The sequence below is a fragment of the Corvus hawaiiensis genome, chromosome 5 (genome assembly GCF_020740725.1).
Source record: "Corvus hawaiiensis isolate bCorHaw1 chromosome 5, bCorHaw1.pri.cur, whole genome shotgun sequence".
In the NCBI taxonomy this organism is placed as follows: domain Eukaryota; kingdom Metazoa; phylum Chordata; class Aves; order Passeriformes; family Corvidae; genus Corvus; species Corvus hawaiiensis.
Window position 1 is genome coordinate 61,072,093 of NC_063217.1, and position 144,179 is coordinate 61,216,271.

The following is a 144,179-nucleotide window of genomic DNA, read 5'->3' on the forward strand; positions in this document are numbered from 1 at the left end:
AGTTTCTGTGCAAGCAGATCAAACGTTTACGTACATCTATTGCTATATCAATATGACTCGATTTTCTAATCAGAAAGTTTTTTAAACATGCTTTCTTGCTCTAAAAGGTGATCACTTTTTTGCAAAAGTGAAAGTTTCCCCTTTACTAGCTGGCAGTGTAGTCAGAATATGCTTAGAGCTGACTAGATGTATTATCACCTGTCAGCTATTTAGAGCTCCTATTAAGTTAGAAGATAGACCCGCACTGAGTCGGGGAAAACTACATCTGCTTCCAGACATCAAAGTGACATTTCCTGGAAAGAAAACACCCCACCTGTTCACTGTAGTCTTTGGAGCTGCCAGCAGGGCAGGCAGACATTATTTTCAGGTTAACCAAGTGAAAACAGATTAAGGAACATTAAAACTTTGCCACTCCATTATTAACTGCTCAGGACTAGGAACATTTGTATTAAATATGGCACCTGCTAGAGACTATTCAGGAAAACAAACCAGATCGAGGAATTAGGCCAGTAACAATTACTCTGGGGGAGAAGAAATGCCCTGACACAAATAGATTCCTATTTTCCCAGTACTTTGACTAGAAACTGTCTTCTCATTAGTGCTTAGCACCGTGTTTTAATGTGGCCAATATTTTACTGATCTATCAGTCTATTAATCCACGGGCCTGGTTTTATGGGATGCAGCAATGAAAATAACTGCATGTATGCAGCTTCTTATGTGTCTGTGGCTAATCTGTCACACTCTCTAGCCAGTATTGAGATGTCATCAGGATCTCAAACAATCTGTTCACCCAAATAATTGGTTCAAATTTCTTAATTTGAATTAGATCTCCTGAAATGTCTTTACTGCTGATAATGAAGGAGTTTGCTAAGCAACAGTTTCAGCATTTGTCTTTGTGATTGAAATCCTGAGAGCAGTTATAAATACTAGAAATGCCTGGGCCATAGAAGACATTCAGCAGACTGACTCGTTATACTAAAAAATTTCATTGGCAGCAAAAGAAATGGATATGAGCAATGTTTTGCCTGTAGTACCCAAAGCAAGTGCAAGCAGGCTTTTTAGAGGGATCACAAAGCATTACATTGATTTCAAAGGCAGACAAATATGTTGTATATTTTAAAATAATTTAATTTTTAAGCATTACAGAACAACAACATAAATATATTTGTGAAAATTAGCACACTAACTAGTTAGAACAGGGAAAAAGAATATAAATAGGTGTGTGGTAGTTAAGTGCAAATATGTTTCAAGAGCCAAGAAAGAATTTCTAGTTTCACAGAATACCCTTTTAGGGTTTTAGAAATCAACCTTGCCAATGGATCCCACATTCTAAGGACTGTGAGCACGAATTACAGATTTGACGGTACCAAATTTCTTGGCTGCATACATGATGCTGTATTTGTGTTTGGTTAATTGAATAAATGTTTTTTTAAAACAAAAAATAGCCCTTCAAGTGCAATTAAGTTTCTCCCCAATACCCTCCCCACCTTCCCAGGCACACTAGCCTTCCTTTCTAAATCTTGTTTTCTTAAAATTATCAGGAACAGACTAAGCTATCTCCAGATATCTCTCTGGGAAGGGTAGGTGGTAATTGCGATGTTAAAAACCATTTTGAACATTTTGAAACACTGTCTTGCTTACAGCTTCATCATTCTGAGCATCATGTTATTTAACTGTAATATTGCAATTTCGGTTTCTAATGGATCTGGTTTCAGGGTTACACATTTAACCCATTCCCAGCAGAATTTTGAAATACAACTGAAATACAGCTCTTGTTGCTGTGGAATTTCAAAGCTTTTAAGTCATTAAAATTGCATGTCTTTGTATGTTTGCTATAGATATAATACAGTGCAGTAATTTCTTTGAGACAATTACAGTCCTCTGAAGCCAAGGCTTTGTTGCAACCCCTGGAATCCAACCTGAATGCCTTTTAGAATTTGTTCAGAATTTTCTTCCTCTATCTACCCTGATCTGTGAAAAATGCTAGCAAATCAGTTGATTTACTGGCTGCAAATCTATGCCAGTAACCACAAAAGATGAATGTAAAATTTTCCCTTCGTATATGATGTTTTAGTCTGTGGACTAAAGGATAATACGGTTCTATTACTCTACCAGTTCTTCATAAAGAACTACATGCATTTTACTATTCTATATGAATTATGAAACCTTTATTCAAGGGAGCTCTCAAATGGTAGGCAAGAACTATAACAAACCTCTCATATTTTGCTAGTATTTCTACGCTTCATTAAACTGACCGGTACCATAATTAATTACCATTGTTAATAAATGGGGCAGCTTCATTATCTTTTCTGTTTGGGAGAAGTAAAAGCAGAGCTTCTTAGATTAAACTAACTTTCCATCGTTCTGGTTAATGTGCAAGAAAAAATTATTATTACTCCTTTTTTTCATAGCACAGATTTCTCCATGTAACTGTTGGGTTGTAAATTACATCCAGAGCCTTTGCAGAGTGGGACAAATATTTCTTATTCTGCCATGAATTGATCAACAATGTTTCTCAGAACTTGAAATCTTAAATTCAGGGGTGGAATTCCAGCTACATTCATACTGGAATCGTTCATGGTATCCTTGTAACATCCTTGCAGACCTGTAAGATACTTTGGTTTTATAAACTCTCTAACAAAGTTGACTCTGGATTTCAATTAGGATTCATGTCCTTGGCCCACTGAATTAATAAATAACTTCATTTAAACATATAATTATATATTTGTTTAAATCTCTTTCTTATACAATTTGATTATCATTACTTAAAAAGGCTTGTATCTTGCTTCATGATAAGCAAATCATAATCCGGTAATAAACAGCAGTTAAGGAAAGAACATACAAATCATATTGGCTGTTAGCTTTGATATTTTTAAAATTGGTCTTGGTTTACAGGGAAATAATGACACTTCAGTTAAGCAGAACTTTAAAACAGTGACAGCTTGATTAAAATTTTTCTCTTTTATTTTGAAGGGTTTTAAATTTGCGTTTCAAATGCATTGAAGGAAATTCTTAAACAAAAAGAAAGTATCACTGAAGAGTGCTGACATCTTTCACTCAAAGGACTCTGAAAAAAGGGTGCTGCCTTTGTCAGTCAAAAATAAAAATATTTTAAAAATGGGCAGCTGCACTTTTCTTAAAGAATTTGATGTAATAAAATAAATAATTACATATGTACAATGTTTATATAAACATTGTAAAAACATATACATATGTACAATGTTTATATAAAATGGATGTGCATAAATATACAATTCTCAATATTAAAGTGCTTTGGGAAGTTTGTTCTTAGCAGAGGCATTATATTGTGTTTGTTATCAATAATCGGAACAGAATTGCTACACAAATACTGGTCCTCAGAAGTTGTAATGAATTATGCTTTACATCTAAGAAACACTGTGGGAGTGTGTTTTGTTTGGTTCAGTCCGGGTCTCCCCTTTGGGTTTTGTGTTACTGTACCATCCCAGTTTATACCCTCCTGGTTTCGTGTTCATAACCCGGCTTTCTCTATTTGTCTCCTCCCAGACCTCTGCCAATCTCTCCAGCACCCCTCCCAAGCTTCCAGAAAGTTCTGGCAGGGGCGTCGAGTGATTGGTCTTGGGGGGAGGATCCCTCCCTTCCTTTCCCAAGATAGGTTCCCTTGTGTGTCCCTCATCCCGCAGACCCATCCTTCTCCTTCCCTGATTCGATGCCGTTGTCATCCCTCCCCTGTCGCCACCCCCCCATAAAACCCCTGGCAGGCGCGTTCAGGGTTGCTCATTGCTGGACACCCCCGGGGGGTGAGGTCCCCTGTTCGGAGACACAATAAACCTTCCGGATTTCATCCACAATTGAGCCTGCCTCCTTCTTCCACCACCTGCCTCTATTGCCGCGGTCCCGTGGAAGGACCCACGAGCCAGACCTCTGGTCTCCCGGATTCTGGAGGCTGGTCCCCGCAGCCTGCTGCGTCCAGAGCTGACCGGGCTGAGTGGGAACTGCTCCAAAAAGGACGCAGAGGCAAAACACCAGTTAAGTCTGATGTAGAACAGTTTGGAAATGATCCTAAATCTGCATTTCTAGAATTCTAGATAATCCTAGAACACTTCAAAATGGTTCAGGCTTGACATTGTGAATACGTGCCTGGAATAATTTAAGTATTTAGTGGCATTTTTCCCTAATTCTACCTTGGCATGTGTCTACATCTTTTGAGGAAACTTTCCTACGAACAGGCCTGAGCAATGTAAATCCTATTTGAAAGTCAACACGAAGTCTTTATGTTCCATTACTTGTGTTTCGGTGGGTTCTGTTAATCAAACCAGGAAACAGAAACAGAATTGTGAGGTTTAATTGAGTAGTCACAAACATGCACACACTTAAAGCTCTGGTTTTGCAAAATGATGGATGAAATTACAGAAAAATGCAGCCACTCCAGGAACCTCTTCTACACAAAATTAGACAAGTGTTGTCTTTAATTAAATTAATGGATATATCTTACCGCTAGTTTGTTACCAACCTGAGTGCCACATTCCCAGAATCACATGAAAATAAGACTAGAAGAGATGTGACATTTCCCTTTAGCCGCCTTCTAAAGAAATTTCAGATACTACTGTTCAGTTTTTGTGGGGGGAAAAAAAAAATCTTCCTTTCTGAGCAGCCAAGCTGTCATTTCCAATATTTTTAAAGGAGGTTCAGGCTGAATTTCACTTCAGAATCTTTTGATATCCAACACAGCTCAGGAAACTAAGGTGTGTGCTCTGATGTGAAACACCACTGTGAAAGAGCTACAGATCTCACCTGAAGTGAGGCACTGAGATGCTACTGCATTATCTACACCTTCTACAAATATTTGTGTTGATGTGCAGCTTTTATAGCCTGCTGCATACCCTGAAATCATTTAGAACACAAAGACTTTGCCGTGGAGAGCTTGAGCTTTCATTTGTGGGTCCAAGGGCTACGTTCCAATATGCTTTTTAGGGACAGCTTTACAATCCTCCACACTATAGCAAGCTATACTGCCAGGCTAAGACAGAGGAAGGAGCAGCTTTAAAAAAAATGCAAAGGAAAAAACATAAACATACAGTAGGTCTTGCTGGCCTGGCCCACTGGGCCCATATTGTTGGTCACAGCATGGATCTGACGCTGTGGGGTTTGTTTACAGCATGGGGTGCAGAGAGCTGCACGCACAAACAATCGTGAGAACAGTATATCTGTTCTTATGTGAAATGCACTGACAATTGACCCCATTGGGATATAAATGAGGGACCGGATTGTTGTGGAAATTCTACTGGGTTTTTTGTGCTTTTTAAGTGTTGAATTTTCTTTTTAAGTGATCAAAAGTGTCTTTGAGTCACAACAGTCAAAGATGGCAAAGACCACATATTGCTCTAATTCTGGTCTTCAGGACATCTTGTAGAGATTAATGCTTGAAAGATATTATTAGAACTTTCTATTCCTTTATCCCAAAGTGACACCATATGAAACGCTTGCCATGATAGCTCTACAATATCTTTTTTTTAATTTTATTTTTGAAGCTATACCATGTAAATTAAACTGGTAGAATAACATCAAAGCTAAAAGAGAGAACTAATATGCACCACATACAGACTTTTAAACACCTGTCATATCCTCTGTTCTTCATGTAGTAGAATAATCACTCTACCTCTTGAAGTGTCAGTGCTTCAGCCTTCCATTTTACATTGCTTTCTCTCTGCTTATTTCTTTCCCCACAGAATTTTTAATCCCCTGTTTACAAATCTTCTTCTCACACAGAAGACCAAACAACATCACAATCCCTGTAACTGGTAGGACACAGGACTTTCAGGGCCTTCTTATCACAGATTAGTCCAGCAACCAAAAGAAAGGTTGATGGAACTGTGTCTATTCTGAATATCACCAGGAAGCCATCCCTGGAGAGACTCTAAACACCCATGAGACATAGAGGCTCTGGTACTAAACAGTGGGTTTCTAAATTGGTTTCTTAATGACAGGTTTCTCTTCAAAAACCTTTTACAACCTTATTTCTCTACTTGAATTAACCACACTTAGCCCATTGCTGTACTATCAGTACTGGTAATTTCAAGGTATATGTATATTTCCAGCGAACAAAATAACATTAAATTTTTCGTGGTATTGCTTCTTTTTTGCAGTAAAACATTGGGAAAAGGTCTTATTTTACAGTAAAAAAAAACAAATCCAAAACCCTGCATGGTCTGGTTCCATAGAGGAAAAATTCTTCTGTAACTGATAAAGTAAAACAATTGCATCATTGCTTTAACTATGAAGAGGAAATATTGTAGTACAGGTCTAATGAAGAACAGTTGACTCTATGTCATCACTGATAGTGTTATACTGCTTAGTATTTGCTTCAAATTGCTCACCTGGCAAAATAAAAGTATTGATCCATCACCCATGCCATTATTTAAATGAGGAAACCATGCCTTCTTCTTTCATCTAAAGGTGTTTCAGTATAGTGAATTTGAAATACAGTCCCATTTTCAAATACTGAAACTGGCATATATGGAAAGTTGAAATGCTTGCAAAACTTATCACAGTGACAAACTTCAATGTGAATTAAACCTTGATGTCCTGGCTCTTTAATCAGTAAAACAATCTGAATACAAGAGCTGGCAAATAAATTAAGTGGGAAGATGCATTTCCATAGAGTCATTTTTGCCAAAGGGAAATGAATCTTATCTTTCATTTTCCAGTTAAGAAATACAGTGAAGATTACTCATCCTTAAAGGAGATGTTAGCACAGAACTTACTGGTAATGTAGGAGCAATAATAGTTGGTATAAGTACAGAAGTGTTATGAAAACACGCCTTGAATATCAACGATATGAAAAAACTATTGTATTTCAAAAAGCTTAAAAGCTTAATTCCAGTACATTTAAGCACATGTAAAATTCTTTGATTAGAAAAAATCTTTAATTTACATATGTGGTGTAAATATGTGTCTGTGGGAACTTCCACTTGTGAATGAAATACAATCACAGCTGAAGGATTATTCACCTTGGTTTAGAACTTTACCAAATAAAAACCCTGCCTACAGATGGGTTGGTAAGGGGGTGTTCACTGTTTCAGAGTTACCCACTGAAAGCTCAAAGCATCTCAGAAGCCGCAGAAACAGGCACAGAAAGCAAAAAAGGGATGTATGAATCTCATGGTGCTTATGAGCATTAGTGGTGGAACACACAATCAATTTTCAGACCTATCCACAGCAAAAATGCTTATTGGAAGAGGAGACTGAGCTACAGAAAGTTCTCCTTCAATAGACTGATCTTCTTTCAAGGCAGCTACTGCACCTCTCTTGTCAACTAGCTTAATATCTGCTGTAACTCAAGAAGATGGAAGAGTCTGGTCACAGCAAAAAAGCTCGACAGCCTCCAGAGGCAGATCTTAGCATACGCATCACAATCCCACTTGGAGATCTGCCCTTGTCTCCTCCACTATTTTGTCAATGTTACAATCAAAATGTGACAGACCAATATGCTATCAAAGATCCAAATAAGCATTTTAAATGAAAAGTCAGTACCTAGAATATTGACCAGCATGAGGTGAGCAGTTAAAGGCTTGAAGTCTTGGCAGACTCCAATAATCTCACTCAAATGGCACTTGTCTATGAGTGTTATATACCAGCCTTGCTGCATTAAAATCAATGAATTTATGAGTACTTCCAGCAGACAGGGATCTGCCCCAAAAGAAAGTGTAATTCAACATATCATAGCGCCAGCTCAAGCATAGTTAAAGACAGTCCTAATGGTACATCAAAAACAGGGAAAAGCTTTTGCATGTTTGCCTTAGAAGTACCTTTTACGTTTGCAGGTAAAAAAAATCCTTTGACATTTCATTTCCAATCAGAGGTTTACAGTTGTTAGAATCATGAATTATCACCTATGTAAAAATAGTCATATAAATTAGCTCAAATTCTTAAACTTATTTTTAAATATGTTTAAAACATATCTGACAACTTAAATTTCAAGTGAGATAGAAAATTATTTTTGAATAATAATTTCTTCAGCACAGCAGCTGTCATGAGGACACTTGTAAAAAGTGATGGGAGAAGGAGTCTATCTTGTTAACATATCAAAGATGAGCATAACTGTCTTAATTTTAATCCATGTCTCTTTTCATCTGAATGCAGCACAAGAACACTAAATGTCTGGAAAAGGGATGACTCCCATTCTCCCTGCCATTTATTACTTCTTTCTGTCAGTCTTCTGACTTATATACATGTTTAGCAAAAAAAAATCCATGCTTGTAGAGATAGGTGTTTGTGTTTCAGTGTCCTAAAATTCCACATTTTTGAGCAACCTACAGAGAGTGCTGGTTTTGGGCCAGTATCCTAGAAATAAGTTTACAGCATAAATGAACGGCAGGAAAACTCCACAGAAGATGTGGGAGTAACCAACAAAGATTTTCATCTTGAATTTCTAACATAGAGCTTGGCTGCTATTAACTGGCAGCGTAAGGGGAAAGGGTCTAAGGAGAGTAAATTACAGACCATTTCCCATATAGATTGAATCTGATGTTTTATCTGACCCCTAGCTTCTTGTAAGGAAAAATATTCTTATTCTGACACTAAGGACTAAAGCCTGCTATACAATTCATAGTTTTGTGGAGGCTTTTAATTTATTTTTGTCCTTTTATTTTCAGCTCCCTCCTGCTCACACAATCCCTGACTGCATTCACCATCCATTTCTCAGTGGAATCATGGCCTGAGACAGGGTAAGTGTATCAGCTTTGACTTTGCAGTAGCTCAGTCTGGAGGGGCATCCATCTCTCCTCTACCAGGAGATGATGTGAAAACAACTTCATGCCCTTCATTGCATGAATATCCTTCTGAGGGGTTGAAAATTTTACCTAATATCTTGCATCCATCTTTTTCCATCCATGAGAGGGTGTACCCACAGTAGCAGCACTTTGAGCAGGTTCCTCAGTTTTGCAGCAAGAAAAGGAAATAATGTGAAAGCCATTTCAAATGCTTGATGCTTTTTGATGCTTCTTATAGCAGCAGCTGAAGCTGAAAAATAGGAAAAAAATGTATAATGACCAACATCTTTCCTCTGATATACATATAAATGCAATTGACATTCACAGTAATAACCTGTACAGATAGATTTACTTTTATTACGTAAGTGAAACACATTAGGTAGGACTGGGATCTTCAGTAAGTTAAAAGGTTGAGATGTATGTAGGGTTATAAGTTGTGGAGCTGCTGGATGTGATTAAGAACAGTACGTAGGTGTCCAGAATGGAGAGTTTTAATTGATTACTGTTCTAATGCTTCAGCTAGTTCAATATGCAGATGACACTCAATAAATAATATGATTCAATCTTTTCTGAGTAGAGTCCAGTGATAAGCATGACTAATATTTTCAAAGGCATTCAAAACTTAATGGGAGATGAATGTGTAATTATTCTTCAGACCCTTTGAAAATCTCAGTCTTGATAGTTACTGTTTATTGATAACGAACTGTAACACATCTGAAGTCAGACCATTAAATTATTTGGTTAAATGAAATATTTGTTAACAGAATCTTATGAAAAAAAGCACAAAAAAAGACCAAAAAAAAAAAAAATTAGAAATAAATAAAATTTCTAGTGAGAAACTCTTATCGCCACACTTTATACACTGATCTTCGATGGTTGCTGATCACAACTTATTTGTAAAAACAGGACAAAATAAAGGAGTTCCTAAAGGAGTCCGACCCTGCAAGTGTACCTCACATGTGTGCTTCTACACTCAGGATGCTCAAGACCTCATGAGACCAAGGAGCTTTGGCTCTCACATACAGAGGGCTCACTTCCTTGGAAGCAATAGCCCTGCACCTGACCACAGGAACAGTTAAAGCAATGCAAATTTCTGGATATGACCTTTTTGTAGCAACACCTAGAAAAACCTCTCTGGAAGCATGTCAGAGGTGAGAGGGGAGGCCGTTTTTCTGTCTGACTAACATCCAACTGCAATACACAGCCAAGACAGGGATACTGATGCTCAAACCCCTGAAGCACCCTCTAGAAAAGAAGAGTGAACCCAGTTCCTTATAGCACTGCACTCCTGGTGGTATAGGTCTTTAACTTGGCTATATCTGAACCTACATCTGGAGGAAAAAGGATCTTTATTACTAAAAAATAAATTTCAAGGCCAATTCAGTGCTGAACTTCCAGTATTTTGTTGTTACAGTTCAATAAAACCACTTTGCGTTACACTCATTTCTGTATAAAATAAAGTGAATGTCACACTTTTTTGTCATATCATTTTTATTTAACAGGGTTTTTTTTCTCTATCCATTAGTTAAAAAAGTTATAACAAGGCAAATCATTTATCAAAATGAAAAATGCTTTACTCCTTGAGCAAGGAAAGGGAGTCTAAATAGAATGTCCCTGCTCTTAAATTAATGGAACCATCTTACATTTAATATTTTCTCTTAAGTAGTTATGTAAGCACTCCAAGATCATTAATGAAGAAATACAGAATCACAATTTACAGCTGAAGGGCAAAACTGCTAAAAAGGCATTTCAAAACCTTGTCATCGAGTGATATAGTCTAGGCAAATAAATGTAAGGATCATTGATCTCCGATATCATAATTAAATGTACATAATATATGACAAGGAGAAAGGACAACAAAGTTCATTGAAACTTGACTTCAAGATAAAGATGCAGAACTAAACAAACAGATGTACTAGGGGAGGGTCAGGTTTATAAACAATAAGCACTTTCATTTTGACATAAAGTATTTTTAAAATCTTTTTTTTTGTCACTACTACAATTTTAACTAAGAGTAATGGTTAATAGTTATTAATAATAAAGACAATTCATATGTGTGCAACATCCCAAAGGTACCCTTCATGAGTTCTGGTGAACTGGTGAAGGTGGTTCTGGTTCTGCTGATCTGGTGTTGAGATATTTTTTATTTCTGTCCCTGCATTTCAATTGTCCTTTGTAAATTCAGCTCCCTCTTTGCCATCTAGACACTAATACACACATTCTTTCTTCCTAAGTAATCCTAGTAGCTTTCTTCCTAATTATCCATCTGAAGAGATTTACCCAGGCTTTCTTAAGTAATTCAATAACTGATTTTTTAACGTACAATATGTTTATTGCAACAAAAGAAAATTCACAGAGATCAGATGGAATACATCCCAGAGTGCTAATGGAACTTGCAGAGATAGTACTGGAGTCACTGGCTATTATTCTTCAGAACCAATGGAAAAAAGCCAAGGTCCCAGAGCTGGAAATCTACAAACCATATTACCTATTCTGAAGAGAAAAACATAAAAGCTGGGCAACCTACTAGAGGAATTACAGAAAAGAGACATCAAATTTGAATCGCCAGGTTAGCTAGCAAAGCAGTCCATTCGCAACCTGCTACAAAGGCATGTTGAAACATGGGGATAAACAACAGAAATAAGAATTGGCAAAGCCAAAACATGTCTGTGATATAAATATTATTGAACATGGGTCTCCTGTTCTGTGCTATTGTTATCACTCAGCACTTTAAGATACTTTCACATGTACAGCAAGTACAATAATCACTTTAACCGGATTTCAGGAGCAACAATCTACTGTTCTCATTCCTCATTTCTCCCCACCACTTGCACAGGAAACCTATCTTTTGTCAGTGTCCCTTTATACCATTCAAATATTTTTCATGTAACCTCCCTGCTTTTGTCCAGGTCAAATTGCATGCTGAGTACACAAAACGACTCACAACATATAATAGAAGATGGATCGTAAATCCATCACACTCAGATATGGAATATGGAATATAGAATATTCCCATATAGGGATTAGGTTTTCAACAGTAACAAAAAACAGTTTAAGAACCCATTGGGAGGTTTTGATTTGTTGTGTTTTAGGAAGGTCATGTCTCTAACAGTTGCAAGGAGTTCCTCACGTTGAAAATCCAACAATAAAAATAGATTCCTCTTTCATCCCACAGGACATGGGAACTAGAAACCAAAAAACACAGAAATACTTAGAACAGAGAGATTTATCAGGAAACACACACAAAAATCATTCCCTGTTCAATTTAGTCCTAAAGTACTTGGATTAATAATGAGTTCATCTTCCCAGATTATATCACAAAGTTTCAGAAAATAAAGAATTTTATCCATTTTAGCAAACAGATATATATATATAAAGCCAAAAGTTAAAATCTCTTAATTTTTAAATCCCCTTCTTTACATGAACACACATGGCATTTTATCAGCAGTCAGACAAACTATTTTAGTTTTGCTTCTTCAGTACTGATTACCCAAGGTCTGGCATCAATTATATTCCTGTATTTGCCACGTTTAAGTTCTGTATGTAAGTACTCAGCCTGGACTGGGGACTGAGATCCTAAATCTTGTCAGGATGATATATATATGGTGGAAAAGCTCGTATGGGGACTACCTTTTACAGACTGATGGAAGGAAAAAAAATTCCTTCTTCTTCAGAGCAAGTGAGGCAGATAATTCCAGGCATAAGCAATATCACAAACCAGAAAGGACACAGAAACCTATTAAAGCCATTAAAAAGTACAAATTTAACCAGGGAGAATCATGCTGCTGCTAACTCAACATCTTTCACCCCATTCCATAAGCAGTGAGTGTTCTCTTTGCAAGAACTGGAGCATTTCCTCTGTAATTCTATAAAATATAAATGTTTTGTACTCCTGGAACCAGGTCTATATCGCCTGACTATAAAAGTCACAGCAGCATGTTTTACTCACATTACTTCTTACTGTTATTCAGAAACCTTTTAGTTGCCATAACTGTTTTTGAAGACTTCACTTCTGTTAGCCATCCTGCATTCAATGAGAATACCTAAAGAAGTGCAGAGATATATATGCTTAATAATAATAATAATAATAATAATAATAAATAATATTTTTAATATCATATAAAATAGTCAATTAGAATGGTTAGAGCTGATTAGAAAGACCAATAATATAAAAACCACAGGAATGCATGATTGATTTTCTTACCATTAGTGCTGCATCTGTTTTGAAAACTCTACAGTCTTGTATTAGAAAAAAAAATAATCCACTGTTGCTCACTTTTTAAAATTTTATAATCATTCTCATCCCAGATTTTATTTTTTCTTAAAATATTATGCCCTTGCTGTTAGGAACTGAACTCTGATTCCAATCACATACAAGGTGTTGCCCTTTTTCCCCAATGCTTGCACTTATTCTGTGCTATTTTCTTCAGAGGCAGGAAAGCAACCCACATCTGGCACCTCACACCACATGCCATTTTGCATTTAATTTGTAAATAGGAGGAAAAAATATTGAGTCAGAAAGATATATTAAAAAGAAATGTAAACAGGAATGTAAGAGGGATCCAAACTAATTTGAAAAACTTGCAAGAAAAACAGATGCAGGTTAGGCTGAAATCGCAAAAGTGACATTAAAGGTGTTCCCTGGGGTTTTATTTTGCTCCCCTCTGTTTCTTTTCCTTCAGTTTTTCAAGTAAAAATGTAAACAATATGTGGAATCAAACAGATTCTTCATCTAATTTTAAATTACTTTTAAATGTTCATTTGTGGGGCAAAACTAGGACCTTTCAGAGCTTTTGCTTCAAAATGGGGCAGCACAGTACAACTGCTAGTCCTTCCTCATCCACTGGGCAATGAAGCAGGAGAAATAACACTAAAATGACCCTGAATCCCACATACTGATGCCCTCTGTAGGTATTTAGAAATACATTCATAGGATGAAGGACTCCGCAAAAAGAAAATAAATTCCTGACAGCATTGGAACAGAAATGTAAGGAAATCCACAGAATTTTACAACTTCAGACCAGAACTCCAGATACGAAGAGTTACCAAGAACACAGTTTAAAAAGAAAAGGTAGGGAACACAGATTTCACACTGAAAAGGTGGATTTTTTTTCTTATGAAAATTACTCTTTAAATCTTAAACCATGATTAAAGTTTGCATTGCGTGCGAAATGCAATGTGCAACTAAAATACATTTTCATATTTCATACAATGAGATCGTAGGAACAGATATACCATACTCCTCTAAATGGATTCTGCTTCTGAAACTCTGGTAGAATAAACTTTACATTTATTTTCATCAACATGGCAGCCTTGTCTCATTAACGAGATTCATATTTGTTTTCCAGAAGATTTCAATTGTAAGTATTTGGTAGCCAACTCTGAAAAAAGAAAGAGTGTATTAATCACTCCCCTAATACAGACATATGAGAGCCTGGGGTTCAATAAAGCTTGTATTCCCTCTGGTTTAGGAAAACTCTATTAATAACAGGTGGCAGAGCTATAAGTTAGATATATGTATTTTCCCAAACAACTGTCAACCAAAACTTTGTAGAATACTACATGTAGAACTGTGTTCTCATGTTGATACTTAGGTTCCAAGTCAAGTACTGCTCAAGCATTAGGACTCCTTTTGCATGTGCGTTATGAGACAGTCCTTAATTTCACAGTCCTGCCTCGTTCACTGCACCAAACTGATGGTATTCACCTCATGAGCAGTTATTCAGGATTTTTTTCTCTTTTATCAGTGTTTTTCTAGGGTTGATTACCATACAGTACTCATGCTCTGAGCTGAAGACAGAGTTAGCAATTTCCTCCTTCTTTACGGGACTCATCACAAAAATATCAGATGTTCAGAAACATTAAAAAATTTACCTTTGTGAAAGCCTCTGGGAGGAATAGGTTTTATTACTACCATTTTACTGCTTGGGAGCTAAGGCACTGAGGATCAGATTTTTCACAGTTAAATAAGTACCAAAAAATGCATGAAGGAGCCTGATAGTTTTCCCAAAAGTGCTAAAACACTTCATTTATTGCACAGGGGTGCTTTTGTAGTTTCTTCCATGACACTATGCCCATCACTAGCCATGCAAATAAGTACATTTTAAAATCTGACCAAAAAAGATTAAGGATGAGGGCATCAATGAATTGTGGGTTCCAGCTCTCTGACATCTTGGATCTCATCTTCAGTGTGTTTGGAATTCTACTAATATTTTGTATGCCTGAAACACAAGTTTCAAGATGCAGCAGTAATCTAAATATCAGTTGTAGCTCTGAATCCTCAGCATTTCTGTATATCAGTCATCATGATCCCAAGTCAGGCATCCAAAAATACTGAATACCTCTGCAAACACTTTTACATAAATGAACTATCAGCAAAAAGAAACTCTGTGGAGCTGCTGTGGGCAATTTTTTAGTACTCTAACTGAGTAACCATTCTCTCCCAGCAACTCTCATCATCATTTGCTGCATACCTTCCAGCTTCTGCAGCAAAATGAAGGAGTCCTGGCTGCAATCTCTTTCACTGCAAACTATGAACCTCTTGTACTGGATGGGGCAGCAATTTGTCACAAAGATATACATGATTGTGCAACTGAAGACCATTACTCTGTGTATATACGTAGAGGCCAATTTGCATATGTAGTGCAGCTGATGTGCAAACTGCCGATCACTTGCCCTTCAAACTGCAACAGGGTTCTTTTAATGCTTTGCAGACTTGTTGGTGGGGTTTTTTTGGTGGCATTTCAAATATTAGATATCAAAGAACATACAAACAAAAGTGCCCTCATGATTTAATGCACTGACAGACTGGAGTTTTTAGCAGGCAACGAGCCATTTGCTGCCCCACATAAATGTAGGTGACCTTGATCATATTCCGTGATAAGAAGGCAGAATTCATGGTCTTGACTTTCTGGTAGATGTGCTCAAACCCAGCTTCAGGATTCCAGAGTCATCAGAAGAAAACTGTCACTTCAAGTCACTTCATTTCATCTATAAACACCAAGTAAATTCTGTTCTGTATTTAAACAGGCTGTTCTTAAGATAACCAACTTTTCATTTTTTTACTACTTTATTTTCCTTGACATATATGAGTTATCCTGAAATAAAGTTGTATTTGTAGTAGTGATATCAAGTTAATAGATCTAGCTCTACACATGGAATCCAATCCAAAATCCAAGACCTGCAGCAATTTCTTAATTTATTTTTGTCTCGTTTTGTATAAATGAGCTAAAATATTCCATCATATAAACTCTTATATTACACTAGACATGTGTTGGCTTTTTACAATTATGTAAGTGGCAATTATGAAGTGTAGTTCTACTAGCTGTTGCAATTACTGCATCAAACTCAGATTTATCATATAATAAGACCTCAAAACTTGAAGGACATATGAGGACATTTTTGTTCCTGTAAAAGTAATTGCTTATCACATCAACTGCATTGACATAGATGTACAGAAGAAATAATAAATGAGGAGTCAAAATTGAAAGCTGTAGAGACTCCTGAATGCTCTAATAAATTTGCAGTGCACTGGAAGGGTACTTCAACTGTTGGCTAACACAGAAACAGATAGTAATCATAAGCATATCTCCATCAACACTGAAATATGTGTAAGGACAATAAAACTATATATATATTCTTTTGTTCAACATCTTTGATGGAGAACTATTATTTAGAAATAATACATAATAGCTCTATAATGTATAATATATAATTATGTAAATAATTAGTATAATCTTGAGATGAGATGAGGGCTATTAGTGGCAGTGGATACTTTGAACCTTGCACATTTAGTCAAAAAGACCAATGACATCCAATCAAAGTCCCTTAAAATGAATTGCAACAAACAATGGCAGCACAGCTGCTATTAGAATTATAATTGAGTTTAGGAGGGAAACAGCAGCTGAATGCAAGGCAGATAATTAAGGAGCAAGCTTTTGTTAACACTATCAGTAGGGTCATGATTCTGCAGATTGTGAACTTATTACGGCTGAACAAACTGGTCTCTTTTTACAACAGAGGTATATTTCAGGTTTTTAAGCCAATAAAGAGTATTCTGGCTACTAGATAACTGATGACTTATTTATTTAAAGCCACCCATTTAGAGAATGATAAGCACTTACAGAATCTAAGATTACCATGGAAACATTATTCTTAAACGCCGAGGATCATGGGAACAATTGGTTATACAATTGGATGGGTAAATAGCAAGCCTCTGAGTATGACAAAGACTGTAGCTATAGAATTACATTAAGTAATTTCTCTCTTTCATGATAATATACATTTTATTTTAACCCAGCTCTGAAAGGGAAGCAATTTACCTTGCATGGGTAAACAGTGAAAAGAAAACCTTTATGGTATGCAGAAAAAAAATACACTGGGTTCTCTTGGGTTTCTAACATCTAACCCACATGTTAGGGAACTACCAAACCCAAGACTGGGAACTACCAAAGTGATCTAAAATTCGTGTTTCCTACTGTATGTTGACTAGTCTTGGAACACAGGTTGAAAAGACAAGTAGACAAGAATCATGAAAGGATCTGAAGTCACTCAGAGCTTGGAGCTACAGTCAGGCAATGCAAGATGCTTGACCACTCATAACCACAAGCTAGGGTTCAAGAAATGGATAGAAGAACACTAAAATCTCATCAACAACCTTACATGCTGTAGGCAGTACCAGTGTTACAGTATCATTTTTTCATAATAACCCATACTCTTTAAACGAATGGAAGTGTTTGAAGATCTACCAAAGATGTTTTCATCACCATTGTACTCATAACCCCTGTAACTCGGGTAGCACAGACTCAGGATCTTTGGTTTAAGACAATCCTGCTGACAACCAGAGGTCATTTCACCGGCAAATCTAAATTTGTTAGGCACAAATGAGTAATCCTACTTCAGAATTTCATTGACCTCAATGTGTAAATAAAGCAAGCAGAATGTGTCTGACTGGCAGCAAGCCATTATCGTGCTGTGTGCAATAAAAACACTAATATGTCAAAGGGATTTTTAAAATACTCCTTGATATTCCAACCTGCTGAAAATTCTATTTTTGACCCTGCAACCTCCTGAAATAATGTAACAAAAATCTTCTAAAAAATATTTTAACATTGCTATACACTGGCACTGTAGAAAAGTAATTTGCTGGTTTTGTGTTCCTGGTTCTGAACTTTCTGAGGTCTTATTTCACCTGACTGTTCTTAGGGTAGGGAAAAGCTTGTGCAGATTTGAAACTATTTTTATCTCTGTTTCTTCAGGAAATCCATTCCCAGTGTCAATATGGAAAAGCTTAATTTGGTCATTACTACAATGGAATTCAAATGTGCTTCAGTAAGATATGAATGGGAACATTTCTGCCCAGTTCCTTTTAAAGAAATCTGGAAAAGAACAGGTACCAGGCAGGAGTACAAACAGGTCCTTCTGCTCATATGCACAGCATGTTGAGATCTCTACTGCCAGATTAGCTCTCAGATGTCAGCAGAAATCTGAAGCACCTTTCAAATTTTATAAAAATTACTCTTGATAATTTACTAAAACTTTACTCTCTTCACATTTGCAGTGGGAGTAAAGGCATGGATGTTCACCCAGAAACATAAGAGACAGAGCCAAAATGGAGGTGAAACAAACTTGCAGGTTTTCTAAAGCATATTATAATGGTGCCCAGAGAAGCCAACACCTCTCTAGAGTTATAACAGCAGAATCTGAGTGTATCCTGACTTTTACTCTATTTGCAAAGGAAATTTCAAAGGAATATTTGACTGTTATCAATTATGCCTTAAATGTTCATAGCAGATTGCTATCCTGCAGAATAAAGAACCCTGACTTATAGTGGCCAACAAAACATTTCAAGATTACTACGGATAAGGACCATCTTCCTGAAAGGGTTCTAAAACCCAAATGAACTTGGAGTCCTGAAATTTTCTATCTAGGTAAACTCTGGAATACTCTTGAAATTGTTAGTTTTACTAATTTTTCTTTTAAAAACTGCTATATATTGCAGATGAAAAGACTCCTGAATTTGAAATTTTAGGAAATCCTTACCTAGAAGTACAGAGAATTGTGAAAATAACTAATGGGCTAACATTTATTTTCTTAACAGTTCAGAGAGTTGGTGTGACTGAGATGTGAATGAGGTAATGGCATATAAAATGTGAAGTTAACAATTTCTAAAGACCATTAATAAATATATTTTTAGCACCTTCTTGCTGGAAAATCTGGGAGTTTTCCTCAAGATGATCAGATTTCATTAATGCAACAGCACTGGGGACCTGTCCCTGTAAAGCAAGACCTGTTTTCTTAATCAACCTCTGTAATAATCATTTCACTTTTGCCACTTCAAGGACTTGAAGCCCAACAGAAAATCAACATTATCTCCTTTTGGCAAGAATTTTTTTCTGCTAATTTAAAATTAAAGACTGTTGCTATTATTGTATATGTTGTTATGATCACCAGGGAAGACAGTGATGCAGAGCAGAGAACAGTCTGGAGCTGCACCATTTTCCAACTTCATTAGACATCGCTTTAATGCAAGGCTGATCTATTTGAACCCTTAAACACACAAAGCCCTCTAAGAGAAATATGCTGCTCATCAATAAATGAAATCAGCAACTTTTGAACATCTTTAGAACTTCTTTTCTCTCCAGCTGGATATATTTTTTGCAGTTCTTCCCTTATAATAATGATTTCAAGTATTTTGCGCAGGCTTCGCTGTTGGGGTGTCTACCAGAAGCAATAAACTTCTCAAACCAAAGCCCCCTCATTCCTATCACAATTTCCTAGTACTATCTCCAAAATTCTCCCACTGAAATACCTTCTGCTTTTATATGATAGCCTGATTTAATGTGCAAATGTTTCCTGTTTACACTGAGTACAGTTATGATAACGGAAATTCAGCATTTCAATAAGAAAGTGACTTTTGAAAGAATAAACAGGAGTGCTTTTTTCCCCATGCAAAAGAGAAAAATAATCAGCCTTTCTAACTAAATAAGATTGTAAAACTAAATCTATATAGTAGAAGCATGTACAGTAGCTAATGAAGGCAAAAGTGTCTGGAAACAGATTCGGTATATTGGGAAGTTCTACCTAACAGTGCAGTGCCTTCCTCAGCTGGTCTGATGCCCCATCGAAGGGTAGGTGAATGTCACATGTGACACTTTTCTTCCTAATTCTTCTCTTCAATCAAGAAAGCAGGTTTAGGTCCCTCATTCAAGGGACTTTAAGAGTCAACAGAAAAGAGTCAGAGTAGCGGAAAATTCTGGAGGTTTAGTTCTCTTCCTGTCTTTTGTTTTCCACTTTCTCTGAGTGGCCATGTTTGCAAGGTCTGTCTTATTGTGGCTAATTTAGATATGGAGGATACCATGTTCTTTCTTGCACAACTGCTGTGGATGTCCTGATGGACATGCATTATCTATTGGCACCCCAACAGCAGCTTTTCACCTGAATAGATATCAATGAAAAAAGAATTTGTTCCTCATGATCTTCATTACCTTGTGAGCATGATTTCTAATAATGCAGGACGGATAAAGCCCAAGCCTGACTTCCTTTGCTGTTGGGGAAATAAAAATAGATTTTCTGGTAAGCAGCAAAGCTTTGCTGCAAAATACCTGACACATGATTAAACGTGGAAACCTTCCTAATGCAATGTGACAGGATGATTTTTCAGCTGAAACCCGTTTACTCCTCCCTTTGCTCCTGAACAGCAGTTAACACTATCGCACTGAACAACAGGTCACACCTGCAATTTTCTTTTTATTGATGAGAGCTTTCTCTCCATAGTGATGTAATTGCTACTCCACAGAGTGCTTAGGAGCAAAGTCTGGAATTGGAACGTCCCTGATCATTGTACCATGCTGCCACCGAGCCCTCAATGGATGCAGAGGCTGAAAAGCACATTCCAAGGAGAAGGACTTCCGTGTGGGAGGCTTGCGGGACACAGCTCAGACTGACTGGAGTGATGAGATATACAGTACAGTGCAATAATATTTGTCACTTATAGATCACTTTATTATTTTAAAACACCTTATGAATGTTAATCAAGCAACCTCTTTATTATCCTGTGAGGTGGGATAACACCCACTGCTAGCAGTATTGTGTTGGGTTATGTGATCTGTAAGTCCACATATAGTACATGATTTATTAAGATTTACTAATGACCTTGAATTCTATTCAGACTTTCATTCTACCTTCAGCTGCATGGAACTGAAGCCCAGAAACTCAAATATATTTAGGTATGCAACTTCCATTGATAGCAGTGCAGGTGAGGCAGATAACCTCTGAGAATCTGAAGTCAAATACTTCCATGACATGCATTAGAGGACAGGACAAGCATTTTGTTTCCCCTTTTCTTTCTCTCAGTACTTTTTCCCAATGGGAAAATTATGTGGCAGCTTTCAAAATTATTTTTCATTTATTTATTTTATTTCTGCTGTGCTTCACATGTTTGATATTGAGGCAAGGTTAATGACATGCAGCTTGCATTTGGAATTGAAAGTGGAGATGTTTAAGGTTGTTCCTAGATCCTGTGGGTATATGGTAGATATTGCCAGAATATACAAGAGATTAAATGATGCTTATCAAAAATCAATGTATACTAATTTTTTCCTATCTTTGCAAATTTCCTGGGTTCACAACGCAGTGGAGGTAATGCCTGCATTTCATATATACTAGGTACCCAAATTCAAGGTCAAATCCTAAATTACTTCTTGAGGCAAAACTCTCAGGTAGTTGATTAATGTTTTGGCTGTGGTAGCACGTTAGGTTTCACCTTCTGCAATGATTATATATGAGGTGTCAGTGAAGTCTTGTATGGAATCAAGGATGCTTGATTGATTCTTTTAATGCCTTTAAGTTGTTTCCATTTAAAAATACTTCTGAAAACTGTAGCTGTAATTAAAGGTAGGACAATGGTTCCCCTCTCCATAGAGAAGTAGAAGATGAATTGCATCGGTGAAAAGAGACTTCAAATGCGTGTGTCGCATTTTGTGAGAGATTTGTAAACTGAATATGTGCTAAAAGAGATATGAGAGAAAAAAACCTGTTAACAGTGTTAAACATCTGATTAGGCCACGAGGAAACCGCAGTCAAAATCTGTTTCTATTGACAATTTCTTGTGTGGCAAGGTAAATCTCTAATTTTCCCATGCCTCCATGTTCCAGTAGAAAAATAGGCATAAAACCTCATCTTTCCTCAAGGAAGTATTGCTGAGTCCAACAGTGTTTGTGAGGCATTCACAAACTACGAGTATGTAGGGGAGGGCAAATAAGGTTTTCCTTGACGTTTTTTCCCCGCTCATGACTGAGAGCTAGACTACATCACCCAGGAAATTTATGTCTGGAGGCTCTCCGAAGGCTTGATTTACTCTGTGAGTGTGGCTGAGCACTGTGCATATCTCAGATATGAAGCATATTGACCGAGGAAGTCATTGCAATTGAAGAAAGAATTAACTGCTCTGTTGGAGGGCTTCATAAACTCGTTTGTTATTACTGTTGCTCCGCAGAGCCCCGACTGTCCAGCACAATCTCTTTCTGCCTGCACAGTCTGCTGGGAGCTCAAGAGTTCTTCTACTGAACAATGAATCTTTTTTTGAGTTGGGCTTTTTTGAGGTTTTGGGGTTTTTTTTTTCCTCTATAACAGTGCACTTGAAACAACGTGTTGGGCACTGTTATGCATTTATTTACTATGGCGGGTTAATCTCATCTGGGGAGGTATAGAAACCCAGTCATGAGTGCTACAGTATATAAGCTAATTGCCAGGATAAAACCAAATGAATAATTACTTAACTTCAGAATGAGGCCTGGGGGAATTTTTCTTTAATAAAGGTTTAATTCACCAGTGATAATGAATGCAATCTCACATACTACTGAACAACACCATTTGCATAATGGCTAAGATACAAAAACTATAATTAGAACAAAACAGAAATGTTAATTACAGCCACGAAGGTACCCAAGAAAAAGGGAGTTATCCTTTACCTGTCAAATGGGTTCCTGCCTGTGTAGCTTTAGTAATCCCTGCGATGGGTCATCAATTCTGCTCGAGTGACTGACAGGCAGAAATTAAAAACTGAGGCTTCCTTTGCCTTCTGATTCCAGAGAGGACTGAGAGTCACAGAGGAGACTTAAATAGTTAGGAGTACAGGTGAGGGCAGTAAAGACTCCACCTCTAATCACAAAGCTTAAAAATTAAGCTCCCATGTATCTGAATCCCACCCTTCAATTCCATTTCACACAAAGGCAGCGCCATCATGTCATCTCAGGAGCATGAGATCTCCTCCAAGTTCATTTGCTACCCCCAGGCATACTTGCTGTGCACGGCACCGTGTTGCTGGACAAGGAGACGTGGGAGCCTCTTGGCTAGGAGCTGCTGGGAAGTTTACTGATAACAAGCAGCTTCATTTCCGGCAGTAACAACAATAACCAAAGCTCTTTGTACATAAAAATTTGCACAAACTCTTATATCTAGCTTAAATGAAACCTGGGAGATGTCCTCATGGAAGAGCACTCTTTTGTGCCTTTTCTGGTGTGCATTTTCTTTAATCTCATGCTACTCAAATATTAAATTTGCAGATTCAAGAACTCAAAAGTTATAAAATACGAGAATGAATGTTGCATTTTTCCCCCCCTTACAAGATTCAGTGCATAAAATGGACACTAACTGAATGGGGAGCTATTCAGTTTTTCTTTTTATCTTCATCATTCTATGTTTGATTCCAGACCTTATTTAGCACACATCATCAAAACCCTGCACGGAATACAAAATTACCAATTTCTCCATAGGCTTTTTTGTGGTTTTCTCAGCTTTTTTTTTTTTGTGGTGCTCTCAGCTCTCACTATAATTAATCTATCCTCCCAACACCTCTAAGAAATCATATAATTGAAGAACAGAGAGATGAAGGCCTCTTTGCTAAATATTCAGTAATTTGGGTGCCTGCTTTGATACAACTAAGCTGTAATTCATGCAGCAGTGCACACATTTAAAATACAGCCCCTATTCACTTGTACTTTACACATGAGCTTTTAGCATGTCCATAAACAGGAAATTTCTGTAAAAAAATTAGTGAAAACTCTGGTTGAAGAAATCTGCAGATGATCTCGTTAAGAACATGGTGGTGAAGGCAGGAGTGGTGCTCAGTCCCTCACAGTGGCATTTGGCCACCTGAACCATGAGATAACCCCTCAGCCTGAACAGTTCTGCCTCTTGCATGCTACAATCTCTGCAACAAAAGGAGATGCAATCAAAAAGGGTGGGAAGGAAAAAAGAAAAATGATAACCTGAGAAATCAGATAAATTTTTGTTATTATGTTTTCTAATTTCCTTGTGAATTGGAGAACCTGGAGGCAGATGTTAGTGGGAAAAACTCTTCTACTGTTCACCTAACACCATTGCCATTAAAAGTAATGAAGGCTGACTTTAGTATTTATAGCTGAACTCAATCACAGTCCAGGCAGAGAATAAAGCTGCCTTGTGGTGATGCAGCCAGTGGCTGTTCAGTGAGTGGGGAGCTGACAGTATCTACGAACAGGGCACTTTCACCGGTGTCCAGGAGAGGGGTTAGTGAAAGTGCTCACTGTTCTGGAACATGAAAGTGATCAAAGCACTGATGCTAAAGCATTGGTTAAACCACCTCCGAGGGAGGAGGCTCAAGGTCCATCTGTTTGAATAGATCTCTCAACACCTGGCTATACAGGATATGACACCTTTCCTGTTTAAGCTGGACAACCTCAGCAAAATGTATTCAAGTTTCATTAGAGGAACCTGTGGAAAAAAACCAAAATCCAGCACCATGATATGACTTTTTAATGCAGTAAACAGGATGCTCATGTGAGTGGCAAGAATCCTGGGTTGTGTTTCTGTTCATGTACTTTATGCAGTGACATATGCATATGCATAATAACAATGGTTACAGTATGGACCAGAAAACAAATGCCTTTTCTTCCTCGTCCCTTACTTGCAATTCCATGTTCCGGGCAAAAGAAAAACTCAAAAATCCAAAAAAGCAACCAATCAACCAACCAAACAAACAACAACAAACACACACACATGAAAACCAAAGAACAACAAACACACACACAGAGGAAAACAAACAAACAAAAAAACCACACAACACAAAACATATTAACTTTGCAAAAGGAAAACTTGTCCATGAAGGCAGTCAAGGAGGGGAAGAACCTGCCCAGGAAGGCTGTGGATCTCTCATCCCTTCAGGTTTTCAGGATCATACTGAATTAAATGCAGAGCAACCTGATGTGACCTCACAGTTCAGCCTTTATTCAGCAGGAGGTGGAACCAGAGACATCCTGGGGTTCCTTCCAACCAAGAGAATTATTCTCTCTCACAAGAAAAGTGCTCTCACGGGAGAAGTGGTTGGTGGTCTTCCTCATGAGTTACTCTGTGGAAAAATTAACAGTTGAAACCAAGCCTGAATGAGGACCTCAGAATTACCTGCAGCAGAGTGGGAATGCTCACCAGACAGAGCCCTTCACTCTCACCCAGCTGTCTCGTTCTTTCACAATGTCTAGAAAAGCTATTTACAGGCAATGTCCATGCACAGATTTTGTAATGGATTTTTATTTTATTCTTTTATCTCAGTAATTCTGTTTTTGAAGACCTGTTAGCCTTACTAGACAATGAGAATATTTCTGTCTAAGCTGATTCTTACATTTCAGAAAATACTAGTTTTTAATTTTGGACAGAAATCACCTATTAGCCTAAACTGCCCACTCCATCAGAATCCTGTGCAACTTTAACAGATTTCAATTCACTCTGTTTAAATTATGATGCACAAAGCTAAACAATCTTCTCATATGAATTTGTGTTTCATGCAAAGTAAGGTTTTCTGGAAAAAAATGCTGTAAAACCAACAAAAAAGAACAAAGGAACAGCTGTAAGTCAAGAGTTCTTATGCCAACACACTGTTCAGCTGGGTTCCACATTCATTTCCATCCCCCACATAGTGCTGATTACAAACTTAGATGCAGTTCTAATGTTTTCATTTAATTCATTTTTCCATATTTTAAATTCATTGTATTTAGCAAGCATTCAGTTTGAAACTTGCAATATCAAAAGAACCCCCCACAGGTGCAGGGAATTTGAATAATCAGGTCCACACGATCCCTGAACCTCAATCCACTGAAGTCTCCCTGGGACCACTTTAAATGTGCAAAGGAAACAAATGTCCAAATTACTCTAAACAACCATGAGATAAGGGATGGAATAAGGCAGATGATTAAAATATTGATACTTTTATTACAGTAATGCCTTCAGTCCCCCCCAGAGACACTAGCTCTGTTGTGCCAGGCATTGTACAGGCACACAGGATGGTGCTCTGCCCAGGGGGATTTACAGTCAAAACCCTGATTTCCCCTCAACATCCATGTTGTAACATCAGGACAGGAGTAGTCAGAGTGTTAGAAAGAAAGAAAAATAGGAAACAACTATTCAGGTTGCCCAGTAAGACCGTGGCAGAGCTGGGCATAATTCCCAAGGCTCCACAGTTCTGTTTTTGTGCCCTGCTTCCCAGACCTGACTGCAAACTAATCCACTTGTGTGTTCTTCTGCCATCCATGGCAGCTCAGCACTGGCTGGCTGCAACACATTTTCCAGCTTTGTAGGTGCTACAGTTTTCCTGAGACTATTGCCATGTGTCACAATTACTCATGTTGCTTGATTTTCTGCAATGCCTCTTAATTTTAGGATTTTACTTTACTTTTTTTTTGTGAAAGTTCTAAAATTCAGTTTGACCTACCATTTACCAGCAGAGTTCTCTAAGGCACTACTACATCCCAAAGATAAGGAACAAATGGGGACATGCAGAATGAACAATGTAGTGCACAATCTTAATAAATTTGTCTTCTGTGCTCAGTTTGCACAATCCATTCGCTGCATCGTTGAAATATAGCCAGTGACTGAATATAGCCCAAAAAAGCTGAAGGACAGCTTTCTCCTAAAAACTGGCATGGTCTAAAAAAAAAAAAAAAAAACACAAAATGAGGCATAAAGAAAAACTTGTGATGATTGAAACCTTCAATTCTGTCCTTTGGCATGTTGTAGGACATACATGCCAATGCACCGTTGAAGATACAGCAGCGGAAAATCATGGCATTCCTACATTACAAACCTGGATGACACCTGGGAAGTGGAATATTCAAGCAGTTTCTCTTGACAGCTTTATCAATGGGCTTGAAAATGCTCACAGTTTCATATCTTTTAGAAATGTACAGTCAAATCTGATTATTTTGTGTAACAGCAGTTTTTATGTTATCTATTTACCTTCTAACTGAAAATTCCTTGTTACTGAGATGGCTGGAAAAGAGAAAGGCTTTGCTACATGATAACAAACAAGATCTTGATTACTCCAAGGAATGAAGTCTTTTAGAGCAAGGACTGCTTTATTGAGGTGAAGAAATTTTATGCAACCCAATCCTTTGCTATCACCTAAAGGCTTTACAAGCAAAAATACCAAGTAGGGGTTTATTCAAACCAAATTTGAACCAGAAGTCATTATGCAGATGCATAATGCACACATCCTTCTCTGCATCCATATCAGAGGCAAAAAATAGCAGAGATGCTGAAAAACACCTGCTGATACACCATGTTCTTTATTTATCAGCAGAGTTTCTTTAGATATGGCTGAATCACAACTTTTTATTTGGTGTATTGTTGCAATATATCCAATGACTGAATACAGCTCACACCCATTTTGCCTGTAATGCAACTAATAACTCTCTTTTTTGTGGGGTAAGTAAGGACCCAAACAGCTAATTTCCTTACCCTCTACCTGGAAGCCGGGATATATCTATTGGTTCCTAACTATGTCGGGCCATTGGCATTTTTATTTACTCAATATGCCAAAAAGTTCCATTACACAGTACATTTTGTTACAACTTAGATTTTTACAGCACTTTTTGTTTGGGGATTCAGGAGGGAGAGTTAGGCTGGCAAGGGTGTTCAGATCTGAATTATTTCATCAAAAAACAAAAATAGAAAACTATGATTCCTCTCTTATCTCTATATTTATTTTATTATACAAGACATTCTCCTTGACTCCATACTAAGCTCTTTCAAAACTCTGCCATGTTCCAAAACTTGGGTTTAAAAGCCTAAATTTAGGCTCTTGAATCTGAAATGTATTTGCCTGCAGGGTGCCCAAGCTCAAATTCACCCTTCATATCAGGGAGTGCAGTTTCTCTGGCTTCACTTTTACCATCAGTGAATAAGCTTATTCAGTCTCGAGAATGCACTTTACCACCTGTCAACACCACTTTTTGGCTGTGATGTTTTTAAAATGAAGCTTTACCACCTTCCACTAATTTCCAAGTGAGCTCGACCTTCTCTTAGAACAAGCAAAAGCTTTACAATTAGCTGGTGCTGGTTTGTTCCTTTTCGGCAATGCATCTTGCATCTACACTGATTGCTGGGCTTTGGAAAAAAACTGAACATGTACTTATTGACTAATCAAAAATACAGTAAAAGTAGAAAGACACAGCAATATTTAAAATCTAGCTGATTACCCTTTGGTGGCAGATGACTAACAGCTTACCTCAGCAAAGCAAAAATTGCTGCCAAAGGTTTCTTCATAGAAATAATCCTTATTTATTATCCAAGTTCACAGCTGTATACACTGCAGGCAGTAACTAAAAACACTTAAAAAGCACGATGCTAAAAAAACAAACCCCAAGCTTACGTGACCATGATGCTTATTAAAGGTCCAATTCTTCCTCATTAAAACCAACAGGAGGGGCCCTGCCAATGATTTTAGTGGTAAAGGAAGTCATCTCAGGGAAAATATTCAGACAAAGTCATAAAGCTGCATTCTGCTCATTAGCAGTAAATGTGTGATTCTCTCTGGCATGAACAGGGAAAGCATTAAACAGCTCCAAGAGTTCTCAGGTTACTCAATAATCTCTTTTTTTGAAATAATAGGACAACAATAAAAGCTATTTTCTGCCCCCCATGTACACATGAAGCCCCAGCTGTCCAAACTCTAGTATTTCAGAAAAAAGTAATTATACACAGCTGTTGTAATAGTTCTTTTGGATTAAAGCAAGCTTTACATGGTACATTATTTTTATAATACCTATTAAAATCTCACTTATTATTAATAGTCACTATTCACTTTGGTAAAATGTATGGATTAAGACCAGATGAAAAGAATAACATTTACTAAGCAATTCAACCACTTAACATTGTTTGCTTGGAGGGACAAATACAGGGAAATAGTCTACTATTCTTCCCCTGCCATGCACTCCATCTTCCCCTCACATGGCTTTTATTTGTTCTTCCTGAGATGCACTCTGCGACATTTTCATGCAGTTTGCAGGAGACAAATATGAAACTAAGCACGGCTAGGTGACAAAATACCAGCCGTTGATTTGAAACAGACTGAAATTAGGTGGAATCAAACAGATTCTATCCCTTTCTTCTTGTATCACTGCTGCAGGAAATAATTTCCTTTAGACAAAAAGATCTGTTCCCACTTTTGCCAAAGCATGGTTGGTAAAGGGTGCTGTAAAGGACACCCGTGGCAGCTGAGTGGTTCAGCAGCCCTCAGCATTGCTCCAGAGTGTGAAACGTGGGAGCAGTAATGAATAATGTCCCCTGCACCCTGCACAGAGCCTGGGGCTCTGCCAGGACTGGAAAGAGGACTCTGACACTGAAAATCCACCTGCCAGAGCCAGTAAGATGGAGAAGAACAAAAAACTAAGGAGCCTGGATGAGCAAACAAGCCTCTGACATGAACTAAAGAACAGAAAACTTGGCAGACTGGCTATGGAAAAAAAATTAGAATAAGGAAAATGTGTTGGACACCTTTGTCAGTCCTTTGAGGTTAAAGCTGGCGAAAGCCTAAGAGCTTCTGTGCCATAAGGTCTCCCAAAAAGAGAGCCAACTGAGGGCGTAGCTGATGACTCAGTCTGCTTAGAGAGCCCACAGAGACCTCTGAATGAATTAGTAGGCTGACATATATCATGCAGCATTACCAGCTCAGCTTCCAGAAACATGATGAGATTCGTGTTAAATCTGGACTAATTAGCCATTTCTCCAAGCAAGTCTAATTAGTCCAGGTTCCACATGTGTGCTGACATGGTGGTATTGTCCTGCTTGAAGAGCTAACCACTGCTAACTTAGCAGTGCTAACTTTGCAGTGCTACAAACTAAATTCCATCACACAACAAGAGCAGCCCCTAAAGTAACACACACAAGACATTTAAAACTTTGCAAGTCCAAACTACTGCTATAACCCATACTGAAAAAAACCCAGCAATCACCGCTGGTTATGGATGAGAGGCTGCCCTGTTCTTACCCACACCACATCAGTCCAATAACTCAGAGAATTTAGATATAACCATTGCTGGGATCAGGTCCCTAGCCACAAAACTTCTGGCATCTTGGCAAAGAACTTACTGGGATTCCTGGGACTGTGGGAAATCTGAGCAACCAGGAATCCTTCAATCCAGTTCTCTTTCCTGCAAATTTTCTAGTTCAGGTCTTCTTTTAGCATTTTTTTTCTGTTCTCTTCCTTATGTTTATAATGGTCAAAACGTCATTCAGTCCCACAGCTCAGTACGTTGTGGCAGCAGCTGGAAAGCACTGTCCACATGTTTATGGCCAGTTTTCAGAGCTTGTGGTCATGCCTCTGATGAACCACAAACTTCCTTAATTTCTTGCCCAAGCAGCCACTGATGAACCCTAACAAGGGTTTGCTGTTGCCTATACAACAGCAGTGTATTGGTTAAGTGTGGATATGCCAGGAGTTTTTAACCTTTCCAATTCATCCCCTAGTTACTGCAGTTGCACTCTGGTTTTTGTGTACGTAAGGTAGTGGTTTCTGGTGTATAAGTAATTATTCATCTAGAATATATGCTTCATTTTTGTATTCAGTTTTACTGAATACAAATCACAGATTCACCGAGTGATTTGGGTTGGAAGGGACCATAAAGATCATCTTTTTCCAAACCCTGCCACGGGCAGGGACACCTTTCCCTAGACCAGGCTGCTCAGAGCCCCACTCAGCCTGGCCTTGAACGCTTCCAGGGCTAGGGCATCCACAGCTCTGGACAACCTGTGCCAGTGCCTCCCCACCCACTCAGCAAATAATTTCTTACTAATATCCAATCTAAACCTACTCTCAGTTTAAAACCATTCCCCTTTGTCCTGTCACATCTTGCCCTTGCAAATAGGCTCTCCATCTTTCTCATAGGCTCCCTTCTGGTACTGGGAGGCTGGTATTATATGCAACAGTCAGCCCAGGTAATGAATAGTTTTTATGTTACAGGATGCATAGAGAAAAAAGCCCAAATTCCTGAAGGGAAAAACATGCCTATTAAGTTGAAATAATTCTGAGACTGATTTCTTTTCCAGTAGAATTCTGGATTACAAAGCATCTACATTGAATTGCTTAGCAAGCATTTCAAGTATATATGTTTTCTTTAAAGGTAAGTATAAACAAAAGGAGACTCTGTGAGAGTAAATTCGTATTTGCCTATTCTCTCATTATAAATTATGTGATCTTTCCAAATAGAAGCACTAGAATAATTAAACTAATTTTCCAAAATTATTCTAGTATATTCAATTACAGATTTTAATTATTTTGGAGAAATAATTCGCAGTCTTAATGAAAGAGACAGTAGTTAGAATCATGGCAGAGTATGGGTTTCATGTCTCTGCATTCCATAAGCCTTATTAGAAATGTAAATCAAATATTTGATGAATACTAAGAGTCTATTGGGACATTAAAATGAATATTACCATTGCGACTCTGAGGATCAGGTTGAAGTATAACAGAAGTCAGTTAAGGTAAGTGGATTTCGATGCCAAAGGGAACATTAGCTGTTTTATAGAGGCCCCTAGAGTATTACCCGGTATTAAACGTGAAAAAATAGATGTTTAAATAACACTCAGGTTGTGACACGAACCAACAAAAGACACCAGAATTTCAAAGTTTCAGCTGTTACTTCATACATACATTGACCTCATCTCACATGCAAAATTAACTGAGGACAGCATGGTGATGGGGAACATATAGATGGCATAGGGGAGTTGACTCTGAGTCTTCTATGTTATTCCCTAATCATCCACTATCAGTTAATGAGAACTTTGACACAGCCTTTGAAGACAGGAGGGTCTAATGCTGGCCCTGGCATACATCTTAAAATATGAGTTTGTATTTAATATGCTGTAAAACCATCCAAACCTCACCATATTCTACAACGGGCATTTTGATAGCCTGAAAGGTTGAACACCTTGCAGCAATTAAGCCACTCCTACATATTTATACTTCACCTAGTGTATAGTATTTCGAACACTGTGCAAGCTGAAATTTATTCTTTCTAGAAGGTATCCCACTTTGGAGAAGGGGTAAATGGGAAACAAAGATGAGCTACATCTCCTAAGGCAATAAAGGCTCAACTATTACATATTTTATTCCATCTCAGTTTATCCACAAAGCACCATGTGCCATTACTTTTTGTGAACATTTAAGCAGTTATTTACCTCAATTTTATATTCATTTAAAGGGAAAGAGGAGTTACACCAGTTAGGAAAAAAGTATAAAAATTCTGTGTGTTTGCTCTACCACATACAAACAAACACTACTGGTAGTTTTGGGGTGAAGAGATAACTGTGTGCCTTCAAATTTGTGTAGGCTATGGCGAAGTCTGAGGAGAAATTGTAAATAAATACATGCTTGTATTTGACAGAACCAAGGTTGTGAAGAGTGATCCCCTAAACTTAGAGAAATGTCTACATTTGAAACTGTCAGAAGATAAGTTCTCTGCCAAATTTTTCACTATTTGAATGAAATTTCCTGCAGGTGATAGTCCTTGGGAAATTTTAATTATATGTGGGCTGAACTTGGAAGAATAAAAGAATTTCATTTTGTTCCAAATTGAACTTTTGTACATCCTGTACCACAAAGTCTATTTACTTACTAGGATTCATATTCAGACAATTTTGGGTAGTTATCTCCATTCTCTACATTCTACCCTTTCCCTGTCATTTCTATAATTTTATCTGTGGCCAGTACACTTCATGTTAAGGTATCACTGACAACATATTTAAAAACAGAAAACATAGAAGAAGATTTCCTTTGCATGATGTATTGTTCAAAATACTCCATATTCAAGGGAAAGGGAGAACCAGTATAGTAGCACTTTTTTTTTCCCAGTACTTTGATAGAAGTTCTGGAAAATGCAGTGCTGAAACCATCAATACAACAGATACAAGAGATAATAATTCAATACAATAAGATGCAAGAATTTTGCAGAGACTTCGCAATTTTTTCTACAGAATCTGATGGAGTGGAGCATAAGTGAATCTGTGTAATGCACATGCTCCTTTTTTTTTTTTTTCAGTATAAAGACATTAATAAAAAATTTCATTTCAAATTATTAGGATTTTACCTAGACCCTTTCTTTTACATTCAAATAGCCTTCCAGAACTGGAAAAACAAAACAGCAAAAGCATATTTAGTAACTGTATTCATTCTGTTAGCATAAACTTTCAATTTTTACAGAGATTCAATCTTGAACTGTTTCAAAACAGGGATATAAGTGACTTAAGTCATTATTTAATTACTTTCACACAAATATTTAACTCAGTGTGAAAGCATTATGCCAACACTTAAATGAAAGCTGCTCTCATGTCTCTAATCCTATGACTAAAACAATTATTTGGAGTGATGAGCTTAATTCAAATCAGTTTTTCTATTATGTCACTGGCCTCTGGATTAAACACTACAAGCAGGGGCCTGTCTGTATATTTAGAAGACAATAACATTTCAAAGGAAATATCTATTTAGTTTTGAATGTTTTCTAACAAAAGAGCTACAGCAATTATTGCATGTTCTTGGATAAGAAACTAGGATAACTAGGATATAGGAAATAGCATTTTATTTTTCATTTAACAAGAAATGTTTATTGATATACAAACACAGAAACGCACCATTTTTCATAGCTTTTTAAGTGGTAGAAATATATTAACTGGAGTTTCTAGCCTACAGTGTTAATAGCTTTCTTTAAGAGAATGCAGGCTATTGATGGCTATTCTACAGTATTCAATCATCTACCACACAGATATTTATTAGGTGCAGTCTTGAACTACAGCAGAGAGCATCTTGGATCTTGTCCTCCATATCTTATTCTAGAGACTTTGTTTCAAGAAGTTGTATGGTTATCACAAAGGCATCCAGTGCTTGGGGTGCAGTTTCAGACTCTGGATTCAGAAGAAATTAGCACAAATATGCAGCTTTCAGAACAACTTAAAGAAATTAAAATAATAACCCATGAACCAGAAGAGAAAACTCCAGCAATGATGGTCATGATGAGAGATGTCCCCTTCTTGCTGGGTGACAGACAAAATTAGCAATAATACACTGTCTTGGGGTGACTTTATGATGGGTATCCCGTATCGCAGCTCTATGCCTGGACATGATTCCTGTGCCTTTCTGTGCCTTTAAAACTGGGTGCGAGAGAAAGAAGAAAAGCCAGACGAACTTTTCAAAGCAGTTTGTGCTCCAAGGTCACTCTATCTCTGCGTGCTTCTGCGGCGGCAAGAGCGGAGACCAGCACCTTCCTGCTTTTCTCAGCTCTTAGCAGAGAGACAGAGAGTTAAACCCCTTTGCTTTTCAGCTAGTCTGCAAGCTGATGCAAGAGAGTTGGTTTTTTTCCCCTGGGACTTTGGTTTCTTCTTCTTCTCTTCTGGACTGTTCAACAATACCAGAACACACCAGGAGACCCTACACCGTAGGCCTGGAGGGGTCCCTTTGCCAACCCAGCTCTAAAGAGGAGAGAGAGAGACCACCCCCAAAGAAAGGACTCTAAAATCTTCCCAAGTTTCTCTCCACAGCGAGAGGTTTTATTACTTAGCATTATTATTCTTTTCCTGTGTGTCTGTTAAATAAATAGGGTTTTTTCCTTCACTTTCCTTCGAGGAATTTCTTCCCGAACCTGGTGGGGGAGGGCGGCTGTGACCTGCCTTCTATCAGAGGACATTCAAATTTGGACGTTCCTCCGAGTTGGTCTCAAACCGGGACATACACTAAAACTTAGTATCAGATAGAATAGCAGAACTGAGAACACTGTAATCCCAGCAAAACGAATAATAGAAAACCTAGAAGTTACTCATCATCAGAACTGACAACTAAATCTGCTTTCTTTAGGAGAAACACAAACACTGATGGCCAAATCCCACACTGGTAGAAGGACTGGAAAATTTCTAGGAGAGTTACAGTGTTAAAGACAATGTTTTGTGTTTATTTTGATCAAGCAGATCTAACAGTTGATACGAAGACAAGTATTCAATCCTTCTGCTGAATAGAACGCAAAAAGACAATTTAGAGGAAAAAGAAAATATTACTCACTAGATCAAGTAATACTACTTCATATAGAGTTACTACAACAGAATGCAAAAAGACCACAATCAAAAAGGAAAAAAAAGCTCTTGGTAAGTCTTGATACACAGAATGCTCAAATGCTGGAATTCATATAACTATAGGGCACTCTAATTAGATTTTTTTGTAGCTGTATCATTTTTAAACCAAGTGTGAAAGGGGGCAGAATCAACCTATAAAATATTCTTCTGGACATGAGCTTAAAGGAAATGGTTTACATAAAAATCAGTTGTTGATATCACAAATGGTTAATTCGACAATTTTGCACATAAATTTGTTGTAGAAGTTGGAGGGGTTTTTTTGGCTTATGTTTCAAGGTTGGATGAGTGGCTTTATAGAGGACTATTGTACAAAAAAAAGGAAGCATAGCTGTGTAAATCAAATAATTGATTAATTTTATGCCGTATACCTAAGAGAATTTTAAATGCAACAATGGATTACAGGAACATGTGAAAGGACATTTAAAGTAACAAAATTCTGTTACTCAAATAGCTTAGATAGCAACATAAAACAAAGACTACCTTTGCTGAAGTAAGGAAAAATGCATGAAAATATTGCTAACAAACTGTTAAGATGATGGCATATAACAATCCTGTTATTTTAAATATAAAGTCGTACAGATAAATTATACAATTAAAATAATTCACTACAAATATTAGTTTTTCCATTTTACAACATGAAGGGGGTTTTTTGCCACTTCTTTCAACTGGAAAAAAATCTGTGTAGTATCATAGAGTTAATCAGCAAAGTAATTTTAATGGGGCTTAAAATTAAGCCCCTGTGCTCCTGCTTTTGTAATCCTGACAAAGAGTTGAATGTTGTTACTACTGATAGATTGGAATTTGCCTAAAATGCAGCAAACTATCAAAACCTAGCAGGAAAAGAAAAAAAGGAAAAACAACCCAGTGTTACAATTTTAGGGTTCTATTAAAGAAATTGGGTAGATTCTCTACTTCGACAAATATCTTGCCTTGTTAAAGACAAATCTGATTTTGTTGAAAAACCCTTTTATCTTAACCAATCTCTTGCACATATTCACTATTCACGGAAAGAATTCAAGGACCTTTTTCTGTGAGTAGTACCTGTCTCAAGAGGGAAGAAGAAGTTGAGAGCATGTGTGTTAGGTAAGTTCCTGGAGGAAAGAACGAAGCATGAGCGTGTATGTGGCTACACGTGTGAAAGAAAGACAAAAAAATAAGCTGCCCCTTAGACAGCACCTACTTGTTCAGTATGGGTATAAGAACCAGTTTGAAGTCAATTTTAAATAATTCAGCCCAAACTTCTAAAGCTAGTTCAGTATACAATCAGAGACAAATAATTTAAACTCTTCTTTATTTCTCCATTTAAGAAATGAGAATAATATATACTTGTATACAACATAGCAGTAGAGGAAATATTATTGCACTTTTAAAGTATGATTAAAAATTGCTAAAAAAGATATTAAACTCTATAATAATCCATAGAGTAATATATAAACTGGATATTAGAATGATCCTCTCTTCATAGTTATCAAAAAATATGCTTAAACTCTTTACATTCCTTGCCCTGTCAAGAAATATTTGAGTATGGGAACTCGTGATTATTCCCATTTCCTGCTGTGAAACCAGGGATTTCTTTCACTGGATAATTTATTTTTTTTAATTTCAAGATACATTATGCAAATTTTCAACTTTATATATTCTATATGTACTAAAAATACATATTGGTGTACCTGTGTAGTTGCATTGTGCTGTGCATATTCTGAAATACAAAATATAAATATGACTACACATTCTTTAATAGGGGTGGTGTTGAATCAATTTTTATTTTCCATATCCTTGCAGCCAGCAAGGTCTTCAAACTTTTAAATCCTACTTTATATCTTTCTGACCAAGAACACTGCAATGATAAAGCTTTTCATGTACTATTGAAGAATAAACCTTCTTAAATCATGTAAAAGATATATTTGTTGCAAAAAATAGTGAGCATTTAATTTCTATCCCACATGCTGCTATTCTATTCTGGAATTTGGGAATCTCTTAACAGCTACCAAATCTTTAAGCTCATATTTTCTGCTGACCCATTCTTACTACGGATCAAAATATCCTACTTTAAGGACAGATAAATGCTTTCCTGTCAAAACTGAGGTGAAATATAAAGTGAGGTCTTGGAGAGGTCTGTCCTAAGTCCGGTTCTATTCAATATTTTCATTAATGACTACTAAGATAATGGAATGGAGAAGTCACTTTACAGAGCTTCTAGGTGACACCATGCTGGAAGCACTTACAAGCAGTCAAACTCAAAATTGTCTTGATAAATTGGAAAAATGGCCCAAAGTCAATAAGAGGAAATTCAATAAAGACAAGTGCAAAGTAGTAAATTTGGAAAGAAATAATCAAATGCTCAAAAATGTGGAAGACTGTCTAGGCAGCAGGAAAGACTTGTGCTATAGAGAACAACCATCAGAAGAGCAGTCAACAACACAACTGCAAAAGGAACAAGTGTCATCCTGAGGTGTTTTAACTGATATGCTGCGATTCAAGTATGTGAAGTGATGAACTTGTTCTATCAGCACCAGTGAGTCCTAAAGAGCAGTTCCTCCAATTAAGGGACTAAAGTCAAAATTTACATGAAAACAAGTTTAAAAAGGCAGTGCCATTAAGACACAAGTGAAATGCAAATGCAAAGTAGACACAGCAGCATTATGGTTATTTGTTAACCATTTCAGCATAGCACATATGCTAATTTACTTATTCATTTAAAAAGCTTTTTAGATGTGTGCGTTATCATACCAAGGGAATGAATTGCACTTACTATTGCATGAAATATATTAGCAAACTGAGACACTAATGTTTATATAAAAATACAATTTCCCTGAAATGTAGTGACATTAATGAAAACACAAATTGCCAGGTGAAAAAGGATGTGGCACAGGAAATCATAGAATCACAGACTGGTGGAATTGTTTGAGTTGGAAGGGCCCCTTAAAGGGACATCTTCGACTGGATCAAGTCATGTAGTGACCCATCCAACCTGACCTTGGATGTTTCCAGGGATGGGGCACCCACCACCTCTGTGGCCAACCCATTCCAGTGTTTTACCACCCTCATTGTAAAAAGAGCTTCTTCCTTGTATTCAATATAAATGGACCCTCTTCCTGCTTAAAACCATTACTCCTTCACAATAGGCCCAGTAAAATGTTGTCCCCATCTTTCTTGTAGACCTCCTTCAAGTGCTGAAGGGTAGTGATGAGAAATCTCCTTCTGGACATGTGAAAGACCAAATGGCTAAAGGATGACACAGGAAATTTGATCAAGCCACCCTATTGCAGTGATCCTAAATGGTGTCATTGGAGAGAGGAGAAAAAAAACCCATCCCAACTGCTTCAGTCAGGAGGTTACTCCCCACAGATTTGAGATGAGCCTTTGTAATGAAGAATGCTGGTCCAAGGGAGGTCCTTTCTCCCTGAGTTGCAGTCAGATGGTCCCAGAAGAAAACTGCTCTGTTTCCACCACAGGCCGTATGCTGATGGGTAAGTACTGGAAGCCTGCTCTGCTTCCCACTCACAACCTGCCACTGGATTCTCTGTGATAGGAATCATCCTTCTTGTATTTGGGGGTAGGGAGAGGCAATTGACATAGAAAAGTAGTCAAATGTAAGGATTTACACCCTATCTCTAGGTGTAGAGAAGATCCATCCTTTAAAATTTCCCCACCTTTCTTTAGAGCAGATTTGACACTGCATCATTATTTGTACAATCTACAGGTGCTAGGATAGTGCTCAGGAGCCCTAGGCACAGAAGAAGACCCTCAGTGCCCTCAGATTCTAACATAGTTGGAACAAAAAGCCAGTCCAAGATTTTATAGCTTAGGTATAGCAGGAAGAGACAGCACAGGAGAATAAATAAATAAATAAAAAAAGACAGCATCAGCCTGGATGACAGGCAGCAGTGTCAGCACACTGCTAGTTCAACTGTTGTCAACTGTTCTATAGACATTGTAGCAAAGGAGAATTTTAAGGGGAAAGTTTACTTTTCAGATGGTTGTTCTGATGTAGATTTTTAGATTAATTCTAAATGTGATACAAAATATGAACAGACCTGAAAAAACTCTCTTCATCAACAAAGAAGGATTTTTTTTTGTTTAGTTCTCAACTTCTTATCAAAATGTCTTAATAAAGCCATAATGGTGCTTTAGAATATTATTAATAAAGCCATAATGGTGCTTTGGAATGATATTACTGTCAAAAAGAAATTACATTTTAGCCATGTTTAAAGCAGGGTTGGTGGCTGGACTAGGGTACTCTGGCTTGTGTGGGTGACCCAAATTGCATTTTCTGTTTCTATTTGCCACTCCCAGGAGGAGCATAGTGATCATAAGCTAAGAGCAAAGTACTCAAGCAAATTAAGTTCTTAAGCACGAATTTTATCTTTCTTTAAAAAGGAAACAACAGAAAGAGAAACACAGGCTTTTGTTTGTGTATATGTGGAAGGTTAGAACAAACATTGATTAGATAGCTTTTGCATCCAGCAGGGATTCTTGCATGCTTGTTGACAAACATTCCAGATGTTGTGGGAGTTCTTTAACCTTTTAAACCCACATTAATCTGTAATTCTTTCGGGAGAGGATCAGCAGTCAAGGAGAAGGGTATACTCTGTGTATTTTATTTCCTTTTGCTGCAGTTGACACTGAATGACCCGTAGTCTTAAAGACCTGAAGGAATCATTAGATAGATTTGCATTTAGCCTTGATCCAGAAACCGTTAGGTAGGAAATGCAAAGCTTTACAATAGCTCTATTAAGACATTTTATTAATGCATCTATTCATTATCACTAGCGCTCTCGCAGAGTTTTTACACAGTGGAATTTAAATTTCTTGACGTTATATTTGGCTTAAATGGTCAGAAGGATAACCTTCATCTCCCTCAGGGCTCATTATTGCATAGGTGTGGAGAATATTATTAAACAACAGTACAACAGAAGAAACTCCTGAGTGTTGTGTTCTGCCAGATGCATGAGAGCTATTACAGCTTTGTTCCCACTACAGAATGCACAGCTTTCTGCTGCTTGTCCTTTAAGATTTTGTTTAATGAAAAATAAACAGTTCTAGGAGGCAATTTTCTGCCAGTGATGCAGGAAGCATATTTTTCTTCAGAAAGTGCAGGGTACTCAACACAGAAGGGTCCTGCTCTATAAATAAGGCTTTTCTGGCAATGACTGCAACAGAAATTGCTGTTAGGTGTTGTTTATTTAACTATTTATGCATAGTTACACATGTAATCCACAATAAGGAAGAACAGAGAGAGAAAATAACTGCAGGGTGCACTGGTGAGAGCTGTAGTCAGCCAGTGCCACTACTGAGCTGAACCTCCAAAACCACAAGAGCTTCCCAAAAGCCCCAGTAATGAGTGCCAGTTATCATGGAATAGCCAGTGAGACTGAAAACTGATGAAAGTTCAGCATGAGTCAAGCTCTGAACTTGTGACAAGGGACTGCTCTAATATCCTCTGTTGGCTTTATGCAAAGGACCAAATCCCGGGGACCTCCTGTGCCTCCCCTGCCTCTCTGCAGCTTGAGAGGGAATTGGCATTGACTTTAACAGGGATACGTTGCTTTGAAATGTCTCTTAGAGATCATTGTTCTGCACTTTCATTTGTTGTTTCAGTTCAAGCCAGACCAGTTTGCAACCTAAAAGCTCCTATAAAAACCTTGCCTTCCACTAATATGTGTGAAAATTTAAATAAATGAAAAATCTGGGTACTTCTGTGCTTAAATGAAGAGATAGTTTACTGCCTCCCTGTAAATACAGAAAAACCTACAATGAGGCTAGGCCAGTATAAATTGTGATGGCTTAAAGCCAGTGATTCAAATTCTATGCAATATTGCATGTTCTTAGCCTAAACACCAGATATTTTGTGTAAATACAGGACTAGTTATCAAGATCACAAACACAAAGATGAAAAAAATATGGATTTTAGTAGAGGCAACTCCGAAGAGCCAATTGCAGAGAAAATCCTTACTGTGTTTACATGTTATTTGAAAACAATCCAATTATCAGGATGCTGCAACTGTGAACAGTTCGCCTTAACAACATATAAACAGCTACAACTATTTCCCCAATCCAGTCCCAACCAGCATTAATAGCAGTAATTTCAGTGACTACAGAATAAAGCAAATACCAAGATACTGTGGCTGGACTCTTCAGCAAATATTGAAGCAAAATAACTAGCACTCCCAATACCTAACCTCCCGGCATGCATGGTTCCTCTGAACTCAATGTAAAAGTGAACCTGAATTGAACATGCAGGACTTTGAATCAACCAGAGGGGAAAAAAAGTATGTTAAACACGGGCTACAATATTGCTTTCCAAAAAAATGTTTAAAGAAATATTTTTCATGAGAATTAGCTACGATGTCAATGGATACTGCAAAGAATTTGTCCAAAATAGATTGGTTTGTTACCTCCATCTTTTCTGTTATATTCAAACAAAGTACAGCAGTGCTGCAGTGAGGATTTCTCCTGACTGCACAGTGCATGGCATTCTGCTTTTCAACAGCAGAATGGAGTAGCAGCACAAATTGATTTGAAATATGATGAAATAGCATCATTACTTGTGTATGAAATCTCAAAATCACTGCACTATGGCCTTAATTTTAATTGGCTTTTTCAGGAAGCCAGCAGCTAAACCTCACCACTGATGGAAATTCATTCAATTATTTGTAGTCAGTTCCTAACTCCTCAACCAGCAATGTGTTAGGTAGTAACACAGCCACTGATTTTCCCTCACACTGTGGGGAACAGGATATGTATAGATATATCTAGAGAATAGTCTTCAGTTACATTCATCTGACCTAAAGGAAGCTCCCTTGCTTTGCAGAAGCTGAAAAGCGGATTTCATAAGGAAATCACGAACATGTTTGTCTGTAAAAGCTTCCTTTCAGCACTCCTGAGTCCACTCTAAGTATCATTCTTTTCTTCAGTTCCTGACAGTGATGGCACTGTATAGTCTGGTTTGGTCAAATTATTGTACCAGCTCACAGTGTGTGAGGACAGCATCCCATATTCCCACTTTTTTTTTAATCCCAGCTATTATTTCTCATGCACATTTCACAGTATTTTATAACATATAGTCTTCTTTCCTATTTTGACAGCAAGATATTTGTTATTTAATGATGAACATCTGCATTTTGCTGCAAATATTTTTTATTAAATAATTAACAGTTATTAAATAATTAATTTAATTAATATTTTTATTATTCTGATAATTTTACTACCTTCAGTGTCTAACCTTTACAAAAAAAAAGCAGATATTTTTGTAGTTATGAATGGTGCTGATGTAATTAAAACTCACTAGAGAATATGTAAAATTAAAAGTCTTCAAGCTTTTCCTATCTTAATTACTGTTGGCCAAAGACACTGTTCTTTAATGACTGCAAATGGAAAATCAACAGGACATTTAACATCTGGGCACTGCTTCTTCAGTAATGTTTAGATTCAATTAAAAAAAACCAGCAACAACAAAACTAGTAAGAGTAAAATGAGTTGGGAAAATTTTCAAGAGATCTGAATATTTTTTGTTTGACCCGTGCTCAGACTAAATAGCCACACGGTCCCTTTTCTTGTTTTAATCTTCCATGGATCAGTCCACAGCTATGCAGGATGCAATGCCAGCCTGAAAAAGTCCAGTGTAGATCTCTGTAGCATTCTGTCTAGACACACAGACCTCTTCTTCTCACTTATCTTTCCACTCCTGAATAGGCAGACTGATGCTATGGGATGCTTTTGCACTTCCACGGAATATGGTTGCATCAAATCAGTATTCAGGGAATCCAAACATTCAACCAGTTGCAGTGTCTCTCCCAAGCAATTTAGCAAGGTTTTACTCTGCTCATAACTTGTCTTCAGAAATAATGACATCTGTATTATAAAATTGAGGAAGAGAGGCACTTTGCAGATAAGTGGAATTTATTCAAAATGCTTCCATGTTAAAAATCATTTTATGGGTGCCCTTTAGACTCAGGCGCATCTCCATGTTTTAGCAATTATTCATCATTTACATGTTCACAATTTAGAAGAGTTTTAAAATCAAAATGCATTAGAAGCCTACACACAGCCTCAAGTGACCGAACAAGTCTTGATAACACTTCACACTTAAGAGATAAATAAATTAAATTATTAGTAGGGAAGCATGAACCTTTCCTAGTGTGTCTGTGAACACGGTGAAAAGTCTCCCAAATCTAGGATATAAGACAAAAATCTGTCTCACAGTCACAAAATCTGCTGTTACCATAGTGATGGGGACTGAGCAAACGACTAAAAATACCTGGTCTTATTCATGCTGTCTTAGGAATGTGACCTAAATGACACGTAATAGATGATTTTCCATGGGAAATTGATGGCATTTATAAGGAGCTAACACTGGAAAGCAAGAAACATGTGTTGTCAGACATTCAAAGAGACCACCTTCTCAAAGATGCATCTTGGAAAGAAAACTCCCTGGGACAAGGCATGCAAAAAATTATGATCAAAAGAAACCACATGTAGATCATTAACAAGTCAAAAGCACCAATTACATGTGGGTTTCTCTCACTAAATAAAGTTGGACTCCAAAAGCATTATTTGGAGCTGCTAATACATAAAATTAACCATAACTTCCAAAGAAGATCGCTGTCCACAAGAATCCCCCAGTTGTGACAGTCAAACTTAGGACAACTCGTGTTTAGACCAGCTTTGGTTCACAGCACCTACATGTGTCACTACAACCCAAAAGTGGACTAATAAAGTGTGTTACAGGAGAAGCTGCCAGTGTCATCTCCCACATCCTGCCTTATTTACAGTCATCTAAGAATGTTTTCATCTCTGAATGTTTCTGAAAGTTTCCTGCACTGAGCTATTTAAAGGTGTTGGAAGGCAAACACCACGAACACCACTGAATGTACAAAGGGGTTAATGTTTGCCTGAAGACATCTGCAAGCGCAGACCTGTACCCTCTTAAGCATATTTGTAAATAATCTGAGATTATTGTCCAGCATTCTTAGACACAGTGGAATTCTGAAAATATGTACTTTATTTCAAGTATAATAATAAAATGTTCAATTTGAAAAAGATCATCAGCATCAGGTAAGGTTTGTCGTGACTATACTTCTAAGAATAGTAGTTTCTTATTCATGCAAGGAAAAAGAAAAAACAAACAAGCAAAAAGCCCAACGCCTGCAGCACCTGAAGATGAAAATTTTGTGCCATTGTAAAGTATTTACAAGAAACCACCTACCTGAACAGGCCAGCTGGAGGACATACTGTATCCCACTAGGAAGCATTGAGTATCCACAGTATCTCAAAACTTCAGACAGATCGTTTCTGTTCATCTTTTTGTCAAATTCTCTTTGGGAAAACATGGTTTCACAAACTGAAAAAGAAAAGCTTTTGTCAGATGCATCTTTACAATGAGGTATAAGGCACTTATGGGTTTTTTTAGAAATATATTCCTCAAAAATATGTTCTCTTTCTGTAGAAATACTTCTTCAAAACCAAGTTAGCATGCTTGAAACGCTTTGTATGAAAACATAGGCCCATGCAGAGGTTACATGATGGGATACTTTGGTCCTGACTTACTCCTGCACTGAAGGGAAAGTCATGCATCATCCTTGCTGATGAAAAGGAGAACAGCTGTGCTGAAACATATCTCTTTCCCTTATTAGAATCTCTCAGTATGAAAAGGTGATGGTCAGCAGTACTGGTAGAAAGAGGTTGAGGTAAGTGAAAAAATTATAGTGGTTAATGCTCTTTTTTTACTTGGCAGATACACTCAACCTAAATCAGTGTACAAAACCTCTCCCCCTAGGGTAAAAGGTAAGAGGAAAATTCAGAGTGAAAGCAATTTTCCCTAGTATTACTGTAATGGAAATGCCGAGAGATGCCTTTCCCCAGGTATTTAAAAAAAACAACCAAACAAGGAGAACTATAGCAGTAGGCTAACAATCAATCATTTTCTTGAGAAATTTAATGTATTAAATAATATAGCTTCAGTCAAGGAGACTAACTCAGAGATAGCTGTTGAATGATTTATTTTTGTACTGCTCAGGAAAGGAAAAGTACAAAATAAAAATATAAAAGGTTCACAATCTCCTATACCTTCATGTCCACAAAACATTTCAGGTGATCTACCTCTAACTCACAGCTTTTTGCAGATTTGGTGAGATTCTGTAAACCTTTCTCCCTGAGAGGCATAGGTTAGGGATCTAGCTGATGTACTATTGATTAACAAAACCGTCAGATTTCCTCTAAAGGTTAACACCACTAGATCATATTGTGCTCCATGTTGTGCATGAGCATCTATAACATGTTTCTTTCTGTCTTCAGAGCAGAAAAGATTAATGTCACTTTAACATTTCAGAAAAACAGCATCTGCCTTCTAAGGCAGAGTTTGTACTCTAATCTTTGAAGACCATAAAGGAGAAACAGAAAAAAAAAAAAAAAAAGACTTCACATTGGGCTGCAACCTCTTATTTAATGGGTGGGACATTTATATTTCTCTGAAATGTCTTTTAAAGAAGATTAAAAAAATTCAGCACATTTCTAAATCTTAGGTGTGAATAAATGGTCACCTAAGTCCAACTTGCAGTGCTGTGTTTGGATGCATGGTTGAAATCACATACCAATTGTGTTTTTCTCAGTTTTTTTCCCATGAGGGAAGCTATTTTCTAGTGTACACACTTGGCTAATCTTGATCATATTCTGTGATGAGATGGCCACCCTTATACTGGAAGAGGAATTTGAAGGGCAAAGGATGAGACAAAAAGGAAGTTTAGATTAGACTTTTCTTTTTTCTTTTCCTTAGTATCTTCATATAATCCTTGAGGTAAAGACAACACAAACAAAAATATTCAGAAGAATGCAGATGGAAGTGAGCAGAGCACTTGGAGCTAAAGAACAGGCAGGTTTGGTATCAGGCAACTGTTTCCTCTTCTTTTAACACTTCTCTGCTTATATATCAGCCCTTGTCTCCACTTATATATATTTCTATTCTATCGAATACACTATATTTTTTTTTAGCAATTGAGATGTAAGACAAAGTGGGAGAAGAAGAGTGCAATAAACATTCTGTTAGTTACAGGCTGTTTCTCCACCGGAAAAGCTGCAAGCCCCAGCATTAACAGTACAATAGTCATGCACAGCAAGACTCTCTGGAGGCAGAGGGTTCAAGTGTCACATGGGGTATTCTCTTCTGGAAACTGATACAGAGCCTTCTGATACAGAGAAGATGAAGTGATGGGAATGGGCACCAGCACAGCACTCACTATCAATGAATTCTCCCTAACCTTGAAGGTGTAGAACAGCCATGACAGTCAGACTAGCTGAGCACGGGGTTTTTTCATAGCAAAATAACAGTAATCTAGAATTCTGACACTACTAAAATGTAATTGCTGAATGTATTAAACAATCAAGATAATATTTTAATCTTTACTCTCTTGAATGTTCTGTTTTCAAAGCCCCTTCTCATGAATCTTTGAATGCAAACAACAGCTTTAAGTACTTCTCTATTGCTAGGATTCTTTCTACTATCTCAAGAAGCTTTGAAGACTTCCAAGTGAGTTACGTTTTTCTTGTGAGTTTGAAGGTCAAGGTGTTGGTCACTAGAAGTTAAAGGACAGCAGATTCATTTTTTCAGTTTGGTGGACTATGGATAAAAACTCTAGAAGGCAAATTGTAATGTGCACCTGTCATAGGTTAGCAAGCATAGTCCTGGAAGGGATGTCCTTGCTAAGGGGTTCTTACAGCTTCCTCTGGGAACTGATAGAACCTATCAGCTGGCCAGTTTGAATATGGACAATTCTTTAAGCCACTTAAAGTTGTGACCGCCTCTGTGATACACATTTAAGAATAGACAAACTCCCCCCCCAAGCTCTCTCTCGTTTCCGGCACTGGCACAGGTGACTGCGGGCCCCGTGTGGGGGCCACCGGGCCCGGCCAGGCCCTGCTTGGGCCAGGCCGGGCCGGGCCACGGCCATCCTGGAGCCGATGGACCTGTTCCAGCCGTGGAACCCCCCCACTGCCTTGCCATGGGCAGCCGGAGCGGCTCGGCTCTCCCCCCTCTCCACTGAGATAAGAAACATTCAACATTCCAGCTGCAAAGCTGCAAGGCCGAGGTGAGATTAACCCTTTTATTGCTGTGAAGAGCTGAAAACCTGAGAGAAGAGAGAGAGGAGATGCTTAAAGCTGAAATTCTGTTGTGAAGCTATGATATATCAGAGTATCCTGTTGTAATTTCATGAAGATATGGGGGTGGAGTGTTCAGCTCGTAAGCAAAAGCACCTGCGCTGAGATAGGCAGATGCTGACGCAGCTGTAATTTCATGAGAAGTTTGGACAGGGAGAGATGAACCAGATGAGGACTTTTTCTCCAAACGGCAAAGGAGAAAACCTCAGTCCCTAGAGATGAACCTGATGAGGACTTTTGCTCCAAATGGGAAAGGAGAAACCTCAGTTCCTAGAGATGCTCCCAGAGATAGTCCTAAAGATGAAGATGAGGAAGACCCTTTGCTCCCAGGGAAGGAGAAGGGCCTCTGTTTTTGTTTCTGAACGGCTCAACCTTAAAATTGTACCCCAAAAACTTCAAGAGTGGACCCTCGAAAGCAGTTGCGGGAAAAGCTGCAAGTCGGGGGAAAGGACTCACACGCAGGCAGAGAGACTCCTCTTCCTAAATGGACTGAACAATATTTGGAAGTGGGCGGCTGTCTCGTTGTGATACTGTTTTCATAGCACAAGCAAGAAGAGACTTCTCTTTCTAAATGGACTGAACAAGGTTATTATGGAAGTGGTAAACAGACTGAACATCTCAAGGGTTGTCTTTTTACATTGTCAGTGGGAGAATGGAGGAAGGTGGGGAGAGGAGGAGAGTTCTGAAGGTGTGGTATAATTTTTTTTTTCTTCTTCTAGGTCTGTTAATAAATTTCTTTATATTCTTTCAAGTTTGGTGCCTGCTTTGCATTTCTCCTAATTCTTATCTCACAGAAGGTAAACAGTAATGAGTATTTTGGACCAAACCACTACACTAATTGGTGTTTCCACCCGGTTACAAACCCAACCCGCTACAGCACCTAAAATAATTACAGAATCACATAGAGTCCTCTTATTTACATGAATAGCTTGAAAAGATTGAAAAGGAGATCTTGGTCATTTACCATCTACAATTACAGAACTAGCATCCAAATCTTCTTGCCAAGTGTTCTGCTGCAGCTGGTAGATCTGCACAATGCCCATGGCTTTGCAAACTATAAGGATTAAGTTATTTTCAAAATTGTTAACATTTTGAATTCCTACTCAACTGTACAGCTTTGGTTTTGTTTCTGGGTTTTTTAACAAAATATGAAAAGTCATATTTTTGTGTGCAAATACACTGTAATTTGAGTAAGACTAAAGAAATATTTTACCTGCCAGCTCTTAAAATTGAACTGGTGATACAAGCTGTAGCTGAGAGACATTGGGAACTTTGAGTGTCTCTTCCATATGAATGCAAACTTTCATGGATTTTATTAATGTGTATTCATTAAAATTGCCAGGAAATTTCACACATACACTGAAAAAATAATATATATATGTATTTTAGGCGACAAGAGAAATGTATTGAAACCAATCCTTTTCATAAGAACACACCAGGAAATGCTGTATTGGAGATTTGCCTGTCAAAACAAGATAATAGAAATACCAGAAAAGTGAGGCTATTCAATATCCTGGACTATACGTGTATTTGCTAGAGTAAAATTACTAATAGTAATTTTAAAACCCTGAAAGGTCTCAATTTTATCTTGATATAGAATGACTAGAAAGAAACTCTGTGAAGTTTCCTCTCTACAGTCTTCCTATGTGATTACCTGACTATGCCCCAGCTGAGGAAACGATCACAATATATATGATAAATAACAAAAGAATGTTAGATTTTGCATTTCAAGCAGTGTAACTGACAGAAATGTAAACCAAACCATAGCTGAGGATTTTTCATCAATGACATTTAGATTTTCTTTTTTTCCTGAAGGTACAATTGTGAATAGAAATAGTCATCTTATACTTAAGGTCATGAACAGCTGTGTGCGTAAAGTCAGTTGTAATTTTATTTAACACATCCAGATTGTGCCAAGACTAAACCAATCTGCTTCAAATAGCTTTGAATTAAGAGAAAAATGGAGTTTTATGCCTGGTCTTCATTAAGCAAGGTGCTAGTAAGATAAAATTCTTGCAAAATGGAGATCTGGGTATTTCTCAAAATATTGTCTTTTGGTGGTTTTGTTTGTTTGTTTTTTTCTTTCTTTCTTTTTGAGGTTTTAATATATTGAGTTTTTTAAAAAGAAAATTACTTAGATGATTAATTTAATCTGAAACTGAGTATTTTCTGGTATTCTATAGCACTTTTTCCATGTAATCAAAAGCCTGCAGGATTTCTCATCATACCATCTTCTTATAAATTAAAAAATACTATTAGCACTTATTCATCACTCCCCTCTATACCACAAAGACAAATCTGTTCCATCAATCTTGATCTCTCTACTGGCTAAAAAATCTTCCAGGTATTCCATATAACCTCACAATATGGGATCACAATTTCATCATTCACATATTCTGATAGACCCTCTAACCTTTCTCACTGAACAAGGTGCTGAACCCTCTACCATCTTAATTCAGCTCCATATCTGCAGAAACCATGCATTTACCATTTTCCCTAGAGGTTCTATCAGAGAAGAACAACATTTTCATTTGTTTGTAGGGTTTCAAGGAAATTGCAGTTTCCTAGGTTGCACAGGGAATACCCATCACCACAATTCTTTCTAGACAAGCCTAGTGAGCTCCAGGTGATGTATATCTGCTCTAAGACAGGAGAATGTGCCAAGCACTCAAGAGCTACATCTCTGGCCTGATCAAACCCACTGTCTTCAAAGACCAAGGAACAACATTATGTGAGATGGACAAGAAGGGAACTACCTGACTGATTATCTACATGGATATATAGAGTATAAACAGCATTTCTACTGATTATTTTTTGTCAAATTTTGAGCAAAAGTTTATCCAAGGCAATTATCTGTGTTGGGAGGGCAGGGCTCGTTGTGCGGTCTTGCAGGAAGAAAAGCTTGAAGTGTTGTCATAATATTGCTTTCTGCTTAAAGTTTGACTCTTCAAACAAAATCCTAAAATCAATATGTAAGTTGAGGAAGAGATAGATTATTTGAGGATGGCAGGGTACTTGGACAGAAGGAGAGAAAGTCTTCTGAAAATCAGCACATTTAATTATTTCTTTTATTTAATGAAAATGTATTGCAGAACAGTTCTGATTAAGTTACCGTTACATTCTTTTGTAGATCCATGATAAAAAAAAATTTGTGTGAAAGATATGGACAAGTGGCTGTTTGAAAGATCAAGTGTACAATCAAACCCTCACTTAGGTACAGCAGCTGTCTGCACTACAGATGTCTTTGTAAAATCAAATCCGTGCTGCAGATCTGATGGGAATGCACTGAATGGCTCTTCCTACTGAATTATACATGGGGCAATTTTTTTTGTATAATATCACAATTTAATTTCATGAAATTTACATATTCTGATTAATAGTGCAGTGCAAAGATATATTTAATATGCTCTGGCACTGCTGTACAAATAATGTCTGATATCAGTATTTTGTGCTGTTCTTTAAGATTAATTAATTTTAAGGTTGTATTCAAGTTAAACTACTCTTTCTCTTATATGCCACAAAAAATGTATTCTAAACTACCTTTTGCTTAATGTAATTTCTCTCAGTTACAATATCTCTAATGAGAACTTTTACAGGAAAATGTGTTGTTTTAATGGCAGAATATCACTAAACAGGAAAAACAAGTGCTTTTTATTTAATAAGTGTTTAGAATATACCAAAGCAGAACAAATACCAAGCATGATGTTTGAAAAGGAATGTCTATCAATTTATCTGCATTGATGTATATTCCATCACTTACAAATTTCAGTTCAGATAATGCTACTAATTAGTTTTGGCTGATATTGGAGTATTTTGTATGCTCCATTTATAAAAGCTGTTTGCCCATCTGTTAATAGGTTGGAAGTGATTAAAGGACACTTATTTTGGCTGTTGCAAAGGCCAAATAATTTTAAAGCTGCAAATATGTGACAAAATCAGCTAAAGGTTTGCCAAGTTCAGGACCTGATTTTCTTTAAGTGTGTGGTGTCTGCTTCCTTTCCCTCCTGCCTAAAGTACCTCTGAGCTTTCAGCATATAAAAGCAAAAATGCATCCTACTATGGCAGGCTACACCTTCTATCTACTTGTTTAAAATTAGGTTTTAATGAACTTAGAATGTTTTTCAGATCTCTAGCATTTCTCCTGTTTGTCTACTAGCTTGGAAGCATTGCTTCTGAGAGCTTAATTAAAATGGGGTTTACAAGAGTACTCAGCATCACTATATTTTAATACCTGTGCCTGCTCTTCCTGTCTATCATTTCATCAGTGTGCAAAAAAGAGAAGGAAAACCAGAGGAAAAAGAAGACAAAAAATAGGATACAGAATTTGGTTGACAAGTCATGGACAGTGAGCTGGGAATTAACAGAAAATCAAAACCTCTAATGGTACAAGATTCATAGGTGTCATTACTGAGAGATAATTGTAAACTTCTGTTCCATCTGGGGAAGAGTATTTCAGTCATAAGCTTAACTTTAATGAAGAGAAGAATTAGCCTTGTACAGAGAGTTTTAATAACTCCCATATACAATTTACATCCTATGGCCTACCTGAAGGCAAAGCTCACATTTAAATTTTACTCTTTTTTTCTACATATATTTAACTTAATGCTTTGCTGTATCAGGACAGAAGCCAAGCTGACCCTTAATCCTGATGAAAAGCAGCAATGGAGTTGTGAAAAGAGCATTCAAACACATATTCTAACCCTGGTTTACCTGCAAACCCCTGAATACTTCTTTCTTGACTGGGTTTGAACTGTAATACCAAAGGGAAAAGACCAATAACTAACTCTAGACTTATTCTCTTCATCTGCAAATTTAATTTTATAAATGAGCAACATGAAGTGCTACGACATACATTAAAGACATACCACCTGCTTCGAACTGCTTTAATGGAAAATCTGTCTAGCACTTTCTTTAATGATTATATGTCTTAAAAATTCAACAAATGAAAGGATTATCACTGAAATCATATTAATCTGCAAAGGATTAACAGCCTACTGTTGAAAGACTTAATGAACTGCAATAGGAGAGGATCTGAAATAAAAATGCAAAGAGCTTTTCACATAAATAGTGCAGAAAGACTCTTAGAGGTTGAAGCAGCAAAAGTGAAAATGGACTAAAATGAAGAATGGGGATGTGAATCAAACACATCAGCAGCGAAAATAAAAGAAAATCACAGAAAACATTCTGTAAGCAGTAACATCCAGAACACCTGTATACACACTTTCTTTTGTGAGTCTCTGTGACCCCTGCACTCTCATTATCATTTGTAATTTCGGGCAAATTTAGTTACATTATTTGAAATGTCTTGTTTAAAGAATGAGAATTTTATTGAACATTCTGAACTTAATGAAATGCTGAGAATGAAGCCTTGACTTCCTATGGATACAGCTCTTTTGAGGCTTAGAAAGACCTCCCACAGTCTGCAAAATACTTTACCTTCAACAATACACAATTTCGCTTCTAGAATTTCAAGACATGAAAAAAATGTTTTATTTTTCTGTTATATCTTCCCTGCCTGTAGGATATTAATGAAATCGTGGCCAGGCATTTGTTGTTATTTAATGGCCAACAGAGTTCATTTCATCAAACCCCATTCAGTTGTTATCCATATTCATGAAGACACTTAAGGATGTGTTTGATTTCAGCTTTAGTAGGATTTAAGGATATGTTTAAAGTTAGGCACGTACTTAAAATGCTATGCTGAATTTGGATGGAGGCAATCTCATGCTTACCTGAGCTAAAGTTAAAATTAAGCATATGCTTAAGTATTTTGCTGAATACAGATGGAGTGCTGAACTGCATCCCAGTGATTACTCATAAGTGTCAGTATGTTCTCAATCCAGATATTATCACTTTACAAATAAAATCTGAAGATACGCATATACATAATCAATGTATGGCTGAGTAGAATTTTGATGACCAGCTAATTACAATTCATGCGGACATAGATTAATAAGGGGATGAAACACTGCTTAAACTCAAACATACATCCCAAATTATTCACTTGGGATGCACACAGAAGATTAAAATATGACAGTAAAACAAAATGGAGGTGTAAGGACAAGCAATAATGACAAGAACAACAACGGCTTTTTCTTCCAGTTGTAGACACCAATTTAAACCTCTGTGGGACCAGTTCGGTTGGTCTCAGGACCTGATACTGAAACTTGCCTGGTTTCCTAAGGTTGCTGTGATGTTAAAGGGAGATTGATATGCACATCAAACAAACAGACCTCGCTCATCACACAGAAGAAGCCAGAATCATCATTCTGGAGTTTGCAACTTCATGACATTCAGAATCTAAGGGTTCTACTTGCAAATAGTGTAAATGTATGACTACAGCCTGCTTATGCTTTCTAATTCCTCAGTCAGCTTTCAATATTAATTACTGAAAGAAAAACATTGAAAAATAAGTTTAAAAACAACTAGTTCAGTTTCATCTGTACCTCATAGTCCTCCTTTCTGACTTAGCATTTGATGCAGAGCTTTACTTTTAGTTGGCTTGGAAGACTATTGTAATCTGAAAAGGCAGAAGAAAGACCTCGTGAATCAGATATGTAAAATCTTACACAGCCCATAACTGCCATATATTTCAAGAACTCTACATACATTTTAAAAGCTTCCAAATTTAGACAGGACTAAAAAAATTTCAGAGAAATAAATCTTCTTAATCAGTAACCACAAATGCTAGGGATGAACTTACCAATACTTTGCTTTAAACTTCAATGTACAGGTTCAAAAAAGGAAAATACTGTTTTCCCCTTTCCATCTCCTCAGTGACTAATCTCTGTCCTGCTACCCAATAATTCTAACAGTGTTTTCATTTAATGAATTATGAAAATACAAACCCCACAAACATTTGCTCTAGTTTCATAGATCAGGGTGTTCGGCTTTTGGTGTGATGTATTTTTGATCTAGCTACCTCTTAAGAAGGATACATCATCAAAAAAAAAAAACAAAACTGGGAGGAAAAAACCCAACAAAATAACCTAGTATATAATTGAAGCATGTCCTTGCCCTTTTAATTGCTGTGTTCCTGAAACACAACACTAAACACAGCATGTTAAAGAATGGATATCTGATATCCTCATCCATTACCTCTGTTGCCATCAATGAATGGTAGACTGGCATATGAGATCCGTTATCATAATTGTTTTCCTACCTGATTATTCCCAGCTTCTCTACACTGTTTTATGGCAGAAGCTATCCCACACCGCTGGCAATTCCATACACTACCTCCCAGAATTCTTTTCTTTTTAGGGCAGTATGATGGGCACATTGTACTTTGTCACTAATTTGTGACTGTAGCACAGCCACACCACCTCGAGGGACACAGACACGGTGATGTTTTCTGTTCAGACCTAAGTTATTTTCCTTTCTATATCCAACCTCCTACTGTGTTTTGTATTCCTTAGGGTTAGCACGTGCATACAATTAAATGGTGATTTTAAGCTCCTGCCTGTGTGAAAATGCAGAATTCAGGGCTCATTCAGGTGTGCATATATAAAGTGCTTCTCTCCACCAAACATTTTCGTCACTTTTCCAATTACCAGCATGTTTTAATGAACAAATAACATGATTTTGTTTTAAAAAGTCAGATATGATACATGCTAGACTAATGTAGGCAACTACATTGCAACTACAACTAAACCATTTGTTCAAGCATTCCATTAGCAAGTTTACACACTGAGTCTGAATTCTAGATGCTGATTATAATTTTTTTAATCAAACAGTGCAGGTTTTAAAGGCTGCACGTCAGTGCCCTGACATCTATTACAGATTTCCAACAGGGAGGTATGAGTAACTCAACTATTAGAGAAAAACATTCTTCTCAGGAAGCCAACCATGCAATTCAAGCAACTGCTATTGCAAATAGAAGACCTGTCTCTCCACAACCTTGTACACTTTATGATCATCAGGCACCAATCTTATCTGGTAGGAGAGCAAACATGCATGCAGATGCTCAGGAATAGCCCTATTTAGTACCTCTTTTTATAGGTGTATAATTCTTGGGTCATTTATTTAGTAAGTTCTGTGTCACCACTGAGTAGTCCTGTCCAATTTAGTTGGCTATTATATTAACTAGCTATATAGTGGTTTTTGCTTCTGGTTGTGATCTAGGGATTTGAGTCCTGACGTTGCTCCTCCCAGAACCAGAGTGGCTAAAGCCTATCATTTTATCAACCTCATTCATCTATTTGGAAACCTTGTCAGCCATGTAAGGTACATGCTGAAAGATTATCTACATTTTAGTTCATGTGGTCTAAAGTCAAGACAATGCCTAATAAAGTCACCCTCCAAAATTTAATATGAAGACAAAATTATGCCTCTTGTGCAATTGAGATGTGACTAGTTATTTAATGAAGTCTGGATGTTAACACCAGCTGTCTGAGGAAAAAAAACATGAGAAAAGAGTGGACATAGAGGTGCAGTAGGCATATGATCTGCATAAAACCTCAAGAGTCATTCTCCAAAAATTACTTTCTGTGCAAAGATCCAGCACTACAGTAAGTGACTTTTGCACTTGTAAGCTTAAATGTATGAATTCAGGAAAGGATAGACACTTGAAGTAATAGAAAGAGTTACTGAGTATCTTAGTAATTCACATGAAATTTCCCAAATGCTGTGAAGACATCGTCTGAGGCAGTCTTAGATCCTCCAACTGTGCATATCAGTATGATTCTGATTATGAGCTGACAGTAGAAACTAAAATGCTGCTATGCAAGTGACCAGCATGTGCCAGATCTCTGAATATCTCTGATATTCATGACTCAAGTTTCAAACACATAAAAATAATGTTCATTTCAAAAATGAACGTTTTGTTACAATAAACCTTCGATCATCATATTGCCACACATAATACTTAATACTGAGTGAAAAGTAATTTTCACCTTACTTTCTTAAGTATTCTTTCTTAAATAAAGTACATTGTATCTTGCTTTCTTAAAGTCGACCACATAACTTGAAGTATGTCCTCCTTTAAAAATAAGAAAATCATATCATCAACCTGTGAAAAGTGGGAGTTGAGAAATACGTGCAAAGGTCCTTTACAATTTGCACTGCCAGGCTATTTGATACTCTGCTGTAACAGAGGAGTCAAATGGCTTTATCTCCTCAGAATCTTCCATGTAAAACAGTGCAGTGAAGCATGTGTTTAACCTGGAATGCGCTGTTCCCACTTTACACCAGGATGAGCCACTTGCCAATTGAGTTCAGCCTCCTGCCTCCCACTTGCAAAAGGAATTTAATTGGCTCTAACAGCAATCTGTACTCTGATAAGGTTGCTGAGAGAGACAAAAAAAAAAAAAAAGAAGGCAACAAACCATCTAGCTGAAGACCTCATAGAGTGTATTTCTTCCACAGTCCTCTATCTCTGCTGGTCCACCACCCCTCTAACTGTGTAGTGACTCTTCAAACAGCCATTCCTCCCTCTACATTTCCAATGTTTACCCATGGCCATCCAAAAGTTCACAATTCCTTCCATTTACTTCCCAAACTGTCTTTCAAGTCTCCAGCATGTGGTCCAATGGATTGGATACGCTTTCATGTGAGGCTACGTCCCCCCTTCGAGTTCCCAGCGTAATCCTGCCGGAGACAAGGGTAGCCTACAATAAAGACCTTGCTTCCACTTCACAAGCCACCTGTTATCTTCCTCGCCAACCTGCCAACTTCTCTACTGTTTCCCAGTCCTGCTGCTCGCCAGCCCACTGTGCCATCTGCACAGCAGGAATTCAGAGATAAACTTACCAAGTGTTAGAAGTCTCAGCTTTGTCTCTGAGCCGGTGCTGCTTTGTGAGCAGAATAATTATTCTGGAATAAGAGTAAGTTTCATTTAAGTATAATGTCTGCATGGAAAACTACTCCAGAACTAGGCATAGCAAACTAATTTATTCTATTCAACTCTGCTAGTTTGCTTCCTCTTTTGTGCAGGGTCCAAGACTACCTTAAATTTTCTTACTCAGACAGGTTCTATATGGATATAATAATTACATTAATCTACAAAAAGAATAGAAAATTACTCAAAGTGGAACTTAAAAATTTACAGCAATTTCAGAGAGTAATATTTGAAACATTTCTGAAACTGGGGAGTGGCTGAAATGCAGGAATATGATTACTCAAAGACTACTAATACTTCTGCCCCAAAGTTTGTTAAAAACAAAACCAAAAAACTCAAACCAAACAAAAAGAAAAAAAAAAAATCTACCAACCAGAAATCACTACAGCCCAGAAATTGGACTATTATATGAAAAACTGGAAGAGATGACTAGTTTTCAAACAGAGAAAAAAAATTCCACTCATCTATTATGGTTAGTGGTACCATCCCACAGAAATTGAGGACTTTAGTATCAGTCCTGGTGTCCCATAGTGCTGGACATGGCTTGAATACATAAAGTATAGAACAATTAATATCCCAGAAAACTCACAACTGCAGCAAAGATCAAGAGACAACAGAATCACAGAACACAGACAGATAAAATAATACAAGGAAACTATGAAGTGGATTCAATTGACATGACACAAAGCTGTCACAGTACACCAGGAGCTTAATAGTTGTTACTTTAGAGCAGAGAGTGTAGTAAATGTTAAGCTTAAGAATGAGCATAAAGTGCATTAAAGAGGTTGGTTTAGACCATCTGTTTCTCCCAAGCCTACCAGGTAGCACAGAAAAAAATCACCTGCAATTCCATGCCAGAATATTGAAACTGGCATGGGAAGAATAGAAGCCGACCATTCTGTTGTGAATCAGAGATGATAGAGGGGAAAAGATGTTTCATATTTTGTTAAATTCAGATTATTGTGGTATTCTGTCTAAACTGGTGAATTTGAACTCTGAAAGCACTTTGCATGATAAACAGTAGAACTCTATCAGCCTTGAATCATGATGCAGAAATGGGTAATTCACAGCTAGCTTTGAAAGCTTTTCCAATTTAAATAATGATCTGTTTTAGGTCAAGTGCAAAATCCTACTAAAGTTCAAATCACAAGCAAACAAAGCTATCTCAGCTCTTAAAACACCATAGATATATTCTATCTCATCCCAAAGAAAATAAATCAATAATTCAAAATAATGGCATCCTGGCAATGGAACACCTTGTCTATAACCTATTCCTCCTCATGTGTCTTTTGGGGAAAGATTTTATGAAGCATATTTTAAAGTTTAACAAACCATTTTCACATTTTTCTTTCAGTTAATTTTACAGGAAATACATGAAAGTTATTCTGAAACAACAATAGCCCTTGTGTGTAGATGCAAGCAAAGCTACAGGCATCTTCTGAGCACACTGTTTTATTCAAATTCACAAGCTATGTGATCTCTGTTGCCTTTTCTCACTAAAGGAAATGCAATCAGATGTGGAAATACTCTGCAAGGTGATTTTCTTTCACATGAAACACTCAGTAACAAAGATGTCTTTGTGCATGACATGCTTTCTACTTCTTCTTCCCCACTTCTTGTCTGCATTTCAATCCTGGTTACCTTTTCTTCTTGGTAGCTCAGACTTTGTAGCTGGCTTTAATGACATAGAAATGCCATGATGCAAGCACAAAAGTTTGCATGGTAACTTACCTACCAGGAAGATGGGTACTGTAAATAGCTTAGTTGGAGTTGCAAGTAATTAAAAGAATGTGCACCAGGTTCAGATATGAAAACACTTTAAATTCACGGCAATACAGGCCTGTCATCAACTCCTCTTTTGAGCAGGCATTTAACTACACAAATAAAGAGTGCTGTCACGCCTCTGGATGATGTGCCCATTATAGATTCACTCATAACTTCACACAGAATTTCAAGATTTTGAAGTTCAGTTTTGGTTTGCTGCAGAACAAAATCAAGAGATTCTACATTGGTGGCAAAGGCCACCACTTGTGTCATCAGAAACAGATGTGGAATAAAATGCCTTGAATGGGTAAGCAAAGAGATTTCAACCTCACTTTTTCAACTCCCTATACAACACCTCCCTGCATGCTTGGTTTCTTGAGAGGGTTTGAATTTCTGGTTTTCTCCTCTAGTCCCCACAGCAAATTCTACCTTAGGCCTGAGAGACTCTTTTTGACAAAAATACCATTGAAATTCATTTCGGTGGGGGGGGGGGGGGGGGGGGGGGTGTTGGAACATTTCAGCTGTAGAGCTTCAGGATTTGCATAAAGTCAGCATATTTTTCTCAGTCATTTGCTCCCTGTTGAGGAAGTGGTAGCTTTTACCTGCTAAAAACACTTTTCAATAAGCACTGCACAGTATAGTCAGCCCATGTCTTGATGCGAGTGTTTGCAGTGTAGCAGGAGATACTCTGAATCCCTAAATTCCATAAACTTACCCTGGGATGTAGCTTCTCAGCAATGTCTGCTCATGGCACTTTCCTCCTTCCATGGAAGTAGCATTCCATGTTTATCTCATCCTTAACATCAACCAAAATTAAAAATCAAGAAACTCTTTATTTAATGAAAGGTTAAGGTCAGGCATTTTGATGTCAGATTAGAAATAATATACTTCAAAGAAATCAAAAATGGAGTTTTAGTTTGGGCTTAATCGTCAGGTGCCTCTCTAGGCAAGAGGTAACCTGTTTTATCTAGGCTCCCGAGGACTTCCACTCTGTCAAAGCTAGACAGAGTTAGACATTTACTTTTTGAGAACAAAAAATAATATTTAAATAGAAAATAAATTTTCCAATTTTTTCTTGCAAACCCTTCAGTCTTCACAAGTGTTTTCAAACAGGTTAAAATATGTTTACAGTTATTTTAGTAAATAGTAAGATTTATGCAGCTCTAAGATCAAACAGAAAACTTTTAGCAGGCAAGTTACCTCCACCAGCTGCTTGCTACTTTAAATTACTCTTAACATTTAATCTTACCTCAAAATAATACAGCTTCTAAACCTTGTGTAGAAAATGCATAAAGTTTTGTCAAATTTTTCTATTCTTTTCTGAGCTTTACCTCATTTTAACTATATGAATTTGAGAATTTGTAATCTCTGCCCTGTTCAGTATTCTTCATGAAATAATTGCTAAAATTACTATGAAAGTATGAAAATATGTTATTTATCCAAATTACTTCACATTCTTTATTCGAACTCTTCTGATTCTCTTCCCGTCCCAGCACAGGGAGTGAGTGAGCTGCTGGGTGGAGATAAACCACAACACTGAGCCATAGGTACCTGTTTAAATGTCCTTTTTTAGTAGTATAGTCAGTACTCTTTGTTTGAAGCTTTATCCAGGTAAATTTTGTCAAGGCCTTGGACTGTAAACAGGCCATCCTGGTGCTGCCACGTGCTTTTGGAATGCTGTGACCAGGACTGCACAATATTTCAGATGAGGCTGCCTTGGTTATTTATGAAGAAACTTCATTAATTCTTTCTACATTTGACATATTATACTTTCCCTTTTTCTACTGCTCACAGCACTTAGGTTTAAAAGTACACAAGAGCTCAGCCTTCTACCCAAGCTCAACAAAAATTCTGTCAAGTATTTCACTAATGTTAAAAGATGAAAAACGCTAGGGAAAAATGACCATATAAAGAATTCTGTGATAAAATGCTTAAGGCTCAGGCTGTGCTCATCAATTTTCCTACTTCAGATGCCTTCTGCAACTTCTTCCAGTGTAGGATTTTCCTTCATTGACTGCTAGATTCAACATTCTCTCTAATGTAACATAATTGTAATTCCTGCAGGGAACTGATGGGAGTCTTACGGCTGCTACCAGGAGAGATGAGTTCCCTAACTACTGTTACTTAGGACTGAATGACTTCCTAGAATATATTTGAAAAAGCAAACAAACAAACAAACAATCAAAGCGCACCACAGGAAATTCTGCTCTATATTTCATAGAGCAGTCTCACCATACCATCAGGAATCATGGCGATAAATTGCATTAAGCCTCTACATGCAAAGGAGAACGGGATTTAAAGCTTTATCTTTCTATTGCTCTTTTTTATTTGTTTGGTTAAGCACATTTCTGTTTGGTGGGAGGGATTTTACAACTTCTAACTCTGTGAATGCCTAACTCAGGGAATCCACTGAAAAGTTCAGCTATTTGAGTCACTTCTAAAAACCTTGTACATTCAGGACATACTTCAGAATGTTGGCTATTGCCTGTATTGGCATTAATCCCTCCTCTAAGATGAGAAATTATATTTGAAAAATATCTGAGACACTTAGGTATGAAAGATAAAGGAACAGTGTACTGATCACAAGTAAATATCTTAATGCAGAGACATTCAGAGGTCCCCATATGTTGGGCTCTCTGCTCCAATTGCATATTCCCACACCTTAGCAATATGCTTTTCCACTATGCACAACGCTACTTACCTTGGAGCCTGAGAACTTAATAAATTTCAGCAATATCAAAAGTAAGTCGGTGGGGAAAATAAATATGTTTATAACCCTTTGAAATTCCAGGTGCCAGCAAATCAAAATCTAATTTTAAAAATAAGTAAATTAATATTTTTTTATACCTTTCCAAGTTTTCTGACACTTATTGGACTTTATCAGTCCAAATTAACTTCCCTCTGAACTGCCATCGTGTTCCATTTTTATGCCAGGCTTTTTCATCTAACTCTTTTTCACAAAGAAGATTTCTGCAGGGTCAGCCAGGTGAGCTTTTAACCTTTTTAAAGGCAAAGGCTGTTGCAGGAATACCACAAAACATACATCTGTGTTATCTGATAAATCAGTGAGAAAAGCCAGAGTTTAAACCAAGCTTCTCTAAAAAGCCTCTTTACCAGTTACCATTTAACTCCAAAAATGATTGCAGTGAGGGAAGAGAAAGAAGTTGATGAAGAATCACAGCTAGCTAATGCCCTTTTTAAAATAGGACACTCTTTTTAATTGATGGTATTATTAGCTAGAATATAGAGTTAGTGGTTCATAGTTTATTTGTATGTTTACTACCTTTGTGTTAGATAATTAATTCAAATAATTTCAATTTTATCTAAAAAGTCAGTCTATGGGTGCTTTAAACAGTGAACAGGAAAAATAGTAGCCAGGATCTAGAACTATAAAACAGTCATAGAAAGAGGTTGAAGTTTGCATTCACTTTGATGTCTTTTACACTGCCAGAGTATTTTAAATGAGACTGTGTTTCATCCAAGCATCAAAATAGGAGACTGAACTCCCTGTCTGGATTGCAACTCTCATTACATTTATTTTAAATAAGGCTGCACAAGAAATTAGACATAAGTATTTTCTGAATGTCTCCAGTGGCTGAAGTCAACAGAATTAGGATATTTTCGTTTTGTTTGGTGGAAATTTTAAAGTATACCAAAAATTTAGGTGTTCATCCAATGGAATTTTGAGCAACCTACAACCTTAACTCCCACATGAATAAATACAACAACTAAAACCTCATGGGTTTTCCTAAAATACCCAGTGCTTAGACTGCATTTTGACATGCCAAATTATTACTAAATTCTGAGTTTTTATGTTCAGTTTTTGGGCTATTTTGTGAATGCATTCGTTTTACTCACCATTTTTCTATGTGTAGAATGCAAACTTTCTGGGACAGGAACTGCCTTTACCCACATGTAGGTACAGCAGCTACCTATGCAAAAATTACTGTTACTATTCCCAAACCCTTTCATCTCCCAGCTTCACTCTTTGTCACTTCTAATCCAGCTTTCACCCTATCCTAGTTCCTCTAGACTGCTGCAATTTTACTTTAGGTTACTTATGTAAACTGGATTTAACTAACACACCATGACAGTGCTCATCTTCATTTTCTCCTGCAGATATATACTTGGGCTACCTCAGGGCTTGTTAAGAGTTTTCAAATGCAAGAGTTCTCTTTTTGTAATCTAAATAGTATAGAAATTCTCAGTCCATTTCTTTTATGTCTGCTGGTTTATGAAATTTGTGCTTTCACTTCATTTTTATTGATTTACATGTTGCTGCAGACAAAGGATTTGGAACACTGAAATTTGTTTTCTTTACTCTAACCTCTTTTTCTCAGCAAAGGGAGGTCTGTTACTCTTCCTAATAGTGCAGTTACTGCTGGTAGCACACTTGCAGTGCCAAGCAGCCAATGTGAGATGCAATGATTCATGGTATAGAAACAGCTATTGAATCAGCAGTAATTGTACTTTTGGTGTCAGGTTCAACAGCAACAACAAAACCAATCCCTGCTAACCCACAGAAGTGGAACTGGTCACTGCCAGACACAGAGTATTTTGTAGAACTCATTTGTTGTGCATCACAGTCACATTTTAAAAACCTGGTTATTTAAAATGAAAAATGGATTCTTCATTATCTTTCATTAAAGTATTGTGAAACAACCTTCTATATTTTCAACAAAGATACGTATTTAGCAAATAGCTTCATATCATTGGAAAAACATGCATTTTGTTTACTAGAAATGTACCAGACAGACTGTGAATAGAGAAGAATAAGGCTTCTGAAAGTGCACCCACAAAGGTTTGCTTTTCAGGGTTGATATTACAAGTAATTAGCTTGACATTTAATGAATGACATTTCTAAGAACTGCTAAAGCTAACTTAACAGGCAAACAGAACAAACTTTTTTTTCTTTAGAGAAGGTAGTAGCATTGTTGCACATTTTATGTGAAGTGATTTTGCCAGCTAATGTTGAAAACTTCTACATTCATGAAATACTTGAAATAAAAATTCTGTTTACTGAGTTTCTGGTATGGTGCTGTCTGCTTAGCACTAACTCTGATAAGAGTTCCTGTGGTAAAGATGAGCAGGCCCATACTAGAGTTAGAATAAACTCACCCTCAATTAAAATTGTGTGCTTTTTCCAAGCAAGTTTAAAATCATAAACAATTCAGACAGCGTTTCTCATTTTGGTTAAAAAAGGGGGGGGAAAAGGCAAATCTGTTGAAATTATATGTTCTTAAGCTTTTCCTAGGCTTTAGAATTTAATTTTATATTGGCAAGAAACTCTTTGGAAGGATCAAGAATGCATGTGTTAGCCTGGTTATCCAACCCAGAGGATATGTTTGTTTACATGCAACACTTTTCAAAGGCACTTAGAAAAACCACAGTAATTCCAGAAATACATCTGAAATTTGGTCTCATTTCCTGCTTGTATTAAGAATGAAATTAAGTGTTTATGTCATGACAGTCTCATCAGCTTTATTTTTGTGCATTAGAAATCTGGAAATCTCTTCCAAGTGCCTGTAATATCAGAGTCTCATTCACCCGGTTCAGCTGCTTGGTTAACACACCCACACCTCAGCAGGGGAGAGAATGGAGTCTTCAGCCCGAATGGCAGAAATCTCGCTATAAATAGGGCTCCCATTTAGCACCTTTTCCTTTTTTTTAATGTCTGATGGGTTTTATTTCACTGCCTAAACATGCGTAAGGCAGATCTACAAAGTTATCCTACTTAAAAAGGAATGTGAGCAAAGCCATTGACTCTTTTCTTTTTCCTAATGCCATGACTGCCATCAATGATGACATGGTCTAGCAAGCCAAGTCGCCCTGTCTTGAGACAGTATTAGCATGTACACAAAAGTTTGGCCTAGATGCGGAGTATGAAAGAAAGACAAAATGTGAAATGCTAGAATGAGTGAAAACAGTATCAAATGTCCTGTCTTCTACATTCCTAAGATTTTGGGACAAAAGGACACATATTCCTTTTGCTCTTTCATTCCTTCCTTTACTAACTCTTTTTATAATCTAAAAGAAAATGACAGTGAGCTCCATAAATTAAAGGGAAAAGAAATTTTTTTTGGCAAAACCAAGAGCGATACTTTTCAAGAAAATATTAATTTTTTTAAAAAAGTTTAGTAGAACCAACACCCCATAGTTTGCAGTACTCTTGAAAGAGAAGAAGCATAAACTAAGAAATAAATTAATACAGAGATTTCCATTGCAGTGTATAACTAGTACTTGCAAATAATCAAAATATGCCCCTACAAGGGCTCACCTCCACCAAAGCAATATTGGATTTACAAACAAAATAGAGGCTCTATTAGCACACATGTGAATCCCTTGGTGGTCCCTTACTGTCATTGCCCTGGCACAGGGACTTTGATAGAAGATAGCCCTGAAATCTCCAATTCAGAAAAGACACTTCAAAAGTGTCTTCACTGACACTCCTTGACATCTCTCCTAATACATCTCTCAGGTCTCTTGTTGGCCTCTGCTACTCTCTCCTGATCCCATAGTTAATATTCTCCTCTAAACTCCTTGTGTAGCTGATCCCTTCTTAGCTGATCCAGCTCATTTCCAGCCTCCCAGCAATACCCTGTTTCACAGCCTTTCTTTATTTCAGTCATATAAACCTTTCCATTAAAGAACTCACTTTCTGCCCACAAGGCACTTCCATGGGCCTGTTTTATTGTAGTGAAAAAGCAAACTACAGGGAAAAGAATCTTGTACACATATGAATGAATTATGCTCCCTCAGAAAAAGCCCTTTGAACTGCAGTTTCTCTCCCTTCTTCCCCAGCCGTTGTCACCATGGGTTATTTTTCAAATGTGCTTTCACAGCAGCTCCTCATTGAAGTGAATGGTACCACTTTTGGACCTTGGTATTTGTGCAGTAATTACTATTGTTCAGCCCTGTGTTTAATAGGCAAGTGAGAGGACTTCTAAAAATATAGCAGCCCTCATAAAGATTGCCTACAAATCCCTTCAGAAATACAAGCTGTGGTCCCAAACAAACCCTGTTCCATTCAGCAAAGTTTTCTGTTCAGCTGTAGTGCAAAAATACAAGAAGAAGAAATAATACTGGGTCAGAAGAAACAGAGGAAAGGAATAAAGACTGTAGTTCAAACAACTAAGCCCTTGGTTGGGAGACTGAAAATCTCTTTTATCACTTCTGCAAACTGTTCTCTTTTCAATTGCTTCAAAATCAAGATAACTCTAATTTGCTCTAAACAGCTTTTGATTCTATCAACAAAGCATCAAAGGTCCTGAGAATGTGTAGTGTGAATATGATTCATATTCAGATTGTTTTCCTGTCTTAGAAAGCAAAATCTCCTCACCTTTTTTTATTTTATGATTCGAACTTTATTTGAAAATATACCATTTACTTGCAGTGCTACAGCTCTTTCTTCTCCTTTCCTTCCTGCAGATCTTCTTTGCAGCTAATACTGTCCTTTATGAAACAAAACAGTTTACATGTTTTCCCACAAAAAAAGCCCCATCGGTTCTCTATCTTCATGTTACTAAAAGAGTATGGGGTTGGGGTTCTTTTTCTGATAGACGTATAGGCATGAACTGTGATGAATAGAGGAAGAAAAATAAACGGTTCCAGAGTTTCCTGTTGTAGAATGGAAGTGAGCCATCATAAAACATAGCCCCCACAAATTGTGCTAAATGGTTTGAAATTACACTTGTTATACTGTTAATTACCAATAGCCCAACTATTTTAGGAGAACGTAATTGAAACCAGTTATGCTGGAATCTAAAAAGGGTAACATCTCTTCATCTGATGCTATTTTTTTTTCTTTTTGACAGAAAAAATTGTCATTTCTCTTACATAATAAGAAAAAACAATAGGTAAATGTGCCTGAAGCAGACAGGAGTAATTTGATTGTTTCTTAAAAACCCATTTATATTGAGGACCTAAATTGAATCCCAGCCTTGATTTTTTCCATTCTACCCAGGTGTGACTGACTACAGGTCAACAAAAATGGTGATGGAAAAGGGAATTAGAGCAAGACTTACGCTTCTGCTGAAGCTCAGCAACTTGCCAATGTCCCTTTAGAGAGGAAAAAAGGGTGCAGATGTTTTTATATCGAGAGAGCTCAAGAGAGAGTGTGATTCTGCAATCCCTGTATTTAGTAATGAGCCTGAGCAACATGCAAAGACCTCCAGCTTTTGGCAGTCCTTCAGCTCTGAAAATCACATTTTCAAAACCATTCAGCTGTCCTAGATAAAGCAGTACCATCCAACACTTGGCCTTTCAGCTTCTGGCCTCCATTGCACCAAGTCTTTAATTCAGAAAACAGATTTCCTATTAACATCATCTGTTGAGCCATGGGAGAAAAACTGACTTTCATTGGTGCAAGCTAATTTTTATCAAGGCATTCAGAAGTGCTAATACTAATGTATTATTTCACATAGGACCTATCTGTAGAAAATATGGGTTTGGCACATATTTATAGATGGATGGCTTCTGGGATTCTCTTTCTTTCCAGCACCATATCTGTCAGAGCCTAACTATGAAAATAAATATACTAACACTGACTTGGACAAACTGAATTAGGCCTTGTTGGGCAGAATGAGCCATTCTGGAGAGAGCAATACTCTCTTATTGAGTCAGGCGAATAACAGATGAGTGGTCTTGCAAGTGTTTTCAGCATAGCATTGTTTTTTCAAAGTACAAATCAGCTGCCTAATTTGCACCACTTCACTCAACACTAAGATATTCCTCAACCATGCTTTTACATGAATGGGCAACATGAGTGTTGTTACCAGCCCTTCCCATCAAAATTGGTCACTGATTTTCCTTTACAATGGTCTGTTTTCAGCTGCTTTGAGAAACTGCAACTATTGAATCTGACAATTTCTCTGCTGAGCAAATGCATCCTTAGAAAAACAAACCCAACTGAGGAAATTTTAAAAATCAAAAAGTCAAAAACAGACTACTAGACAAAAACTGAATTCATTATTCTGGTAGAAAATCATTATTCCATATGACAGAAATAGAGGTGGGCAACAAAATAAAAAAGCTGAACTGAGTTCAAACCAGTGCCTGATTGTGACTCATCTCTGTTCATGAATAAGGATGAACCAAGTCAATGAAAGGTTTCTGGCATTATGTCCTTATCATCAAATATGTTTGATTTCTCACGTATTTGTCATCAACTCCTTTGGCTTGGATTGTTTTTGGCTGATCGAAATAAGTTAGACCCTTGAACTAAGTCACATCTTGAACTATCTCACTCACTGAAAGAGAAACATTCCGCATTCTATCACCTTTTTATGAGGAATAACTCACAGCAGAAAATAAAGAGAAAGAAACAGCCTCAAAGTTTTGTTCAAAGGATTTTGCTGAGAGGACAAAGAATGAAAAATGGTCTCCAGGTCAACCTGCAGGACCCTTAGGCCACAGTGGACTACAAGTAAAGAATCAGGGGTTTTCTACAGTTTACTCCACCGTAAACCTCTCTAGTCCCTCTGTACCCTCTTACTCATATGAACTTTACTCCAAAAAATGGGTAGAAGACAGCAAAAGAAGCACTTTACTCTTCTTCCCTCAGTCTCTCCTCAGCTTCAAGAGGGCCAAGTAAGAAACTGTTTTAATAAACCCAGAACATTAGTGAGAGTGGTTCTTCTTGTTATGAATGTTTCTTTAAAAGGAAGGTTGCTATTTATTTGGCATTAACAAATAAAGAGATCATATCCATTCTTAATGATATGTCTGTATCAACTTCACTGTATCTGTAAGAAAAATGGCTCAGTAGATTTTAGGAATTTATATTTATTTTTGCTTATGTCTAGTGATAAACACATAAATATTGCTATTAACATAGAAGAATTGCTATTTGTCCACAGCCTTAGAGATTTTGCTTCATGTTTTTAATTGAATGAATTATTTAGCTTTTTCAACAGTATATCGTCTCTACTACAAGAGGAATGACAATATTCATAATTTAATATGCAGTTTAGACTCAAAGGAATACAACCAAATCTGTGCAACCATTTACAGAATTAGTCAATTTTTGTTCTCAGAAGATATGGAAAAAGCTCTGATTGTCTTACTTTACAAGACAGCTGAACTAATGTCATTTGCTAGAAACATTTTAGAATGAATTCTGACATTTTTAATCAAAGAATTATACAGTGGTTTGGTTTTTTTACTGAAGACTTAGGTATTCAGCTAATTTGACAGTTCCTTGAATATATTTTGAGGAATATTGGCACTAATCATTGAATAAATTATTAGAAAACATATCTTTCTTGCACAGCCCTAGCCATTTTCACCCCTATTTATCAGTTCCTAGCTCTTAATGATAAAATCCGCTTATCCTAAGGAAAGAATCCCTTTTTCCTCAAGTAAGAGAAATAACTTGCCATTTTGAGTTCTTTTAGTATACCAAAAATAATAATATTTTTACACATGCATGAGCTTAGAAGCTTTAAATGTATTAAACAGCAGATTTTAAAAGCACTTTTTCTTTGAAATCAGCGCTGTGAGGACATAATTATAAGGGCTTTTTATGAAGATATGCAATAAACATCATGTCACAGCTCAGCCAATGCTCGGCTACCGTTTCTTCTACCTATAGTACAAATGCATAAGCAGTACCCGTAAGAGTCAGTCATTTTGACCCAAACAGAAGACAGTCACAAACTAAAAGCAACTGTGTCCTTTAAAAAGGACAGTTGCAACTTTTTTGCAAGACTGTGTCACATTTTTGCTATTCCTCTGAGTGACACCACAGCTCCCGGTGACTCCACAGAGGTTTCTTCCCCCCTTCATTGCACGCATTGATGTGTGCTGCAAGACTGGTGGGAGCAGAATTTGCAGCCTTGTTGGCCAGCAGATCTGGACCAGATAGCAAAAGTAATCCTGTGTGAACAGACTGTAACAGATTGCTTCCTCCTGTAAAGAATGAGGGACCAAAGCACAGACCATAATTGAGAGCGAGCTCCCCGCCTGCTCTGAGCTGGGGGTGGACAACCGTAGGCTGCTGCTGAAGCAGCTTAAGGCAAAATGTCATGCTGCAATTTATCCTGAAGAACAATCAAGCACAGGTTTTCAGAGCCTTTCTTTGCCTTTTTAAACAATATTTGGAAAAACACAGTGTGGATATAGCCTAAACATTCCTGTTTATTGAGTCAGAAGCGTCCTATTGATAGCAGTTTAAAACAGTTCTTTTTGTCTGCTTGCATGAAAATTCAGGTTTTGAAATGTGTAGAAGACCTAAACAGAGGCATTTCAAGACAGAACGGATGTTAACTCGTTCTCATTACCGGATCACTTCAGAATCCAATGGCTATTCACAGCCCTGCATTTCTTTACACCAGTATTATGGAGTGCAGAGAAAAGAGAAGCTCGGAGCAGACAGATCATTTTGCTGCAAGCAACGGCCTATCTGGGGACTTTTAAGTACAGTAGATTAAGAAAATGTTTAATGGCTTTCATAATTCAGTTAAGCCCAGTTAAATCTGTGAAAGCCCCAAGAAGAATTTATGGCAAACAAAACTTTATTATTGTTTCTGTTTATCAAGGAAAGCTTGGGTCAGATAAGTGTCTTATTTTCTCAGGAGTCAGATCTTTTTATCTGTTTCTCAATGCGCTTTGACTGAAAGAGACAGAACTGAGTAAGCTCCTTAGGTCTCAAAAGCATTACATCTCAAATTTTGCATCAGGAGCTTTTACTGCAGATCTCTTTTCAGTCACAATAATTTTACTCAATTTCCATGGAGGAAGAGGAGTTCAGGCTCTCAGCTGTCCCTTATACTACAGCACCTGAGGCCAGTGAAAAGCTAATACAAGCTAAATTTAGGACTCAAGCAGTAAATGCTGGCAAGGGGAGACTCAGCTGAGGGTTACAAGATCCATCCTGCAAAATGGAGCTGTCAAACAAAGAAGGCTGGAGCAGGATTAGTCTGACTGTTCAGCTGCAGGAACAAGCTGGGACAGCAGGCAGGCCAGAGGGATACCTATCCAAGAGTCAGGATCAAGGGCTGGAGCAGATAGAAGCAGATGTTGGGTCTCAGGATCACAGACCAGAACCAGACCCAAGTCCCTGAGGGGAAACCTGGCCAATGGGAAAACCATCAGTTAAGCTTTCAACCCAGTACCTAAATCCTGAGGGACAGACTGTGGCCAGGGGATCTGACTGCTGCTTGGAGTCCCCAGGTTATCCAAATCAGTTTTGGAAGGGATTTTGTGCATGCTAGAAATGGTGATGTCAGTCAGGCAAGATCTTGGTACATGCTCATGCATACAAAGAAAGAGGTGTAAAAACTCACAGGAGAACAGACACCTTGCACTTTGGGTTTGAAAGGCACAGCAAAAAAGTTTCGAGTAAACTAGCAAAGCCTGCTCAGTAGGAGGGCATTAGGAGATAAATATGGAGTGTTGCCCCTGAGATTCATGGATTTACCAAAAAAAAAATCATCTGAAATTAAAAAAAATATATGCATAAATTTGTCTAGCATCAATGTTGTAAACCTGTTGAAGTTTTGCAGAACATTAGGAAGAATTCAATCAATATGAGAAATTTTATAAAAATATCTCTCCCACAAAAAACTCAGGATAACTTTTCTTTTCTGATACTAACTATAGGTTAATCATATTCTATCTAGTCTCTGTAGCAGAATAGAATTTATTTCTCTTTACCTTTGTCTGTGATCTGAAACCCAGGAATACCATACGGTCTAGAAGAAGCACAGAGTAAGTCCCAAGATCTGCTTTATAAAAATAAAAACAAAGCAACATTTTATTTTTATCTATCTCTACAAACTTAAAAGTTTAAGTCTCTTGGCCTTGTAAGTTAAAGTCCCTTTCTGTGTAAAATATCAACTTACGTTTTTAAATGCTTGAAAGTCAAAAATAACCCTTTGAATAAACACTAGTTCTCCGGTTTGTGACTTCTTAATGCTAAAGTCTGTAATTTCTAAATTAACTGCTCTTATTAATGTGCTTAAAGTCCTTACAATCTAAAATTTGCTTTGTCAGAATGAAAAATAAATTGGTGGCTTCCTTCTGGTTTTTGCAGACTGACTTCTGTCATTGTGACTGCAATTATCTGCTGCTCATGTTGGCATGTCCAAGAATGGAAGTAAACAAGTATTTTCTATGGTAGCACTGCAAACCACCGATTTGTCCATACTGATAAAGAACACTGGGCAAGTGGCATTGCCTACAGAGATTCTGTAGCTGCTGTGTGAATCATGGGTGTCAGCGAGACCAGGAGAATCACTTTTGTGAAGCTTCATTCTCTGTTGGATGGGTATGAGCAGGCTGGCCTGGCCTTTGCTTCTTCATGGCCATGCCAATCTGTCTCATCTGTTCACTTGCTGCTCTGCAGACTAATTCTGTCAGTTCCAGATGTTTCATTGATTTTACCATTAAAACAATGTGGTTTGTAGCCATGGTGTTGGGTAATTTTCAGAAATAAAAAAGCATTTTCAATTTGAAAAATCAATTACTGAGAGCTACTCACTGGTCATGAGTACCAGTCCCATATTTGCTGAATTTTAATTCAGTCATGGAGATTGTGCTTTGAAGCTCCATTAAATATATAAATACATTATAATAACATAAATAGGTTCATTTAGCGTGTTTTAATCTAGCTGCTTGGTTTTGCTGGTTAATTTTTCATAATGCTGGACATGTAAAACATTCTCATCCCAGGGAGCAAGTTTTGTTGCCATGGACAGCCTCTAGAACTGTTGTGAAGCAGCCGAGAGCCGCAGGGGCCTCCATGGAAAAAACATAGCTTAGTTTCAGCTCTGGCTTGGAAGAAAGACTACAGGGAAGTGTTGTAGTCAACAGTAACACAAACTGCTTTTAAAACTGGAGCACTTTTTTTCCCACACCTGCTGTGCAACCATGGTCACAAGGATCCTGATGCTATCAAAAGATAACAGGAAATTCACGGACAGGAAATCACTATCACAGCCTATGTATGTAATTGAGCTTGGTTTTTAAGTATGGCATATTTTAAAGAATGGGTTTTTTCCCTTATTTTACTAATTTAATGGCCATCGTGGATACAATATGTATAGGAAGATAGCAGAGGGTTATCAGATTTCATCAGTGATAAAGGTATTTAATCATTTGCTTACCCCAAATCCTTGTGACACCCACTGAGGATAGCTGTCCTCCAGAAGCATGGTACCAAATTCCACTTATTACTGAGATATGTCACACTTCCAAAACAAAAATCCAGATTATTATTAAAAACCTGAGCTTTAAATCGCTCATGGTTTTTTTTACAATGAACTCTGCAGGTGGTCAGGAGGCTGATCTTAAGCTGTTTGTGAGAGGGAAATGTTACATGAGAATCGTCGGCTGAAAAAGGTTACACTGAATGTAACACAAGATGAATTCACAAGTAGAGCTATAGTTTGGTTTTCCTTGGGAGTGTCACCACTGGAACCTTCCATGAAGTCACAAGGATTTTGGAAGACTAAATGAGCTTTCCTGGAATACTTGAAGAACCTTAAGAGCCTGATGCAAGAAAAGGCAAAAGAGAAATTCCAAAGAGATTGTAACAGACCCTTGCAGGAATTTTAAGTAAACAGGGCTGTGTCTGAAAAAGAATGTTGTCACAAAGGTGCAGATAAACTCAATGTAAACAAAAAAAGAAGCCAAAAAAAAAATCAGGACTATAGACCTCGATGCAAAATAGAGTTGCATGCAGTTGTCCTCCCCTGCTGCTTTTTCTGCTTTCTAGTGCTCCTTGTTACTCCCTACTTCCTCCCCTCATTGTGGTTCCCTTTCTCTTGTTTGTCCAGGTCCACACAAGAAGTGCAGGATAAAGAAGGGATAATAAGCAGTGGAAACCCTTCAAAACCATCAAATAAATATTTTAGTAAATTTATTAATGTTTGTGCCATTTGGATGGATGGAAGCAGGGGCGAATGCAAGGTGCTACATAAACTAAAATTTTCTCTCTTTTTAAGAATATCTTGAAAGAAGCAGCCAAAGCTCCCTGATGCAGCTAAAATGTTTTCTCTGAGTAGCCATTTCATTGCGCTCATGCAAGGCAAATATAATTACCCTGCTAAACAGATAAGTCTCTAAAACCACACACTTAGACCTCTATATTCTCCTACTGATATTTTAATATCAAATTGAAATGGAAAATGTTCCACTAAGAATGTTTCTTCAAGTGCTAGAACTCAGATGATAAAAGGAAGTTTTTGTCAACGATTTTGAAACATTATTATAAACGTGTTTTAAATGGCTTGGAAGGACATTTGAGAAATCTTTCAAATAATCAAAAGCATAAAGGTTCAGCTTTTCAGCTGCTGTAAATTATCACCACCTTGCTTAGGTCAAGGCAACCAAAGAACCTGCTGGGTTTTGTAGATATGGTAGGCTATTGCATAACTGATAATTTTAAAAGAGTGTTGTTTCTGGGGTTTTTCCAGTTTTCTTTTCAATAGTGTTTTACAGAACTTCAGTAATGTTTTAGTGTAGGGCTTGATCACAGAATTAGATACGAGTCTGACCACTAAATCAATAAGAAAAAAAACCCCAGGAATTTAGACTAAGTTTATACATATAGAAAGGAAGATTCAGTTCATCTATGAAAATGTAAGTCTCTCAAATGTATCATTGCCAAGATACCTCATTTTGCATTTTTCAGTGAAATCCTGGGAATAATCTACATATGGAAGAAAAAGTAGGGAACTCCATAAAAATAAATGCAAATAACCAATCCAATCCAGTAGAACTCCTATTCCTAGATTTTGTGGAACTTTATGATTTCTCAAAGAGTTTACAGTAAGAAAGGTACAGTAAATACAATATATTGCCTGTAAAAAGCAGTCAACTTCTTATTTGGTTTCAAAATGAAGAACAATTAATAGTCCAGCCAGTTATCCCAGGTCTTACCTGAAAGATGGAAAGTTCTCCAAAGCTCTATTCCCAGAGTCAATCCCAGAAAACAACTTAATCTCTCTATGAAAAAGCCAGTGATATAACAAAGATTTAAAATACTTTGATTCTTATACATAAAGGTGTTGGGGTCCCTCCCCTGCCGTGTAGCCCTGGGAGAGGGGCCCTGAGGGCACAGACACGGGGTTTCCCTGCCCCTGCTCAGCCTCGTTCCCATTGGTTGGTTTGTGTTCCCTGCGCGGGCGAAGGACCCTTGGTCCCGTGACTGGAACAGTTCCTGGGCAGAGCCCCGGCCATGCGGCTGGAGAAATAAACATCTCTGAAACAGCTAGCAAGAATCTGTCTGTCCTATATATTTCCTTTCCACGGGACTCCTGGTTTGATATATGCATGTTGCAGTATCCCCACTGCAACATAAAGGCACAACCAGTTCAAGAGACATTAAAACATCATGTTTTTCTACAAAAGTATGAGACATTTCTCAGGAAAACATATAAAATACTGCAAACACACATCTTCTGCAGTGTCACTCTGCATTTAATTTTGGGCTCCAAACCATTATGCAAGTGGACTGCACACTCCACATAGGTCTGGTTTATATTTACTTGCACAGAGAAAGCTGGACCACTTTTAAGAACCAGAATTGCTTTAGAGAAGATCTTATTAGGAATGTATGCATTCAGCAATTGTTATAGAAGTACCAAAGATAGCAAAAACATTTAATAGCCTTCAAATATGTATATGCAAGTACCATTTCTTTCCCATTGCTCCCTTCAGAAGCTTTCCTTAAACGATAAAATTATTCCTTCTGTGCTTACTTCCCATTTACTTCCCCAAATGAACATATTCTAGCTTTAACAATGTTTTCTATCTTGTAATATGTTGATGAATTTGGAAGTTTTCTATTTCTTTTAACATCCACATAATCATACCACAACTACAGCATGGGCAAGGAAAAATTGAAGATGCCCCATCACGCCGATTCAGCACACTGCCAGAGATAAAAAATACTGGGAAGAAAACAAATGAAGGCCCTTAATTTCAGTAAAATGGAGTGTGAAATACAGGTGTAACCTGTAATTTGAAAGTAAAGCATATACTATTCTTTTGCATTCAAAATGTGTTCATGTTTCTTTAACACAGGTAAAAGTTTGTTTAGTTTCAGTGTCATCAGTAAATTCACACATTCCACAGGGGAAGTTAGGTTGCATATTTTTGGTCTCTTTATTTCCTATATTTCTTCAGGTTTTCAATCTCTTTTAAATAGAGTTATCCTAAACCCATTCTCCTACAAGTTGTACAATTTTCAGTCTCTTAGTTCTTGTGATTAGTAACATGTCATTAGCTCCTCAATCAACAGAGAATTTTCCCTGGAGACTTTGAATTTCAAAAGTGGAAATCAAGCAGAAAACTTCTGTTGTTGGCATAAACCTTTCAAGATTTCTATATGTATCATCAAGGACATGGAAAAGCTTTACAGGACATACAGAACTTCCCCTGGATAAACTGCAGTAAACTACAGTTCCAAATATCAGGTACACATCTGTTATTAGACTTAATATTGGCATTAATTCTATGGCATTTCCAGCTGATACTGTCTGTGTAAGTACAAGCAAGAATGGTTGCAGGTTTCCACTGCTAGATTTCTTTTCAGCCACCTCCTAACAAAAGGCTGATTTAAGTCACTACTGGTCCCTGAGATCTGTTCTGTCCCTTTCTCACTACATCTTCAAGGCAGCCTTTACTTCACCTGCATTGCTTCTCTCTCTCTGTATCTCTTCTCCCCTCAGCCAGCCATCATGTTAGATGGCAAGCTGAAATATTAATAATAATAATATTCTCTGCAAGAATAAGCAGAGGAGTGGTCACATCCAGAAGCATCATTGTCTCAAAATCAAAGTAGAAAGTAAAAGGAAGGATTTGGTCATGACTTGTGGGGAAAACTAAAATAAAATAGCGTATCAGTTACCTCTGAATATATGCAAGTTCTAAACAAGCATGTACAACTCTGATAAAAGCAAGTCTGTTTCTGCAGCATTGCTGCTGTTCTGCTCAATTAAATATTCAATAATTGTATTCTCTTGCTTCTTGCAAAGTGCAGGGACCCTGCTCTCTGAAAGTACAACCACTTAACAGCCAGAAACATTGGCCAAGGCCAATGCTAAGGCAGAGCATGAAGTCATAAACATGCACAGATGTTACTATTTGAAAACATTAAAGAGCTACTAAAGTTCCTGAGCACATCCCAAGTTGTGTTGATTTCAGCAGTAATGAGTCATAAGGGAAGAAGACGCTACTAAAATTACATGCCTGGGACAGTTTTCTTTGCCACTCACATTTAGGAAAAAAACAACAGTGTCTTTAGAAAACCTTAATGGGGAGGAGAGCACTCTGGAAATGAATAAATCTGCTTGCTTGTATTTATGCAGTAAAACAAATACAATCCTAATGCATTACACATTTCTGATGATTTCATGAGAGGTTCAGGAGATCTAATTTCACAAGTATCTAAAAAGGTTGGTACTGAAGGTTACCGGAAGATATGAAACTGATTATTTAAGGGAAAATTTTATTTAATGGAATTTGGGCAGTTTTATGAACATAGCTAAGAAGGGGAGACTACTCACATATTCTGTGCCAGTCCTGCCCTGATAAATAATTGCATTGAGTCTACTGAAATATTCAGTTAGGTGAGGGAACACACTCCAGAGGTCTGATTTTTTCAGAAGTCCCCGAACCTTTTCTGAGTTCACTTTAGTAGCAGCTCAAGCCTACTCCACCATGTAAAAACAGAGATTTCATGATGAGCATGACAATTTACCACAGTGTGCTAATATAGTTACACTCATGCTAACCTTTCTGTAGTTACCTTACCCTTGTATTACAGAAGAAAGGACTCTCAAACCAAGAAAATATTAAAAGAGATGCAACCTAATAACTCTGTTCACTTTGGCAAGTATAATTCAAGGTTTCAGAAAGCTGTCTTTAGGGGAGAAAGTTTAATCTCTAAGAGGATCTTGGCCCATTAGCTACTAAAGAACTGTAATTTTAACTAGGTAGAGTAGATCTAATTGTCTGTTTTACATTTTTACCAGTGCAAGGATAAAGACACGCAGAAAAAGAGATAATTTAAGCTACCACTATATTTCTAACTCAAGGACTAGGGTACCAAAACCGGAAGAAAGTAAAAGCTCATGAAAATAGAAATTTCAGATTTCCCCGCCATTGCTGTTCAGCAATTCTTTTCTTCCCTTTTCTCTGTTGTTTAGGGATTTTCTTTGTAGAAACAACTTTGCCTTAGACACTTTCTCTCCAGAAAAGCTCTCATCTTGTGTTATTCCTGGAGAGAACTATTCGAACCACACAATAAGTTGGCAGGTATCAGTCAACATCTCCTTGTTGGGCCTAAACTCAGCTAAATAAAGGAACCAGTGCAAGTTCCACATCACTATCACCTTTTACAAGGGGATCACTTATATAGTTAACTGGATCACTTATATACCTAACTATGCATCGCAGTATTAGTCTCCTCTACCTACTATTATTTGCTGAGGTTTGACTTCTAGGTTTTGATCTCTAAATTTAGTTAAATATATTTAGTTTTATATCTACATGGGTACTTATGGTGAAGTTGGTTTGAAACAGAGTATTTGAAATGAGGTGCAATCCTCCAAAGGTTAAGGGGAAAAGAATGCAGTTTTGTTAGTGTTTATTATTCATAAACAAATCTATATTATAGCCTACAGACCATGAAGATTATGATGTAGTTCATGAGCTGCATAAATCTATTAATGGACATGGAAAAGTCCCAATGTCAAGCCACATGAGAATGTGGCCTCATGACAGAAAAGGCAGCAGTGGGCAAAGAGTAAAGCACTGAATTTCCTTGTGTTTAAAACATATATGAAAGAAAAAGCCTTTCACCTCTTGGCCCACAGCTGTCTCTGGAGATAGGTACGTGCAAGCCTTGCAAACCTTGACAGGTTTCTCAGGCAATGTCACAGGACTTGCTGCTGTTTTCCAAAATAGAAGGAGCTCTCACAACAGTTTGAATCGATTCCCAGCTGCAATAAGGTACAGAAAGTTGCGGGGAAGAAATGGGCCTGTTGCATTTCTGTTGATAAAGTGACTGTATTTTTTATTAAGGTGCTTATAGTTTTTAATTATTTCTGTTACACTGAATTATCTCCAAGCTCACAATATTGAATAAGATAACAGTGAATCGAACAACTATCTCAGGAATGTCACAAGTCCATTATGAAAAGGAATGTCATCACCTGACTTTTTATTCTTTTTATTTCCATTTATGAGAAATTGTTGATTTTGTTTGTAAAGAAAATCAGTAGCTTGTTCTCATAGAAAAAAAAAAAAATGAAAAATAGAAGTTAATAAATTGAGCTGCAGTTTTCGGATCTGGAAGCTCCTTCTGACTACCAAATTTGTATTTATAGGGTTAGCGCCCAAAAGTCTTTGGCAAGAACCCATCCATCTCTGACCCAGAACTATGAGATCAGACTTTATACCTATTTAGCAGCTGGTCACTTAACATTGGCCTATTTTATGCAAATAGTCTTCCATTTAGATAACAGTCATTTTCATGTATTAGAGTAATTCAATTTTCTAAGGACAGTCTAATCATACAGCTGCCCCATTATGCTATGGATGAATGTCATCAAATACTTGTAATTATGTTTCAAATCTGTTACTGCTGTTTAGTATTCCGTCACACCTGCAGCACTATCAGTGGCTCACAGATATGAAGTACAGAGATCCCTGTCTTATCTAGAAAACATATGGAGTAGGTCCCTGTTCTAACAAGGATCACTGTACTGGCGCATTTTGTAATGCTCATACAGGGAAAATTACTAGAGATTTAATGAAGAAAAGTCGAATTGACAATCATTTTACAGACATTATCTATCGGTAGTTCAGCAGAGGTGATTTACTATAGTATTAGCACCATATTTTAGACTCCTTCATCCATCTAAACACTGAGCCTGGTTTTGCTGCAGGCTGTTTTACCACAAAAGAGGGGTTCATTTTCAAGGCCTCAATTACTCTTAAGTAGGAGAGAATATCCTAAAGGTCTTTTACAACTTAGCTTATCTGAGACCTCCCTCAAGAGGTTTATCCTTATTCAGAATTTCTTATAGTCTCCTTGAAGCTTGTGACTTCCTTTCCACCAATGCTCTGTTCAAGATGTAATAAGAGAGATTTTCATTCTTCTGTTGATTTCATCTCTGTCAAAGGGCGACAATCTTTCCTTTATCCCTTCTTTGGCGCCTAGCTGAAAATCTTTTCAATGGTCAGAAACAATGTTGTCTTCTGCTTAGTAAATTACAGGTGCCAGGTGATATTTACACTTCAAGAGCTTTATTGGCTTACTGATGCCAAATCAATAGAATCACATAAATCACGAGAACCATGTGAGTTTTCAGGAATTTTAGTAGAAACAGCTGTAACACTGCACTCAGGATAAGGCAGCTAGAAGTTATTTGGGTATATGTGCTTAACACAGCAAGCAGTAGTAAATATTTAAATACTGTGATGGAGTTTGTTCTTTGTAAGCCAAGAGAATCTCTTCTAAAAGCATTATCTCCATACTGGGCTATTCACTCTCCAAACTTGGGTAGAGATTCAATCCCAAATTCAAGGCACCTACAATCAAAGACAGGCAACATGAAATAGGAGTGAAAAGGAAGAAAATGCAGCCATGCTCAACTGCCTTTTCCCTGAACATTACAAATTAATTATTTATGTGAGACATTTTATTTGACACCAGCTCTAGAAGGCATGTGCAAGAGGGAGAAGTTTCCTATGTAGCTTGTCTCAAGAAGGATATGATCTTGTCAGGCATAAGAGAGGCACAAAAGTAGCACTCATCACATTTGTTTTCATTAGAGAGCACCAAAGATTTAGCAGAGGTAAAAGTACACAGGACAAAAGTGGAGCTTTGGAAGAAACTCAGAGATAATGAATTGAAACAATTTAATTTAGCAAGAAGGAAAGAGACAATAGAAGGACTGAAAGGGTACGATAGGCAATATAGGTGATCTGGAGAGATGCACAGTCTGGGGTCGATAAAGCTGGAGACAGGAATCCTACCAAAATGGGTGACGAGAACCAAGACTGGTAGTTGCAGGAGATGGGTTAGAAATAAGTCAGCAGTAAAATTGTGGTGGATTCAGTGCAGAGGGAGCAGATAGAAAGCCCTTGGCACTCTCAGTGTGAAAAGAAACATGCTGAAAGAGATGCTGGAGAATTAAGCAGAGGGGTGGGCAGAAAATTAGAAGAAATTTCACCAAACTCTGCAAGGGATAGTATTTTGAAAGGAAAGATAGGATTGAAAATGTCAGTGGAATAAAGGAGAGGAAAAGAGTGGAAGATATTCCAAGCAATTCCAAGATTTGGCTGGCTGAGAGGAGTTTCAGGAAAATGTTGAGACTGAAAGCTGATTAGAAGTGACTCAAGATGTAGTTACAGAAAAGACTTAAATACTTCTGTTTGCAGAGCCAATGAATTTAGATTTTTAAAGAAATAGAGCAGTGAAAATTACTGAAGGGAGACTTGCCTGCAGCTCGAGGTATTGTGTAGGTAATTATGTGGCCCATAGTATCTATAAATGATTTAATCTGATTGAACCACTCTTTTTAGGTTTCTATGGAAAACAACAACATGTATTTAATTTCTAATCATCTACCTGCAGAAAAAATTATCTGTGAATACATGTCACTTCCCGTTGTAAATGCCTGCTACATCACACTTCTCTGCATAATTTCTGTGTTTGCTCACATAGCTTAGTTTTGTTGATGACAAATAAAAACTTATCACCAAGATGGTGCTTGCATGACAAAATTAATGTGCAATACGATAAAGAAAGATTTATCTCTTCTCCTTACAGCTGCCTCTGCGTTGGAGCTATTTTCTGAGCACAAACTCCATAAGGAAATGTTGCAGTTGAGTAAATAACTCCTTCCTCTCCCATCATTTGCAGGAAGGTAAGTCCCATTGGCTCCAGCAGAAAACAGAGCTAGACAAACCCAAATACTTTTTAAGACCCTGCCAGTCAAAGAACTGAAAAATCATGTGACTCAGTTTACAAAATGGGGAGTCACAGCAGACTAAAAAAATTGCACAGGCTGCTAAATCTGGTGTTAAATCATCACCACCCTCCTAGTTTTCAGCTGGTTTAATGCCCCAGGCCTGCATTCCACAGGTGAACACTGACACAAAGCACAGAGCTCTGGGCAGTGTGAGGGACAAGGGACTGCAGCCACTCTGTCTTAGGTCAGCTCTGTCTTAGGTCAGCTCACTCTGTTTTGGAGCTGCTTCATTAGGAACAGACCAACAAGGAGACAGAGGTGCGACCATCCCCATAACCAGAGCACCTGACTCCATTTTCTAGTTCCAAATTTCCTTTTTCACAGTCCAGAAGGGACATCTTAATGCACTAATCTTCTGCAAGCTTAGAATAAACTGCTGCTTTAAAATTTAAATAAGATTTTTCAGCTTATATCCTGCTATTAGAAAAAAGAATTGTGAAATGTGGCTTTCTTATCTTCCCCAAAAGTTTAATTGATTTTATGGAAATGGAGGATTGTACCTTGAGCACTCTGGCTGCAAGCTTGAGAGAAGAAAATTGGTTAATATACTGTACTTACATGACTGTAAAGCATTTGGCATATTTCCACATTCTGAGCTAACACGTTCTTGCTGATTTCTCAGAGTAAGGAGTATTAAATACATATAAAAAAAATGAATTGTATTAAACACAATGGGCTAAAATGGCATTTAAATAATTAAGGTTTATTTTTTAATGATACTTTTAATTTTTTTTAATTATACATTTTTAAAATGATAAATTTGTTATTACCTATAAGGGTTGTTAATATATTCTGCATTCCTCTTCAGCCATAAAGGAATCTATAGGAATGCCTCTCTAAACAACCAGTGTTTTGAATGTGGACTAGCCAGCATCTAAACCTTAAGTATCGTTTTCAGTGATCTGGAAGAAAATACAAAGTGATTGCTGGTAAAACTTGAAGAGCATGCAAAAATTGGTGGAGTGGCAAGTAATAAGGCAAATGTTCTATAGAATGACCTGTCTCAGTTGGCTAGGTGGCTTCATTTGAACAAGATAAATTTTAATAAGGACAAATGCAAAGACATAAATCTAAGCACAGGGAATGCAGGTCATAGTTACAGGATGGAACACTGGAAAAAAACTGATTCTAAAACTGTGGGGGGGTAAGGAACTTTCTGTGAACTCCCAGTGCAACACTGTGGCTAAATGAACTAATTTGATCCTTGAGAGAGTAAAGGGATATTGAAAAGAAGTAGATTCTTTTGATTATTTCCAAATTCAAAAACTGATGTCACCAATGCTGGAACACTGTGTTTAATCTGGGGTTTTAATTTTTAAAAACATATGAAAAAACTGAAAATATTCAAAAGTCAATTAAAGCATATTTTGACACCTGAAAAATCTGCCTTGAGGCCAGATAAGACCAATATGCATATTTTAATCAAGAGAATGCTAGAAAAGTACTTGTTCATGCTGAAAGAAGATCAGAGTAAACCAGCAGGAAGTATGGAAGGAGATAATGTAAAAGTCCCAGCTGTTTAGAGGAACTTGTGCATGTTATATGTATAGAATTCATACAGATAGATGGCAACTTAAATAGTTTGATTCTGTAGCTGTAGAAGGTGTTTTCCCTTGCTTCCTGTGAGTATCACTAGAAAGGATATCATTGCTCTTAGAATGAGAGATTGGAAGTGTTAATTTCCAAGAAATCAGGAAAAGAGCCAACGCCAGAGTTAAGAAGAAAATGTTGTCTTATCACCAATCATGTTCAGACCAGACAGTAAAGACACAAGTTTAATCACCAGCTGAAAACACTATGAAGAATATATTTTCTTTCACCACTCCTTCATAAAGGAGGGACAAAGTGATATGGAGCAGTCAGTCAAAGAAGGATTAAGATAAATTCAGATTTGAATAGAGGATGAAACTACATATGGAGACATTAAATGGGGGGGATAAGAGCTTGGAGGTGTGGCTTTTGGGGTCTGTTGCTTTCTCTTTTTTTAAACAACAACATTGCAAATAAAGAAAAAATGTGTGAAAGTTGAAAGGATGATTCCTTTAGAAATACCTTACCATAGATAGCCAATATCAATTCTCAATAAAAATTAAATTTCATTACCTGCAAAACAGCAACACTTATAGTATTACTCCCAAAAAACAAATACGATATAAACCTGGTGGACCTACTATCAAATTCTTATTTCCTTACTTACAGGAAGAGAGAAAATCTTCTGTAATATCAGGAAAAGTTTTGTGCAACAAATCACAGTCTCTTTGAGCCTATATGAGAAGGTTTCAAATAGTAAATTAGACAGCAAAAACCAACATGTTGAATTAAAAGGAAGTGAACTTGTTTACACTGAAGATACCTGTTGATGAAACTCAGGTGTTAGATTTTCCATAATCTGGAATCTTTAAATCAAGATTGGATGTTTATCTAAAAAATACATTTCAAAAGTGACAGCATCATGCAAGAGTTACTCACACATGTTATGCAGGAAGCCAGTCTCCATTATTTTTCTAGCTTTGAATTCATTGAAACAGTGAAAAATAGAGGCATTACTAAATCCCACTGCAACAGAAAAGATAAATTGCAACAGAGAGAAGCAGTAGCATGTACAGACAGACCATGTACTAAATGAATCCTCATCTGCTGGTGAAGGGTAGGTGATCCAGCTTTCTTGAAAATACGTTTTAGAAAAGGAATGGGGGGAAGGAAGACCCAGAAGGGTAAGAGGGGCATCAGCAATTAAAATGAACATCCTTATGTTTTCATATTTTTTCAGACTGCATCTAATAATTCCAAGGACACTCATAATTAACCAAGGATGGAGCATTTCCTTTCAAAGAACTGTACACACAGTGACTAATCACCTAGAAATGCTCTTAATTTGTTAGGTTTTCAGCAGCAGCTTCATTTTTAAAGGTTTAAATATTGTTTATTATTAGCCTGAAGTATTCTGTGTGATATTTCCAAATAAATTCCTGTTGTATCTTTAAAACATTCTCTGTTACAGAGAACAGTATGAAATATTAATCTGTAGTAATTTACTTTAGATTATGCTGATTTTGTTTTGTCAGATACATGGTAATATTTATAGCAACAAATAATAATAACAATGTAGATAATTTCTGCAGGGAAAGAAAATATATACAGAGAAGAAATCTATAATTATGTAAAATATAACATGCAATATTTTTTGTGACAGCAGGTTCCATGATAAATAGCTGGTAGGAAGCAAACTGGAGGGAAGCAAAGGAGCCAAGATAAAAATTATCAAATAATTTAGATGTATGGCACAACCATTTCCTTCCTGAATATGGATTTACCATATTTGAAAATAAGGCTTTATTCGATATCACTGACCCTGAATTTAAAGCTTCATAGATTATTTTTATCTAAAATCATCTCAGAATTACAGCACAGGTGAAAATAATTTTTAAAAATGTGAATGCATGAAGAAAGTTCCCCTTCAACCTTCACATTGTGGCAATTCCAGCCAAAACCAGCACTACTCTCCATGACTGTAAATTCTGCAGAGCCTTTACCTCTTCCTTTTCCCAAGGATGTTCAAAAATATAACCTCTGCACTTATCCTCCTATCTGAACAAAAAAAGAAATGGCATTTTCTTAAGACATCAATTTTTACCTTGTTCATGATGATTTATAAAATTGCAGTTTCTCTTTTATTCTGTCAAGCAGACATCTGTATTCTCATTGCAGCTGACCTCTGAATGCACCATGGGAAGCAGAAAAGTTTGATACCATCACGGCAGGGTAACCTCTCGTTACAGAAGCAATGACTGCTCGAGCAGCAGGAGACTCTGTGAGAAACTTCTTAATTCCAATCATTGGAAAGATGACTTCTTCATCAAAATGATCCTGGAGTTCCTGATCTGATTCTTGAAAATGACAATATTGAAGGAGCAGTGTTTAGTCAAAGGAGGATTTTATTAGGGCAGATGCAGTGAGCCGGGCCTTATTTTTCTGGGATGTCTCCAAGAAATGAACCTGCAATTCTTTGTAAATTGACCACACTGGTTTTACCTCCAAACTACTATTTTAACCCAGGTTAGACTTACTCTATCTGTGTTCCCCAGTGCATTCCTACCAGTTGTTAAATAGCAAGGAATAACCTTGGAGTGGTGTCATTAAAGGTATAGCTTCTCAATATGTTTGGAAGTTTAGCTGGTGGGAAGGTGCACAACATGTAGGATGAAAGCGAAAGGGGGCTTTTGGAGACACTTTCATTTTATCCCCCTTTTTCTCTGCATTACTGTTCACAGAAAGCCCCTCTTATTCACCCACACACACAAAGATACCTTAATTTCACAGGGACAACTAATAAAACAATAGAAGGGGAAAAATAAAGAGCTTTTGTACACAGTCATCTGCAAAAGGTAAGGTCTATCAACAACAAAACAAGAAATAACCCACTACAATTGCAGCAGGGTAGATACAGGTTAATTATGAGGAAAAAACAATATAATAGGTAGGAAACACTGTCATGGATTGTTATGGGAATCTGCTGAGCACCTCTGTTAGAGGTTTTGCAAGCACATGCAGGATGCCACAGCTATAGTTTTAAAGGCAAAGAGCCTGGAATTTGGCCAGTCAACTCTGTGTAAAGAGGATCAGGGAAGGGGGAGCCCCTGGCTATTCACAAGACAGGCTCAATATTTCAGCTTTATAACTAAAGTGCTCTGACTTGTTTTCATCATCTGTAAAATGGTGCTGTGGACACCACACAACCCCTGGAGTTTTTGCAAACCATTCTGTGGCCATTATACCGTTATCAACACTCAGAACACCACCCACAGACCTCCTGACTTCTTTTGCTTTCCCTAATAGACATAAAATCAGTCAATTAACATTTTCAGAAAGCTTTGCTTATCTAGTGTATTTAAACAACTGATATTTTAAATTAAGAGGTGTCAGGTTTCTCTTAAAGGTTCTTCCAAGAAAACTGTGCCCAGGTTTTTGGTTTGCTTTGAGGGGAGGGGGGTGAGGTTGTTTGTTTGAGTTTTGTTTTTAATGGGGAAGCAGAGGCAAGAACACTCTGTGGCCATTGCAGGAAAGTACAGCAATGACATCACAGCAATGCTACTTTCTGCAAAGTTGCGGATCAATCCCAAAGTGGTATTAGCTCTAGCAGTCACTTGGGAAATAAAAATATCAGCTTGACTTATAACTGCAAATATTAAAGGCTAAGAAAAAAAGAGGAAACTATAGGGTCAGCTGCAAATATCTGAAGCTGCTGGAGAAAGAAAAGCATTATGTCAGTCTAAAGATAAACATATCTATGGAAAAGAAAATATAGGATAAAAACAGTACTGCAGGAAAACAGCGCAACAGAATAGGTACCACATCACAAATGTATCTGAGATGGAATGGTGTTAGCACCAAGACACACAACTAGGAAATGTCCAGCAAGAGAGAAATACAATATGAAATATAATAGATGTGGCTGACAAATGGAGGAAAAGGTGAAGGTACTCCAAAGGAAAAAAAAATCTATGAATCTATGAGAGATTTTAGTAGCAGCTCTGAACATCTGTAGTTTAACCTTTCAAAACAGAACTTCTGAAGCTCTCCTAAGAGATGGTAAAAAATCATCACTGTTGACAGATGTTTACAGTTGTTTCTATTTGACACTGCATAGATGGTTGTTGTCTGTGCCACAGGGATATGCAGAGAAGTTCTTCATAAAGAAACACCAAGTTCAAAATATAACATGAAAAAGCTAAATTTAAGTTGTTCAGAAACAACATGCACACTCAGAGCCTTGTGACACTGAGACTTTCAGTATTCTGAGGTGCAGAATAATCTTTCCAAAACCCCAATATTGAGATACTGCAGCTTTGCACCATTTTTTGCAGTCAACACTTCTGTTTATCTAAATATTCTAACAAATTAAAGTTCTAAGAAGTGTGAATTTTAGATTTACAGATCAGTTCAACAAATATTTAAAGCAATATTACTTCCACAACTCTGAGAACAGTATCAGAAGTTAGGCTAGCATATCATACTAATAGAGAAATCCCCAGCAATGAGTCATTTAGAGACTTTAGGTGTCCAAGCTGAAGACTTACCGGGCACGTTGCTAAAGGAAGTAGGAATTGTTAATCATAAACTGCTACTTTATCACAGCTGGGAATAAGTAGGCATCTTAACATCGAATTTTCAAACAATGTGGGAAGAAGTCTAACTGGTTTTGGTCAATCAGATGCCTTTAGTGGCCATGTAGTAGACCACTCATGCTGCCCTAGCATACAATGTAGACATTGCATTTACTTTCATTGTCAGTTCTCTGGGAATCAAAATGTCTCTATGAAGCCACAATAGCTGTAGACTCATTCTGAAGAAACCTGCATTGCTCACTCAGCAGATCCTCTAGCCCAGCACTGTCTACAGACATAGCTCTGAAGCATACTCTCAAGCATCATAAACTTCTCTCTTCTAAAAATGTAGCTCTCTTCTTCATTTTTCCACACCTTGTAACAAAAACAAACAAACACCAGAAAACAAAACAAACAAACAAAAACTCACCAAAACCCCCCATAATAACTACAAAAAAAGAGGATTAAGACAGCAGCTGTGGTACCTCTCTTTACTGGGAGAGTGGAATACTGAAGAAGCACAAAGTTCTCCAATTAGTTCTGGAAAGGAAAGAGAGAAACAATTAAAAACATTTGTTTTCCTGCTCATCTGTTACAGCTTTAACCATGGTGAACTTTTAACTTAGAAGTACTCAGAAACAACTTAAGTTATGAAGATCTTTCAATTCAACCTCTCAAAGCCAAATGACGTTCAAATTTGAAAAACTAAGAATTAATTCAAATATACTAAGGTTTCTTTCTTCAGAACCTCTTTGTAGGTTCTGTGCTATACCTGAGGGCTGTCTCCACTCACTGATAGTCCGGGTGACTATCTCCAATGGAATTTCTATGACCTAAAATATGACCAAAGTACTACTTTGACAGCAAAAAAACATTAAAAAGCACAATAGCTGTATTAGCCATGGTCGCTGATCTTCCATACAGCCTTACAAAACAGGGACATGGCCTTAGACTCCCTTACCTTATCTAGCACTGGGGCCTTATGTAAAAAATTGTACATCTCTTTGCAAAGCAGCAGAGCATTTTTCAGTCTGAGATATCCAAATAAACGAAAAGGTACCTCTAAACTAATACTCCATTTTACCAGTCCTTGTAAGTCTCCTCTCCATTTATTCTACATCTCACTCTACTAACCCACCAAATATGCACCTCACTCTGATGGTGTCACACAAGAGCTTTGTTTGCCATAAATTTTCTCTTTGCCAACATCAAAATGCATGAAAAAGACCAAAGTAGCTAGAGCACCTGACTTCACTAAAAATGCAAGTTCTGCTTTCTAAAAGGTTATGCACATTCAGTCTGGAGTACAGCTGGACAGACCTGTGCCTGCAAAGAGTCAGAGTGCAGGGACAGGTCCCAGTCCAAGGAGAAGTTGGCATTTGGGGCAGAGAAACCATGGATTTGCTACATTGCAGAGATCCTTGCATATTTTTGGTTTATACCCATAAACCACCAACTCGGTTACTTTCAGACCCTCTGTCCACCATTCTTCCCCACAAGGTAAGGAAATATTTGGTTAAATTACCAAATAAGGACTTCTGCCTTCTTTGCCATTTTTTACCTAAATGGCTGAATTTTGTGTGAGAGTCTACAAGGTGGTTTGAGGGGATTTTTTAAGATAAAAAAGTTAAATGAACAAAAGCCTGTAGAGACTGCATGACCCTGCTTCAGCAGCTGCATTATTTGATTCACTGGAGTTGAATCAAAAATTGTAAGATCCAACTGAATGCTCACAGGCACAGTGAGCTAAAGTTTGTAGCTGCAAGTTGGAAACATAACAAGCACTTCTTCAGCTGATTTTTATTCTTGTGTTTGGCAGGAAATCATACGTGAAGGGATATGAGGCAGGGACTTGACATCCAGAAGGGTCAGTAGTGGAACCTTGGTGCACAGGGGATTGCACTGCATCTTCAAAGCACTGTAGTAATTTTTCAAACTAAAATCAGAAATCTACATCCCTAAAAAGTGAAAGGGTTGCCTAAAGCTTCAGCTTTTAAATCACCATTTGGCAAGAGCATATATGCAGAACATTTAAAAATATTAGGATTTCTATGGCAAATTAACGCTGAAAAGCATTAATAGATCACATTAACCTGTTTTTCATCTTGTTTCTGTAACTTCAGCAAGATATAGCCACCGTTGCTTATGATATCACCAGAGCACATCACTGAAATCAGAACCTCACAGAAAAAGTCCTGGGAGATTCAAGTTAGAAGCCAAGAAGAGCTTCCTAATCAGTAGATTTCTTTTTAAAAGCTACTTGGATTAATAAAAGAACAATTACTTTCACTCTCAATCTTTTTCTAAATTGTTGTAATCTTGGATAAATAGAGTGTAATGAGATCACCTTATGCTAAATTGATTTTTCTATTCTACAGAGCAAAGTGGTTTTCAGTTCAGGACTCAGCAATACATGCAATGAAGTTATCATTATCAAAATACTCCTTTCAGTATGGGAAATGTGAGACAGGCACAGTATATTGCTTTGCTGTGAAATTCTAATATAAATTTAGGTCACTTCTATATTCAGATTTCTAAAATGAATGTTGCGTTCCTTGTAATAAATTATTTTTTCTTCCCTTTCCACTGCAGGATTTTTCAAAACCAGATACATTGCTTTTGGAAATCACATATATCCTCATAAGACAGATAAAGTCATGTTGAATGGAAGTCGGGGACCTACCAAATCTAATACATCTTTTGAATCAAATATATGATCTACTAAATCTTAATGGTATTATGTATATTGAAAGCTAAACTGATGAATCACTGGATAAATTAGTTAGCAAATGCATGACAATATAGTATTTATTAAAATGGATCAGTGATTTTTTCAGCTCCTAGAACCTCATATATCAACTCTTGCAGAATTCTTTAAAAATGAAGCGATTTCAGAGAAAGGCAAGAGACACAGGTGAAAAATAGACTAGAAACAGGCATCTGTGTGTGATGACACTGTATGCTGCTGTTTTGCTGGTAGGGTGGCATCATTAGGGCTTTCAAAGAAATGCAGCATCACTATTAGTCATACCTAGGCATTTATCTGGGATTTTACAATTAACAGGTTAAAACAAAAAGGCAACCACTCCCAAAAAATGACCTCCAAAAAATATTCAGGTGAAAAAACTCAAACCTTAATGAAAGTCTCAATAAAGTAGACATATTCACTCAAGAAAGTAAGAATAAGATACATAACACACACATTTTTTATTTCAATCCCTGTAAATATTATTTAGACATGGTTTTCAACAAGGTAATGACCATTACTAAAAATTACTCCAAAAATCATTACATTGAATTCTAACTAAAAGTGCATTTTTCAAAAACTCTGTTGTCACTCTACTTCCAGAATATCTGTCCTGAAAGTTCCAGAAAAGACCTGAGAACCCACGTTCACTTACTATCCTCTGTTTTCCTGGGAAAACTGAAATCTGTGATTACACTGGAATGCTAGTTTCCTTAGCATCACTCCATTTTTACTATTGTGAGAATTCATCTGAGTTATCTGTCAGAATAAGTGGTCCAGAATGGATTCCAATTTGCACACCTGTTACAGTTTTTTGGCCTTTTAATTAAGAAGACACATAAATCACAGAATCATAGAATGGGTCAGGTTGGAAGGGACCACAGTGGGTCATCTGGTCCAACCTCCCTGCACAAGTGGGGTCATCCAAGAGCACCTGGCACTGGGCTGTGCCCAGACAGTTCTGGAATATCTCCAGTGAGGGTGACTCCACACCCTCTCTGGCCAATCTGTTCCAGTGTGTGGTCACTGCACAGTAAGGATGTTCTTTCTCGTGTTCAGGTGGAACTTCCTGGGCATCAGTTTCTGCCATTGCCTCTCGTCCTGTTGCTCAGCACCACCGAGCAGAGCCTGGAAACCTCTTCTGACACCTCTCTGCAGACACTGACAGACACTGATGAGGGCCCCTCATCTACCTCCTTTGAAGGCTGAGCAGGTCCAGCTCCTTCAGCCTTTCCTCATAAGAGAGATTCTCCAGTCCTTTAATCATCTTTCTTGTCACCTTCTGGACCAGCTCCAGGAGCTCCATGTCCCTCCTGTGCTGAGGAGCCCAGATCTGGACACAGCACTCCAGATGCACCTCACTAAGGCTGAGCAGAGGGGCAGGATCGCCTCCCTTGACCTGCTGGCAATGTTTCTCCTAATGGACCCCAGGACACCATTGACCTTCTTGGGCACAAGGACTCACGGCTGGCTCATCGCCAGCTTGTTGTCCACCAGGACCCACAGGTCCTTCTCCACAGAGCTGGTCCCAGCAGCTCAGTCCCCAGCTTGTGCTGGTGCCTGGGGTTATTCCTCCCCAGGTGCAGGACCCTGAATCTGAATTTCAGAGAGTTCTTCCCCACCCATCTGTCCCATCTGTCAAGATCCTTCTGATCACCAAATCCAACCATTAACCCAGGCCCACCATGTTCACCACTAAATCAAATCCCCAAGTGCAGCATAAGTAATGCAAAACAAAATCAAAAGTGGGGCTTGGGAGCAGTGTAATTTAAAACTTTTGGAAGTGAGATAATAGAAAAGCAATATACCATGAGACAATATTTAAAACTGAAGACGTTTCAATTTACTGATCAATTGAACTGCCTTAATACAAACTTTGGAAAGATATGCAAGATGTACACAGGACATAGGAAATTTTTTTTTTAACTCATTTGATTTTTGTGGTTATAATATCCACATATTCATATACATATATGTGTTTTTATATCTGTATCTATATCGATCTATATGACATATATCCATTTATACATATATTTATGTGCACGTATTTATATATAAATATAGGTATGTATTACAATATATATAATCCTACATCCCTTCCTGCTTAGAATTAATTTACTTGTGGCCTTTCTTAATGTCTGTAACAACTTGCTTACACATTTACTTAATTTAACACTCCACTAAACATTTCTGAGTCTTTGTAAATGTTATTCCCTTTAAACATCTTTTGTTTTATGGCTTCTATTCTCTTATTCTATGATTTACTAATAATAGTCACTGTTTTGGCTTAGTCTGTTTCTGATTCTTAATGTGGCAGGTTATTTGAAATGCATTCTGATTTCTGATAGCCAGGGGAAAAAAATTACATTTGCTTTGTAAAGATATTGAACCCCTACCTCAAAAAATGCAGTGTCCAATGTGTTTCATGATTCCACTCTCAGTATAATGTTGGGATGTATCAGTCTATCACCCTGAAGAGCTTGTAGTTTTCATGGTCATCCATGGCTAAAACTTTTTTAATATTTTTTGGGAGTCTATGTCACATTTGCAAAATCCAGCTGTGAGTATTGGGGCCGAATTCTATTTGCTTTCAGTGGATGTTAGGCTTCTCTATGCCCTTTAAAAGGAAGGCATTTTTTACTTTTGAGAATTTTAGTTCATGATAATTTTTGTTGTTTTTATTGCCTAGTAATTAAGGCAATTAGATTTTTTCCTACGTTGGCATTAGCACGCATTTGACATAGTCAACTGATTATTGGATACTGGACTGCTTTACATTTCTGAATTAACACCAACATCATCTAAAGTAGAAGGTTCCTGATGAAAGCTAACAGCAAGATTTGAGGTAGAGCAAACTGATAACACAGGTCTGGGTCACTGCACGGTAAAACTTACAATGCTCAGTGAACAATGCAGTCACAAACCTGTGAGAGTGTCAGGACAGTGGTCCATGTGTTATGAAATTTTTACTTTCTTTTATACTAGTTTACAGGTTTGGGGTTTTTAAGGTGAGGCTGTAAAATATTTGCATAGGAAATAACAACCATAGCTCAAGATAAATCTTACATTCATCGTAATTTATGTTGTTAGATTACCTTTGTCATAGCTCCTCCGAGGAGCACCTTTCTACAGCTCTATTCCCTTAAAAATCCTGTAATGCAGATAAAGGAAACCATATGCAGTAATGATTTAGCTGAGATGCTACGCTGTGTCTAAAATGGAGTCCTTCTCTGACCTTGCCAAGTTTACAGACTGTGCCAATAACAGAGCTGGGATTTGAAAACTGACTGATTAAAATTTTGCTCACTAGGATAAAACACTTGAAATGAATCATCTAATTTTCCAGCATGTCCTCAGGTTGCTGCGGGCACAATAAATTACATTCATATAATAGAAAACAGCTATAAAAAATTAGAGTTAATACATCTCTTATATATTGTTACACTGTGTCCTATTTTTAAAACTCTCAATTACCTTCAATTTTGATGTTCACAAAGAATTAAATAGATGACCACTATTTTTCAGAGAGAAATTTCAGAACAATGAGCCTGATCCAAAATACATAGGACTCCACTGAAGTCTTTCTCCCGGCTCAGTAGACCCCAGAAAAACACATATCTGCACATTCCTGATAATCATCAAATGCTGTGCCTGGTATCTCCACAAAGAACAGACTTGCAGAGATGCTGAATGCTCTGGGTATAATCTTGCACTCCTGTGAAATGAGCAGAAGGTAAATAGAAAAGAGCAACAAGCAGTTGCAATGTCAAATAATCAGCAGAGGTGGTAATGGATTTAATGGCTGCCAATGCCTTGTACACCATGGCAAAAATGCCATATATATGCCATATATGGCAGCCTTGCAAGAGATTCCAAAGGGCTGAGGTTCGCCTAAGGAGGCAAATATTTGGGTTTTCTCTCTAGTGGAGAGATGTAGGCTCCTCCTCCAGAGGGAGATTAAGAGCATCCTCTTCCTATTTTCTTCTCAAGGAACCACATAATTAGCAGCGTGGTTTAGGTAAAGAATCTTAAAATTTAAATTAAATTCTTTCATATTACTAAAAATATTCTTTTTCCTTCTATCTATTTGTACTGCATCCATTACAGTAGTTCCCAAAAGTTACAGGGTGAAGTATGGTGGATGCTTTATAAAGACATCAAAAAACCCCACAGTATCTCCTCATACTTGTCTTCTTTTTCTGTTCATTTGATGCCATGAGTAACTCCCACAATTACTGAAAGGTACAGGAGCTACATTTTGCACTCTGTGCATTAATTGGATTTGAAAGCACTTGAACACATATATATGTCAGAATGCCAGCTATCAGGCAAGTTGGGGAAATGCCAAAACTAAAAGAAAACTGTAAAAATGAGAGCATTGCAGCAGTTCTCAGCATGCTCAAAATTTATAATAGGATTTTGAACTGGATTTGAAAGCAAATGAACACTCTTAAAAGGAGCATCATAATTTTTTAACTCCTGAAAGGCAACCTCCACTCTTCAGAATATCCCACCATTCTGCTGCTCTGGAAACCTGGTACCTAAAAGGTAAGGCAGATTTCTGTACCATGAAATACCAACATTAGATTTTTTTAACACTGCAAATTGCATTACCATAACAAGGACTCAATACATTCCCCAAAACAATGCAAAAGTATTAGCAAGTTAAAACTGTCCTGCTGCTGGGATACAGCTGAAAATATTTCATTTTTCATACTGCAAATATTAGCCTTCAATTTTAAAAAATGGCAGCCATTGTTATCAACAGACAAACAACAAGTTAATCCTAAACAGCCATTTAGTTCACTAGTAATAAGGTACAAACAGATTACCTTTAAAAAAGGCATTAAAAAATATCAAAAAACAACACTCCTTCATTGATTTTGCTATATATAAGCTTTAATGTTTTATAAATGACTGCACAGGTGACAAATGAAAGAGGCTTCTCCAAAAAATAATCAAAGGTAGACCATAATCTCTCTGAAAGAAACACTAATATTCATATAAGTTCATAAATTTACAGACCAATGATGACATGCCACTACATTTTAAAGAATATTTCTTTATTCCTTTGTATCCCTGAACAAGAGATTTGCTCTAACAGTAATATAATATCCTACAACTAAAGAAAAAATATGCAATTAAAAAAGGAATTCATGTGATCCATTTTTTTTCTCTAAACTAAAAGAAAAATATATTAACAGAAGCTCAGACTTTGGTATGACATGGAACAATTACGTGGAAAAGATGTTTCCTCTTCACATAGGGTTCATTCACTTTAAGTTTACTTATTCAGGAAAACACTTAAGCACATGCTTGACTTTAAACACATGCTTTGGGCCCAGTGAAGCAAATGGGATTTAATCACATTCCAAATAATGATGGATATAAAGCCAAAAGATATTAACACAAATGGTTTTTGGATTCAGGCTTAGCATTTTTCAAGTCTTAAATATACACATACAGACATGTTCATACACATATACATACACCCACACACAGACACATACACAGAAAGATCTGTCTCCAAACTAAGCCAAAACATGCAAAACCAGAACTCAAAAGATAATTTTCTAAGATATCAGAGTTAAACTGAAAACAAAGATTTTTAAATAAAGGCTACTTCATCTTACTGGCTCCTTAAAATGCAAGTTTTTTATTCTAAAGTCTGAGCATCTCCTAGCTGGAATCTTCCTTCCATCTTCTGATGCCCCAGGTTTTGATCTCACAGAAAAGAAATGGTTTGGCTCTAACAAAAATCCAGTCTACATAGCTTATTTTGTCATGCTTTGATTCCAGGAACAAGAATCAATTCCTCTTCTAAAGAGATGAGTCTCCTGATAAGAGATTCATGTTGGCAAAAGCACAGACTTTACATCACAGATCACTTTATGGGCTTTTTCAAATGAGATATAGAATTAAAAATAAGTAATCCAATCTTTATAATTAGATTACTATAATAATTAATTATTTACCCACTTATTGGGTTAATCATTAGTCATTATTTTGCTGATAAATCAAATGAAGGTTTCTTCTTGTTTTATCTCCCAAATGAAGAAAAGAAGCATTTTCAGAAGGAATTGCTGAAACAGAGGTTGAGTGAAGCTTCATTGAAAATACGTTGCACATGAACATCCTTTTTTTGGAGTATATTTGACAGGCAGCTAAGCTCTCTAAAAGCCTGATAATAACTGAAGTGTGGGACTTTCTCCCTAAAACACAGCACATGGACAAATCTGCCCAGCAGTAAGACTACATGTTCAAGGAGGCTTTTCCTGTGGACTAATGATAATGACCTGATTATCACTTTATGAAGATCTACAGATGTGTGGACAGAGGCAGCCAAACAGTCAGAAAAGTCAGGGGAGCAGCAAGACAAATACTTACCATCAGACTATCAGGTCATCTCTGCTATTTAGAAATCAGAATGAAATACAAAATAAACTGTCATTTCTTCCATTCTTGTTGTGCTTGAGGAAACAGTTCGTTACATCTTCAGCCAATGAGCAAAGTGACATCTAAGAAGTACTGCTTAATACCTCTGATTTCTCCCCATAACAAGAAAGAAAAGTAGCATGTCAAAAATCACAACCAACAAAACCCCACAAAATAAATAAAACAAAGGAAAAAAAAACACAACAAAAAACCCAAACAAACAAACCCCACACACACACACTTTCTAATTGTTTAAAAACTCACAGCTGAATAGAAGAACCTGCTTTAGTCAAATACTCATAAAAATAACTGGAGAAAGTTCTGTGCCTTGATGTTCTGTAACACATTGGTCTAATTGTTTCCTGCACAACTAAATCAGGATGTAAATCTCCACAGCCATAAGGAGCCCACTTCAGCCAAAGCATATCATGGGGAGGATATGGAAGCTCCATGTAGGGGAACACCTACATTAAGCCTGCAGGGTCCTGGGGTGTGACTCAGCGCATGTAAACTGACTGCATCCATGCCAGGACTACACACAAGAGATTTTTCTTCTTACCTGTGGTAGAAGAACCCCATGTCCAAGAAACATGATGTTCAGGATTCTGTCTAAAACCCATTTCTACACTGTTGTTTGCAAGAGAGAGCAGCACGGTGCCAGTTGTGTTCTAAGAGCCTGAGAATGAAATGCATTGAAAGTAGTGCAATGAAGTCTGTCTGATTTCCTTCCCATGTTTCCACAGAATCAAAAGATGAACTTGTCCCACTAATCTCCCTCTATCTGGAGCACAGATGACAAGCTGATCCTGGAATCTATACTAATTTCAGTAAGCTCTGCAACAGGATGACTTACATTTCCAACATCATACAAACTGAAGTGAATCATTCCTCTTATTTGCAAAGCTGCTAACTTCCAAGGGTGGCTTAGAAAAGATGTAAGGAAAACATAGCTGAAAGGCATCCAAAGCACATTCTACACCATACATAGAAAAGATACAAAGATGTCCAAGCTGGTAAATTCATATATCACATAAACAACAATAATTTCCAAGCTTGGATTCAGAAGCCATGAAATTCTCAGTGCTGGAAAACAGCTAAGCTTCTCTAAGGACTGAGGTGAAGATGGTTCCTGGGGATATAAGAGGCTTTTCTCCTTGGTTTTTAATACATTTGATAACTCTTAATACACAGGAGTTATAAAACTTAAAATTCTAATGGTTATGCTGTTAAGATCAGCATATTAAATCCTTCTTTTGATAGAAAGAAAAGGTTGGACTTGAGAAAGTCACAAGAACGAAGATGAAAGACAAGATTTCAGACACAAAATCTGTCTACACAGTTCTATGAACACCCATATCAACAACTAGAACTTTGGGATTAATAAAAAAATGGTGTTGGAATTTTAGGTAATGTTTGGATGACTGATTTTTCCATTTCTATTAGATATTGCATCTGATTTGCTGTTTGATTTGATATTTGCTTTGCTTTATTCTTTATGTTACCATAACCTAAAGAACAGTAGGTTTTTAAAATTATTTTCTTGAATGTGTTCATATTATTGAATAACACTAGCCATTACCCCAACATTTAACTTTATTGATAAAATTTTTATTATCTTAAGCACTTTTACAACAGCAGAATCTGTCTCTTTTTTTCGTACAAAAATGTGATTTACTATTAGACAACCCAGAAATTTACCTAAATCTTCCTTTTGCCACTTGTATCTCAAGTATTACTTACATGGATCAGCAGAGAAGCTGGACACACAGCCCACAGCCAGCTTAGATACTCAAACTGACAAGCATTAAGACTCCAAGTGCCCAAAGGAAGGTTTCCACCTGGAGAAGCAGTTATCACTTGTCTCTTTATCAGAGAGAAAAATGTATATACTCTTCCCAAGCATAGTATTTTACAATTTGTCTAACTAAAAACCATAATATTCTCCATTATTTAGATCACTTTTTTAACCCAGATTACCCTACGGAGGGTGATTACTACATGAATTCAAAATATTTTATTGAAATATATATAAATAGGCTTCAAAGAGTTTCAGTCTCTTTGAAATAAAATGTTTCCATGAATCTATTCTATATTCCCTGAATGAACATTTCTGGAATCTTTTTATAATTCTCTAGGTTTTATTTTGATTCATGATCGACAGAGAGAAATTTTTACTTTTGAATTTTTGACCAGCTTAAAAATAGCTAAATATTTTTTTTCTTATCATAAATATTACCATCACAACTTCATATCTTTAGAGATTCCATAGGGAAAGTACAAGGAACTGTATAAATACCAATTTACTTTTCACCATCATAAACTGCCCACCAACCGACAAAAACCTCAGCTTATCAAGATCAGGTTTTTTCCCTCAAAGCGGGTTTTTCAAGCTGTCTTGCATTTTAAGTTTGAATTTAACCTCAAAACCTCAAGGAAAGTATTTACAAGGGCTCGTAAGCTATCCCTAACCAGCATCACTAATATTTTGCAGTGGTTTATGACATTTCTTTTACCTTGTTTTCATTTCAGCTCCAGTACTCTCAGTGCACACTTCAGATATGAAGAGGCAATAAATACCCCAGCACTGGCTGCATTTAAAAAAAAACCCAAACAACAGCATCGAGATCTTTTATTTCTGATGACAGCCTTACAAAAGATTTTCTTTGCTTTCCATGCAGATTTATTGAGGTCGGATACCAGTTATCCTTGACTGGTGACCTCGACCAAAATTTCACTAGTATTGCCTCCCCTCTCTCTCACCCAGTTTGGAAACAGCAGACTGTAGTGGCCTTTTCAACTCTTTTAGCTGTATTTTTGTAACAGCAAAGAACATGGAATATTTGAGTTCTGCTAGGATGAAAAGTGGAACATATTGTGCATGCCTTGAAAATTGGATAACCGGTGTCTACTAGTTGAGCTGTTATAAGGATAATCAGAGAACTTGCACCCAGAATCTCTTAATTACATGGATAATTCCTCTGTTTGTTAGGCACAGCAGATTACTGGGAGAGAGAGAAATAGAAAGTGCTCATACTGCTGGGAAAGAAAATAATTCAACAACAGCATTTTATTTAACTCGACGTCCCTAAAGTGTTTTAAATGAAGCCAGTCATTAAGGCCTTATAATTAAAGCCTTGCACAATTATAAAATAATTACGGCCTGATCTTGTAACGTTTTCTCTCTGGAGAGCACACACATCAGATTCACTTGGAATACTTGTACACTAAGCACGGTTGCTGCTAGGATGGAGGTATCTGAACTAGCCTTAACCAAACTAGCCTGAGTGGTGGGCAGCATTAACAAGCAAAGCTCAGAAAAGAGTACCTTTTTAATTACTTTTAAGTCTATTCAAACACTTTGTTGTAGTCCACACTGCACTCTGTCACTGCAGCTACTCTGCCAGCAGAAGCAGGAATAGACCATTTCAAATTGCAGTGTAGTTCTGTATCACCCTGATGAGTAAATGCTATAGTAATAACTCCAAGCCTCTAATTTTCCCAACTGCCTAAGGATGCCAGATACCAGCTCCCACACTATTAAAAAAACAAAAGCATTTTAATAAGAAGACCTATGTCCAACTAATCCTTAGGGCTTTACTTACAAAAGCCAAGTCAGAATTAAGGAAGTGTAATTGAATTACACTTGCCAGCAGCTTTTCTCAGCTACTGTGCTGGGTTTGGCTGGGGTAGAGTTAAATTTTCCTCACTCTAGTCAGCATAGGGATGTAATTTGGATTTTTTGCTGGAAACAGTGTTGGTAACAGAGGGATGTTTTTGTTACTGCTGAGCAGGGCTTACACAGAGCCAAGGCCTTTTCTGCCTCTCACCCCACCCCAGCAGCGAGGGGGCTGGGGGTGCTCAGGGAGCTGGGAGGGGATGCAGCCGGGACAGCCAACCCCAAGTGACCCAAGGGATATCCCGTAACACGTGGAGTCATGCTCAGCATGTAAAACTGGGGGAAGAGGAAGGAGGGTGGGGGACATATGGAGTGATGGCGTTTGTCTTCCCAAGTCACTGTTACCCTTGATGGGGCCCTGCTCTCCCGGGAGTGGCTGAACACCTGCCTGCCCATGGGGAGTGGTGACTTAATTTCTTGTTCTGCCTTGCTTGTGAGTGAGGCTTTTGCTTTACCTAATGACCTGTCTTTATCTCAGCCCATGAGTTAACTCACTGTTACTCTTTAGATTGTCTCTCTCATCCTGTTTTGGGGGAGTGAGGGAGCACCTGTGTGGTGCTCAGTTGCTGGCTGGGATTAAACCCAGAAGGAGAGCTTCTGAAGGGATGGTGGGCCCACGACAAGTCCACTCTGCGCCAGGTACACCTTGAACCATTTGTGGCTGTGCCTGAGGTCATGCTGGGGAACCTCAAACTGTTTGGCCATGAATAAGCCCATGGCAGAGCAGGTACACCTCTGCAGGGACGGTAGCCATGGGAAGGCCTTGCCGACACGGGTATCTGTGAGACTGCGGCTCATGGATAAGGCTCTACTTGGAGCAGGTACAACCCTAAGGTGCTGCAGTCTGTGGATAAGTCCAAGCCCAAGCAGGGGCAAGAGGAAGAGCTCATTGCAATACTAAACCCTATCTGGTCCAAAGGGACCAGGGTGGAGATTGTTGTGGAAATACCTTTAAATTCTGATACACATGGTTTCCAAACTCCCACAGCAAGGAGCTCCTTGCTTCTGGTCAGAGTAGGAACAAGAGGAAGTGTTCACTGCAATGTCAAACCCTATAACCTAGCCCAAAAGGACCAGGGGTGGAGATTGTAATGGATTTATCTTTAAACTGCTGTAAACCAGGATTTGAGTTGCATGTTACAGGATTTACTACAGCAGGAACCACTCCAGAGTGGAGAAACACAGCGGAGGACAAGAGATACAAGAAACAGTGCAGCTGCAGCAGTGACATGACCTGAGGTGGCTTTGGTGCCCAATAACTTCACTCAACACACCATCTCTCTGGTCCTGAGTGACCACCATACTCAATTTTACACCTCTGATTCTCCCACTCATTCTGTTGGAGGGAGTGAGCAAGTGGCTGTATGGCTGGGGTTAAAGCAGAACAGCTACAGTGACTGTCAAGACTAGAAAGTAAAGTTTCTTTACCTCCATTTCTCATGGATTCTAACAGACTTTCTTTGAAAAAACTGAATTAAAAAAAAAAAAAAAATCAGTGTCTATCTACATCTAGCTGGATGTCAGGTATCATTTTAAAAGCTTCACTGGGCATTCAAAGCATAATCGTACTTCAAATGATGTCCTTATTTTACACCACAGGAATGGCTGCAAGAAAATGCAGTAATAGCCTTAGAAATAAAATTCATGGTCCCCTGAAACACATTGGAAATCATCATTCTTGCATATAGGTTTCACACAACGTTGTTAGACTGCAGTTTTAGAAGTGAAAACTAAAATATTAGAAAATACACATTAACCTCTCAATATCCTTTCAGAAATTGTTAAAGATGCTTTACATAATGTTAGTAACAAGGTTCTGAGGATTTTGATACTGCAAAGAGCTAACTACTGTACTGAATCAGCCTGTGTGTAATACACACACACACACACACACACACACATCCCTCCCAGGAAGGGACTACCTAACCAGAGATTCAGGCAACTTAAAATATATGCCAAACAAAACTACTTTTCACTGCAAAGTTTTCCCCAAGATGAGAATAACATTTTCCATAACTGTGGAAATGACTGAATTAAGTTTGGTAATAAAATAGTCATAGCTACTTTTTATGTATGATTCAACATCTCATTTCTCTACTGAAAAATATGGGTTGCATTAATTACATAAAAGGAAAGCTCATATTTATTATTCAATGAAATGATTAGCAGTCAAAAAACCACAATATTTTAAAACACTAGGGAATATTTAATGCAATGTTTAAAGCATGAAATTTGCTTATTTTAACCTACTTTTCATCCTGGGAAATTGTTTGTATTATTACAGTTTAATCTTACAGAATTTCAATTACATATAAAATATATTGAACACAAATTGTGTTAAGTGTTGCTAATTATACAGTGGATATTTTGTAATTAAAATAGCTTAGATCTAATTTTCATGCGGTTCTGTGCATAGACCAGTTCAGCAACCCCCAATGAGTTCAGGAAGAAAATACTTTTTCATGTTCTTTTCCCAGAAAGAAATATTGAGGCAACCCCTCATGTGGGGTGCCCAGCATTCCACTGAGATTTCATTGAGATGCTAGATCTCTGCTTTGCTTTCTGACCTTTCTGGCCATAAACTTCTCTACTGACATTGGCTGCTCTGTTGTTCGACCAGAAAAAAGCTCTTAGAGGAGGCGAAAGCTGTGCAGAAAGGCAGCAGAGAGGCAGACTTTGAGTTAATTTTCAGTTAATACAAATTAACATAGCAAAAGGCCTGAAATTATGAAAACTCAGTGCCTGAATTTGACCCAGTGGATTAAGAGAAAACAGCAATGAGATTAAATATTCTTGGTGGACTTAATTGCTGAGGAAAAGCACTGAGCTTTTGGTGCTTAACTTACCTTGCCATTTTACATGTTGTCATAGGTTAGCAAGCATAGTCCTGGAAGGGATGTCCTTGCTAAGGGGTGCTTACAGTTTCCTCTGGGAACTGATAGAACCTATCAGCTGGCCAGTTTGAATATGGACAATTCTCTAAGCCACTTAAAGTTGTGATCACCTCTGTGATCCACACTTAAGAATAGGCAAACTCCCCCCCAAGCTCTCTCTCGTTTCCGGCGCTGGCACAGGTGACTGCGGGCCCCGTGTGGGGGCCACCGGGCCCGGCCCCTGCTTGGGCCAGGCCGGGCCGGGCCACGGCCATCCTGGAGCCGATGGACCTGTTCCAGCCGTGGAACCCCCCCACTGCCTTGCCGTGGGCAGCCGGAGCGGCTCGGCTCTCCCCCCTCTCCACTTCGATAAGAAAAATTCAACATTCCAGCTGCAAAGCTGCAAGGCCGAGGTGAGATTAACCCTTTTATTGCTGTGAAGAGCTGAAAACCTGAGGGAAGAGAGAGAGGAGATGCTTAAAGCTGAAATTCTGTTGTGAAGCTATGATATATCAGAATATCCCATTGTAATTCCATGAAGATATGGGGGGTGGAGTGTTCAACTCGTAAGCAAAAGCACCTGCACTGAGATAGGCAGATGCTGACGCAGCTGTAATTTCATGAGAAGTTTGGACAGGGAGAGATGAACCAGATGAGGACTTTTTCTCCAAACGGCAAAGGAGAAAACCTCAGTCCCTAGAGATGAACCTGATGAGGACCTTTGCTCCAAATGGGAAAGAAGAAAACCTCAGTCCCTAGAGATGAACCAGATGAGGACCTTTGCTCCAAATGGGAAAGGAGAAACCTCAGTCCCTAGAGATGCTCCCAGAGATAGTCCTAACGATGAAGATGATGAAGACCCTTTGCTCCCAGGGAAGGAGAAGGGCCTCTGTTTTTGTTCCTGAATGGCTCAACCTTAAAATTGTACCCCAAAAAACTTCAAGAGTGGATCCTCGAAAGCAGTTGCGGGAAAAGCTGCAAGTCGGGGGAAAGGACTCACACGCAGGCAGAGAGACTCCTCTTCCTAAATGGACTGAACAATATTTGGAAGTGGGCGGCTGTCTCGTTGTGATAATGTTTTCATAGCATGAGCAAGAAGAGACTTCTCTTTCTAAATGGACTAAACAAGGTTACTATGGAAGTGGTAAACAGACTGAACATCTTAAGGGTTGTCTTTTCACATTGTCAGTGGGAGAAGGGAGGAAGGTGGGGGGAGGAGGAGAGTTCTGAAGGTGGTATAATTTTTTTTTCTTCTTTTAGGTCTGTTAATAAACTTCTTTATATTCTTTCAAGTTTGGTGCCTGCTTTGCATTTCTCCTAATTCTTATCTCACAGCAGATAAACAGCAATGAGTATTTTGGACCAAACCACTACACATGTGTATCGTTTGATTTCTACAGTAGATACACAGATGTCCACAGTAAAGCCTACAGGTAAGGCCTGCTTGAATCATCCTGGTAAAATCCAGCAATTCAAGAGAAAACAATCTCTGGTTGTCAGCTGCTAGTTGTCGACATTAGATTAGTAGCTTCACCTTCTGTGTAGGAAAGGTAAAGGTGTAGGGCAGGAGATGAGTCCTGAGTGTCAACAAGATGACATGGGGCCCCATCACAGTGTGAGTTTGTGTAAGTTTTGCTTCTGACTGGCTTTCCTCCTGATCCCTAGAAAATCAGGACAAACTGAGATCTATAGAATAGGAGGTACACAGGTGATGGCCCACATTGGAACCGGGGAATAAAGTGAGTTAAAATAAGCATTTCTTCCCCACAGTAAAGAAGGTGACTTAAAAGGATAGAGACTTTTTCAATATCTTGTAAAGGAACTTTACAAGATATTAAAAGCAAGTAATTAGTCTTGCTTTTTCTTTATTTCGCTATTTATACAATTGTGTTTACTTAAAAGTGCATCCTTCTGGGAAGACGATGAGCTAATATTGGCTGTAATTAAGCTGTGCTCCTCTGCCTGATGTAACACCACTGAAGTCAATAAGGCTTTAAAGCCTCATTTCTGGACCTATTTGAGAGCTGCTTCTTCCTTCCTGAACCATTTACTTACTCATCTACTCCTTCTCCATCCATTCTTTAACTAAAGCTTAATAGGAGGAACCCATGTAATTAGCTACTTTCTTTTGAATTCCATGTCTTTTAAAAAAGACATTTATTATATGCTCTGAAAGGAAAATAAACTCTATAGAAAGGTTATGTCACAGTTTATTCAGAATAAAACTAATGAGTTTTCACATTTAAGTTTTACTGTTTGCAATAAATTCTGCTCACGAAGCACTTAAGTACAAATACAGGCATCATTGTCATTTATTAAAAAAAGTGGTCAGTATCAAGATAGAAATATCAACAGCAGCACTCTTCTAGTCTAGCTTTCTCCATGAAATATGGAACAGCTAAAGTGTTCAAGCAATTCCTCAAATTTATGTGCTGAAAGCTATTAAAATATAAAATAAGCACTAACAAACGGGCAACCTTGTCAGTTGCAATGCTAATAAATCAAATTCACCAAGGTAAGTTAGCCACATTTTCAGTGCAAGTGGATATATCATAAGAGCCTGATAATGATACAACTACCAGGAAAATAAATGTGCATTCTCTGACCTTGACAATAATTCACTAACAGCTTGCCTCACAATTTTCCTAACATTGACCCACTCTTCACAGGCCAAGTGTTTATATTTCTGTGGATGAAGAGCTTCATCTGTGTCATCACTAGTCTATCAGGGATTTTAGTGCCCCATTAAGATTAATTATAGAAAACAATAAATTTCAGGATAATAGTCTATGAAACCACCCAGGAGAATTTGGGGGAGAGGGATCAGAGGAACACTAGGGGGTTTTGTTGTGTTGGTTCATTTTTTTCTTTCAGAGTGTTGATCTAATGCCCTTCACAGCATTTCACATGGCTCTAAAATAACCAAAGCTGGATTTCTTTTACTGATTTGTTACTTCCTAAAATAGGTAATGAGAGGGATTGCTGCTGAACTTACAAGGAAGAAGCACCTGACCAGTGTTGGACCCTTCATAAATCTTCCCAGCTTGGAAGAACAGTGACTTCAATACAGGAAGACCAAAAGAATGTATTTTATTTTAGATCAGTGAAATGATGGGATATGCACTTTATTATTACTTTACATGGTAAATTACAGACGGGAAGGAGATCTATTTAAGCTAGAGGATAGCCATGAAAAAAATTCAGGCTCAAAACTAGAGATAGAAGAATATAGATCTTGACAAGGAAGCTAAGCAGCTGGAAGATGGAATTTGATAACTTCATGGAAACGATTACATGATGCAGTTCCAGAAGAGGCAAGAAACTATACCTGGAGATCTGCACATCTCCCTCTCTTGCCTCCCTCCACCCACAAAGCTCTGAGCACTGTCTGTGAAAGACATTGGTACACTGTCCAAAAAAAAAAAGGCTATCAAGGGATAGTGGGCTTAAATATCAAGACTGTTATCTCATCCAGATGTACCAAAAGTATTTGTAATTAAAAAATAACACATAACCATTAATAAATTATATTGACTATAGGTACTTTCACAAAGCTAGAAAAACTTTGAGAAATGTATTTCCATTGCTCTTTGAAGAAGCCATGCATAAAAGAACCACCTTTTTTTTTAATTTACAAAATTTACTTCCTATAGAAATAAACTTTAAGGCCAGTGTCTCCCTCCCAACTGGAAATATACCAACATGTGCAACCAGCTTTGGGGATACAGAATGCAACTACCCAAAGAGGGTTTGACTTGCTTTACTATCATTTTTTTTTTCCGTTGTCTAGAAATCTAAAGCAATGGGAGAGAGAGGGAAGAAAGTGAACTTATCTAATTATAAGATTTTTTTAAAAAAAACTAAGTCAAGGAGCATTGCTTCTCAAGGGAAGGTTAGATTTTTTACTTTCCAGCAAACACATTTGTCTCTTGCAAAGTGCAGCGTGTGTGGGAGTCTGCTCACGTAGAAAGTGGTTCCCTGATCAAAACAGATGGCATGCTGGCAGGGTAAGTTTTAAATGGCAGAGTGTTGATGTTGAAAGATTTCAACAGCAGCTTCCATGACAGGGACAGAGACAAAAATGACAAATACGAAATACAAAGACATTTCAGTAACTTACCATCATATCACTTTGTAAGTTAATACCACTCTCTCAGTTCTCAAGATGTTAGAGGAAGACTTCCTAGCTGTGGGCATGAAGCTGTATTCTAGCTCAATAAATCTCAAAACACTAATGAGGGTTCTATTTTTAGGACAATGAAGCATGAAAACTAAGGCTTTTGCTGGCATGGGGAAGGAATAAGCTGGCTATTGGATAGGTTTGTAGCAAAACTCTGGGAGAAACAGAGTGGCCAAGTAATTTCTCTCCTGACTTAACCAAACTCATCGAGTTCTTCTGAAAGAAGGCTTTTGTTAGACTCTCTGAGCTTTTGTCACATGCATTTTAGTTACCCATCCACTAATCTCTGAGGCCCAGTATGTCAATGTGATCAAACTTGGGAATCTGTGAGGGGGCTTTCTTTCAGTGTGTGAATAAAATGGTAATATTTTCCTAATGTTTAAAAACATTTAACTAGAGAAATCATTTTAGATATCCAAATTTATATGGCTCCTGTCCTTGTTCTTTTCTCTTCAGTTCTCATTCCTTTTATATATATCTCTAAGTCAATATTGCTTTTAGGATATTAAGTCATATTTAGACAAGTTCTTGATATTTGTTATTCTCCAAACTTTCCTAATCTCCTCCTGTTTCCACTGTCTTTTTTTTTTAAGGCTGAGGGTAGTCCATCTTTTTTCTAACTTTCTTACCCGTATCCTAATCTTCTTTTTTGTCCCATCAATCCTGATTCAGTTCTGCATCCAGCTGTCCATGAAGCATTTACTATTGATAAGACAAGGCAGGCAGTTTTGCATTTTTAAGGCAGAAATGGAGCAACTGAGCTTTCATTTAACTCCTTGCTGCAGAGGTGGATGCACAAGATGGAATGACAGCACTGTGAAGCAACAAATCACCAAAAGGAGATCAATTATTTATTTTTCTCTTCAATGAGAAAGGTGTGTAGATATCAGCTTGTACAGGAGGTGCTCCCTGGTCAAACAAAGTGGTATATAGACAAAGCAAATTTAAAGTATTCTACAAAATCCAATTTTCTCATCAAATAATCTTGGAAGGAACTTATGCAGAATCTTGACATGAACAGCAGCATTAAGTAACTTTTTTGCAGCTTGCTCAAAGTAATAATGGCAGGGAGGACATGGGGAACACACGACAGCTGTTAAATTTGTACTTAATTTTTGAATCTGGTAATGATTGTGGTCAAAAAAATGAACACTGCGGATTCTGTACAGTCTCCAAGGCACCAGCTTTATAACTTTGATAGATTATAGATGATGGTTTTTTCAGTCTATGCTTGCTATGAACCAGATAAACACTAAATACTGAACAACACACAGTAAATAATAGTAATGCATAATAATAGTAATACATGGTAAATACAAAAGAAGAGTCAGAATTTAGAATTGCTCTGAAAGATATTTGTAGACAACACATACACATTAAATTACTAATGAAGACTGAATCCCTCTTCATATGACAAAATATACTGTCTTTTCAGGGAGCTACATTCCAGGAAGTGAGTAGTGCCTCCCCACAATAACAGCATCTCATGAAGAAACTTGAATTATTTCATTAATAAGACACTAATTAATTGGCACTAAGAAAGAAAGGTTAAGGAAGAGGAAAGAATGAAGCTTTAGGTAAACTTCTTTTCACTTTCACTTCCAAAATAATTTGCTTAACAAAAACATAGAGCTACAAGCAACCTCAGTCTTGCTCTCCAGAGCAACCATTAGCAGTTCTTAAATTCAGATGTGCAATCACATAAATATAAGGTTTTTCCTTTATATATTTATGTAAAATAAGGTTGACTAAACTTGAAATATCCTTGCCAAGTGCCTGCCCAGGTAGGAGTTAGAACTCCTAACAACTATTTTAGACAAATTTAGCTAGAATGAATCAGCTAAGTGCAGCAAAATATTAGACTTCACAGTTTTCATGCCTAACCAGGAATTCATACACTAGTTTTTAACAGACAGGTTTGAACATTTAGGCCCGTGTTTCTACTTTTGCACATAATTCCACTATTTTGCTCTGGTTTTGGGTGCTCAGACTTCAAATAACAGGCCACCCTTTCTACGAGAATGACCTGAACCCACAAAAATGGCGCCCACACACAAAAAGGTTAAAATCAGTATAGTTTCCCCCTTATATGTTAAGTTTAAAAAGAAGACTTTGAAGACAATCTTGTAGAATGAAATTCAATGAGAATCTTTACAAAACTGTTTTATTCATTTATTTGCCATATTTTATGCCAAATATAAGCTTTATTTTATTTAAGCAAAAGGGGAATTAGTGATTGTGCTCTTGTTTTACTACTGCTAAGTGTCCTAAGAAAAAGCAAAGTACTTTCTGAATAGAATTTAAAGGCATAAAGGAGGAAATCAGAGGCAAAATAAAGTGTATTTACCACAAGTCACTGCAATTTATAGTCACGGCAATACTGCTTGGCAAGCTATCAGTATGCCGTGAATTCTCCTTGAAAACATGACTGTGTCAATTAGTGTTCCACTATTCTTTTCAGGATTGTGTTCACTTCTGCAGACTTTCCTCTGCTAGGAAAAGCTTAGTGATTCACACCATTGGGCTCTCTAGTTTGTCCTATCTACTGCAAAGCAGCTAACAGCTGAGAGAAGTGAGACTGACTGTATTGAGTCTGTCTATCTCAAGTACTCAGAATCGTGAGTCACAGTCCAATGTCCTGAGCTTTAGAGAACAATCTAAGGGATCCCCTTGTTTGCCTTCTGGTCTTTGAGACTTAAATAGTGGTTTAAGGCTTCTCTCTGCAAAACCAGAGAAGCCTGAACAGTAAATAAATAAAACACAAATATAAACTGTGAAAGTACTCACTTTGCTTTAATAAAGACACAAAACATCTAAAGGCTGTAAAATGTCAAGGTCTGGCTATTATGCTAAAACTGATCAACTTCAGGCAGCAGCACCTTTTCTAAAAGAAGAGCAGTGCAGCAACCTGGGCATTGCACCCCTCACACTTCTCTGTGGAAAAATTAGCTGTTAGTAAAACAAAAGGAGCTGGCAGCTAAAACAACTGCTGTGGCACAAGCAGAGAAATGGAAGAAAGGTAAAAAAAAAATCTTCAACACCCCACCCCCTCTCAAAAAAAAAACCCAAACCAAACAACCAAACCCAAAACAAAATTAATATTTGTTCCTAACATTTGTATCTGGATTCGGCAAAGTCTGACAGAATAACCGTATAATAACTCTGGGAGACCTAGAAGTTCAGTGAATGCTAAGCCAGTTCACTGGTATTGAGGGCTAGCATTAGGAAAAGCTCGCCTTGCAACTCTTGGTAACATAATGGTTATTTCTGCTTCTGATATCAAATTGTAGAATAGATTAGTGGCTATTTGGTTTGGTAGGCATAATTTTTTTTCAGATGGCCTTGAGATGAGAACTCGTGTGTTGAGACAGAAGGGCAGTTTGAGGTATTTTACTTCAAACCGCAGCTGCCCAAATCGGACAAAGTTGCTGCCACTGAGCCTCTGACCCACAATCATCACAAACCCCTCAGCAAAATGAGTCCCTGCACTGGTTACAGTGGCATAAACTTCGTTGTAATGGTATCCAAACACCCCATCCATTCAACCCCAAAGTTTTACCTGACAAAACCCTACAGATTTTGAAAGCAAACAATGGGAAAATAGTACAGGGGAATGGGAGATACACAGAATCAGGCACCTGGCTAGCAGAGCTATCGTCACCAACCAGATGTGTAGCCAAGCTATTCAGAAATGAACCGGGTGACGGCACCTGCTGACAATTTCATCATTAGCCATTCTCCCGACAGTTTAATATGATGACATCCTGATCATGAATGAATGAATGGATCATCCAGGAAAAAAAAGACAAAATAAATAATATTAAAGTGAAGGGGGAAAGTAGGAGGCAAGAGTACACAGAGGGAGTCCCAATCAACATCTGGAGCAGAGTAATACAGACAGAGAGCCTGTTGACCTGGCACCTGGAAATACAGTGCATGAATACAGGAATGCTTGCAAATCCACACATGGAAGCAATGAAACACACTTAAAAACATGCTCTCTTGTAACAGCATTGTCACCTCTATAACAGACTGCTAAAGTCCTTGAGTCTTAGAAAGCTAGTTCGGGACTGAGATCCTAGCACTCTACAGGCTGATTTGATCCCTCAGTCCACAGCATCATATGGGAGACAACTACCAGAGAAAATGCACCTAATCCTCTTTAAAGAGAACAGCTAATATGCACCAGTGGGATAAAAAGAATTCCCAAGCAAACAATAATTTCATGTTTCATGTTGAATTGAATGAAATAAACGCGATAGCTGCTGTTAAACCAATATGAAGAAAGCTATGATCCACTGTTTCAAAGTAAAAATGTGTTAAGAGATAAGGATGTCATAATTTAAAAAACTAAATATTGTACCTATGACTTAGCTGACCAGAAAAAGCAGAAAAATATATTCCTCTTTACCCTTTAACTCAGAAAAAGAACTGAAATCACAAAGGAGCCTAGAACTAATAGTGAACTGTAAGTCATTTATCTATTCCCAAAAGTAATTTCCATGTTCACATGCCAGTTGTAAAGAAGAAAAATACCCAGTTTGTACCCTATTAAAAACACCTTCTTTCTATACTATGATACAACCAAGGTTATTTCTTATACTTGAACAACTGCAACCCCTACTTCATAAAGAGATACTATTATTGCTCCAACCCTATTGCAGCAACTATTGCACCACTGGCTCTAACTGGAAATGGGCATATTTAGCACCATGACAACTGACTCTCCTAACAGCCAAGTCTTGTACCTTTAGCTTCCATGGGTCAACAAACACCAATAATCTGAAAATTGTTAGGCTCTCACAATGAAATACCCACTCCTATTTGTCTACCATAATAACACTTCCAAAATGTCAGGCATCATGGATAGATTAATCTACGGCAAAATGTTCATTCAAAAATAATTGGATGTTCCAGGAATCTTCAATAAGTCCTTAATATTCTGCAATCCATCTTTTAAGAATGCTGATTTTGTAACCTAAAATCTGAATCCTTTTGCTGTGTGCATCATACAATGCACATTGACTACCAGAGAAGTAGGCTATTACAAAGAAGCGTTGTTCGTGGCTTACAGTACATAATAAGTACTTACAATGACACAATATATTGCTCTGATAAGATTATAAACACAATATCAGAAGAAAATCCATAAAAATCTAATTATACACACAAAAGTTGCAGCATGAAAAGCTAGCTGAGGGCTTTGGACAAAAGGTTTGAAGTTAGTATTAATTTTAAACATAACACTCCTTCTGGACTTAATTCCTACAGAAATTTAATTTTAAAGTTTTACTACTACAGGATGATTAGAATAGTGCTTCAAGGCTAGCAGGCTTTTAGTATTGCTTTTAATTTAATACAGGTATTTTATACAAAACCATCTCAGGTTTTCTAGAAGTAGGGAAATCAGATGTCTAAGAGCTCAGTGATTGAAAGTCACCTGTAACAAACTCTCTAAGTCAGTCTGAGGCATTGAGGTGCAGAAGAGGCATTTCAACCATCACCTTTGAGGAGCTGGGAACAGGGAAGTACAGGAAGCAGTGCACAATCCAAACTGCAGGAAAGGATAACAGAATGAACTGTGAGTTTACATCACATGTGTTGATGTAACCACAAAACCCCAGTGCTCTATCCAGTTTGCCACAATCACCTGCTTGGACCTGAGGCATAAATTTTTTTCTAAGTCATGCCAGTAACATGATACAGGATTTTCACTTCTCTATCACAGCTATGACCTCACATGAGTAATGGTAGAGTGTCTGGGTGGCAAGCTAAACATAAGGCAGGATACAGATCATTAAATAAACTTTTCAACAGGCAGATCATCCCTATATGTCTTCATCTGTTCAGCTGCTACAGGAGTAAACTAGAGAAAGAGAACAGTACTATAACCTAGAATCCTATAGAGATGATATGAAAAATATTTTTGGATATTCTCCCCCTTCCCATCAGCAACAACCACATATGAAGGAAAACAAATACCTTGCCAAGAGGCAACTTTGTTAAGTGTTTAACCTTAAGTTCTACGGAGTCAAACCTATTAAAGTAAGTGACAAGATTTTCATTGACAAGATGATTGAGTGCTAAATTCTCAACAGGACACAAGTGGAAGGAATCCAATTCGTTGTTCTATATGGTAAACATCAAGACATCCAAAATATATAAATACAGATATGAATTTAAGGTATATTTAATACACAAAAACAGGAGATATATAGATATACAGATACACAGATATATACACACACATACCTTCATAATAAGAAAAAATGTGAAGAAATGGAAGTCCCAATAGAGAATGACAAAATCTGAGCCGAAAATGGAGACAACAAGACAAAAGGTGAAGCTAAGTTCTGTGCAGAGGCTGATAGCTCAGAGTGTAGTGCTGAAGGAGGTTTCAAACAAAAAAAAAAGATTCCGTGAAAGGGATGGATTATAAGTACAAAATCTTGCCATGGTATTCCTAAATTTTAAGAAGAATTTTTTGGGTAGACTATTAAAAACAGGAATAACTGAGTCAGGAGTAAGCAATGAACATGCCGCAATAAATCCATCAGAGGTATCAGGAAGTAGGTAAGAAGCTGAGGAAGTAGTTGTCACACAGCCATGAAGTCTGATTTTCCTTTTGATTTCCCCATTTGTGGACCTATGTTACTGCAAAAATGAAACTGGTGAAAAACGTATTCTGTGGTCTGTGATACCCAAGGCTGAAAGTCTGCAGAGAGAGAAAAGAAAGCAGGAGAAAGCTGAAAAGAAAAAACAAACTCTGCTTATTTTTCTTTTGACAGGAAGGAGGAAAACAAAAGGAAAAATAAAAGGTAGAAAAGGTGAAAAAAAGGGGGGGAAAGGGGGAAAATGGAAAATAGAAAAGAGGAAAAAGAGGAAACAAAGAAAGAAAATATGGAAAAATCTTTTTCTCCACGAGATTCTGTGTGGGGTTCTCACAACTGCCTGTTACGCTGGCTCCAAATTAGGAAGTCCCTTTCAAACCAATAAAAGTAAAATTACTGTTTGTGTCTATAAGAGGAAGGTTGTGTTCTCCATACATATGCCCTTAAGCCCACACTCACCAACCATCTACCTCAGCCATAAATGCCAGGGCTTTGTTGTTTTAAGATGCTGCATTGAGAATCACATAAATATCACACTTCCCCAGAAGAAGAGCGTAAGCTCCGTTTGCTCTTGTGTTACTCACATACAAATCCATGTTGAGGGAGCTTAGGCTGAACTCCAGAGCAAATCTGCAAGGGGTCCCTTCCACGGCCTCAGCACACATTTGGTATTGACCAGTCATGCATCAATAAGGCCAAACATATCACAGTCCAGAGCAGTGCCAGTAATGTCAAACACAGAGCTTCCTGCCCTCTGAGAATCTAAGAGCCAATGGTTGGAGCAAAACCACATCCCACTGAGCTTCCTGTTGGACCAGTAGATCTCAACTTAGCCTACATAGGGGCAAAAACTCTGTTTCCCACATGCTTGTGACTTCAATAACTGTGTTCACCAGTAATAAATGCACAGGGTGTTTAGATGGCCACCTTAATTCACAATAATATTCTGTTCAACTTAGTGGGGTGCTCATCAACAGAGACACAATAAGGTCTATTTTGCATTCAATTCTCTTATTACCATTTTCTTGCTACAATACTACTTTGTGCAAAGTAAAAAAAGACAGAATATATATCAATATTTACTTTAATTCGTCTTTTCTACTCATTTCCTTCGTCAATGCTGCCACCTTCTGATGCTCAGCAGCTTCACCAAGCACCTCAAACCCAGTGCTTAGGTTACAGCTCTGTGGACAAATCCCTCACTGCAAGTTTTGTGGCCCTCAGGCTCGGGAACCCTCCCTCCCCTCTCCTGTTGCACCTGCTTTGGTGGATTTTTACATACAGATGGAAGCAAGGATTTGAAGGATAGAAATTCGTAACACAGCAGATGTTTATGAGACTTAACCTATGATGCTGGAGTTGATGTTTGTTCATCGGTCTGGTTCTAAATTGCCCACACTCCCAAGGTCGCCGAAGCCACTGAGAACTTCTGGAAGTCACTGGAAACCGCGCTTTCTGCCTTTTTGCCCTCTCTGCTGGGGAACTTACCATGAAAAATCACTGGGTTTGTGAGTTTTAGCCCTCCTTTATGCTGTTTCTGTGCCATAACATAGTTTCCTTTTCTAAGCTCCTAGGCATGTCTAAAGTCTCATTCAGCCTCTTTGGTTTAGTCAACTGTTTATCTGTTCTATCTCTCAAGGCAACCTAGGGAAAGACAATGGTTCATAAAGATGGAATCATTCTCTTGGAGGATATTAAATACTGACCTACAGCCTTGAACCAAACTCTCCTCACTAGGAAAGCTGCCAGTTTAATATGCTCTCATACCCTTAAAGATTTGCAGCAGAACTTGCTTCATTTAATAAATTCACAGGCATTGACATCAGTTTGGGGGAAAAATTAAACTTAAAAAAAAGACGACTCACAATTTAATAGAAATCCAGAAATCAGTTTCATGGAACATTCATCCTGCAGAACATAAACAGGTACAATTCTTGGATAGTAAATAGAATAGCAGTACTTGATTAGAAATTAAGAAAAAATCTAGATATTTTTATTATTATTATTATTATTATTATTAGTGTTAAAAGTCATGTCTACACCCAAAGCATGAAAGTAAAATTCATAGCCAATGGTCTGTCACAGCATCCGATGCAAGAACCGGTGAAGTTCATGTACAGCGAGCACAAATTTCAAACTTACAGCACAGACAAAGAAAAAGGTACTGTGAGATGGCCTTACCCTAAACCCTTTCAGTGGAATAAGAACCTATACAGAACTTTCTTACACTGCAGTTTAATGTCCCAGCCTCTTGTCTACTGAAATAGAATCAGTCATTCTCTCCCTCTTTTTCACTCAGGGGCCCAATGAATATTTAATGCAAAGTGGAATCGCTCTGATCTGACTCCAGAGCAGACAGATATTTTAAAGCACAGACTCTCATACCTCAGGCAGATGGCCTGATGACTAAACCATTGGTTAAACAGGATGCCCATGTGCTCCACTGTGTTGAGGGTCAGCATCAGTGAGTGTTGGCCTCCAAAGGAAAAAGGCAGAGGAACTCTCACTTCATGAATGGTGGCAAGATTCAAGTAGCAAAATCCCCAGTCTTTCCAGAATCTGACATTTCTAAGCATAGCCATAAGTAAAACTGTACTTGGCATGTGGACTGTATTGAGAGAAATCTAGGCAGTCCTGGGATTAGCCAGTTTATCCTTGCAGCTAGGTCTTGGATTAAGGTTCCAAATTCAACAGTAGCAAGACTATCATGCCTATGACATGAGGCACTGCAACACAGAGAGAGCCCTTACGTGCCATTTGCACATCCAGGAGCAGCTTAGCCCTTCCTAATGGCACTGCACCAATGGGAGGACTGCTGAAAGGAATTCCTTTTAGCTTACTTCTTTCCATTTTGTTTCATTTTATTGTTCAGATTATGTTCACCAGGGGCTCAGCAGTTTAATGTGGTCCACATGTCTGTAAGTTTGCATATGCAGCTATGATGCACAACAAGATTGCCTGTAGCTTGTTGAACATCTGCTATTTTGGTGAATTATTTTAACAAGCCAATAGAACAGTGCACTCCGTTGGCTTTTAAGTGCTTTACAAGACATCTAGAAAAAGAGGTTACTCTCACAATTGATTATTCATCAGAGCCAAAATTCCTAGGTCATTAAAATAAAATCTCAAAGTTTAGCATGTTGAAAATACCAGAAAAGCTTTTAATACCATATACTGAAAATGGTTTTAGACACGGAAATCTCTTAGTTGAGTACATCTCAATACACACTGATTATTTTTACAGGAAATCTTCTGGAAGAGCCACAACTCCACATGAACAGCCTGTCAGTTGTGCCAGCTGGCTCATCATATTGAAAAACAAAAAATAAAACCTCTATAGATTTTTAGGTCATTTTAAGACAGAGTATAAGTGTGCAAACCTATGTTTGCTGCATAACCAAAATTTCTCTGATAGAGAATGCAGGTGCAGAGTCAGCTGCTAGAAATGTTTACACTGTAATAAATTTCCAAGATTAGTAATATTCCTTTTAGAAATTACTGAGAATTTTAAAGAGAAGTTTTCACAGAAGTTTTCTGAACTGCCTGCATAATAACCAATAGCATAATTTAACTCCGGGGACTTAAATTACTCCTCCAACTCTTTTTTCCACACATTCTAAGGTTATTTACAACAGGCAGATTCCACTCTTGAGTAAAGCCTTTTACTTTAAAGAGGTTCAGAGAAATAAGTAGAATACTCCTAAATAAAGGTATTCAGTCACTTGAATAATAGGAATAGAATAGAATAGAATAGAATAGAATAGAATAGAATAGAATAATTCCAGACCAAAGAAAGAAGAAAAGCAAATCTCTCATCTTCTGGGGCCAGTAGTGTGTTAAAAAAAAGCAAGGCATGTACAGTATGTTCATTGAATGGTGTGGAGAGTAAAAAAAAGCCTGATCCACAGATGTGGATGACTACTGAATTAAGTCTAAAATATGTCAAGTGAAGGAAAGCCAAAAGCTGCAACTTTCATTCTTGAGAACAAACTCCTCTCATTTTCTTAACAAAAGATTTTTAATGCTATGTCAGTATTTTTGACACTTTCACTTGCATTGTTCTTTGAAGATAGATGCTTTTAATTATCAAATATAATAAGTACAGTTGAAGTGTTCAGTAATACACAAAAATAATGAGCTGTAATACTATATAAGGTTACACAACCCAATGGAAAATATGTGTATTAACTTCTTAATAGTATTTAAATTATGCAATTATTATTTTGTGTCCTCTAAGAATTTATATTTTTTGGAGGACACATTTCCTCACAGGTTTTTTTTGCTTTAAATAAAAGATAACAATTTCCAAAAGAATTACAGCAGACTGAAATAGCTTTAGGAGAGGGATGGACAAATCTGACAGCTAGGCAGGGAACCTAAAAATTGTTTCTTTAGAAAAAGGGTTAGAGTTTTACAAGTCTTACACATTTGATTTATCTTTTCATGCCTAAAAATATGGAAAGATAAAAATGATTGTACAGAAATGGTATTTTCTACATGGGGGAAAAAAAAATGGTGCAAAATCTGAAAAACTGAAAGAGGAAACTAACATAAACGGAGATGGCAAGGAGTAAAAATCCATATTGGATCAAAACAATGGTGATATCAGACCTTGAGTGCAGGTTATGAGCTCTCCCTCATGATGGTCAGTGGCATCTCACAGAAAGGAAACCCAGCAGAGTATCTGTGTAAATATCTGCTCATTATTGCATGGTAATCACAAGCCAGCACTAAAAAGAAGTTACCACAGAAAGTCTGCTGTACTGTGAAATGGATTCATACCTAGCTCCTTATGCTGGATTTCCCTTCCAGCAAGATATTTTGGGAGATCTCCATTAGAAATGCTGTATGGAACTAAAGAGGAAGTTGCACAACCTGTCATTGAGTTGTAAGATAAAGCTGCAACATGTTAGTGAAAATGTAAATACAACCAAGGTAAAAGTATTTGAAGTAATTCTAATCTATATAAGATCATATATACTGTAATCTATATAGGTACCACCAGCAACCAAGAGCCAGGCTAGCTTCTCCAGGATAACTCACACCTGTGAACTTGTGTATTTACCTGTATTATTTACGGCAAACACATCAAAAATAAACCTGTTTGCTCTACATTCATTGATCATTTGTCTCTGTGACCTGATCTACAGGGAGAATTCAGCAATGTACGTTTGCCATGTGGATGGAAAGGAATCACAGTGAAAATTTGAGCTGAGCAGTCCAACTGCATCTCCCTCATCAGTAAAACAGAACTTAAATTAGCACTTCTAAAGGAAGAAGTCTCCAAGACAGTACCATTATTTCTGTGTTGTCTGACCAAGAATGGGCCTCCAAACATCCTTGTGCTCACATGAGCAAAATTTGCAGTCTATTTCTGCAACTTTTGTGATTATAAAGAAAAATTATTATTTAATGGTAATGATGTAGTGCCTTCTATCTGAAACTGCAGGTAGCGAGGCACCAGACACCCAGAATCAGTAGCCCAGGTGTGTCAAGTGACCCGGTTGTCTCAATGAAATTGCCATTTTTTGAAACCAGTACTGCCCTTACTTTATATGAGGTATAACAAAAGGAACTCTTTCTGAAGAGCAAATAAAGAGTAAAAAATAGTGGAAGAGAAACATGAAAATCTGACCATGGAGGAGTGATTGAAAAGTGAGGAAGAGAAGACTTGCACCAAAAGTTTTCTAAAAACACTTTTGGATCACCGGGTGTAGAAGAGCTGCACTGACACTAGATGTACAAGCACAGAAAAAAAAAAATTAAAAAATACTCCCAGAGCTTAAATAAGTCTACTGTTATTTCGCCTTTGCCTCTCCTCTCAGCCCTTCTGTTGTGTTGGCTTTTGCTGTATCCAAGTAACAATCTCTGATCTCACTCTTTGCCTGTTTTTTCTTCAACAGCTATTTGTTCTTTTCAAACCTTATGCTGCTCCCCACATTGGTTGCTTCAGCTGTTTGCTAAACCTCTGGAAAAAGAAAAGCGACAGTTCCCGTTACCAGGCAACATCCAGTTTCTTTCCTGTGAGGTTGTGATGAGGTACAGTCCTGCTGCCACTGCTGCTCTGGCTCCATGGACTTCACTCCACAGCACCTGGAGCTGGCAGGCAACAGCTTGTCTCTTTACTTTGCTCTGAGAGCTGTTTTATAATTAAATCAGGTAAATTCAACTATCTGCAGCTTGATTTCTATGCAAAATTCACAGCAGCAACAGGCCAGCAAAAGAACTTGAGCGCAGTTTTAGTAGGGCTATTAGATTAACCAGGACTGCATGAATAAAGTAATTTATCTAAATAAAATCCCATCCTTCAACGTGCAAGGTGATTGCTTTTGGCATCACAAATAAATCACTTGTTCCTTTCACTTTTTTTTTTTTTTTTTAATCAGGTGCCTTGTTCACTTCTTGTTCAATGGAGTTTAGCAGAGAAGGATGGAACCTGCAGCCTATGCAGGTGGGGAGTTTTTTGGTGGGTCTCCCCATGAAGTGTGCACACCCAGCCCAGCCCCAGAACTTCTTAAAGTCTCCAGCACTACCTGGAAAAGTGAAGTTCAGCCCACTCTCCATTCTTCTAGGTGGAAAGAATTTAACGTTTAATTTTTTTGTGTGAAATCATAAGACATGGGATACAGAGCACCAGTAACATAAGACATCTAGCTTCCTTTAAAATGCTTTTTCCAGTCCCTATGGGCTTAGCAAGATGAAGGGAATGTCTGCTCTGATATGATTGCACAGGATGTGAGTACATCTAAGACAACTGTAAGCTTCCAACACCACAGTAGCAGTTTGAGCACAGCAGTCTCAAGCTCCAGCACAGCCTAATTTACCCACTTTCTCAGGCTCTGAAGTGAAGGCAAACCCTAACAATCCCAAATGACATGGCAGATCCCAAATCCCTGCATGCAAAACTCTATAAAGCCTGAAAATACCTCACTGCTCACGGAGATGATAACATATCTTGCAGCATAGAAACAAAGCTTCACATTTTAGTTAAATCACTCCCTTCCTCTGTATCCCTTTGTATGAATTGCACCAGACAGATTCAGCCTGTCCCTGAATGTAGGCTGCAAACACTTATCAGATCTCCAAAGGGGCCTTTGGGATGATTGATGGGGAAGCCCTTAATAAAGGCTTTCTGCTTTTGGCAGGAGAGCAAGCAAGAAAAGGAAGCAGCTTGAGTTACTTGAAATGCTGAGGTGGAGGCGTTTGATAAACTGTGATGGGAGAGATGTTTGATGAGTCCTGAGCAGAGACCAGCTGTAGGAATTCTGATGGGCTGGCTGAAATGGCCATGGAGTTAGTGGTTGAATCTTGATTTTCCATTCCTGTCATTGGCAGAGAGGAGGTATATAGAGTACAGTTATCAAAACGAAGATGAACAGAACCATGCTAAATTTTCAGTGAAAAAAGGAGCCTGGAGACTTCCCTGCATTTCACAGGTCATGTCTGAAATCCTTGTAATGTCAAGGTCTTGGACACTGTTTTCAGAGCTCTCACTAAATTCTGTGGTAGATTTCTAAAGATGTGAGAGAAAGACAATTTTTAATTTTGCATCCCTGTGCTGTGAATAGTGGAAAGGCTAGCGAAAATACTACGAGCATCTCAAGTAAGAAGTGACAGGACAAGAAAAAACAGCCTCAAGTTGCACCAGGGGAGGTTAAGGTTGGGTATTACGAAGAATTTCTTCCTCAAAGGCGTTGTCAAGTACTGGAACAGGCTGCCCAGGGAAGTGGTCAAGTCTCCATCCTTGAAGGTATTTGCAAGACATGTAGATGTGGCACTTGGGGACATGGTTTAGTGATGAACATGGCAGTGCTGGGTTAATGGTTGGACTCGATGGTCTTAGAGCTCTTGTCCTACCTAAAACACTCTGTGATTCTCTAACAGTTTCAAAGCAATAAGGCACTGAAAAGTCACTGAAAAATTTTCCAGGAAGAAGCAAAGAAATGCTCGTGGCATCGGGGTACTGAAGAGGGCCTGAAGACTTACATTACAGTCAGTTTACTTTGAGCAACACCAACAGACAAAGACTTTGCTTAAGCAGCCCATGAGTGGAAATAAGTGATATTTAACCAGGGAAGGTTTATTCAGACTTCCTTTGGCAAAAGCAGAGGCAATTTGATTTTCTCACAATTATTATATGCTGAGAATACCTAAATTGTTGCTATGGATGTGGAAAGGTACAACAACCAAATAACACACCAGAATAACGGTCTTGAGGCTGAAACATTAAAATATGGCTTCACATACAGATTCACCACAAATGGAACATTATAGTAAATCATAGACTGATTACACCTAATTATATAATGAGAATAGGTTATTGCAGCTATATCACCCTGTCTGTGTGTTTTCCCAACTCAGTTCCATTCTGCAAGACAAAAATGGCACTGTATGCATGACACAACAATCATACTCCACGTAAAAGACATGAGACCACTGCTGAATGTATGTTATTAGTCACCAATGCAGATTTCCCTCAAGCTGAACTCCTCACGTTATCTCACTAATGCATCTTCCAAGCTTTCTACCTGGCTTGCTTGTGACCATTCAAACAGCAATTATAGGTTATGTTCTCTGACTTAGCCTAGAAAGGGTTTTACTTCCTTCCTTTCAAACACAGGAAAGGGAGAAAAAAACTTAGAAAAAAAGCAGGAGCACTGGGCATCGTTCGATCTCGAACTATTCTGTTCAGCCTCTAATTTAATTCCCAGGACAGATCCATATTCAGTGACCCAAAAAGTCTAGCCTCCATGCCATGGAATTTTGCTATTAACTTCACAGGGATTCCACCTGAAAGAAACATAATAATAAGTTCTTTCACCAGATTGAAAGGCTGAGGTACAAAGGGCAAAAATTCTCATTGAAAATTCAACAGATGCATTGCTTTTAGAAACAATCAAATTTGCCCAGGTAACCTCAGTTTTTCCTCCTTTATGACCCAGTTTAAAGAAACCTTGAGTAGAACTTCACAACAAAATGTCACAGAAAAAACCACAGTTGTATTCAATGTTTGGGACTTTAAGGTGGAGAGGACGTGGTGTTACCTTAGAAGATATCTTACTGGTACATAAGATAAATATTTTCTTATTTTGACAACTAATATATTTTGACATTGATATTAAGACCTGCTTAGAGATAGAAAGTTTTAGTTGGTATCTCAACTAGCTAAAGCAGTATTTACATTTTTGCAGTAGTGTACAATGGAACCATTATTAAAAATGAGTGCCATCTTGGAATCCCTTTATACAATTCGGTTGACATGTCTAAATGCTGACTTCTCTAGCTAATAAGGAAATTAAAAGAAGTGATTAAGAAGTTAACACTAACTTTATGAAGATAGGTTTCTTTTTGAAATATCAGTTGGCAGATAAGATTTGCCAAGCACCATGGATCACGATTGCAAGAAATTCTGAAATATGGCCAATATTCTTGAAAAAAACTCAATCAATTCCCAAACTTTGTGTTAATCCAATTTGTTCAGTGTGCCTGGGAATTTTCTGGCTGAAAATTATTCTTCTCTAAGAACATTTTCTCCTTTGTTAAAAAAAAAAAAGCCAAGCCCCAAAAAAACATCAACAAGGAGGAAAAAAATAATCTTGTTTGAATTTCAGTATTAGACTCATCCACTCCTATTCCCAAAGCTCTGCCAAAATTTTCACACTTCATAGCAAAATTCAAATAAGAATATGGTTTAATGTGATAAAATTTATTACCTTACCTAATACATTATTCTTATATAGTTTAATACTATGCTGTATCCCCAGTCCAGCCATCTGATTTGTCTGAAAGAGTACAAAGATCAGAAAAGGTGGAATTAGGAAATGGGGATACTAATCTTGTATAACTGGGGGAGGGGGAAGGAAAGGATGGGACGATATGGAACTTCATTACAACAAACTAACATATTACCAGTGATCTCAAGTTATATTAATTTTTTATCCTTTGTATTTTTAAAAGTTTACTTTAGAAATAAACTCCATGGGGTTCCTGGCAGAGCTGCCTTGCCACAACAGTTTATACAGACCATCTGTGGTGTGCCAGAAGCTTCCCGAATGTTCTGCCACCTGACTCAAAATCCTGAAGCTTTTCATGTTTTTCTGCCAATTTTCATCCATACTATGTCTGTTTCCAACACTGAAAACCTAAAAAAGCAAAATATATATCTAAAAGATGCACAGGATAGTAAATTCAGCCACAATATCATGGCCAAAAGAAAAGACCAAAGACTACAGTAATCTGGGTCTGAGAGATCTGATCTTTGGGGACAGTTGCATACTCTGAAAATAGAGTTGTTAAAGAGAAAGAGGGCTCCTGCCTTTTCTAGGGACACAGCACACAGAAAACTTGGTGTCATTTTCTTTTAGCACACAATAATGTCAGGCCAGATGTAACGCTGATTTCTATTTCTGTAGGTAACCAAAGCCTACTTTTTGTCACCACAGACAACATTTCTTCTCTTGGTGTTTCACTTTCTCACATGAAAAGCATGTGAGAAAAATATAACTATGCTTTGATAATGTCTGGACAATTTGCAATAAATAAGACCCTCTTCTGGAAAACAAAGCGGATGAGAAAGTGCAAGAGGAAAAGGACACTAAAATAATTGAACTGCTCTGCTCATCAGCAACAGCAAAGTCCATGATTCAGGAAAAGAGTCAAATTTTTGCTGCGTGGTAATGAACAACCAAAAAACTATGAAAGCCTAGGGTTGTCTACTAAAAGTTCATAGAGAAGAGCAGCAGTGTAACGGTCAGAAGCCAGGTGAAAAAATCTACAATACTTTCCTTTTCAAGAGCTAATAATAAAATTCTATCAAAGATTTGGTCCAGCTGTTTCTGTACAATTCTATTAATGCTAGACATTAATAGAAGCTTTATTCTATTAATGAAGCATCTAGATTCACGTTAATATGTTCTGCTCAAGCTATATTTAAAGCAGATTATAAAAACACTGTCTACTCAGACAACATTGATGCCACAAAACAGATAGCTATAATTCATCAATATCTTATAAATCCATCTGACACTTGAGTAATAACATCCAACTTGCTCTTATGAGAAAACAGCCCACTGCTCTTTTTAAATCAAGATGTTGTCAAATCCTTCTCCCTGGCCACTTCCAGCAGAGAGAGCTTCTTTTACATCCCCAAATTACTCTTTAATTGTGGTTGTCCCAACCCCAACCTGTTGAGTTTGCTGCTGTCTTCCAGCTGGGCACCCAAGAACAGTCAGGTCTCCCAGAGCTCCAGGGTCAGCCTTTAGACCCTCTCTATTCTGGAGCAACAGTAGCAACATGATTTAAAGGGAAGTGTCATTTCCTAGCCCTTCATGGAATAAGCCTCCTCTGTGATCAGAAAGGGCCTGCATTCCATATGTTTTGCCATGGTAAAAAAGACCCAAATCCATGTCTACTCCTAACCAGGATGCTGAGATCCCACGGTTTAAGTACTTATCTCAGGCTGGGTTCTGTAGAAACTTTCCAGAAATGCTTTTCAACAAACATGCTTAAAGAATATCAAAGAAAAGCAAATATATATGTCAAGCACCCACTGGTACTGGAGTTTTAGGAATTTTAGGGGGGTGGTGGTGGTGGTGGGTTGGTTCGGGGGTTTTCTTTTGCTTTGTCTATCTCAGCTAAAGGATTTTGTCAACTTGCTTGGAATTCATACCTTGTGTAAGCCCAGTTTTTAAGATTCATTTAGCTGAAATATTCTCAGCATGCACTCTTAAACAAGTTTTTATAGCTCCTGTGAAAGAGCTGAGTGTTCAAAAGCCAAAGTCTTTTTCTAACTTTCCTCACATACCCTTTGAACTTTTTAAATGGGTAATGAATTTTCTCAGCTACATGCTTCAGCTGGTTTCCTTGGATTGGATGCTGATATTAAGAACACCACCAGCTGTCACTTCCTTTACCAGACTCTAGACAATGACTCAGAAGTGTGTTGGCCTTTGCATGTATTATCCAGCTTTTGCCAGTGCAGTGGTCTCAAACCTGCACTGACAATTCCCATGTTACCGGATTAAGTGTGCCTTAAAATAATGCACAGACGAGCTTCCATGCTGAGCCTTTTACCCTATATTCTCTCTCCTGCTATTGTTGTCATATTTCTCTCTTTACTTTTGTAAAATTTACCACAGCCTTTTAGATTATACCAGGACTTTGCAAATTGTTCGACAAAAGCCTATGAAAAGCAGCATGCCAACAAAAACAAAATATACTGGTTTGAAACCAGCACTCACTGCATGTTCCACAACAGTAAAAATATTCCCAAAAGCTAAACACATTCGCCTGCCATTAGCAGTATTTTGTTCCCTGTGACTGTGCTGGGTTACCTTTCTCTCGTGCACAGCTGCCTCACTGACCTCTGTCACAAGCTCCCTCTAGTAACAGATTACTTTGTCCATGTCAAAAGCTACTACTGATTCTTTTCTCCACATAAAAATAGCTCTCTCTCCTTTTACCCTACATGCATCTTTTCCACTGACAGTCTTCCTTTTATTTTTCCTTTTCTTTCACTGCCTCCCCCCCCCCAAAGACTTCAAATGTTTACATTTCTTAATTGAATTTATGTAGAAAGGAAGTCCAAGTGAACTATGGCTTGTGTTCAACAGTAATTCAGATAAGAAGTAGAAGGAAGTTTGATTTTAAAGGAGACAAATTAGAAATTCGAGACACCAAATGTTATTCAGTGGCATGTCCAATGCTTATCAAGATATCTTTTATGACATATTTAATTGTTTCTTGTAATTTGAGTAATATGAAAGACCAGTAATAACGGATATTTCATTGTGTTACTTTTTGAAGTGCTGTCTGAAACCCTGAAACATTTAGAAAGGATGCTATAATTAGACTTGGCTGGAAACCTTTTGGTTAAACACTTTTCATTTGAAAAATGCTGATTTGTTAGAAGTGCAACTTTTTACAGAAACGTATGTGTTTTAATGAAACTTTAATGAGAAAAGCTTCTTAAGTCAAAACAGGAGACAGTCAGAGATAAACCATGACAACACTGAGCTCACAAAGGTAAGACATTGTTCTGCTGTGTCCTGAGACAGTGACCTGACTACGAGGCTGTTTCAGTCTGGGATCCCTGTAAATGCTAAAGGATAAACTGCCACAGTATTAGACATTAACTGGCAGCTTATCTTTTCTTCCACATCTGATCTTGTTGTCTACGCATTTACTTATTGTGGAAAGTTTGCCAATGTAGCCTTATCAAGTTGTCCTGACTCACTGCATTCTCCTTGGCTATCCCAGTTCATTAGAATCTAAATTTTGAGTACTGCTGAATGTCTAACTCTTCATTCCACTAGGTCACCCTCCACACTGCACCCAAATTCAGGGGAGCTTATTTCGTTGGGCAGCTTTCTTTAACTGGTGTTTGTTTGAACCAGTTCAAGATGATGTTTTCCTCATGTCGGTGAATTAAACCAAAGATAAACCCCTCAAATTCTGCCTGACTTTGAGAGTTCACAGAGCTGTCTTTTAAGGTTTCATCTGCAATAAAAAATACAAGTAAACCAGTCAGTCAGTCAGCCAGTCAATTAAGACTGAAAAACCACTGTGACCTTTTCAATCTACTTTAGAAATTCATAAAGAGTTGCTTTCCAGAATGAGTAGGATTGCTTGATATAGTGTAATAGACTGAAGCCAAAACTAACAAGATCTTTGAAGGTCTTGAATAGTCTGCTTCCAGTGAAGTCTAGAGTCTCCCAGACTTGTTACCTGGCACACGAGCTATACCATCAGTTCTCATGAACAGATTGCGAAATTTGCAATTTCCTAGGAAAATTTTTGTGCTGCAATCTACCCTGATTTTTTTTCTGTTGTCAGGCTGCTCACTTCTCATGCCAGCTGCTCCACCCACCTGTTCCCCTGTGTATAACTTAATAATCTCCATTTGATATAAACTAGAGCAGACCGAGGAAGTGTAAACTTTCAGTGTAGGATGATAGCACGGGGCGATTCTGGGGGAGTAGAATGTCTGGCAGTATACATTCAGCAGGCACAAGATTTTTCATCAGCAGTAATGAATAGATTGCTTCAGGAATAATCTTCATTAAGTTGGTTGGTGTTGTGGGGATTGATTCTACAAGGTGCTGTTCATCTTGTAGCCACACAAACATTTTTTGAGCAAATGAAATGTTCTTCTCCACTTTCTCATCTTCTAACATTCCTCAGAAGTCACAGCAAGGATTCCGTATCCAAGCAGGAATTCTAACTCCTACAGTCAGAGGATGAACAAACTGATGGACACATTTTCCAGCCTTTGATCAAAAACCACCCCTCCCACATTGTAAAAACACCCTACTCCCACACAACTCTGAATCTCCTATGGAGCTTCCCAAAGTCTCATATGGAAAGGATGGTGAGGATTTCCTAGAGCTTTAATAACTCACTGTTTCAATCCAATGGTATGACATCTGTGGTGAAAAATTATTTACTGTCATAGGAAATGGTGGTCTTTCTTCAAATGTCAGCTGCTGAGAAGCTAAACATCAAAGTAGCAGGCAAGCTGAAGAGGCTCTTCTCCACCCTGAAAGAGAACTTTCAATTTATGGTTTGTCTCATCCTTCATAAGATGGCCAGAAAGACATTTTAGAGTTCCTTATTTCTCCCCACTGACTAATGAGGCAATCTAGATTAGCAGATTGAAGTAAATATCTAACTTTAGAGAGTTAAACTTCTAGAGTTTGACCAGGTGAAGTCCACCCTAGATGCACCATCCTTGCATCTATCACTACATTTATGTACAAATATCTGTATAACATTATAAGAAATGCCTATGTACTTACATATCAACATTATTTCAAGTCTTTGAAGATTAACTGTAAGCACATTAATTATCAAGATTATCTTTAAATACTTTATTAATTTAATGAGACATTTTTCACAGTTTTCTCAATCTGTTGAAAAATGTTTCCCCTTTAAAACCAGGAAATAAAGAACTAATTAGTTTTCTAATTTTAGATTTGTATATCTTGGTTTTGATTCCCCATTTGTTTAATTGCACTTATAAGTATTAGTAAGGGGGTTAGATAATGAACAAAGGTCATTAGCTAAGTAATTTAAACAACTTGCTTGTTTTACAGCATCACAGAATGGGTAAGATTTGGAGAGACCCCAGTGGGTCATCTGGTCCAACCTCCCTCCTCAAGCAGGGTCATCCCAGAGTGCATGACACGGGATTGTATCCAGACAGTCCTTGAATATCTCCACTGAGATTTCTCTACAACTTCTCTGGTCAATCTGTTCCAGTGCTCTGTCCCTGCACAGTAAGAGGTTCCTCCTCATGTTCAGGTGGAATTTGCTGTGTATCAGTGTCTGCCCATTCCTATTGTTCTGTTGCTCGGCACCACTGAGCAGAGCCTGGATCCATCCTCTTGGCACCCTCCCTCCAGATACTGACAGACATTGATGAGGTCCCCTCTCATTTTTCTCCTCTCAAGACTGAATAGGCCAAGATCCCTCAGCCTTTCCTTGTAAGGAAGGTTCTTCAGTGCCTTAACCATCTCTGGTGCCCTTGGCTGGACCCGCTCCAGGAGCTCCATGTCTCTCTTGCACTGGGGAGCCCAGATCTGGACACAGCACTGCAGATGTGCCTCACCACGGCTGAGCAGAGGGGCAGGATCACCTCTCTTGACCTGCTTTGTAGTGTATCCAAACACTTAACCTTATTTAGTCCAGAAGTGCCCCTGCCTTTACTAGGTTACTTAGGCAAGTAAAAGGAGCAGAAGTTATCTGCCTGACTCCTAATTAGAGGGATAACTCACCACTGAAATCTAGGGGGAGTCAGAAGTTTAAATCTGAAAAATTAAATACCTACATGCACCTGGGCTTCAATGTTGTTAGCATGCTGAATTTGCTCTTCTCCTACTGATCTCAGCGCCAAGTTAACTCAGCGTCTCCCATTTTTCCGCCTGGATACAAACTCCATTAAAGGCTGGCAGTACCTCTAAGGACTAACAGCTGGGAACACAGCTAATTAAAGAGGTGTAGAGCCCTTTTGGACTACAACAGTGGAAGCAGGAAATGTATCTTGGGGCAGGAAAATAAATCCAGCTGATATCATCTGGAGTACTTTGAAAACAAGATATAAAGAGCAGATCAGCAGAAGCTCAGTGTGAAAGGATGGAATTAGAAACTACAAATTAAAGTCTATGCCACACAGGCAAAAAGAAGGAGCATTTATGACAAGCAAAACATTAGTAACTCTTAATCACCCCAAGCTTAAGAGAAATAGGCCAAAGAGCAGTATGAAAATAACAAACTGATGTTGTCAATTAATATAGAGGTAAAGGATAGGATCTCCTTATGCTTTTTAGAGGCAATGGCAGTTTTCTAGTTCCCCTCATATAAGACCAGGACTGTGATCTGTTAGCACTACAGGTACCTGCATTTCATTTATTACTCCTCCGCATAGAAATATTTTAGTCTGGTCTCTCTAATTATTACATATTCACAATGTGTGTGCAGGTCCTTCACTCCCAAAGAACTTTTCTAGTGCTCAGCTGAGTACTTTTCCAAGGGAGTCCATACCTCAATGATCTGAAGGTACAGCACTTATTTCTAAAATCTGACGACCACTGCTACTAGTTTTCCTCTAAATATCCAATTCTGTACTTTAGATGTTGTCACACAAGGTGGCAGACAGGAGCTCTTGTAACAAAACCTGGAAGAATTTTTATTTCTGTAACTGTGACAAGATGCAGTCCTAAAATCCCAGCACTTTAACCACACCAAAACACACAAGCAGCATATTCCAGCTTGTTTTACAACATACCACATGATGGCTATTTCCAAAAAATTCCATGTGGGGTATATATCCACATATATTGACATGGATACATGGATTACAGTTTTAAATTATTAACAGCTGCTCTATGTTGGCCTGATAAATACTCCTTACATGTATGACACAATTTGTTAAATTATTTCACTCTTACACTTAGGAAAGAACAAATCCTGCCAACATTTATGTATGTGCTTGGCTTTACCAGTCTGACTACTCCTGGCATCAAGTATGATTTTCATAAGATCAAGGCCTAAGATATCATATGCAATAACTTGCAATCGAAATGGTTTCTAAAAAAATAGCACTTGCCCTAGCTGAAAGCTACTGAGATTTCATCATGATTATCATCAGCAGCCTGGTGAATAAACATGAGACACTCAGGCATTTACTCTGGCAAGGCATCAGGAAGAAGAGCAACATGAAACAAAGGAGGGAGTAATGAGGCAGAAGGGTAGAAATGGTTCTTTATTGCTTCCAAGTGTTGTAACTTACTCTGGAATGTCTGGTTATTCTTAGAGAAAAGTCAAGCAGGCCTAGAAAAGGGCCAAATGCGTTTGTTGGGATGGAATTTAGTGCTAGACAGATTTTGAAAGTAAAGCTCTGGAATCACAGTAGCTTTACTTCTAAATACAACACCTGATTACTGCAGAATTGTTTAATGTATCTACCAGGAAAAGCAGATCTGTGTCCAAAGGTTTTCTCTTTCTTGTTAGTGTAGTGGAAGAGATTATATGATAGGATACAGGTGATTAATAAAGAATCTCTTGCTGCTCCATGTCTGAGATGACCTAGAATTCCAAAAGTTGGGTATTTACTAAAATGAATTATTTCACACCCCAAAAAAACCCAGGGAAGCTGTGTCATCGTGTGGCTTGGAAATCAGTCCAGTTTATTCTATAATTTCTTTGATGACAAAGAAAAGTTTCTCTTTTTTTTAACAACTTTGCTTCTTTTCACTGCCTACTTCAGAGCTTTTTCACTGCTGCTACTTCTCATCATTAGACCTTCTCTTCTTAAATCACCCTCTCATTTTCTGTCAAATCCTGATTTCCATAAGGGATTCATAACTATATTCCTGCACTGAGAGGATCTGAAGAAGGCATCCCCTAAACAACCTCAATTTACTGGGAAATTTTAAATGGTAAGTCATGGACAAGCTAAACTAGTGACTTCTACTATTTCTACTGAAATACCCTAGGTTTTTGCAACTGTTAAAAAGGGGCCCAGACTGTCACATTCCTTGTACATGCTTCTAGTAGCAACCTATTTAACATCTTTCTCATATCAAATGTTTTCTATATCTTAACTGCAGAATTTGGGAGCCCTTCCCAGCCATTTGGTCTTGCTGCAGTCTCTGTCTGACTCCCAACCTCATGTCAAGACAGGTTTTTACAAACTTTCTGATTCCCCCTGCCACTTTTCCCCATTTGTTACTTCCCATGGGAAGAAAAAGAGACATGAAGGGTGGGAGAGGGCTGTAATATGCTGTGGCCAAGTCTTCAAGTAGGACAACCAATGTTATCAGGTCCCGGTGTTTAGAAATAGTCATTAGTCATTCAGTGTTTAGAGTAAAGCATTTATTACCCCTCACATAAAATGAGAAGGTGTTGGAAGCAATCAGAGTCCAGCTCCTTCCTTTTATGAAGGATAGACCCAGGTATATCATCCTGGAAGATCTCTGGTAACAGAATCTTTGAAAGATGGATTACAGGCAGAGTAAATTACGTCACTAGGACTTCCCCCATTGTTGAGGAAGTTACTCCTTATTGCTAATGTGGCTAATGTAGACATCTACATTAGCCACACTGGAATTGCATTCTAATTCCCAGATGCATGTGGGTGAGAGGAATGGAAAAGGATTAAGGGACTTAGCATGAAGGTGTTGCAAAAGTTACCTGGTGGGCCAGCTTACAAGGGCTAAAGCTATTGAAAGAAACAGCTTGCTTAGCCATGGTCCCACATCTGAAGGGACTTGTAAAGAAAAATTGAATCAACAATAAAGGGCATAATTTCTAGAAGATAAATGACATTTTACACAGGGTGTTGTAGGAGAAGGAATAAAGTGTACTGTAATTGTCCACTGCTTGTGAAACTGTTGAACCACTTTGTGGTTTCTTTTTTTCTTCCCTTTTTATTTCTCTGTTACCATTCTAAGAGGTTTCTAAAAATTATACCACTGCTAGAGCTTATAACTTCCTGCTGTGATTTGTGGGCAACAAGACTGTTGTGTTCCTCTATTCCTTGGCAGTGAAGAAAAAAGGAAGAAATTTGAGGTTTCTTCCTGAGACACTACAAGAAGAGACAGAAGAGAATGAATTGCATTGCTACACTCGGCTGTAAAGGACTTCAAATTCTCTTCTCTCACTTTTCTGAGACAAGAAAGGCAGTACAGTCACTGAACAAATTATCTTTTATTTGAAAACTGTTAGGAGAGACAATCACAGAGAGAATATTAAAGTTCTTAAAGTGTTGATAAGATTATGGCATTACCTCTATGAGAAGATCTGGTTTGGAAGGAGATATGCTCTGAGGAAACAGAAGAGAATGAATAATATTATCAAACCAGCTGCTGAGCATAGCAAATGGAAGTCTGCTTCATCTGACCTTTCTGTCTCTATAAACAAAAATGCACACTATGCGGGGCTTGAGAGCCCTGAAATGAGATAATTTTCCAAGTCTTTTTTTCTTTTTCTCTAGATAGCAGAAACAGATTGTGAGCAAGAATTCAGGAAATTCAAACCTTATCCTAAGATCTAAAAGTTGAGAGAACAAGTGGAGAATAGGAATTGCCAAAAGTTTGTACACTGCAGAGAATTATTTAGAATTGTACCTAGCATTTTCTAACCTCCTCTGTTTTCATACCAGTCACGGTACTCATTAGGTTCATAAGAAACCTTTGAGAAAGCCATCCTCATTTTGTTGTGCAAGAGGTCAGACGTACTCGAGTGACTTAATTCACCTCACTCTGTTCAGTAGCTATTCCAAAATGGTAACTGTCAGAAGCTGGAATGACAAACTGCTCTTATCTACCCTATTCAGCCAAGTTCAGTAAAGGATGGCCTCATTTGGAGACCTGCTGATCTGCCACTCACTGAGCTATTCAAACTCTAGCCCCCAAGGAGAACTACTCCTGCAGTTGCTCTTGGTTTCTCTCAAGCTATTTCAACTTCTGTGGACCAGCAGGCCCCCCATAGTGGGGTGTAACTCTCCCTTGCAGAGTATCTGGCACAGGAGAAGCTGGAGCAACTGAATCCAGAGTCTATCTTCAAAAATCTGACTCCTAAGTGAAGTTCCTGACTTCTGCCAACACAACAGCACTCCGTCTCTGTACTGTCTCACCAGACTGTCCAGTTAACCATCAGAAACAGCCTCATGGGAACACAGAATGATTGGATCCAAGGGGCAGCGTGCAGTGTCAGGTGAGACTGAGCAGGCCCCGCATCAAGAACCAAGAAAGCATAGTTGAAACCCCGTAGAATTCTACCTCTGGAGAACGTTTTTTGGCAAAGATGTTACCAAGGCAGACAGCTCACAATCTTATTTTAATTAAAACAGGCAATTAATTGTGAACAACTGAATTCAAAATATGAAAAAACCACACATAGCAGACTACAAATACTGATACAAAACTCGTAACTGAACTTAAGGACATGAGAAAAATGTGTGTCAAAGTTGCATCATTGGATTATCCTGGCAAGGAAGACACAGACTTTGTTGTTGAAATAAAATGGTTTCTTAAGATATTAAAGCCACATCCTTGGACAAGTCAAGAAACTCATTATCACAAGACTAGAATCTCGTTTGCTGTGCATATCTGATACCAGAAGGTATCACTTGACCAGTCTGTTCTTAGTGCTTCTATCACACAAATGACCATGGTTTTGTCAGAGTCATTGAAACAGAAATTTCCAAACAGGTAAGGAAGGGTGAGGGCATAACTGCTGCTCCATTCCCACACACACCATGATTCCTTCCCTTCCTGCCATTGTAGTAATGCCAAACTCAAGCTTTAAAAAAATAATCATAAACTAGGCCTCTCTAAAGTAAAAATAATGACTTCATAGAAACAGAATTGAAAAAAATAACCAAACCAAACAGCACACTGCATAAGTAGGCAGGGAGTGTACAGGGCAGGGAATTGCTCTTGTTATTCACCTTTGACAGTGCATTGTTCCAAGTTCTCTTAAGAAAGGTTTCTCTAAGCATATTTTAAAATTAGTGGCAGATGATAATATCTATAGTTAGTTAATTCAGGGAAATGTTAAAAGAGACATCACTTATCTTCAGACTGCTTCTTTATAGCATTGGATTTCTGTAGCCAATACATATAATGTTCTTCTGTTCATGCTTTTCTCAGAATACCTTAAAATTCAAGATTCAACAGAAGCCAAACAACACAGAAGAGAAAAATTGGCCAGACATCTTTTCTAATTGAGTGTACAACAAACCAGCTAGAAACTGTTTCAAAACACACTTCCTACCCATGTATCTTGGTAATATGTACTTGGAAAAACATGCACTTTCAAAGTCATGGGTATTCAGATGTAGGATAAAATTAATGACCAAGACAGGAAAAGGAGAAAGTATCTGTGGTCCTTGAGTGTAAAAACAAAACAAAACAAAAAAAGGAAAGCAATTACATTATTAGTTCCACTCAAATTTCATGCAAGATGACCGATGTTGCTTTTAATAGACCTGAATGCCATTTGCAATTAAAGGTTTTACCCAATGGCCTCTGCTCTGCTAAAACAAGACTATATTAGTATCCTACTTGAAAGGTATCAGATAAGTTTGACACTAAAACCTGCAATGAACACTATTCTAGTGTTCAATTTTAAGATATACATACCAGAAAAGTCATTGGGCTTTGACTTCCTTTCAGCTGAAATAACAAATAATCCTTCCTGCTGACTACATCCTCATAAAATAACATTTAAACTTACTGATACCAAGAGCAGGTTGGCCAGTAATGTGAAAATCTCCAGGGACACTCTCTTTGCAGATAGTTTTCCGCTTATATTTGCCAGCCTTTCAGATTTTTCAACAGGATCAAAATTCGCCCTTTTCCATATTGTAACTTAAAATTATTAATTTGCCAAATCAACAAGTCTCCTAAACCAGCATTGTTAGGAGAGTTATAACAAGAGACATATAGCTTAGCAACAGGGGAAAAATTCCCTTTGTAATTTAGAAGCGGTGCTTCCCATTCTGCTTCTGCACTTTTCCTTGTGGACGTATATGGTTGCCAGCTCACGGAGAAACTGGCTGTGATTTGAACCCTGCAGGAGAGACACGTCTCCTTGATTTCCTTATTGGTGAAATAAAAAGTAATTCTGCCTGTGGACAGAAAAGTGAGGTTTGTTTTTTAATTTCCATTTACTGAGCATGGAATTTCCCATGTGGGGAGTGTAGCAATCCCTGCTGCATTTCTTGCTTGTGTAGCCATCAATGAGCTAGCATGCACTCAACTGTCCAAACCTAGATTAAACATTGTAAATGACCACAGCATTTTCTTCCTGGAGCTAAAGCTATGATGTGATCTACGGCCATTTTCCCCTTATTTGGAGGCTGCAGGGTTCATACTCCGGGCACAGCAAAAACACAACACAGAGCTATCAAGCAAAAGTAATCCTCTTTATGTCAAAACAGATGACTAGCTATTTGCATGGTTAAAAATACCAGAGTTCTCCCTGGGTAATCCGCTAGTCAGTCTGCTCTACTTTTCTCCCCCCATTATGCTAGGTCATTCTTGGATTAAAAACAAGAGACTCCACCCTTAGAGAAATTTTCTTTAAAGCATTCATGACATAAAACAAATAAAGAAAAATAAAAACTGATCACCTAGACTTTCCCAACTCATTAGCTTTCTTCCAGCTGTATTTTTATATGATGTTGCAAATATTCAATATTGTAAACTTTTTATGCATGGTAGTTCAACTTTTGCAATTCTTAGGCTTCTATGCATCCTGTAAGAACAATTGGGGTTTCTGCAAGCATAAAAATTGTTTAAAACCCCTGCCTACCAAAGCAAGCAATCTCCTGAGGAGGTGGTGGTAGACACAGCTTGCCTCCTTTGTTGCAAACAGAGCAAGGACTTTGCAGAGGAGTCCCAACTTCAGTGGTAATGAGTGAGATCTAGTGAATATAACTGTAAATAGCTGAAGGTCCTGAGTGTGACAGTGTTAGATATTCATTGTAGGAAAAGATGGATGGCAGGTGAAATAGCTCTCCTTGGCAATTTTACAAGCTTTGAAGTTGTATGCTACAGTTGCATGAAGCAGGAAGAAATTAAAGTGCTTGCTTATGGGTCAGTATAATGACACAAGCCATCAGATAGATGGTCTGAGATAAGAATTAATTCTTGGGTAAATGGCAAGTGTTGACAGCAATATTTTTTTCCCATCACTTATATATATATAAACATTGATTTAATTCTTTTTAATAAAATGACGATATGAAAGAAAGTTGACCTAGAAAGGGAAAAATTTGCCAGAACCTACATCTTTTTGAAGCAAAATTGAAAAGAGTTTAAAAAAAATTAACGGGCTCACAACTTAGATTTCTGAGAAATTTCATGCTTACTAGCAATATCACTCTTTTTTAAAGAAAATAAGTACATACAACCATCAAGCCCATTTTAAGACATATCCCACACTGAGAAATTACTGGCAAGGTATCTTTTATAACACTGCACTAATATAGATCTCTGGTAACAGCCTTACACAGGCTGTCACTGGTATTCTCTGATGTAGGAGGGAGACAAGTATGTGAGGCAGCACAGACTGGCAGAGCAGGCTACACACATTACACTTGCCAAGACTCCTGAGGGATGGAGCAAAACCACCATTCAGCCAAACTGAATGCCTGTGGAGCCTTTGCAAGTCTAACAACGATAAACAGTGACACCTAAGGGTAGGAGTGCGCATTTCCCAGGGGAAACAAACATCCATGCAAGGAAAGAAAGAAACAGCTATCCAAGTCCTCTCAAAATCACCTTTATGATTCCCAGGGTAAACAAAGTGGGGGAAGAAAAAGGCACTTTTAAAAAGGCAAGTTGTCTATCACACTACCCACCCAGAACAGGAAAACTGACAGAAAAAACCCTTCAGTCAAAGCAGCTGCTTCCATTATCACCTAGGGCAGCTTCAGCCACCTTTGTCCTATGGAGTTTAAAAAAACCGTTCTAGCCAAGAAAATTTTCAAATCCAGGACATTAAGAGCACTATAGTGCAATACTGTCGATACTGTGATTAATACCATATCAATTCCACAGCAAAACAATCTCCTCCAAAAAGGTCAAAGGGTTATCATCCTCTCTGTAGAAGAAATTGTTTCCACATCTGAAAGAACATGTTTGCAGGTTTGTATCACACAGAAACAACAAAGCCTGCACATCCTATAGACAATCTAGGTGTTAGCAGGGAATAGGTGTAGTTTCTGCTCTGCTGTTCTATGACCATGTTACAGGAGCAGGTTTCTTACTAATTTTCTGCTCCCCAGCTCTGATTACCAGCAGGTCCCCACATGTCCCCTTCAGAAACCATAATGCTTAAAGATGCTGTCACCTAAAATAGAAAAATGTACTGGCTACACAATTACATAGCTTTACCAGAGGGCAGGAGACAAAAATCTCCCTTTCTTTCTGGCATTAACACCTTTGAACTTAATTTTAGCTCAAGCAATTCCCTTGATGAAAAAGTGAGATACTTCAACTGAGAATATTAGGCCTCATTGAACAGTGATGAATTCAAGTGTAAGTCCCAGTCCCACCATTCTGACATGTCTCCTGCATGTTACTGTGTCGTGTTCGTGTTTGTCCACGTCCCACAATATAGCATCTGTGTGTTTCTCTCTCTTAATGTCACCAAATGCTAGTTTACACAGAAGGGCTTGCTTAGGTTCTAGCTAGTTATATACTGTACAAACACAAATTAACAGCTTACAGAAATTACTCTGCAATCTTCGATACATGAGAACATAAAAATAGTCCATTTAGTCTCTCCAGAAATGGCAGCCTAATAGAGGCTTCAGGAGGAGCGCATAAGAGCAGAACAGACACGCAGTGATGCATCCCAGTACTCCTCCAGCTTCCAACAGTCTGTGACTTGGGGAGCTAACTTCATCTGCTAGAGGTCTAATAATTGTGTTTAACAAACTTAGATGAAATCTTTCATGGTTTTGAACCTGCACAAAACTTTTGTCGGGCATAATATCCTTCGGCAGCAAACTCCACAGTTCAGATGCACACTATGCAGACACACCCCGTTCTGTTTCTTTGTTTTGAACCCCCTGAGAATTCATTTTGGTGCTTTCCTTCCACAGTCCAGAAAAGGCAGTGATCACTTGGAGCCTAGCTCTTCTCTCACTGTTGCTCATCATTTAATAAATCCTATTATATTACACATCAGCAGAGTTCTAGAGACTGTAGAGTCATTAGTTCTGTAGTCACTTCTCGTACGGAAATCATTCTGTAACTTCAATCTTCCTTGCTCCTCTTTCTGCTATCAACTTCTGGGATCAGAAAACATATGATATTTGGTTTGTTCTCTATATTTGTCATTCCTAAGAGCTATCTTTTTTTTTTTTTTTTTGTGATTATCACAGAGCACTGCACTTACATTGTCATTAAAATACTCATAACTGCACTATCTCTTTCCTGCCTGGTACTAGCTAGTTCAGAACTCTTCATCACATGTATAGAGCTAAGAATCTTTTTTTTCATCTGTGTTGCTGTACCTTTCTCTATAGTGAATTTAATCTGCCGTTTTATCACTCCATGTCGCAAGACCTTTCTTCTTTGCAGAAAGTTTTCTCTTTTTTCTCTGCACAACTTATTGCCATCAGCAAATGTTGCCACCTCCCTCTCTACGCTCTTTCCTAGACTGATGGCCCTGAATAACATGTGTCCTCATGCAGATCTCAGTGGAATTTGCCAGGTGAAAATTCTACACTGAGAAAACTGAACATTTGTTCCTACCTTCTTTTTCCTGTCTTTTCAACTGTTACTAATATATGTGAAGACCTTTCCTTTTATCCTGTGGCAGTTTGGCTTCTCTAAGTATTTTGGAAGGATTTTGAACACCTTCTAAAGTCAATCTCAATTAGATCACCTTTGTCAAACATACAACCGTGATTCCTTCAGGGAACTACAGCAGAATCATGAGACATGACTGTTTTCTGCAGAAGCTACACTAGCTCTTCCCAAACACATTTTATTTATCTATGGCTTCCTTCTCCCTGTAGAGACATCAGACTCACCAGTCAGGAGTTTTCCACATCTTGTCCAAAGTCCTTTTAAAACTAGTAATGCATTTGCCACCTTCTCTGATACAGAGGCATTTCTCGGTGATAGTTTATATTACACAAGTTCAGCACTACCAAAACCAGAGTTCTCTCACTCTTTTCTGTATCACTCTTATATCAACTTTTCCAGAATGTCGAAGTAACCTCTGCTTTGATCCCCCAAGGAATGCCTAGAATCTACATTAGCAACAATTTCTCATTAGGAGCTTTTAATTTTGCTTGTTAGTTTCATTCTTTCAGATCTTAAATGAAGAAGCCCTTCTATACCAAGAGGGCCAGCTGAACAAAATTTTATCCTGTACACAGCAGGTGCATGACAAACAAAACCATCAACCTTTTCATTGTTCATTGAAATCTTGACCACAGATAAATTGGATTACTTGAATTGGGTTATATTTTGGTTAAATTGGCAGTTAAAGTCAATTTTAGAAGCATATCTAAGGTAATGTCTTCCATTCACAGAGCAAAATACCCACAGAAGAACATTGATTTACATAATATATGTTAGGAACTGGATTAAATTAAACTAATTTGACTGAGAGTATAAAAACTGCATGAACATACTTTAAGTTACAGCATTGTTCTCATAGATTCAAATAGCAGTTGTACTAGCCCAGTCTATTTATATAATATTATAATTTGAAGGAATTTCCTGTAGGGATTTTAATGAATAATTGTATAAAGTATTATAGAAAATTGTATCTTAGTTATTAAAAACCATATAAAGTCTGTTCCTATAAATGGTATAGGAACTAGAATTAATTGTGCTGTGACATTGCTTTCATCTTTTTTCAAATTAATTGGCTTTTTGTATAGCCCAAATATTCAATATTCAATATTTTTTATGATTCATGGATTATAATGAAGATAAGTCATAACAGGGGACTACACAAGCCAGAATAATCACACTTTAATATCTAACTTAGAGGTTTAACATTTGACAGGTACCTTCCTAACTAACCATGCCTTCAAAATTCAAGACCCAATGAAGAAAAAGTAAACTGACTTTTCACAGGGCAGAGGTGCTAAACTACCTTCCTTTAAAAGAGTAAATTGGTTCTGACAGCATCCTATTTAATTAGGAGTTTTGTGAAATGTACCAAAACAAAACTTGGATATAAACATATTTACTTTGCTAGAATCAAAAGAGAAACATTTTTTATCTCTTCTGCTAATTTGCATAAAATTTATTTCATTCTTTAAAAACGCAAGAAATTCATTACTTGGGGAAAAAGAAGAAAGAAAATTTATCACCCCTTTCAAGTTGCCATTTGTTGTCAGTTTCCTAAACTCTAAATCCAAGGCCTTTTCCATTGAACACAATCTTCTCAGGAAGCAAAAAGGAAGACAGATGTCAAAACAAATCTTGCAGAATGGTTCACAACGCTATCCAAGTGCAAACATCAATGCTATGTAGAAGACCTTCACAATGATCTCAGCGTTCCCTGTATTTCCACAAACTACTGCATCAGAGGTGCTCATTCTGCTATCCATTCCCCCAAGCATCATGGTTCTCTAGGAGAGGCTTTCCTGAGCTGTCAGTTCACATCCTTGGGATAGTCCCTCACTTTGCAGTTTTGCAATAATTTAGTGCCCCTGCACCACATCTTACATAATCCTAGCACTGATGACAAATTTAAAATTTTAATATATAATATTGATCACACTTCCCCTCTCATCACCCAGTCCTGACTTGGCTTACCTTAGTACTGGCTGATACAATGTTAATGTCTGATCTGCTCCATTTGAAAACTAAATGGAACAACATAAACAAACCAAGATCTTCCAGTCAGTCCTTACACTTTGCCTACAGAAGAAGAAATACATAATTCCTGCTTCCTTGATCATGGCACTATGGATGAAATCTACTATGAACTACCAGAGGCAAATTCAACAGGTTTCTGTTGATAGAGGCTGAGCAATGGGCACCTGATGATAAACATCTCCTCTGTAAATTCAGTAGAAGTCAGCCCACGACTCCCGTTAATTTTGTTAGGATCAGCTAGGGACAAGTTTTTCCCAGCTCCAATGGTTAGCACAATAATGACAGTTCATCCAAAAGAAAATTAGTTCTCCCCGTAGGCAGGACGTCTTGGTCTGAAGAGCTTCTATAAAACCCCAGGTAGAGTGTAAACAGCTCTCCTAAGTTATAAAACACAAGGAAGGATTGCAGTAGATTCTTAACCTTTTGTTTTCACCTGGGAGGAGCACTTGTGGGAGAGGAGCTATCCATCTGCTCTGGTAACACCCTCCACATTCCAGCAGCATAAAATATTAAAGCTACTCAGTATCAGGCAGCATAGAGCTCACCTAATTTAACACCTGGTATAAAAAGCATCAAGCTGTCATTAGAAATGGGAAATACACTGGAAAAGAATTCAAGGACAAAAGAATACAGACCCATGTCTAATAGACCAGCAACATCCCAATTAGAGAGTCAATTGCTACTATCTTTCTATTTCATTGGAGTTTTAACACAAACCAGAGTCATTAGTAACCCCCATTTACACTGTCCAGAGTAACCCCTACTCAGAGTGCTAAACATTTGGACTCACATTTACCTGTCTAACAACTGTCATTTCTGAAATTTCTAATTTAAGTTTGACAAAAATGAAATGGAACCTTTTGTGAAAAGTCCTTTTCAAGCAGGGATGTTATCAGCTGTACAGAAAAAAATCTGGAAAAGAATACAAGGAAGAGGAAGCAACCAGGGACTAATCATGAATCTAAGACTAAAGGAAATTGGGTAATGCAGGTAACAGAATACAAATATACTGAGTGTTTTACTGCAGCAAAGAGAAGGGCAGCCAAAATGCAGAATGAATTAGAGCAGTCAAATCAGTTAAGAGAAAATTGGATGGGTTATAACAAATCATGAAAAGAATAAAACTGGAGACAACGAAGGACTTTTAATAAATGAGGAGGCTGCAGAAATTAATGAGGCACATCAAATCGTTGAGATATTGCACTGCTTTATAAAAACGTGCCTTCTGTGAGGCAAGTAGAGAACAGAACTGACAAGTCATCAAGTGGTAGAGGTATGCAATACATTGTGCTGACTGGAGGTAAGAGGGGACTTTTAAACATGACCATATATACCTAAAGATTTCTGGACTTCAGAGAGAGGTATTCCTTTTTCAAGACATGCGTGCCATAAGAGGTATGAAGCAATGGGAGAAAAGAAAGGCAAATTTGGTACCACTTTAACAAATACAAAAAAATTTCTTGTGATTATTGTCAGTAAATTCAGCTCCAATTATGGGCCAAATAATGGAATAAAATCATTTCTTCTGCAGCAGGTAAGTGGCCATGTTCTAGAAACATCATAGCTTACAAATTGTACCAAATCATCATTTTAAAACATACCTTAAAAAAAAAAAAAATCAGCAGAGGGCAGGGGACAATAGGAAACTGAATTTTTGAAAATTATTTAATGGAATCTTTTGGGGATCCAATTCATGTATGCATGATAGTATTGTGTTACATCACCAGAAAACCACAACCCAAACAAGGGAAACAAAACAACTAATGGCCACACTCAT

General features: G+C 37.7%; 1 long non-coding RNA gene and 1 pseudogene across 1 annotated transcript; both read right to left on the reverse strand.

Moving 5' to 3' along the window:
* Positions 1-3,746: 3,746 nt before the first annotated feature.
* Positions 3,747-78,946, reverse strand: LOC125326657 (annotated as a pseudogene).
* A 5,109-nt stretch (positions 78,947-84,055) lies between these two features.
* Positions 84,056-107,948, reverse strand: LOC125326309. Its single transcript, XR_007203752.1, has 5 exons — positions 107,869-107,948; positions 88,504-88,558; positions 87,992-88,393; positions 85,549-85,801; positions 84,056-84,178 (listed from the first exon to the last, which is right to left on the reverse strand). It is a non-coding gene; the product is annotated as an uncharacterized LOC125326309 (long non-coding RNA).
* Positions 107,949-144,179: the final 36,231 nt, after the last annotated feature.